This window comes from Mobula birostris, chromosome 14, assembly GCF_030028105.1.
Source record: "Mobula birostris isolate sMobBir1 chromosome 14, sMobBir1.hap1, whole genome shotgun sequence".
Lineage (NCBI taxonomy): Eukaryota > Metazoa > Chordata > Chondrichthyes > Myliobatiformes > Myliobatidae > Mobula > Mobula birostris.
The window spans coordinates 86,234,384-86,378,562 of record NC_092383.1 but is presented as its reverse complement, the minus strand read 5'-3'; the positions used below and the strand labels follow the sequence as shown (position 1 = coordinate 86,378,562).

The following is a 144,179-nucleotide window of genomic DNA, read 5'->3' as shown; positions in this document are numbered from 1 at the left end:
GCGATCCAGCACAGGATGAGGAATCTCCAGCACTGGGCTGGGCGAGGCACCAGAACTGGATAAGGACACAAAGCTCAGACTTAGACAAGGCTGGAACACGGCGCCTGGACTTGGTCTTGGAACACAGCAACAGAGAGCTTTGGATTTGAGCACAGGAACAGGAACCACAGAGTCAGGACTCCTCCTTGGGAAGCACAAGATGTAGGGTTGGGACTTGTACACAGAACATGGAAACTAAACAGAGGGACACAAAGAGACAGTTCCAAACTCAATGACAGATTGTTCCCTCTCTTGGCACGGCAAGGCTCTGGTCTCACTCCGGCGGCTGAACTTGACAAGGTTGCAGGCAAAGGTTTCAGAAGGAAGGGAAGGGAACAGTCCAGCCAAAACAATCCCTAGGTTTGCAGAGGTATTTATGTGCCAGGCCGAATTGAGAATCAGGTGCCTCAATTAAGGCACCCAACAGAACAAGAGAGAAAACAGGAAAACCCAGAACAAGCATTGATGGACTGGACCGTGAACAGAAATGCAGACTTCACTGACTGGACCATGACACTCTAAGACTTCATCTGCCTCAGGGAATCGCACAGCATGAATCTGGATAGATCACACTTTGACTAACATTGAAAGATCTAACCAGGTGAACAGGAATATTGGGAAGCTAGCAACTGAGAATCTGTGCAAAAGTATGCAGAGTTAGGATATGGAGGTGAATTAGGTAAGATAAAAATGTCTTCTCCTTAGACAAGTGTGACCTGTCCATTTACTTTGCCCTATGATTCTATGAGAAATAGAAACTACAGCGGTTGTCTACTTACACAGACCATTTCCTGTCAAAGTGGAGCCGAGTTGGTTTAGGAACAGTTCCGACGTGGCTTTTACCCATTGTGAATGTGTAATTCCATTCAGTAGGTTTCCCCTCACATCTAACTAAAGCAAAGTGAAATCACATCAGAGCTCTTGAAATTGCACCAACGGAGGGAAAAGAATTCAGAAGAGGTGAGCTCTAAAAGTTACTTTAAAGAGTGGGCACAGCCTTTAGAGAGGGAATGAAGTGGAGTACTGTATGCTGAGTTTCCATGAAAGGCCCCTTCTACATCACACCTATTTCCTACCTCTTCATCGCTGTTCAAAAGGGATGTCTCTGGGGGACTAAGATTGCTTCTGCCCTCTCTGCCCCAGCCAATGATTCTGCCGATGTTGGGCAAACATGCTGCCGAAGGCGTTTACAAAAGTGCAGAGGGCAAGCTCTTCCTGGGCTGCGGGAGGGAACTGGCGGTAGCCTTGCTGAGTACAGTGGCTGTGATCTGCTGCAGGGGCCCCCAAGCTTTCTCCGTACTGCACCGTCTGTGGCACAGTTCTTCCCTCATTGCTCGAAACAGCGCTCCAGCACTGATACAAGGGCCCGGTAGTCATGCTGCTTGGCTAGCGTTAGGTCGATGAGGGCTCACAGGGTCTACCCCTCCAGCACCACAGAAAAGTGCACAGCCACCTCGGCGGGCTCTACCTGTTGTGCCATGAGGCAAGTTTGACTTGCTCCGGGCGGCTGGACTGTTGTATCTGGGGAGCTCCAGGGTTGATCTTGTGGCGCTAATCGTTGAGGCCCTTTGGTCTTCCCCTTGCTCCAGCAGCATCTGCCTCATGCCCATCCTCCCATGGCTACGACATCTTGCATTCCCTGGTGCGGGTCGTGACAGAGGCGGGTGTTGCGCTCCGCCGTGTCCGCCAGGTTGGGTTGACTGGTACGCTCTCTCCGTCGGGGCTCCCTGGGAAGGCACGAAGCTTGGTTCCCAGGTCCTCCCTGGGGTCTCATCTCATGAGCTCGGTACGGGGCAGGCATACTGCTCGGTCCTGGACTTATTACGCGTGTCTTAAGGCACTCTATACAACGTCGTAGCCCTTCAATCTCATTGTCAATTTTGCATCCCACTCCTGATACCAATGTGGCGAACATTTGGTCCACAATGACAGACGAGGAAACTCATTGAACTCAACAACCATTGTATTGTTATAAACCCAAAACAGACTAGGAACCATGACCCGGAGAGTGAACCCAACCAGTCTCATACAGATGGGGGAGGTAACCATCACACACCTCCATTGCAGTTAGGGTGACCCACAAATACACAAGCAAATAACTGTATAATCCAAGCTAAAATGTAACAATAAAAGAACTGGAACTTCCCACCATAATCCCATAAAAACATTTGAACACAAGAGCAATAAATAGTGCTGGTCATTAGAAATTCAGGGGCGGTGTCACAATATTATGATTAGTTTTTCTTAGGGTTCTTTTACCTTAAACTGTCAAATCAATCCAGGTTCATTGCACAACACCCAATCCAGAATAACTGATCCCCTAGTGAGCTTAGCCACAAACTGCTCTAAAAAGACATCTCATAGGCACTCCAGAAATTCTCCATCCTGGAAACCGGCACCAACCTGATTTTCCCAATCTACCTGCACACTGAAGTCTCCCATGACCATTGTAACATTCATGAGAAAACCTGAAGGTGCTGGCAGTCTGAGCAACACACCCAAAATGCTGGAGGAACTCAGCAGGCCAGGCAACATCTATGGAAAAAAGTACAGTCGACATTTTGGCCCATAGATGCTATCTGGCCTGTTGAGTTCCTGCAGCATTTTGTGGCTGTTGTAACATTGCCCTTTTGGCATGCATTTTCTATCTCCTGTTGTAACTTGCAGACCACATCCTTACTACTGTTTGGGTGTCCGTATACAACTCCCATCAGTGTCTTTTTACCTTTGCAGTTCCTTAGTTCTACCCACAATGATTCAAAGCTGTCCGACCATATGTCATCTATTTCTAATGATTTGATTTCATGTTTTACCAATAAAGCCAGCCCACCTCATCTTCCTTCCTGCCTGTCTTTTCGATACAATATGTATCCCAGGACATTCAATTTCCAGCTAGAATCTTTTCTCAGCATGATTCAGTGATGCCTACAACATCACACCTACCAATCCTCAACTGTGCTGCAAGATCATCTACCTCATTTTGTATACTGCGCACATTCAGATATAACACCTTCAGTCCTGTATTCACTCTTTTCAATTTTGTCTGCCTTTTATGTTGCAACTCATCCCGTTGATATATTTTCTAATCCTGATATTTTAGCTCTTCTCAGCATTTAATTTAATCCTTGGGAACTGTTTGAAAGTTTCTCTCTTGCTAAATATAGCTAAAAGCTTTGAAGATCGTCACTTGCTACTCTCCAGTTGTGGTTTTTGATCAAACTCCCTGCTGCTTTCTTCCTCATTTTTATTTCCCAGCTATTTCTCTCTGAGGACAGATAGGTCCTGGCTGGGTCTCTGCGAATAAAAAGATGTGGACTTCAGTTCTTCTGATTGGTTTCCTACCCGGTGAGTAACAAACTGCGCTGGACATTTGCATCATCAGTTTTGGTTTGGGGGTCATACACCATTTTCAGAACAGTATTTGAATACCTGTAGACACTAAAGATGTCAGAAACTGGAGTTCAGAGTTCACTCCTGGAGGAACTCAATGGGTCAAGCAGCTTCTTTCAGGGAGAGGGGAAATGTCAACGGTTTGGGTCGAGACCCTGCATCACGTGTGAGTGGAGAGGGATAGAGTGTAAATAGAAGAGGGGGAGGTGTGAGACTGGGTCCACTAGGTGGTAGGGGATTGAGGAGGGGTGAAGCACAGTCGGCAAATAGAATGGAGAGGGGAAGGTGTGGAGTTTCAAGTGGGTGAGAGGTGAAGCAGATAAGGAGAAAAGGGGAATAGTATGGAGTCAGTCAGGAGAGAATATGTCCAGGTGGAGAAATCTCCTGGTGGCTGTTAAGCGAGAACATCAGGTCTGCCATTTCTGGAATCTGATTTCACAATGTAGGGATCACTATGAGATTATTGTCTTGAAATCAGTGTCATTCCTGGACCATTTCAGTGGGGCAATTAGTAAAGAACATTACTAGATCTAGAGTCAAAGGTAAACCAGGGTGTGTAGGGATGAAAGATTTCTGTCCTGAAAGGCCTTTCTGATCCAGATGGGATTTTGACAGTCTGGTAGTTGATCATTATCATTATTGATATGTGTTTTTAATCCAGAAATAATTAATAAATTATCTACATAAACTCTTAATGCATCCTTAAAGAAATTAAAATTGCACCTGGATTTCTAGACACTAAAGTACTAATGACCACTATTGCACCACCTTCTAATTACACAGAGAAATACTTGATAGGTACAAAATATAAAGTTTCCATCAGAACCAGAGGGCCTGGTTTTAGACATCATGAGGGGTTTCTTTCTGCAGTTTATAAACTGGTCTGTAAGTGAGGAGTAAATCAGGACACCAGCCTAATGGAGAGGACTGAAACATGATCTCAAATGATCCTACCAACTTCCAGCTCAATCAGTTTCAATAGATACATTTAATGTACATCCTGAAATTCTTTTTCTGAGCATACATCCACAAAAACAGAGGAATGCCTCAAAGAATGAATGACAATTAAATGTTAGAACCCCAAAGAACCCCCCAACTCCCCCTCTCACGCATAAGCAGCAGCAAAGCAATGATCCCCCCTCCCCCACCAGCAAAAAAGCATCAACACCCCACCCACTGAGCACTCAAGCATGCAGCAAAGCATAAATAAAGACACAGACTTGCAGTACCCCAAAGACTATTCATTCACCCGGTAATTCAACATACCGCAGGCGCTCTCGCTCCCTGATAAGGGAAAAGAGGTGTCCCTGTTTCACAGGTAGAAGGGAGGCATAACAAAGCGACTTGCTGATTTATGGTGTTAAAATTCTGTTGTGTTGTATTTTCCAAGCCCTGTGCCCAAAAGGCTCGGGCCTCTGGGCACACAACCTGCAGCCAGCTCGCCGCTTACGATCTTCCGTGTACTCCCACGACTCACCAGCCTTGAATCCGCCTGCCTCCAGAGCCACGAAAAGCCGGCACCCTGAAGGCGCGCTGACCTTCCAGGCTGCATCCTTGGCATATCGAAAAGCGACCAGTCGTGAGGCCCCGAAAGCAGGTCCCATTTCCACCAAGAACTGAATTGAGCGTGTAACCTTCAGGTCAGGGACTACAGAAGAATCTTGAGAGGGAAAAAAGTGCTATCAAAAGATAGAAATAGAGATGTTTCCAAAATGTCAGCAAAGGAGTTGCCGTTAGGCTCCGCCTCCAGTTCCAATTTCCTGGAATCTGAGACACACACACACAAAAATCTGGGAGTATTCCAAATTAATCCTTTGGGAACTTTGTGTACATTTGAAGGGCTGATAGGAGGTAATTGAAAGTTTAATATTGCCGCTGTCCCCCAGTACTGCACTGGAGGGTCAGCCCTGGGTTTCTGCTCAGGGCTCTGGAGTGGGAAGTGAACCCACAATGTACTGACACAGGGGAGAGAGCACTGACACAGCTGACACAGTAACAGCACTGACTGCACTTCACACCAAAATCATTAGCCGTGGTAACACGTGCCACTTGCTGGACGTGACCTGGACGGGTTTTTTATTGTCATGTTCAAAAATATTAGTTTGCATTAATTGGTCCTTTCCCCTCAAAACTGAAAATGCCTCCCTCAGTTTCAGGTGCATTGTGGGCAGAGAAATATGTAAAAGGAGTTTTGGGAAGAGCGATCACAATCGATTGTCACTATGAAGAAAAGCACCACTCACACAAAAAGTATTGGTGTGATGGATGGACTCCACTGTGTTCAGTTTTAGTGAAAACAAATGGGCAGCACAGACGGAGTGGACGAGTGTCAATCACAGATAACCCGGAACGGAGAATATTTACTGTTACTCTGGAGGATCTTCACTCTGGAGATACAGGATGGTACAGCTGTGGAATTACAACACCAGGTCTCGATACAAGATATTATTTACATCTAGAAGTACATGAAGGTAGGTTTCTCAGTGATTGACTTTGTCCCTTCAGTAGAATAAATGTCTCATCCATGTTTTCTCCGGGAAGGGTCTGTGCATTAGATGTCCTGGGGAGTGACAATGTGCTGATCCCAGGGTGAAGCTTGTTGAATGGAGAAATGCCCATCTCGTGGATGTGTCTGAAGAACAGCATTCTTCTCCTCCTCCTGCTCAGCCTCTGCACAGATTACAAGATCTTTGTCCAGACACTGTCCATCCCTAACTACCATTGCATTAATATCAGTGCCAAATATTTCCCTTTCTACGGCAGGTCATTTTCTCATGAAAGCCACCAAACATGTGACGGATATCTCACAAGTTGCTGCCTTTAAGCACTCAATGGCCACTTCATTAGGTATCTTCATAACTAATAAATAGGCCACTGAGTGTACATTCATGGTCTTCTGCCGCTCTGACCCACTCACTTCAAGGTTCAGATACTCTTCTGCACACCACCGTCATAACACATGGTTATTTAAACTCCTGTCATCTTTCTGTCAGCTTGAACCAGTCCGGCCATTCTCCTCTGACCTCTCTCATAAAGAAGGCATTTTTGATCACAGAATTGCTGCTCACTGGATACTTTCTGGTTTTTTTGCACCGTTCTGTGTAAACTCTGGAGAGAGTTGTGCCTGAACATCCCAGGAGGTCAACAGTTTCTGAGATGCTCAGACCTCTCCATCTGCCACCAACTATTATTCCACTGTCAAAGTCACTAAGATCACATTTCCTCTCTATTCTGATGTTTTGCCTAAACAGCAACCAGACATCTTGACCATGTCTGCATGATTTTATGGACTGTGTTGCTGCCACATAAATGACTAATCTGATATTTGCATTAATGACCAGATGAACAGGTGTAGCTAATAAAGTGGCAGAAGAGTGTTTGATTTTCAGATGTTTATTCAGAGTCTGATTGTTGAATTCCTTCCCACAGAACCTGTGTCTGTTCCTGTGCTTCGATATCTGTCACCAGCAAATGTCTCCCGTCTTGGGGGCTCAGTGTCAGTTTCCTGTGAGTCTCTCCAGGGATCCCTTCCCATTCAGTACACATGGTATGAACAAACCTCATCTGGGCATCCAAAGATCTCAGATACCAATAAACAGGCTCTACGTTGTCAATCCTTCAACCAGCAGCACCATCAATATTACTGCAAAGCCTCGAGTAAGCTTGGAGTAAAATACAGTGCAATGGTTAAAGTGACAGTCTTCAACAACGGAGAGATCTGCAGTTATGTGACAGAAATCAATGGCACCAGTAAGTTCTACTTTCAAGAGAGGATACATTTAAATATTTCTTTTTGTTACTCTGTTACTGCTGCTCTTATACTTCTAGTGAGAGTAAGGTATGTCTTTGCATTTGTAGAAGCTACACATTGCAGCCTCCATGGGGTAGAAATAAAGTGCAGTAAACAGTTAAGTCTGTCACTTCCTCCTGGAAGATGTGGAGCATCTCAAACATAGTTGGACTTGCACCTCCATGAAAAAGAAAGAATTCCATTCATACTTGTGACTTCTGCATTGAAGATGTGAGAATGGGTGTCCAGTTGTGAGACAGTGACACTGTCATATAAACAAAAGGAAGGACTCTGAACAAGCAGTATGAAAGAAATTCGAGAATGTCAGGGGGCAGGAGTGAGTGTAGTTGCTACTACTAAGGAGAAGGTGCTTGGAAAACTGAGAGGTCTGAAGGTCAATAGGTTGCCTGGACCAGATAGACTACACCCCAGTGTTCTGAAGGAGGCAGCTGAAGAGATTGTGGAGGCATAAGAAGTGATCTTTAAAGAATAACTGGATTCTGGAATGGTTTTCTAGGACTGAAAAATTGGGAATGTTCCTCCACTCTTTAAGAATAGAGGGAGGCAAATGAAAGGGAGCTAAAGGCCAGTTAGCCTGACTTCAGTGGTTGTGAAGATGTTGGAGTCCATTATCAAGGATGAGGTTTTGGGTTACTTGAAGGCACATGATTAAATATGGTTTCATACAGGGGAAATCTAGCCTGAAAAATCAGTTAAGACTCTTTGAGGAAATTACAGGCAGGATAGACAAAGTGGATATTGCTTACTTGGATTTTTAGAAGGCCTTTGACAAGGTGCCACACTTGAAGCTGCTGAAGAAGAAACCACAGTAGTACTGGAAAGATTCTAGAATGGAAAGAGGATCGGCTGGCTGGCAGGAGGCAAAGAGCGTGAACAAAATGGTGCCTTTCCGTTTGACTGTCAATGACTCAAGGTTTTCCACAGTGGTCTGTGTTGGAACCACTTCTTCATTTCACATTTCATGTCAACGATTTGGATGACAGTGTTGATGACCTTGTGGCCAAGTTTGGGGACAATAAAGTCAAAGTGAAAGTCAAAGTTTGCACAGTTTCTTATCCATTGATCCTGTTTACAGTTACTGTTCTGTAGGTTTGCTAAGTATGCCCGCAGAAAAAGAATCTCAGGGTTATATGTGGTGAGAAGTATGTACTCTAATAACAAATTTTTACTTTGATTTTGATGAAGGGGTACGTCATTGAATCCTATCGAATATTGAAAGGACTAGAAAGAATGGATTTAGAGATACAAACAAGGCTGCTGCATTTCATGATTCTGAACAGGATAATAAACGCTCAAATCTCTTGTAAAACACTACAGCAATGTTTGTCATAGGTGAGGGATAGGCCAGTGTTCAACTTAAGCTCCACAAGGCTGATATATCTCTGTCCTGAACTGACGCTGTGGCCTTCAATTAATGGGCTCCTAAATTGGCTGCAGTGATGACTGGCTTTGTGTCTGTGACTCATTTTCACGAATTTCAGTTCTGAATGTAATTTGCTTACTTTTATGGTTTGCACGATTTGACAGTTTTTTTTCTAAATGTGTTGTATTTGGTTTCTTTGTTTTGTGGCTGCCTGTAGGAAAATGAATCTCGGGGTTGTATATAGTATACATACTTTGATAATCAATGTACTTTGAACTTTGAACTTTGAAATTGAAGTGTAATCTGATTGGCTGAGTCCATAAGCTGTCACACTTTTTTTTAGATTATGAAGACATGCAGTCCTCTTTTATTGTCATTTAGAAATGATACAATATTTCCTCCGGTGTGATATCACAAAACACAGGACAGACGAAGACTGAAAAAAACTAACAAAACCACAGAATTATAACATATAGTTACAACAGTGCAACAATACCATAACTTGATGAAGAAGTCCATGAGCACAGTAAAAGTTCGAAGTCTCTCAAATGTCCCACATCTCAGGGAGAAGGAAGAAAAACTCTCTCTGCCATACCCGACCACGGTCCGACTCTGAGTCATCTGAAAACTTTGAGTTCTGATCAGCTCTCTGACACCGAGTACTGAGCGCCATCTCTATCCGAACGATTCGTCCTCCATCTCGGTTGCCAACAGCAGGCAAAGCTGGGGATTTTGAGGCCTTCCCTCCGAAATTGAATTCTGAATTTAAACTTTCAGAAGTGTAATCCAGTTTAGAGAGGATGCTGCAGAGTCATGGAGTTACAGGTTATGGGTACAGGTGTTTCGGCCCAAATCGTCCATGCCGACCACAGTGTCTTACTGAGTTTCACCCATTTCCCTGTATTTGGTCCACATCCTTCTAAAGCTTTCCTGTACATGAACTTGTCCAAATGTATTTTAAATAGTGTATTTGTACCCACCTCCAACACTTCACAAGATCACAAGACAAAGGAGCAGAAGTAGGCCATTTGGCCCATTGAGTCTGCTCCGCAGCTCCCCCATGAGCTAAACTATTCACCCATCTAGTTCCAATTTCCGGCTTTTTCCCCATATCCTTTGATACCCTGACTAATTAGATACCTGTCAATCTCCTCCTTAAACACCCTCAATGATCGGGCCTCCACAACCATATGTGGCAACGAATTCCACAAATCCACGACCCCCTGGCTAAAAAAATTTCCCCTCATCTCTGTTTTAACTGGGTACCCTCTAATTCTAAGACTATGGCCTCTTGTCCTGGACTCACCCACCAAGGGAAACAACCTTTCCACATCTACTCTGTCCAACCCTTTCAACATTCGAAACGTTTCTATGAGATCCCCTCTCATCCTTCTATACTCTAATGAATACAATCCAAGAGCCGACAGACGCTCCTCATATGTTAGCCCCTGCATTCCAGGAATCATCCTCGTAAATCTTCTCTGAACTCTCTCCAACATCAGTACATCCTCTCTAAGATAGGGGGCCCAAAACCGCACATAGTATTCCAAATGAGGTCTCACTAATGCCCCATAGAGCCTCATCAACACCTCCTTACTCTTATACATTATTCCTCTTGAAATGAAGGCCAACATAGCATTCGTCTTTCCTTACCGCCAATCCAACTTGGTGGTTAACCTTTAGGGTATCCTGCACGAGGACCCCCAAGTCCCTTTGCACTTCCGATATTTGAATTTTCTCCCCATCTAAATAATAATCTGCCCGATTATTTCTTCTTTCGAAATGTACAACCGTACATTTATCAACGTTGTATCTCATCTGCCATTTCTTTGCCCACTCTCTTAAACTGACTAAGTCTCTCTGCAACCTTTCCGTTTCTTCAACATTTCCTGCTCCTCCACCTATCTTGGTGTCATCCGCAAACTTGGCCACAAAACCATTTAATCCATAATCCAAATCATCGATATACATCGTAAAAAGAAGCAGCCCCAACACCGACCCCTGCGGAACACCACTAGTAACCGGCAACCAATCAGAATAGGATCCCTTTATTCCCACCCTTTGCTTTCTGCCTATCAGCCAATGCTCCACCCATTTCAATATCTTTCCTATAATTCCATGGGCTCTCATCCATTAAGCAGCCTCATATGCGGCACCTTATCGAAGGCCTTTTGAAAATCCAAATACACAACATCCACAGCCTCTCCCTTGTCAATCTTATTCGAGATTACCTCAAAAAATTTCAATAAGTTGGTAAGGCAGGATCTTCCCTTCATGAAACCATGCTGGCTTCGGCCTATCTTGTCATGCATCTCGAGGTATTTCATAACCTCGTCCTTGAGGATTGACTCCAATATCTTTCCAACCACCGATGTCAGACTAATAGGTCTGTAATTTTCTTTCTGCTGCCTCCTTCCTTTCTTAAATAGCGGAACTACATTTGCGACCTTCCAGTTCTCCGGAACCATGCCAGAGTCTATTGATTCCTGAAAGATCATTTCCAATGCTTCCACAATCTCCAAAGCCACCTCCTTCAGAACCCTTGGGTGCACCTCATCCGGGCCGGGAGACTTATCTATTCTTAGTCCACTTAGCTTCCCAAGCACTTTCTCTCTAGTTATCTTGACTGTACCTAATTCTATTCCCTGATACCTCTGGCTATCAGGTATATTGCTCATGTCTTCCACTGTGAAGACTGATACAAAATACTCATTCAGTTCCTCCGCCATCTCTTTGTTATCCATTATAATTACTCCAGCATCGTTTTCAATCGGTCCCATATCTACCCTTGTCACTCTTTTACTCTTCATATATTTAAAAAAAACTCTTAGTATCCTTTTTTATGTTAATCGCCAACTTCCTTTCATAATTCATCTTTTCTTTCCTAATGACTTTCCTAGTTTCTTTCTGTAAGTTTTTAAAGGTCTTCCAGTCCTCATTTTTCCCACTAATTTTTGCTTCCTTGTACGCCGTTTCTTTTGCTTTTATTTTTGCCTTAACCTCTCTCGTTAGCCACATTTGTGCCATTTTTCCATTCATGATTTTCTTTTTTCTTGGAATATATTTTTCCTGCATTTTCCTTATTTCTTATAGGAATTTCATCCAATTCTGCTCTGCCATCCCTCCATTTAGTTTACTTTTCCAATTGACTTGGGCCAGTTCCTCTCTCATACCACTGTAATTTCCCCTGTTCCACTGAAATATCGATACACCTGATACCAGCTTCTCCTTTTCAAATTTGAAACTGAACTCAATCATATTATGATCACTACTTCCAAGAGGTTCCTTTACCTCCAGCTCCCTAATCACCTCAGGTTCATTACACAGCACCCAATCCAAAACAGCCGGTCCCCTGGTGGGCTTCTGGACAAGTTGCTCCAAAAAGCCATCCTGTAGGCATTCTACAAACTCCCTCTCCTGAGATCCATTACCTTCCTGACTTTCCCAATCCACTTTCATATTAAAATCCCCCATAATTATCTTGACATTTTCCTTCTGACACGCTTTTTCTATTTCCAGCTGCAACTTGTAGTCCACATCCCGACTGCTGTTTGAAGGCCTGTATATAACTGCTATTAGTGTCTTTTTACCCTTGCCATTTCTTAATTCTACCCATAAGGATTCTACCTCTTCTGATCCTATATCCCTTCATTCTATTGATTTGATATCGTTACTTACCATCAGGGACACGCCGCCCCTTTTACCTACCTTCCTATCCTTCCTGTACACTGTGTATCCTTGGATATTCAGCTCCCAATCACATCCATCATTTAGCCATGACTCGGTGATGGCCACAATGTCATACCTTTTAACCTGCAGCTGTGCAGCAAGGTCATCCACTAATGCTGAGTGCATTTAAGTACAGTACATTTAGATCGGTACCTGTTGCCACTTGTGCTATGTATCTATTTCGCAGCAAATTATCCTGTATATTCATCGGCCTGTCCTTTTTACCATCTTTGCTGCACGGTATTTTTGACTTATTTCTATTTTCTTCTTCCTCGATCCTAACATCTTGGTTTCCTTCCCCTTGCCAACTTAGCTTAAACCCTCCCTAACAGCTATATTAAACAATCCCGCTAGGATATTAGTACCTTTTGAGTTCAGGTGTAATCCATCTTTTTTGTACAAGTCATACCTTCCCCAAAATAGATCCCAGTGATTCAAGAATTTGAAGCCCTGCCCCCTGCGCCAGTTACTTAGCCACACATTCATCCACTTAATTCTGCTATTCTTACCATCATTAGCGTGCAGCTCAGGCAGCAATCCTGATATTATTACTCTGGAGGTCCGGCTTTTCAATTTTCTTCCTAGCTCCCAGCAATCTTTCTTCAGGACCTCCTCTCTTTTTCTGTCTATGTCATTGGTACCAATATGTACCAAGACTTCCAGCTGCTCGCCCTCTCTCCTCAGAATACTCTGGACTCGATCTGAGACATCCCGTACCTTGGCACCAGGGAGGCAACACACCATCCGGGTATCCTCGTCCGGCTCGCAGAATCTCTTGTCCGTCCCCCTTACAATGGAGTCCCCTATAACTACCGCATTTCTTCTTGCTCTCTTGATTTTGGCACTGGGCAGAATGCTAGAGTCTCGTTCACTGTGGTCCTCCTCTGTCAGGTCTGCCTCTTCAACAGAATCCAAAACGATAGATCGATTTCTGAGGGGGACTGTCACAGGGGTGCTATCCACTACCTCTCTATAGGTAGTATCTATCACCTCCTCACTTTCCCTAATTAGCCGAAGGTCATCTATTTCCATCTCCAGCACCTTAACACGGTCCTTCAGAAGCCTCATCTCAGTGCACCTGGTGCAGATGTAATCCTTGGGGAGGCTGGGACTTTTCCTCTGACCTTTTCCATGCACATACTGTTCCGTGTGGAAAACACTACCCCTCCCAGTCCTCTAAGACTCTCCTCTCACCTTCAGACGAGACTCTTTAGATCTTGAAGTCCCTACTCTGGAATAAAGACGGTGATTATCCACCATATCCTCTTAATTACAGAGTACCTGGAGGCATATGACAAGATAGGCAGAACTCAGCATGGATTCCTTAAAGGAAAATCCTGCCTGACAAACCTATTACAATTTTTTGAGGAAATTACCAGGCCAGACAAGGGAGAGGCAGTGGATGTTGTATATTTGGATTTTCAGAAGGCCTTTGACAAGGTGCCACACATGAGGCTACTTAACAAGATAAGAGCCCATGGATTTATGGGAAAGTTACATACGTGGATAGAGCGTTGGCTGATTGGCAGGAAACAGAGAGTGGGAATAAAGTGATCCTATTCTGGTTGGCTGCCGGTTACCAGTGGTGTTCCGCAGGGATCAGTGTTGGGGCCGCTTCTTTTTACATTGTACATCAATGATTTAGTTTATGGAATAGATGGCTTTGTGGCTAAGTTTGCTGACGATACGAAGATAGTTGGAGGGGCCGATAGTGCTGAGGAAACGGAGAGTCTGCAGAGAGACTTGGATAGATTGAAAGAATGGGCAGAGAAGTAGCAAATGAAGTACAATGTTGGAAAGTGTATGGTTATGCACTTTGGCAGAAAAAATAAACGGGCAGACTATTATTTAAATGGGGAAAGAATTCAAAGTTCTGAGATGCAACAGGACTTGGGAGTCCTCGTACAGGATACCCTTAAAGTTAACCTCCAGGTTGAGTCAGTAGTGAAGAAGGCGAATGCAATGTTGGCATTCCTTTCTAGAGGAATAGAATATAGGAGCAGGGATGTGATGTTGAGGCTCAATAAGGCGCTGGTGAGACCTCACTTGGAGTACTGTGGGCAGTTTTGGTCTCCTTATTTAAGAAAGGATGTGCTGACGTTGGAGAGGGTACAGAGAAGATTCACTAGAATGTTTCCGGAAATGAGAGGGTTAACATATGAGGAACGTTTGTCCGCTCTTGGACTGTATTCCTTGGAGTTTAGAAGAATGAGGGGAGACCTCATAGAAACATTTTGAATGTTAAAAGGCATGGGCAGAGTGGATGTGGCAAAGTTGTTTCCCATAATGGGGAGTCTAGTACAAGAGGGCACGACTTAAGGATTGAAGGGCGCCCTTTCAGAACAGAAATGCGAAGAAATTTTTTTAGTCAGAGGGTGGTGAATCTATGGAATTTGTTGCCACGGGCAGCAGTGGAGGCCGAGTCATTGGGTGTATTTAAGGCAGAGATTGATAGGTACCTGAGTAGCCAGGGCATCAAAGGTTATGGTGAGAAGGCAGGGGAGTGGGACTAAATAGGAGAAAATGGATCAGCTCATGATAAAATGGCGGAGCAGACTTGATGGGCCGAATGGCCTACTTCTGCTCCTTTGGCTTATGGTCTTATGGTCTTAATTTTTAAACTGAGGTCATCCCTCATCAGAGTTCACTTCAGGGAAAACAGTCCCAGCCTATCCATATCCTAGAACTTCCAGTCCCACAGCATCTGTATGGATGTTTTCTGTACCTTCCCTAAATTAATGACACTCTTCCTCTGGACAGGTGAAATCTTGTCAACACCCTTTATAGCTGTAACATGCCATCCCAACTGTACTTAATGCCCCATCCAATGAAGGCAAGCATGGCATTTGCCTTGGTCAACACTTTGTCCATCTGTGTTGCCACTTTCAGGGACCAATGTAGTTGCACACCTCGTTCCCAACAGTGCAAGTTGTGTCCTTGTTTAATTTCCCAAAATGCATCACTTCACAGTGCCTGAGTTCAATTCCATCAGCTGTTCCATTGGCCACTTTCCTAGTTCAAAGTTCAAAGTAAATTCATTATCAATCTAGGTATACCATAAACAATCTAGTTTCATCTTCTTGCAGGCACCCACAAAACAAAGAAACACAACAGAATCCACGACGAACCACATACGACAAAAACTAACAAGCATCCAATGTGCAAAAGATGATGAATTGTGCAAAATAAATAAAATATGTAAACAAATGATACGTAGAACATGAGTCACAGAGTCCCCGAAAGTGAGACCACAGCTGCAGAGTCAGTTCAGTGCTGAGGCGAGTGAAAATGGTCCAGGACTCCTGTACGTCTTACCTAATGGTGGTAGCAAGAAGAGAGGTAGATGTTTCAAATTCAGACAAATGGGATGGGCTCAGGTGGAAGGATTGTGCTGGTACAGAGTGATGTGGCTGAACACTGGTTCATTTTCCAGATCCCATTATAAAATTCGACAATTCTTTCCACTGTCCACCACACTACAGTGTCATCCAAAACTTATTAATCATATTACTTACATTATCATTACAAATTATTAATATTGATGACAAATAACAGTGGTTAACGAATAATAGCACTGATCCCTATGGTACACCACTTGTGATAAAGTCTGATGTCAGACTTCAGAATCACGATCTGATCCCTTCCGCCAAGCCTATTCAATATCCATCCAGTTAGCTTACACTGTGACCTCACATTACAGATCAGTCTACAATGCAAGATCTTGTCAAAGGCCTTGCTAAACTCCATGGGCTAAACACTACTGTCCTGCTCTCTTCAATCCTTTTGATTATCTCTTCCAAAAAGCTCAGCCATATTTGTTTGAAAGGGGATGTCCCATGCACAAGATCACATAGACCATCCCAAATCATAAGACCATAAGACCATAAGACAAAGGAGCAGAAGTAGGCCATTCGGCCCATCAATTCTGCTCCACCATTTTATCATGAGCTGATCCATTTTCTCCTATTTAGTCCCACTCCCCTGCCTTCTCACCATAACCTTTGATGCCCTGGCTACTCAGATACCTATCAATCTCTGCCTTAAATACACCCAATGACTCGGCCTCCACTGCTGCCCGTGGCAACAAATTCCATAGATTCACCACCCTCTGACTAAAAAAATTTCTTCGCATTTCTGTTCTGAATGGGCGCCCTTCAATCCTTAAGTCAGATTATGTTTTGGCAAATTCAGATAGATCCTGTCTCACAGAATCACCTCCAGTAAGTTACCCACTGCTGATCTTGTGCTCACCTGCCTGGAATGGGACTGGATCAGTAATCTATTGACCCTGAAATGTGGAAACACACTGCGACATTAGTGGGCAGTGATAATGATGACTCCAATCAAATAAAAATCATTACTTGTGAAGAGCTGTGATTTTGTGATGAGGGACGATGCTGTTGCCTTTTCAGACAATGTGGAATTCAATTACACCAATTGACGGTGTGGTAGATTCCTTAGACCACAGCGACAGCTTTAAATAAAATATCTTTATTTATTATTATTATGTTCTTTATCTTTTGAGTTTTTGTGCTGCATTAGACTAGAGTAACAATGATTTCATTCTCTTTTACACATGAGCACTGGAAATGACATTAAACAATCTTGAATCTAGGATTTGCCTGTGTAAATTTGATTTTACCTGTCCATTCTCTAAGAAACTTCTCCCTCATGCTTTATGGGCAGAAGATAAAGTGAGAGGAGTTGTGGGAAGAGCGATCACAATCAATTGTCACTATGCACCAATGTATCGCTTAGACCCAAAGATGTTGTGCTGTATGCGGGATCGCCGATGCACATCGTTAGTGAATACAAATGGGCAAAATGAGCAGTATGGAAGAATGACAATCAGAGATAACACATCCCAGGGAATATTTACTGTTACTATGGAGCACCTTGACCCTAATGATGCAGGGCATTATATATGTGTAATTCTATCATCTGGCAATCCTCCAATATTTAACGTGCATCTACAAGTATCTGTTGGTAGGTTTCCGATTTTGACTTTATCTTTCCACTGAAGTGTCTGATTCATGTTTTCTCTGGGGAGTGTCCGGGCAGCACCGATATTCAGAGGCTCTGTTACAGAGCAGGCCCCTGCGGGGAGGGTGCTGGGTTCGGAAATCCCACTCCAGTTGCTCTCACCCAGTGTGGAATCTGACCCTCTGGTTTCCAGTGGGAGGCTCAGCACATTATCCTGCTTCTGAACCATATGAAATGTTGCTCTGACAGTGGTTTGCATTCAGACTAAAACTAAGAATCTGATATTTACAGGTCAATGAGAAACAAGTGTTTCACATGGTCTAAACACTTCAAAAAGCATAAAAAGGGAATCAGATCCAGATCACTACAGATTGTGTTCAGTCCTCCCAGGGCAGTCTATTCCATTTCCCATCCCTGCTTCATGGATCAGTCACTCCCACCCCTACCCGGCACTCTCTCTGTGCTCTCATAAACCACCCGCCAGCACCCACTAACCATCCACTTCCCGGTAGCCAGCCTCCCCATTCAGCCCATTCCTGGTGGGAAATAGAGCAATGGGGTTAGAGAGAACTTGATATAATGTACAGCCCAAGAATTGACTCTTTGGCCCACTATGTCTACACTGACCATGCTATCATTCTAAGCTACTTCCATCTTACTGCATGTGGTCCATATCTCTCCAACCCCTCCCTTTTCATGTCCATGTCCAAAAGCTTCTTAAATATTGTTATGATATCCCTTTCTACCAGCCAGTCTGTCGGTGTGTTTCATGCAGTCAGCACCCTCAGAGTAAATAAAACTTGTCTCGAAAACATTCTTTAAACATTCCCCCTATTGCCTTCAAACGATGCTCACTATCATTTTACATTTAAACCCTGGGAAAAGATTCTATCTTCCCTATCTGTGATTTCTATAACTTCATAAACTTCTATCAGGTCTCTCCTCAGCCTCCTATACTGCAGCGAAAATGATCCAAGTTTGTCAAACTTCTCCCCATAGCTACAATCCAGGTAACATTTATTCATTTATTTGATTTATTCATTGATTGAGATATAGCGTGGAGAGGCCTTTCACGCCCTTTGAGACGTGCCACCCAGTAATCCCCCAGACTTAACCCCAGCCTCAAACTCAGACAATCTATAACAACCAATTGACCTACCAACTTCTAGGTCTTTGGACTGTGGGAGGAAACCAGAGCACCTGGAAGAAACCCACGTGGACATGGGGAGAACACACAAACTCCTTACACAGAGCAGCAGAAATTGCCACGGTAAAGCCTTGTGCTAACCATTAGTCTACAATGCTGCCCTGGTGACACCCTGATGACCTTATTACCCTCTCTAAAACCTCCACATCTTTTCTATACTGTCGCTATCAGAATCACAAATTATTGTATGTTGCAAATGTGCCCTAAACAAAGTCTTATGAAGCTTCAAAATGCCTTGTCAGCTTTAGTTTCCAATATGTAAAATGAAGAATGCAAATGTGCTGAATGCTTTCATTACCATTATTTCCACTTGTGTTGCAGCTTTCAGGGAGCAATGGACTTCAACCCCAAGAACTCTCTGTACATCAACTCTAAAGGGCTCCAGATATTAAATTCCCCAGATGTATGCGGAGTGTTTGAAACCTCTGGGCGTGCACTTGCAGGAGCTTAGAAGAATGAGCACAGAAAAGCTGATGGTTGTGGAGAGGATGCTTCCTGTAGTGTGGACCTCTAAGACCAGAGGGCACAGACTCAGAAAAAAAGAGAGATGAGGAGGAATTTATTTAGCCAGCGGCTGGTGAATCTGTGGAATCCATTGCCACAGTCTGTGGAGACTAAATTATTGGATATATTTAAAGCAGAAGTTGATAGGTTTCCAGGACACCCACAAGTGCTGCCTTTTCAGAGTCAAGCTGTTGGTTGCAACATTAGACTGTCTCCTTGCTGCTGAGAGAGTTTGTAACTCTGATTTTCACACAGATACATACTCAGTGTCATCACTGCTGTCCTGATCTGGAGACCTGCTGTGTTCAGGGATAATGGCAGATATGGCAGTTCAGGCAGATAAGAGGATGCAGAGACACAGAGAGGTAGAGGAGCTGCTGAGATTCCAGACGTGTGGGTCCTGGTTGAGATACAGAACTGCTGAAATCTTTACTGTGTTTGATTTTCAGATGTTTATTGGTTGTTTTCCACAGAACCCGTGTCTGTTCCTTTGCTTCGATTTTCACCACTAACAAGTGGCTCAGGTTGTGGGGACTATGTGTCAGTGTCCTGTGAGTCTGGCCATGGATCCCTTCCCATTCAGTATTCATGGTACGAAAAGACCCCAACTGTGGATTCAAAGATCTCTGTTACCAATAAACTGGATCTACATTGTCAATCCTTAAAATACAAAAAATATCTGTATTATTGCAAAGTCTCAAATGATAATGGGGAAAAGACTAGTGAAATGATCAGCGTGTCCATCTCCAACAATGTCAGGAACTGCAGAAATGTGATTGATGTCAACAGAATGGGTAAGTAGTGCAGAGTTTAATATTTTATGATTGTCAATGGAGTACAACTGAGTGACTGATGTGTACTGGATATTGTATTGTTGGAACACAATATCCAGTACACATGGCTTAGATGGTAGGGGGTTCGTGCTGCTTCGATACGCTCCTGTGCCTGGGACTCGCTGCCTCAATTTGGCACATACCCCACTTTTCCATTCTGGCCTAAAGCTTAAATCAGTCAGACAATCTCTTCATCCTCACTCTCATGTCACCAACAGTTTTGGTCTGATGAAAGATGTTCTTGTTATGGAAGGAAGCTAGCAAAGGATCAGCAGACTGATTTCTGGGATGCCATGAGTGACACAAGAACAGAGAATTGGTTGATCAGGTTTTTATTTCCTGGAGTTCACCAGACTGAAAGGTGATCTCATAGAAAGCTGCAATATTTTACCAGGCTGAAACAGATGCAGTTAGAAGGCTTCCAATACCAGGGAATACTGGACAGTCTATGGAATCTTACCTCCAAGAGGATCACAACCTTGCTGTTGGATTTGGAGTCTTGCATGCCTCAATAACCTGGAGATCTCTGTTGGCTGGAGTGAGGTCTTTATACTTTGGCTCTTTGTAGGCTCACCCATGCCTATATAGGTCAAAGTGTAGAGGTCAGACTTAGAGTGATCCACCAGTCCTCCAGGTTTGGGGGTTCAGCTCAGGACTAACAAAGCTGAGTGGTAAAACAAAATTGTTATGGAAACAGGAATGAAGAATCCTTCTACATCAGAGATTGATGGTATTGCTCAGTCTGCATCTGGGACTTGCATGACTGACAGCAGTGAAAACCGAAAGGAATCTACTGGCATGATGGAGGAAGCCCTGAACAATGCTAGGGATAGAAAACCTTCATTGCTGCCCTAAATGCCAATGTTGTAATGGGCAGTAAGTAAGTAAGCATGGAGGCTTAGAAATAATCTAAAGGGTGAGACATTTAATACTGGGATTAGGAAGGATTTCTTCGCCCAGAATGTGCTGAACCTATATGCAAGAAAGATTGAGTTATTTTTCTCAGAGGTAGAAAGATCAAGAGATATGGGAAGGAAAAGACTTTGACTTTTCATTGAAAAAATCTCCTACATTATCCTTTTGGACAAAAAGTGTACTTGAACCACTATCTCCCTGTATATTCAAGTACAGCTATCACCAACTCTGCAGAGGGTGATGGGGCCCTGGAAAGTGATCTCGCCATGCCGGCTGAGGCCATCTCCCTAGATGGACCTTTCCCTAATTAGATAGAATTACAGTTTCCTCAATCCAAGTCCTTTAACTTTCCCAGCTGCATCTCCACACCATCAGGTACTGAGTATGGGAAAGAATCCAAGCCATCAGTAAATGTAATTGGGTGCACAGTAGAACAGCAATTAGCGATCAGCAATCCGGGTCCAATTCCAACCACTATTGCAAGTTGTTTGTACGTTCTCTTAGTAGCTGTATGAGTTTCCTCCGGGTGTCGCGCTTTCCTCCCACGTTCCAGAGACGCACAGGTTAGTATTGGTATGTCAAAGGGAAGCTATTTTGGCACTGGAAACATGGAACACTTGCAGGCTGCCCCCAGCACATATTCTGTGTTGGTCATTGTAAACAACACATTTCACTGTATGATCTGATGTACATGTGAGGAAAAAATGTCATCTTCAACTTTTAATGTGCATTCAGTATAGATCACCTTTGGTCCACCACACTAAACTACCTGTTGGTCTAACAATTGTGCTCTTTTGTTCTTTTAAATACAAAGCAGATGAAATTGAATTTTATTTTCTTTTAACAGGGCAAAATCATTTCTGTAAAAATAATGTGACAGAATCGATGACAACTGCAGAAAGGAAAAAAACTACATCACCTCAAATGTAAAGTATTAGGTTCTCTCTACAGGGGATTTCACTGTAATTGCTTTCAAATAGAGCCAGCTGGGAGAGAACTATGTTTCTCTTTAACTGGTGTTAAACTTATCTGACATGATTAACTTCAATGAAATGATGTGTTGGAATCTGAATATTCCTGATTTTCTTGTACATGCGTCAAGCCTGAGATCAAAGATAAATTTATTTTTCCAAATATTTAATAATTTGAGCATAGCAATTGAAACTCATGTTCTGAGTCATAAAGTGCTTGTTGTTTACTAGAACAACTGGCCCGTCAGCCTGACTCGTCCAAGTCAACCGAGATTTTCATCTAGGTAGAGCACCTGTAATTTTATTTATCCCATATCCTTCTCTGCCAGAGATTCCCAACCTGCGGTCAAGACCAGTCAAGTCAAGTCAAGTGAATTTTATTGTCATATAACTATATAGATGTATGCCATCAAACGAGACAATGTTTCTCCAAACCAGGGTGTAACACGCATAACACATAATAACTTATGAAAGTGGGGATGAGATCTGCAAATGGATTACACATAAATAAACAAACTGAGGTGCATAAATTCAGTTCTGTAAACTACAGAGCAAATTAACCAGTGACACTGACTCTATGGACCCCTTAGTTAATGGTAGGGGGACATGGCAAAAAAGTTTGTGAACCCTTGTTCTAAGCCTTTCCTACTCATGTATCTGTCAAAATGTCTTCTGAATGTTGTAAATGCTCCCACTCCTATGGATTGCTATGGCAGGTTGTTCCATATACCTAAGACCCTCTGTGTATAAAATTGCTCTTTAGGACCTTTCACCGCTAAATTGTAGCCTGCACCTGCTGGCTTTACTGTCCCCTCCCCTTGTAAAAAGACAGTGACCATTCACCTTATAGGTGCCCCTCATGATTTTATATACCTCTGTTAAATGACCCGTCAGCATTCTAAGCTCCAGGGCAAAAGTCTCATCCTTCCAACCCTCCATTATAACTCTATCCCTTCATTCTCAGGAATGTCCTCATGATTTTTCTGCTGCACCCTTTCCAGTCCAATGATATATTTCCTATTATCAGGAGACAACATCTGCACATGGTATTTGAAGAGTAGTCTCACTAACATCTTGTACAGCCATAACATAATATAATAATCTTGTACGCAGTGCCCTGACTAACAAAGTAAGTGTACCAAATGCCTTCTTCACCATCCTGTCTACCTGTGTCATCATATTCAGGTAACAATGTACCTGGAAGAGCAGATCACTTTTTTGCAACATTCTCCATAGCATCCTCCGACCATTTACTGTACGTCTTGCAGTGGTTTAACTTGCCAAAATGCAAAACCTCCAATTTGAAAACCCCCCATGACAATCCACTAACTCATCCCATCAAGCCAATGTTATATTCAATTTGCTAGACCATCTTGAACTAATGGGTCCTTGTCAAAGGCCTTATTGAGTTTCAGATAGACAACATCCACTGCCCTGCTCTCATTAATCCGCTCTCTGTCTGTAATGAGCTCATGTGATTGTCAAACTGCTTGCCCTAAGACATTCACTGTAGGTCTTCTGCTGGGTCTGTTGAAGATATTCCACAGTTCAGATGAGAAAAAATTTTGACATGACACTAGTAAGAGCTCAGCAATCAATGTCCAAACCAGTGTGGGATTTGGCGGGAATTGATTTTTATAGGGGAGCTGGTTTTAAGCAAATGCAATCTTTCCTTTATTAGATCCTTCAACTGTGAGTGCAGTGGAATCTCTAGATATCTACCTCAGCTTCTCCCCACATCCTGATTGTTACACACAAGTGTGCATACATACAAAATTATACTTTTTGGATATTTGCAGTAATTTATATTTTTTATTGTTTTTAATACTTTTCACTGACTTGGTAAAGCAGCCAATCTAATTGAAGATCCAACTTTCACTGACATATTCTCTTCCTCTCACCTCCTATCGGGCAGAAATTACAAAAGTCTGAAAGCATGTACTACAAACTTCAAGGACAGCTTCTTTCTCACTGTTGTGAAACTATTGGATGGTCTCCTAGTATCATAAAATGAGCTCTTGATCTTGTAATGTACCTGGGCTTGCTCCTTACAAGAACATTCTTTCTTTTTATTTATTTAAAGATTTGGCCCTGAATAGGCCATTCTGGCCCTTCAAGCCATGCTGCCCCATTAACCCTTGACAAAGCTGATAATTTTAACATAATCACAGGACTATTAACAGGGACCAATTAACATGGTTTTGGACTGTGGGAGGAACCTGGAGCACCTGGGGAAAGCCTATGCATTCTACGTGGAAGAAGTACAGACCCCTAACAGACAGCATTAGAACTGAGATGAGGAGGAATTTCTTTAGCCAGATGGTGGTGAATCTGTGGAATTTATTACCACAGATGGCTGTTGAGGCCGAGTCATCGGGTTTATTTAAAGCTGAGTTTGATCGGTCTTTGAGTAGTGAGGGCATCAAAGGTTACAGGGAAAAGGCAAGAGAATAAGATTGAGAGGGATAATAAATCAGCCAAGATGGAATGGCAGAGCAGTCGATATAGGTCGAATGGCCTAATTCTCCTATGTCTTATGATCTCATTGTGTTATGATCATCACCAGCTTTAGGATTTCCTGAGCAGCCCAATTAACATTGTGACTACTGAAACTGAGTTTCAGGTTGCTGGTTAAAGTACCTTCCTCACCTTCAGAAATGAGAAGGGAACCCATTCCTTCTATACTGATATGAACAAGGCTGCTGTATTTCGTGATTGTGACAAAGATAATATACCTTCGAAACCTGTGCGAAAAACTAAAGGAATGCATGTCATAGGCAAGGGGATGGGCTGGTGTTTAATTAGTTTGTCAACAAGGTTTACTCACTTCTGCGCTGAACTCAGTCTGTGGCCTGCAATTAATGTGCTGCAGTGATGACTCACTTTGTGGCTATGGACTAACTTCAGCAAATTTCATGAACTTGTCCAAAAGTATTTTAAAGGTGAATTTATTCCCACCCCCTAGTACTTCTTCTGGCAGCCTTTTCACGTACACACTGCTCTGTGTGGAAAACACTGCCCCTCCAGGCCCTCAAAGACTTTCCACCCTCACCGTCAGTCTTGGCTCTCTAGTTTTCGACTCCCCAAAGTTGGGATAAAGACTGTGATTATCCAGCATATCTTTGCCCCTCTTAATTTTTAAACCTCAGCTGTGTTCACTTCAGGGAAAACTGTCCCAGCCTATCCAAAACCCAGACCGTCCAGTTTCAGAAGCATCTTTGTGAATGCTTTCTGTACCTTCTCTAATTAATCACATTCTTCCTCTGGAACTGCACAGATTAGTCGAGATGAGGTCTTGTCAATGTCCTTTATAGTTGTAACATGCCATCCCAGCTCTACTTAATGCCCCATCCAATGAAGGCAACTGGTCATATTCCTTGTTCAGCAGTTTGTCCACCTGTGTTGCCACATTCAGGGACCTGTGTAGTTGCAAACCTGGTTCTCTGCTGTGTACGTTTTGTCCTTGTTCCACTTCCCAAAATTCATTACTTCACACTGCCTGAGTTCCATACATCAGTCATTCCATTAGCCACTTTCCAAGTTCAATATTCAAAGTAAACTAATTATGAAATTATGTGTACCATAAACAAACTACATATAATTTTTTCTTGACTGCTATTTTATATGAGCCTTCTGCTATGTTTCACCGTTGTTACTGTAGTTTTCGTCCTTGTCCAGGAATATCGCTGTTACATTTGGCAGTATCCATATATGGTTGAATGACAATTAAACTTGAAATTCAACTTGAATAGATGGCTCTGGTGAGAAGAGAGGGAGATGGATCAAATGCAGGCAGACGGGTTGGGCTCATGTGGGGGAATCTGGCTAGCACAGAGTAATGGGGCTGAACACCAGTTCTCTTTCGAGATCCCTTCAGCCTATTCTGTATCCAACCAACTAGCTTACCATGTGATCTCACAATACAAATCTGTCTGCTATGTGAGATGTTTTCAAAGGCCTTGCTAAACTCCATGTGCTACATGCTACTGCTCCTGCCCTCATCAGTCCGTTTCTTCATCCCTTCAAAAAAAAACCTTGTCAATTTCTTGAGAGTAGATTTCCCATGCACAAAATCACGTTGACTATCCACAACCAGATCATGCCTTTGCAAATTCAGGTAGACCCTGTCTCAGAGAACTACCTCTGGTAATTTATCCACTACCGATCTTGTGCTCACCTGCCTGGAATAGGACTGGATCAGTAATCTATTGACTCAGAATTGTTGAAACACACTGAGACATCACTGGGCAGTGATAATGATGACTCCAATCAAATAAAAATCATTACTTGTGAAGAGCCGTGATCTTGTGATGAGGGACGATGCTGTAGCATTTTTCAGACAATGTGGAATTCAATTACACCAATTGAGGGTGTGGTAGATTCCTTAGAACACACTGACAGCTTTAAATAAAACATCTCTTTTTATTATTATTGCTTTCTTTATCATTTGCTTTTTCTGTGCTGCTTCAGATCCGGAGGAACAATGGTTTTGTTCTCCTTTATATTTGTATAGAGGAAATGACATGAAGCAATCTTGAATCTGCTTGTGTAAATTTGAATTTTACCTGTCCATTTTCAGAAGAATTTCTCCCTCAGTTTTGGGTGCTTTATGGGCAGAAAACAAAGTAAGAGGAGTTGTGGGAAGAGCGATCACAATCGATTGTCACAATGACCAAAGTACCGTTCACACACAAAGTATTTGTGCCGCATGTGGGGTCGCCAATGCACATCATTAGTGAATACAAATGGGACAAATGAGCAGTATGGAAGAATAACAATCAGAGATAACACATCCCAGGGAATATTTACTGTTACTATGGAGAATCTTGTCTCTCAAGATACAGGAGTTTACAGATGTGGAATTGCAACATCTGGCAATCATCCAGTGTTTGACGTGTATCTACAAGTATCTGACGGTAGGTTTCTCCTTGATTACCTTTATGTGTCCAGTGAAATGTCTGATCCATATTTGCTCGAGGAAGTGTCAGAGAAGCATGGATATCCTGAGGCTCCTCAGCAGTGCAGAGCCCTGTGGGGAGTGGGCAAGGTTTGGGAACCCCACATGTTGTCCGTCCCACTGACTGGCCAACAATTTCCAGTGGAAAGGCTCAGTACATTTTCCTGCCTCTGAACTGTATGAAATGCCACCCTGATTTCCGGTTCTCTGGCCCCGAGCATCTTATTTTCACTATGCATGTACATTCCCTACATACCTCTATCCTCCACCAGAAAGGCTTCAAAGGTCTCTGCTGCTTTCTGGACACCAGAGCCAACCAGTTCCCCTCCATCACCACTCTCCTCCATCTTGCGGAACTTATCGTCACTCTCAATAATTTCTCCTTTGGCTCCTCCCACTTCCTTCAAACAATAGCTATGGGTACTTGCATGGGTCGCAGCTATGCCTGCCTTTTTGTTGGCTGCATGGATCAATCTACGTTCCAAGTCTATACTGGTGTCTCTCCCTCACGTTTCCAATGCTACGTTGATGACTGCATTGGTGCTGCTTCCTGCACCCATGCCGATCTAATTGACTACATCAACTTTGACTCCAAATTTCCAGGTCCTTTTCCAGCACCTCCCTTCCCTTCCTCAAATTGTCTGTCTCTATCTCAGGAGACAGTTTATCTCTGAAGATTGCTACAAACCCCAATGACTCTTGCAGCTACTTGGACTATACCTCTTCCCACCCTGTTACTTGTAAAAATACCAAACCCCTTCCCTCAACTTCTCTTTCTGTACTGCATCTGCTCTCACGATGAGGCTTTTCACTCCAGGAGGATAGAGATGTCCTCCTTCTTGAAAGAAAGGGGCTTCCCTTTCTCCACTATCAACACTGCCCTCAACTACATCTCTTCAATTTCACACACGTCTGCCCTCACCCTATCTTCCCACCACCCCATCAGTGTTAGGGTTCCTCCTGTTGTCTCCTACCACCCCGTTAAGCTGCAACTCCATCACATATTTCTCTGAAACTTCTGCCATCTCCAATGGGATCCCGTCACCAGGCACATCTTTCCTTTCCCCTCACTTTCTGCTTTCTACAGGGATCACTTCCTGCACAACACCCATGTCCATTCACACCTCCCCACAGACTCCCTCCTGACATTTATCCTTGCAAGCGGACAACTGCTACATCTGCCCCTACATCTCCTCCCTCACTACCATTTAGGGTCCAAAACAGTCCTTCCAGGCGAGGCGACACTTCACCTGTGAGTCTGTTGGGGTCATCTATTGTATCCGGTACTCCCGGTGTGGCCTCTTGTATATCAGTGAGACCCAAAGTAGAATGGAAGACAACTTTGCCGAGCATATACACTCCATCCACCAGAAAAAGTGGGACCTTGCAGTGTCCACCCATTTTAGTTCCACTTCCCAATCCCATCCCAACCTGTCAGTCTCTGGCTTCTTCTATTGCTGTGATGAGGCCACACTCAGGTTGTAGGAGCAACACTTTTTGTTCCGTTTGTGTAGCCTCCAGCCTGATGGCATGAACATTGATTTCTCGAATTTCCAGTAATGTTCCTCCCCCCCCCTTTCTCTATTGCCCATTCCCATTTCCCTCTCTCACATTATCTTCTTGCCTGCCCATCACTTCCCTCTGGTGCTCCTCCCCCTTTTTCTTTCTCAATGGCCTTCTGTCCTTCCCTATTCGATTCTGCTTTCTCCAGCCCTGTATCTCTTTCACCAATCAACTTCCCAACTCTTTCCTTTACCTCTCCCCTCCCTGTCACTTTATGCTTCCCCCTACTGGTTTTACCTATCACCCTGCGTTTCTCCCTCCCCTCCTCCCACCCTCAGACTCTGAGTCCTCATCTTCCTGTTCTGCTGAAAAGCCTTGGCCCAAAATGTCGACTGTACTCTTTTCTGTAGGTGCTCCCTGGTCTGCTGAGTTCCTCCAGTAATTTCTATGTGTTACAGGGAGTCGCCACAATCATTGTAGCTAAAGAGCTTGTCTCACAAGTTTCCATTAAACTATCACCTTCAAACAACGCTTGCATTATTTTTTTTCAAACACCAGTGGTGACTGTCTCCTTGTAGCTGTGAGAGATTGTACCCTGATTTTCACACTGACACATCACATCCTCACTGTCATTGCTGCTGTTCTGATCTGGACTCCTGCTGTGTTTTGGAATAGTGGCAGACGCGGGGTTCAGGCATCTGGGATTGATGTGGAGTTCAGATGCCCACATATTGATTTCAATATGTTGACTGATTCTTTCCCACAGAACCAGTGTCTGTTCCTGTGCTTCGATATCTGTCTTCTGCAAATATCGTGTGTGTTGGGGGCTCCGTGTCAGTGTCCTGTGAGTCTGTCCAGGGATCCCTTCCCATTCAGTACACATGGCATGAAAATATCTCATCTGTGGATTCAAAAGTCTCTGAAAACAGTCAACTGGATCTACGTTGTCAATCCTTCAAACACCAACACTATCAATATTACTGCACTGCCTCCAATACTCATGGAGCAAAGTCTAGTGAAATAGTGAACGTGTCCATCGACAACAGAGGAGACAACTGCAGCTTTGTGATTCAGTTCACTGGCACTGGTAAGTGGTGGAGGGTGCGAATCATTAGGGAGATTGATTGAGTATCATGTACCGTCTTCAAGATTCAAGATTGCTTAATATCATTTCCAATATGCAAATATAAGGAGAACAAACTAATTGTTACTCTAGATCTAATGCACCCATAAAAAATAACAATAAGGTACAGAACACAATCGTTAATAAACATGATACATATAAATACATAAAATTGTTTATATACATTGGTTGTATGTAAGTAAATTGCTGCTAGGCACAATAGTGTATCTACCTGAGGTGCCTGACATGAAATGATAAAGTAGTGGTGGTGGGGGTTGTGGAGGGGTGGGTTAGTGGGTGGGAGTGTTCATCTGTTATGTTCTTTAAGCTGCATTGTGACAAATCTTGCAGGGAACGGCATGCCCTGTTCGGTAGCTGAGAAGTGAGTCCCTCACCAGAGAGTTTCCTGCCTGCAGCCTGCTCTTGCTGTGCATGGTGGCTTTGCGTCTAAATTGCTGACATTTCTAGTTGCTGACTGAGATTTTCTCATCTTTGAGAACCAGCAAATACCCAAACTCACACCTTCTGGATTTATAAACAGTTTCCAGTAGTTTGTTTCGTGGAAAATAGAGAGAATTATACAGGCTAAAGAAGCAATGGAAGTCACATGCAATAGGTGTAAGGACTGAACTCAAGAAACCAAGCAGGCTGTTTGGTGTCTCAAGACTACTCCACTATTCAATATCATCTTGGCTGATCTGTACTAGGCTTTCTTAGCTCTTCTGCATCATTTTCCTACAGTTCGCCATTTCCTGATCTTTATCAAAAAATATCTACGGTACTTTCTGTTTAAAGATCCCCACTGATCCAGCCTCCACCACCATCCAGGTGTAGGATTCTAAGGATTGTGAATTTAAATCCAATTTTAAATTACCTGATCCTTATCTTGTTACAGTGCCTCTTCATTTGAGATATTCTAATAATAGAAATTGGTTTTCCTACAGAAGGCAGAGGGTCGCAATAGATATTCTGCCAGTAGATGGTGACCACTGGTATTACACAATTACCTCACAACTCTTGATCTCAATCCTCTGATTAATGAAGGCCTGTCCTTTTCAGGGACGTCCATATTGTGAGTATTTCTGGGCCTTTTATCTAAAATAAGATGTGTTGGCATTGGAGATAGTTCAAAGGAGGTTCACAAGAACGATTCCGGGAATGAAAAGATTATCATATGAATAGCAATTGAAGGCTCAGGACCTGTACTCACTGGAATTTAGAAGAATGAGGGGAGGTCTGATTGAAGCTGATCGAATGGTGAAAGGCCTTTATACAGTGGATGTGAAGAGGATGTTTCCATTGGTGGGAAAGTCAAAACCCAGAGGGCACAGACTCAAAAGAGAGTGATGTCCACTTGGAACAGAGATGAGGAGGAAATTCTTTAGCCAGAGGGAGGTGAGACAGGAATTTGTTGCCACAGGTGGTGGTGAAGGTCAGATCACCAGATACCTTTATGGCTGTGGTTGATAAGTTCTTGATTAGTCAGGACATGAAAGGTAATGGGGAGAAGGCAGGAAAACGAGGTTGAAAGGGAAATGGATCAGCTGTGCTGAAATGGTGGAGTAGACTCAATGGGACTAGCTCATGCTGGTTAGTGTGGATGAATTGAGCTGAAGGGCTAGTTCCCATACTGTATAACTCTATGATGTTCAATGACATTTGTCATCCCACTATTAAAACAGGAACAGAAGAGATTCTGTAGATGCTGGAGAACAAGAACAACATATACAAAATGCTGGAAGAACTCATCAGGCCAGGCAGCATCTATGCAAAGAAGTATACAGTCAATTTTTCATGCAAAGATCCTTCATCAGAAAGGTCTTGGTCTGAAATGTCGACTGTTTATTCTTTCCATAGATGCAGCCTGAACTGCTGAGTTCCTCCAGCATCTTGCATTATACAAGTTGTTTTTTCATTGAGAACAGAAGCATTATCCTGTTGTATCAACAACTGTACTTGGTCCAATATCTCCACATACACTCAGTGCAGAGATGTGTATGTCTTTCCGGTGGGTGTTGTGGCCCCAACAACAGATCTCCCAGAGCTGGCAGATGTCAATTGCCTGGCTGGAACTTCCACTTCTGTCTGCTTAGGATTATGGTTTGCAAACCCTCCAACTCAAGCCTCGTAATTTCCCCAGCAACAGGTGTTCAAATATGCACAAGAAACAGAAATTACTCACCTCCCTGTAACCAATCAGCCTTTTACTCAAACCATGAGTTTCCACCTGCCAATCATGTACTCTTGCTTGACTGCACTGGGTAAACATGCGAGACTGAATTTTCTTTCCTTGCCTCAACAGGACGTGAATATTCATGTGAAACATTTACAACAGTATCAACTGCAAGGTAAGTCACTTGATCCAGTCCTGCTTAAATGTACAATGTTCTCATTGCTGGTGCTATGATTGCCTCCCCCCCCGCCATATGAGAGATAATTCAGGGGAAATTTATAATTTCATTTACTTGTACTGAATGCCTGTGAGAATATTGTTTTCATTTTCACAACCAGTAGTACAACCAACGCTCGACAACATGTTTTAATCCCAGGAGTTCAAGATAAACTAATCTCTCCAAATATTCTGCAATAACTTTTGACATGAAAGTTGATATATGTTTTTACCTTGTAAGTAGATTATTGGAATGAATAATGGAAAAACACATTAAATTACATCTGCCATGAATTTGCCCACTCACCCAACCTATCCAAGTCACTCTGCATCCTCTTAGCATCCTCCTCACAGCTAACACTGCCACCCAGCTTCGTGTCATCTGCAAACTTGGAGATGCTGCATTTAATTCCCTCATCCAAGTCATTAATATATATTGTAAACAACTGGGGTTCCAGCACTGAGCCTTGCGGTATGCCACTAGTCACCGCCTGCCATTCTGAAAAGGTCCCGTTTATTCCCACTCTTTGCTTCCTGTCTGCTAACCAATTCTCCATCCACATCAATACCTTACCCCCAATACCGTGTGCTTTAAGTTTGCACACTAATCTCCTGTGTGGGACCTTGTCAAAAGCCTTTTGAAAATCCAAATATACCACATCCACTGGTTCTCCCCTATCCACTCTACTAGTTACATCCTCAAAAAATTCTATGAGATTCGTCAGACATGATTTTCCTTTCACAAATCCATGCTGACTTTGTCCGATCATTTCACCACTTTCCAAATGTGCTGTTATCACATCTTTGATAACTGACTCCAGCAGTTTCCCCACCACCGACGTTAGGCTAACCGTTCTATAATTCCCCGGTTTCTCTCTCCCTCCTTTTTTAAAAAGTGGGGTTACATTAGCCACCCTCCAACTCTCAGGAACTAGTCCAGAATCTAACGAGTTTTGAAAAATTATCACTAATGCATCCACTATTTCTTGGGCTACTTCCTTAAGCACTATAGGATGCAGACCATCTGGCCCTGGGGATTTATCTGCCTACAATCCCTTCAATTTACCTAACACCACTTCCCTAGTAACATGTATTTCGCTCAGTTCCTCCATCTCACTGGACCCTCTGTCCCCTACTATTTCTGGAAGATTATTTATGTCCTCCTTAGTGAAGACAGAACCAAAGTAATTATTCAATTGGTCTGCCATGTCCTTGCTCCCCATAATCAATTCACCTGTTTCTGTCTGTAGGGAACCTACATTTGTCTTTACCAGTCTTTTCCTTTTTACATATCTATAAAAGCTTTTACAGTCCGTTTTTATGTTCCCTGCCAGTTTTCTCTCATAATCTTTTTTCCCCTTCCTAATTAAGCCCTTTGTCCTCCTCTGCTGAACTCTGAATTTCTCCCAGTCCTCAGGTGAGCCACTTTCTCTGGCTAATTTGTATGCTTCTTCTTTGGAATTGATACTATCCCTAATTTCTCTTGTCAGCCACGGGTGCACTACCTTCCTTGATTTATTCTTTTGCCAAACTGGGATGAACAATTGTTGTAGTTCATCCATGCAACCTTTAAATGCTTGCCATTGCATATCCACCGTCAATCCTTTAAGTGTCATTTGCCAGTCTAACTTAGCTAATTCACGTCTCATACCTTCAAAGTTACCCCTCTTTAAGTTCAGAACCTTTGTTCTGTTGTGGTCATTCTGTTCATTCTGTTGTGGTTATTAATCTATAGATTTACTGAGTATGCCCACAAAAAATTGAATCTCAGGGTTGTATATGATGACAGATATGTATTTTGGTAATAAATCCACTTTGAACTTTAAGCTTCAGGGTTCAGATAATGCTGTTGTGTAACAGGTTCATCTGGTCCCAGAGTCGTACAACACAGACAAAGACCATGTGGATTTCCATTGCACATCCATCTACAGTATACTGCAAATGCCTTAGGCACCTTCGATTCTTATTTAGTTTCAGGTGGTATCATCTCCAGAGTCCTGATCACAACACCGAGGCTGTCTGTGATTGCTTGGAGAAGCAGAAGCCAAGGTCTGAAAAAGAAATGTGGCAAGTTCTCCAAGACACTTGGAACAACCTAGCAGATGATTTTCTTATAAAACTGCATGACAGGGTACCCGAAAGAATTGAAGTAGTTTTAAAGGAAAAGTGTGGTGACACCCAACTTTGATTTGATTTAGTTTATTGCTGCTTAATGCACATTATAATATTTTTAAATATTTAAATATTTTTCATTTCATTACTTTTGAAAGCATCGTCTCTTTACAGAATTCTTTTAAATGCACCTGTATTTTGCACAGTAATGTATCTAAACCCTATCTTCCAGAACAAGGTCCAAAGCCTACCATGGAGATGTGACTTGAGATCTCATTCAGACACTCCACAAACATTGACTGTGACACTTTTTCCACCACTCTCTGGGTGAAAACAATCGCTTCAAATCTAAATCCATGTCATCTAGTTTCATTCACCTCTGAGAATGGACAAGTTTGCTGTCACCTTTCCAACCTGTACATCTCATGTCCCTGGTGAAAAGGATTTTGAAGAATTACAGAGGATCTTGATGAGCTGAGTTTTTGGGCTGAGGAATAGCAAATGGAGTTTAATTCAGAATTGTGCAAAGTCTTGCATTTTCAAAAGACAAATCAAGTAAGACTTTCGAAGTGATTGGTTGGGCCCTGGGAAGTGTTAAAGAACAATGGGATCTTGGAATTCAGGTACATGGTTCCTTGAAAGTGGAGTCACTATAGTGAAGAAGGTTTCTGGTATTAGTCAGAGTAGAGAATCTGGTACTCTGTTAAAAAAGGGAATTGTTATTCAACTGGATGTAGTGCAGAAAAGATTTCAAAGCTCGAAGTAAATTTATTATCAAGGTAAATTTATTATACAACCCTGAGATTCATTTTCTAGCGGATCTACTGTAATTCCAACAACCATAATAGTATCAGTGAATGACTGCATTGCAAGATGTTGCCATTGCCTCGAGAAAATATGGTTTTATTCCAACTGATGATGTTTTTCTCCCTTTCATTCAGTCAACATTATTTACTCCTCCAGCTCTGCTTATTTACCTCACCCCACTCCACTAATGTTACAGAGGAAACAGGAGGTAAATATTTCAAACACAAAGCCATCTCGTTTCTGTATCTCATCAGTTCTGTTACTCTTCCCCTTTACGCAGTTTCATGATATGGAAGGTTGGTTGTTGGCTGCTCTTCGCTTTCCTGATCTGCACTATTTCGGTCACGTGGTTCACAAGGGAAACCAAGGTAGGCTTATGGAAAACAATAGAATTTGCACTCAAATATACTGATCATTTGAGGATGGTCAATCCAAAGCTATTTGCAGATGATATTGACAAGATGTTGACATACTATGTGTGCAGAATGCTTGATGTGAATATATTGGAGTCCAAGCTCCAGATACAACTCTAAAACAGAGTTCCCAGTGTTGATGAGTCTGATGATTTGACCATTTCCTTTTGCAGAGACGCGATGAATCAGATCCTCCCAGACTGGTCTATAAGGTAAAGTGAAGGCTTCTGGATCACACAGATTCTGCTGGAATTTCACACCAAGATGAAATAGTCATACTTTTTCAGAATATAGACAAATTTAACATCTGTGGAGAATTAACCTCTCTTGTCATTCATTAACAACTTCATGAAGGTGAAAAAATAATGTTACCATACGTAAGGACTTTGACTTTTTTTAGCATTCCATTTCCAACATGTCACCTTCACAGATCTCAACTGTATGGCACCTTTTCACAATGTTTTCTTTTCATTGCGCAAGCAACGATTTTTAACCCTGTCATGGCTGTGAACTGCTTAAGACCAGTTTACTCTATTAAATGCTGTTCTATGGACTCAAATGCCTGAGGTTGTTGTTGTATGTTTCAATAATTAATAAACAATCAGCTAATATTCTTATTAACAAATTGTTGATGCTAATAACTAATTTATCCTCTTGGCTTAGTTGAGAATGAAAATTCAAACATGGTGAACAGATCACATTCAGGTTCCTGGATTTTCTTGATGGAATCAAGACCATAGGGCCATAAACACAGGAGCAGGGTAAGGCCATTTGGCCCGTAAAGTTTGCTTCGGCATTCTATCATAGCTGATATATTATCCCAGTAAACTCTATTCTCCTGCCTTCTCCCTGTAAGCTTTAATGCCCTCACTAATGAATATACCCAATGACTTGGTCTCCACAGCCATCTGTAATAATGAATTCCACAGATTCACCACCTCTGATGAAGGATATTCCTCCTTATTTCTGTTCTGAAGGGATGTCCGTCCATTCTGAGACTGCCCTTTTGTCCTTGGCTCCCCTACTAGTGGAAGCTGTATTTAATATTTCGGTTCTATATGAGTCATCTTGTGTGTTTGTGTGTGTGTGAAAATAATAAATTATGGGTTACATGTATAAATATGAGCTAGAATGAAGATATATTTAATTTACATGATACATACATGCCTCACTTGAAGTGAAGAATGAAGTGAAGAATATTCCCCGACTCCCGTATTTCCTTTTGAATTAGTTTGATGTTTTGAAGTTACAAAACATACATTGGCGATGACGTATCTTTAAAATGAATGTTAGGTAGCTGTCAACCTGTTGAAACGCAGAGAAATATTTGAACTAAAAAAAAACACTGCAAGTTAAAAAAATCGTAGCCCAGCACATAGAAAGATGGTCAAGTTTAATTAAAAAACAGCACAGCACATGTTCTTCTGAAGGGAGAACACGATCAAGTATTAAAAAAGTCAGATATCAGAAGAATTCATCCATTCGTAAAGAGTGAGTACTGGGCGATAATCATCATTTAAAACAGCAGACACAGATGGCTACATCAGAAAGATTGGCTTGTCTGATTCCATAGCAGATAATTGGAATGTGTATCGTCGTTGTTAGGTCGCATCTGGAATTTCCATTTGGCGGAAAATTTCCCTCCACGCCGCTCAGACATATTGGGAAATCATGTACATGGCAGGGGAATATGTATACTGAGCTAATTCAACACTAGCTTGAAGAAAATGTAATAGACATCAAGAAATGAGTGCAAATTTTTCCAAGTACTTTGCCTTTAAAGGCATATAGTTTGCTTCAGAGTTTGACTGCTCCAAACAAACCAGCAGAAATTAGCTTTGCTAATATTCTCAAGAACATTTAGAAACAATGCCACTGTTTGTTGCAGAAAGCTTTAGGTTTCATAAGCAGAATCTAAAAGAAGGGGAGCCCACTTCAGTGTTCATGGCTGAATTGAAGAGATTGCCTGACCATTGTCACCTCAACAATAGGCTTAAAGATGTACTGAGAGATTATTTATTTTGTGGAATCTTTCAAGAAAGCATTCACAAATGACTCCTAACTGTAGCACAACTTACATTCAAGAGAGCAGGTAAAATTGCTGTTTCAATGGAAACCACACACAGAGATACAATTAAATTGCAATCAGGAATGAAAGTGAGTGTAGACAAATTACATTGTCCAAACATAAACTGGCCTGGCTGAACAAATTGTGTTACCATTGTGTCAGGGGCTCACGTTCACCAAACAAATTGTCATAGTCCGGTCCGTAAAGTCCGTGTTCCGGTTCACGGTCCGGTCCATGGTTCCTCGTTCCAGGGTTTCTGATTTTCCCCAGTTTCTGTTTGGGTCACATGTTTCTCGTTTTGGGGCTGAGACATAAATACTTCTACAAACCAGGAATTCCCTGCTGGACTGTCCTGCTCCCCTCCCTGTCTTTTCCCCCTTGCCTGACTCTCTGCCTGGATACCTTGCCTGACTCTCTGCCTGCTCACTTCAAGACCAAGACCCCAAACCTCAAGACCAGCACCCCAAGCCTGTCTCCAAGCCTCAAGACCAAGACTCCAAGCCTGTCTCCAAGCCTCAAGACCAAGACCCCAAGCCTGTCTCCAAGCCTCAAGACCAAGACTCCAAGCCTGTCTCCAAGCCTCAAGACCAAGACCCCAAGCCTGTCTCCAAGCCTCAAGACCCAAAGCCTGTCTCCAAGCCTCAAGACCAAGACCCCTAGCCTGTCTCCAAGCCTCCAGCCTCAAGACCCCTAGCTTGTCTCCAAGCCTCAAGCCTCAAGACCCCAACCTCCAGTCCTGCAGTCATGTCATGTCCATGCCTGGTTCTGGGGCCCGAGCCCGAGACAAGACCCAGGTTTTGGGTCCTTGTCCAGTCTCTGGCTTGGGATCCAAGCCCTAGTCTGCGTTCTTGTCCCTGCTCCTTGTCTGTATCCTGTCACGTCCCTACTCTAGTCAAGTCCTGTTCCTTGTACTTCAGTGTCTGTTTTTTGTATTTGGGTCCATTCCCAGCACCCCATTGTGACACAAATACAGGTTTAAAGCTGAAACTTGCAGAAAGTGCAACAAAGTAGGACACATACAAAGAACTTGCCAGCCAGACAAAAATAAATGCATGGTACTAGGAAGCAAAAAAGCTAAAAAGTCAACTTGCAGCTTCGAAAAAGCACTAAGGGTGGCTAATGTAACCCCACTTTTTAAAAAAAAAAAGGGAGAGAGAAACCAGGGAATTATAGACCAGTTAGGCTAACGTCGGTGGTGGGGAAACTGCTGGAGTCAGTTATCAAAGATGTGATAACAGCACATTTGGAAAGTGGTGAAATCATCGGACAACGTCAGCATGGATTTGTGAAAGGAAAATCATGTCTGACGAATCTCAGAATTTTTTGAGGATGTAACTAGTAGAGTGGATAGGGGAGAACCAGTGGATGTGGTATATTTGGATTTTCAAAAGGCTTTTGACAAGGTCCCACACAGGAGATTAGTGTGCAAACTTAAAGCACATGGTATTGGGGGTAAGGTATTGATGTGGATAGAGAATTGGTTAGCAGACAGGAAGCAAAGAGTGGGAATAAACGGGACCTTTTCAGAATGGCAGGCGGTGACTAGTGGGGTACTGCAAGGCTCAGTGCTGGGACCCCAGTTGTTTACAATATATATTAATGACTTGGATGAGGGAATTAAATGCAGCATCTCCAAGTTTGCGGATGACACGAAGCTGAGCGGCAGTGTTAGCTGTGAGGAGGGGAGGATGCTAAGAGGATGCAGGGTGACTTGGATAGGTTGGGTGAGTGGGCAAATTCATGGCAGATTCAATTTAATGTGGATAAATGTGAAGTTATCCACTTTGGTGGCAAAAATAGGAAAACAGATTATTATCTGAATGGTGGCCGATTAGGAAAAGGGGAGGTGCAACGAGACCTGGGTGTCATTATACACCAGTCATTGAAAGTGGGCATGCAGGTACAGCAGGCGGTGAAAAAGGCGAATGGTATGCTGGCATTTATAGGGAGAGGATTCGAGTACAGGAGCAGGGAGGTACTACTGCAGTTGTGCAAGGCCTTGCTGAGACCACACCTGGAGTATTGTGTGCAGTTTTGGTCCCCTAATCTGAGGAAAGACATCCTTGCCATAGAGGGAGTACAAAGAAGGTTCACCAGATTGATCCCTGGGATGGCAGGACTTTCATATGAAGAAAGACTGGATGAACTAGGCTTGTACTCGTTGAAATTTAGAAGATTGAGGGGGGATCTGATTGAAACGTATAAAATCCTAAAGGGATTGGACAGGCTAAATGCAAGAAGATTGTTCCCGATGCTGGGGAAGTCCAGAACGAGGGGTCACAGTTTGAGGATAAAGGGGAAGCCTTTTAGGACTGAGATTAGGAAAAACTTCTTCACACAGAGAGTGGTGAATCTGTGGAATTCTCTGCCACAGGAAACAGTTGAGGCCAGTTCATTGGCTATATTTAAGAGGGAGTTAGATATGGCCCTTGTGGCTAGGGGGATCAGAGGGTATGGAGGGAAGGCTGGTGCAGGGTTCTGAGTTGGATGATCAGCCATGATCATAATAAATGGCGGTGCAGGCTCGAAGGGCCGAATGGCCTACTCCTGCACCTATTTTCTATGTTTCAAATCTGCATGCTGTAGATGAAAAATCTGATTATGATGAGAGTGACACAGGACTGTGTAGCCTTGAGCTTTACTGTATGAAAATTAACAACAAACAAGCAATGTGGCTTACACCAGGAGTAAACGACAAATTAGTAAAATGGAATTAGGCACTAGTTCAGCTGTTTCAGTCATCCCACAAAATGAGTTTAAACAGCATTTGAAAGATACCAAAGTGAAGCCTGCAAATATTCAACTGAGAACTTACACTGGTAAAAGGATAACTCCTGTGGGAATGACATGCAGAACTGTGAGCCACATTGAGCTTGTATGTGGTAAAAACAGAAGGACCAGCATTGTGGGGACTTCATTTGCTGAGACAACTGCTACTCGATTGGAGATCCATCCACCAATTGCATGCCACATCCCTTGCAATGAAGCCGACTGAAACCAAATTAAGAAAGGTACTAGATAATGCCACGACTGCCTCTTTGACATACATCATAAACCATTGCCTAACTGAGAACAAACATGTGTTGGTTCCAACTTCTATGCCTCTGATTGGAAAGCATATTCCTGTAAGGAAGGGCCACGCTGCTCAGAGGAAGAGTGAAAATGATGAAAGCACTAGTTGGACTACAACAGTTTTTATAGGCAACATGTCTGAGAAAGCTTCTGATAAGTTAATCAGTCAGATACTTGTGAAATGTGGCTTGGTTTTAAGCTGGAGGAGAGTTTAAGGATCTTCAGGAAAGTTGCAAGCATTTGGCTTTTGTGCCTGTAAAGAACTGAAACCTACTCTGTGTGTTTTATGGTTGTTGCAGGAATGTCAAGTAGGAGAAAAAATTGCTTGTAAAAGTAGATGCAAAGACCAAAGACCAAAGACCAGATCGATGAAAGGAAGGCCAAAAAGAAATAGAGTCAAAGGAGAGACAAAAACAGGATTTGCCACAGGTTGTGGATGAGGAAACCTAGAGGGCAGATCAGGTTGTAAACATAGAAACATAGAAACATAGAAAATAGGTGCAGGAGTAGGCCATTCGGCCCTTCGATCCTGCACCGCCATGTATTATGCTCATGGCTGATCATCCAACTCAGAACCCCGCCCCAGACTTCCCTCCATATCCCCTGACCCCCGTAGCCACAAGGGCCATATCTAACTCCCTCTTAAATATAGCCAATGAACTGGCCTCAACTGCTTCCTGTGGCAGAGAATTCCACAGATTCACCACTCTCTGTGTGAAGAAGTTTTTCCTAATCTCGGTCCTAAAAGGCTTCCCCTTTATCCTCAAACTGTGGCCCCTCGTTCTGGACTTCCCCAACATCGGGAACAATCTTCCTGCATCTAGCCTGTCCAATCCCTTTAGGATCTTATACGTTTCAATCGGATCCCCCCTCAATCTCCTAAATTCCAACGAGTACAAGCCCAGTTCATCCAGTCTTTCTTCATATGAAAGTCCTGCCATCCCAGGAATCAATCTGGTGAACCTTCTTTGTACTCCCTCTATGGCAAGGATGTCTTTCCTCAGATTAGGGGACCAAAACTGCACACAATACTCCAGGTGGGGTCTCACCAAGGACTTGTACAACTGCAGTAGTACCTCCAAGTCATTAATATATATTGTAAACAACTGGGGTCCCAGCACTGAGCCTTGCAGTACCCCACTAGTCACCGCCTGCCATTCTGAAAAGGTCCCGTTTATTCCCACTCTTTGCTTCCTGTCTGCTAACCAACTCTCCACCCACACCAATACCTTACCCCCAATACCATGTGCTTTAAGTTTGCACACTAATCTCCTGTGTGGGACCTTGTCAAAAGCCTTCTGAAAATCCAAATATACCACATCCACAGGTTTTCCCCTTTCCACTCTACTAGTTACATCCTCAAAAAATTCTATGAGATTCGTCAGACATGATTTTCCTTTCACAAATCCATGCTGACATTGTCCGATCATTTCACCGCTTTCCAAGTGTGCTGTTATCACATCCTTGATAACTGACTCCAGCAGTTTCCCCACTACCGACGTTAGGCTAACCGGTCTATGATTCCCCGGTTTCTCTCTCCCTCCTTTTTTAAAAAGTGGAGTTACATTAGCCACCCTCCAATCCTCAGGAACTAGTCCAGAATCTAACTAGTTTTGAAAAATTATCACTAATGCATCCACTATTTCTTGGGCTACTTCCTTAAGCACTCTGGGATGCAGACCATCTGGCCCTGGGGATTTATCTGCCTTCAATCCCTTCAATTTACCTAACACCACTTCCCTACTAACATGTATTTCGCTCAGTTCCTCCATCTCGCTGGACCCTCTGTCCCCTACTATTTCTGGAAGATTATTCATGTCCTCCTTAGTGAAGACAGAACCAAAGTAATTATTCAGTTGGTCTGCCATGTCCTTGCTCCCCATAATCAATTCACCTGTTTCTGTCTGCAGGGGACCTACATTTGTCTTTACCAGTCTTTTCCTTTTTACATATCTATAAAAGCTTTTACAGTCCGTTTTTATGTTCCCTGCCAGTTTTCTCTCATAATCTTTTTTCCCCTTCCTAATTAAACCCTTTGTCCTCCTCTGCTGAACTCTGAATTTCTCCCAGTCCTCAGGTGAGCCACTTTCTCTGGCTAATTTGTATGCTTCTTCTTTGGAATTGATACTATCCCTAATTTCTCTTGTCAGCCACGGGTGCACTACCTTCCTTGATTTATTCTTTTGCCAAACTGGGATGAACAATTGTTGTAGTTCATCCATGCAACCTTTAAATGCTTGCCATTGCATATCCACCGTCAATCCTTTAAGTGTCATTTGCCAGTCTATCTTAGCTAATTCACGTCTCATACCTTCAAAGTTACCCCTCTTTAAGTTCAGAACCTTTGTTTCTGAATTAACTATGTCACTCTCCATCTTAATGAAGAATTCCACCATATTATGGTCACTCTTACCCAAGGGGCCTCTCACGACAAGATTGCTAATTAACCCTTCCTCATTGCTCAAAACCCAGTCCAGAATAGCCTGCTCTCTAGTTGGTTCCTCAACATGTTGGTTCAAAAAACCATCCCGCATACATTCCAAGAAATCCCCTTCCTCAGCACCTTTACCAATTTGGTTCACCCAATCTACATGTAGATTGAAGTCACCCATTATAACTGCTGTTCCTCTATTGCACACATTTCTAATTTCCTGTTTAATACCATCTCCGACCTCACTACTACTGTTAGGTGGCCTGTACACAACTCCCACCAGCGTCATCTGCCCCTTAGTGTTACGCAGCTCTACCCATATCGATTCCACATCTTCCCGGCTTATGTCCTTCCTTTCTATTGCGTTAATCTCTTCTTTAACCAGCAACGCCACCCCACCTCCCCTTCCTTCATGTCTATCCCTCCTGAATATTGAATATCCCTGAACGTTGAGCTCCCATCCCTGGTCACCCTGGAGCCATGTCTCTGTGATCCCAACTATATCATAATCATTAATAACAATCTGCACTTTCAATTCATCCACTTTATTACGAATGCTCCTTGCATTGACACACAAAGCCTTCAGGCGCTCTTTTACAACTCTCTTAGCCCTTATACAATTATGCTGAAAAGTGGCCCTTTTTAATGCTTGCCCTGGATTTGTCGGCCTGCCACTTTTACTTTTCTCCATAGTACTTTTTGCTTCTACCCTCACTTTACACCCCTCTGTCTCTCTGCGCTGGTTCCCATCCCCCTGTTGTGAACTAACCTCCTCTCGCCTAGCCTCTTTAATTTGATTCCCACCCCCCAACCATTCTAGTTTAAAGTCACCTCAGTAGCCCCCGCTAATCTCCCTGCCAGGATATTGGTCCCCCTAGGATTCAAGTGCAACCCGTCCTTTTGTAAAGGGAGCAATAGAAGGATTAATAAGAGAATACTCCAGTGAGCTAAATGCATGAACTAGAAGAAGAAATGGGAAAGAGAAGAAAGATGTCCATCGCAGTCAGAACCACTTCCTGCAGTCTCAGGGTCAACAGCTCTTACAACCCACTGTGGAGGAGGCCCCAGAACCTAAGATGGTTTCACAGCTACAAGTCTCATCTGCTAAGCAGAGTGATCCCCTGTTTCAGGAAGGATGATATGCCAAGAGTATGAAATCCTTCATATAGTATACTGTATATATAGTGAGATGCATTTTCTATTCAGATGGAATTTATACTTAAGTTGCAAGGAGTGTTGTGTATTTAATATTTCAGTAATATTGTAAATATTCGAGTAATATTGTAAATATTGTTTGATTAAGTATTCTTGTTTGTTTAAGTAATTAAATATGGTTCATAAGTAAATGATATGAATTGATATGTCATGACACCAACATGGTGAAAGTGTGGAATTCTCTGCCACAGGAAACAGTTGAGGCCAGTTCATTGGCTATATTTCAGAGGGAGTTAGATATGGCCCTTGTGGCTACGGGGGTCAGGGGGTATGGAGGGAAGGCTGGGGCGGGGTTCTGAGTTGGATGATCAGCCATGATCATAATAAATGGCGGTGCAGGCTCGAAGGGCCGAATGGCCTACTCCTGCACCTATTTTCTATGTTTCTATGTGATACATGTGCGCCTCACTTAAAGTAAAAACACAGTCTAAGATTCTCATTTCCCAGCTCTGTTGTTTGCTTTGAATTCGTTCACTGTTTTGAAGCTGCAAATCATAACAGGAACTTTTCATTAAATCCAGTTTCAGGTCAGGAATTTCTCATCAGATCTGAGTTAAAAATGGAAGAGTGTTAGTTTAAAGAATTGATCTGGTAGGAGGAGTAATGTTAAGATAAAAGAGGATACAGTTATACTTTATACTTTATTGTCACCAAACAATTGATACTAGAATGTACAATCATCACAGCGATATTTGATTCTGCAGTTCCCGCTCCCTGGATTACAAATATGAAATATTAAACATATTAAAAATAGTAAAAAGAAGTATTAAAATTAAATTATAAATCATAAATAGAAAATAGAAAAATGGAAAGTAAGGGAGTGCAAAAAAACTGAGAGGCAGGTCCAGATATTTGGAGGGTATGGCCCAGATCTGGGTCAGGATCCGTTCGGCAGTCTTATCACAGTTGGAAAGAAGCTGTTCCCAACTCTGGCCGTATGGGTCTTCAAGCTCCTGAGCCTTCTCCCGGAGGGAAGAGGTACGAAAAGTGTGTTGGCTGGGTGGGTCGTGTCCTTGATCATCCTGGCAGCACTGCTCCGACAGCGTGTGGTGTAAAGTGACTCCAAGGACGGAAGATTGGTTTGTGTGATGTGCTGCGCCGTGTTCACGATCTTCTGCGGCTTCTTTCGGTCTTGGACAGGACAAGCTCATTCCCAAGTTATAATCACTTGACTTAATGTCACTTGTACACACAAATGAACCTCTGTAATGTTACTTAATTCAAATTTCCAATGTACATTACCGTGCAAAATTCTTAGGCATCCCAAGATAGCATAGCCTTCACCGAGTCCTGATCTCAACATTATCCAGGTTACCTGGGATTACCTGGAAAGTCAGAAGCAAACGAGACAGCCCAAGTCTGCAGAACAGTGGCAAGTTCTCCAAGTTGCTTGGAAAAAGCAGCTGATTTTCTTATAAAACTGCACAACTGTGTGCCTCAGGGAATGGATGCCGTTCTTAAGGCAAAGAGTGGTCACACCAAATATCGATTTTATTTAGCTTTTTTCTGTTTACTGCACTTTATAGTAAATATCTGATATTCGGTAACTTGACATTTCATTATTTTTGGAAGCCTCTTCGCTTTATAAAATATTTTTACATACGCCTACAACTTCTGCACAGTACTGTATATACATATGGGGGTAGATTGTCAGTGTTGTGGGTGGTACAGAAGGTTGTCATAAGATACAAACAGACAAAGACAGGATGCAATGTCGGGTGGAGAAGTGGTAGATGGAGTTTAACACTGAAAAATATGTTGTGATACACTTTGGGTAATTGAACTTTAAGCCAGATTACAAGGTTAATGGCAGGATTCTTAACAGTGAGGAGTTACAGAGGGACATTGGGATCAAATGTGTAGATCCTTTAAAGTTGTTGAGCAAGTTGAAACGGTGTTAAAGATGGTGAATGAGGTGCTTGACTTCACCGGTTGAGGGGATCAAGTTCAAGAGCCGTAAAGTAATGTCGCAGCTCTCGAAAACTCTGGTTTGATCACTCTTGGAGCGTTGTGGAGAATAGATTGAGTGGATAGCCAGCACCCCCTCCTCATGGTAACAATGACCAATATCAGAGGAGATCCATTTAAGGTGAGTGGAAGAATGTTTAGCAGAGATGTAAGAAGTAAGTTTTTTGTTATACAGAGAGTGGTGGGTCCCTGGAACGCACTGCAGGCATGGGGGTAGAGGCTGATACAATAGGGACATTTAGAGACTCCTAGATGGGCTTACACATGTATGTACGAAACAGAGTCTCATGGGCTATGCATTTGGGAAGTATTTGATTGATCATGGAGTATAGATCAGCACAATACTGTGGGCCGAACTGTTTTATGTTCTATGTTATAACAAAACTGGTTTACTTTCTCTCCACTTTTCAAAATTACTGTTTTTCCTCAGTTTTATTTGCAGTTGATCCTTTCGTTACAATACCATGAAGGTATGGGTAACACATTGAGTGATATTTCTGTGTTTTCTGATTTATCGGCAATATTTACTTTCTGGCCTCTGTAAACACAGACCCATTCGTTACTCGGGGGTAGTCTGTATGGAGATTGGTTAATACTGATTTGATCAATTGATAGGCAAAGCCCAGCCCAGCACACCAACGAGCATATCTACAGCGATGTATTGCCATGAGAAAGCAGAATCCATCATCAAGGACGTCCATCATACAAACATGTTCTCTTCTCACTGGCAAGGACACAGAGAAGCCTTAGGCCCAAAGCCCACAGATTCAGGAACACTTCAGCTAACAGGCTCCTGAACCAGAGTGGTTTACTTTGGTCACTTAACAGCAAAGATCACTGAACACAGCCTATAGACTCACTTTCAAGGACTCTACAATTTTATGTTCTCAGTATTAATTAATTTCTTATTTATTGTGTTTGCACAGATTGGCTTCCTTTGCATGTTTGTCGTTTATCAGTTTTTGTGTGTAGTTTTTCATTGATTCTATTGTTTTTCTTTGTTCTCCAATGAAAGGTTGCAAGAAAATGAATCTCTGGGTAGTATATAGTGATTTATATGTATTTTGAAAATAAATTTGCTTTGGATTTTTTGAGCTGTGATAAAGTGCGTGATTACTTACCCATCAGAACACATTTTGTAGAAATGGAGTGAGAAAGAGACTCAAGCATAAAGCTCTCCAGTCATTGCACAAATGTACTAAAGGACCAGCAGTAGAAATAAAAGTTGGGTGCTGATTAAAATGAGTCAGTTGCTGATTATTGGAGTTTGCATTGGTCATCAGGGTGTGAATCTGCAAATAGATGGTGTAAGTTTTCTCAGAACTAACACGTGACTGTAACCCATTAATGTACATACATAGAATAGAACATCCTGAAAATCGAACAAAGGGTGAACTTCATTATTGTAATTATAACCAGAGTAGTTTTTTTGCTGAAATATATGCACTTCAATAATAAACTCAATTTGAGTTTTGAACTTTAAAATGCCTCACTGACAAGGAGCAATACAGCACAATATCCGTCACCTCCGATGCAAGGATGTGAAGCAAAAGCACCAAATAACACCAATAACACCAGAGTCTGTTTGGAGCTCATGACCTCCTCAGGATAGGGTTAGCTAATGAGGGTTGATTATCTGCAGATAATTCCACATGCAGTGGTCCCACTTGTAAACCTGGACCTGTTAAACCTGAGCTCGTTAATAGTCTGAATGAAGGAACTTGTTTATTTTTTTTCTGCTGCAAAACAACACAGTTTACATCAGAAGACAGAGAAAACAAAGCTGATTTTGATTCTGAAATGGACACTTCCCTGTCCCAGGCTGTCTCAAGCAGTTCTCAAAGGATATTGTTAGAACTTCTGTGTTGTTTACTTCTCTTACAAAACAGAATTTAGGGAAGAACTAATAAATGCCTTCTGTAAACAAGCTTCTCCTTCCCAATGGGAATCATCAAATATTCCTGTTTAGGACTGCTATAGTTAATTTCATGACATACGGTATGCCGGTGATGTTAAACCTGATTCTGATTCTGATTCTGTGTTTATTCTCCAATATGTGTGACATGTGGGAATTCTAATCCCTTGGACTGAAGCTCTCCTCAGACTTCATCTGCCCCAGGGGATCGCACAGCATGAATCTGGATAGATCACAGTTCGACTAACATAGAAAGAAGTGCAGAAGGTAAGATAGAAATGTCTTCTTCTTGGACAAATGTGACCTGTACATTAACTGTGCCCCATGAATCTATGAGAAAAAGAAACTACAGGAGCTGTCTACATATGCAGACTATTTCCTTTCAAAATGGAGTTGATTTGGTTTAAGAGATCCGACGTGGATTTTACCCGCTGTGAATGGGTAATTCCATTCAGTGGGTTTTCCCCTCATATTGGACTGAAGCAAAGTGAAATCCCATCAGGGCTCTTGAAATTGCACCGACAACTGGAATAGAATTCAGAAGGGTAAGCTTTTAAGGTTCCTTCGAAGATCGGCCATAGCCTTTAGAGAGGAGAGAGAATGAAATGAGGTACTGTCTGCTGAGTTTGCATGAAAAACCCTTCCACGTCACACCTATTTCCTATTTTTATTCTTTCTCAGCAGCAACTTCTATAAAACACGTCTGATTGAATTATCATCAAGGCAGATCCAGAATGATGCACAAATCTTGGAGTCCATAATTCCCCAAACTTTGGAATCGAGGGAGACGGTAAAGTAGGTGGTAAAGAGAGCTTATGGCATTGGGCCAGCATTAATCACTCAAGAATTTATGTTACAAATGTATAAAAATACAGTTAGAACACACTTGGGGATTGCAGAAGAGGTTCACCAGTTTGTTGCCTGTATAAGAAGACCATAAAACCAAAAGACATATATATCCAGAGAGCCGTGCCTGTCATGGCTCAGCACTGCCCTCTACCTGGTCGGAAGGCACACCACATGCCAGTCAACATTTCACCCCTCCCAACTAATCAATGCACACTTAACCATTGGCCACCTTAATTGGATTAACCCATCTACTACCAAGCCGTTGGCCCCCCAGTGAATCACCTGGGCTGGACCCTCCAGCCCCCTGACCTATAAAGGGTGCTACATGTGCTTGGCCAGCTCTCTTTTTTGCCATCCTCGAGGGACCACCCTGCTTCACTCCAGGCTGAAGACTACAGAACAGCGCTGGAGACACGTGGTGCGCTGTGCATTGAATAGGGTTTTGGGAGCGTACTGCCAACCCAACTTTTCCCATGCTTGACTATCCTAAGCGTGTTTGTGCGAATATTTTAGCCACTTGTGTTGTCCTCAAGCTCTTCTCCCCTTGTAAATAAACTCCTTATTGTTAAAACTGTGTGTCCAGAATCCTTGCCTTTGAGACCCAAAGAATCTGTCTCATTTCCATCACAACAACATAGGAGAAGAATTAGGCTATCCTTCCCATTGGGTCTATTCCACCATTTCATCATTCAAAAGTTCAAAGTGCAATGTACATTTATTTTCAACTCTTAAAATCCATCTCTTTATAGGTAGCCACAAAACAAAGAAGCCCAAAGTAGCCCATCAATAAAAGATCAAAAATCTCCTGATGTGCAGAGACAGAGAGAAATGTGCAAACAATAAAAGTAAGCAAATAGTATTTAGAATGAAAGTACGTCCTCAGACTCGAAGCCTGGAGCAGCCTGAGCAGGCTATAGAATCAGCCTGAATTTAGAGCACGGCATGGTAAATGTCGTGGAGCCTGTAAACACGAAGCCCACAACTTCCTACTCACAATCACAAAAACACTCAACATGTGCTCTTTCTCTTTCCACCATGAGCACTTCTCCCAATGACTCAACACACCTGACATTTTTAATCAAGCAAAATATAAAAGTTCTGGAGGAACCCAGGGAGACAGGTGTGTTCTACATAGGCAGAGTGGTCAGCATTTCAGATTAATCCTCTGCTTCAGGACAAATCCAAATCTTTATTTTTGCTTCAAGTTAAAATATCTGCTATTGCTTGTGGCTGAGAAGTTCAGATATAGGAGCATAATTAGGCCATTTGGCTCATTGAGCCTGCTCCACCAATTCATCATGGAAACTCCAGTTTTGCTCTTAGCCTCAATCTCCTGCTTTTCTCCCCATATCTCTTCATGCTCTGACCAATGAAGAAGCTATCAATCTTTGCCTTAATTATACATGAAGACTCACCCTCCACAGCTGCATGTGGCAAATATTCCAGAGGTTCACCGATCTCCAACTTTGAAATTCATCCTCATCTCCATTCTGAATTGACACACCCCTATTCTGAGGCTATGTTGTCTAGTCTTAGGCTCTCCCACCAAAGGAAGCATCCTTTCCACATCCACTCTATCAAGGCCTCTCAGCATGTGATAGGTTTCAATTAGGTCTCCACTCATTCTTCTGAATTCTATTGAATACAGCCTAGAGCCATCAAATGCTCTTCATATGAAATGCCATTCAATCCTGGAATCATTTTCGTGAAATTCCTTTGAACCCTCTCCAGTTTCAGCACATCCTTTTCAAGATGAGGAGCTGCTCGTAATACTCCAAATGAGGCCTCACCAGTATTTTATGAAGTCTCAACATTACATCCTTGCTTTTATATTCTAACATCATATTTGCCTTCCTTACCACAGACTCAACCTGCAAAATAACCTTGAGGGAATCCTGCACAAGAACTCTCAAGTCCCTTTGTGCCTCAGTTTTTGGTATCTTCTCTCCATTTAGAAAGTAGTTCATCCTTTCATTTCTTCTACTAAAGTGTATGACCAAACACTTCCCGACACTGTATTCCATCAGCCATTTCTTTGCCCATTCTCAGATACTTAAAGAAGGTGTATGATGTGCTAAACTTCACTAGTTGATGTGATTGAGTTCAAGAGCCACAAGGAAATATTGCAGCTCTGGTTCGATCACACGTGGAGTATTGTGGAGTATAAAGCATTGGTTGAGTGGATAGGCAGCACACCGATCTCATCATGACAAAGACCAGTACCAGAGGACACCCATTTAAGGTGAGTGGAGGAAAGTTTAGGGGAGATGTAAGAGGTAGGTTTTTTTTTCCACACAGTGAGTGGCAGCTCTCTGGAATTCACTGTAGGCTTGATGATAGAGGCTGATACAACAGGGACATTTAAGAAGCTCTGAGAGAGCTACACACATATATGTATTAAAATAGAGTGTTAAGTGCAATGTAGGAGGGAAGGATTAGCTTGATCATGGAATACAATTTAGCACTACTCTGGGGGCCAAAGGGCCTGTACTGTGCTGTACTGTTCTATGTTCTCTGTTCCTACAAATAACATAATGAGTTTTCGTTCTCATCTCTTTTCAGAATTACTCCTTTTTAGTTTTATATGCAGTTGATGCCCTTCATTAGAATACCATGGAGGTATGGATACCACATTGTATGATATTTGTCTGTTTTCTAATTTATGGGCAATATTGACTTACAGGCTTCTATAAAAAACAGAGCCATTCATGACTCAGAGACGGTCTGTGTGGAAATTGGTCAAGACTGATCAGATCATAGGTAAAGCCCTCCCATACAATGAGCACACCGACAAAGGAGGGTTTCCACAAGAAAGCAGGATCCATCATCCAGGATCCTCATCATCCAGACATGCTCTCTTCTCACTGCTCCCTTTGGAACGTCCCAAACCATCAGCTTCAGGAACAGTTCAGCCATCAGGCTCCTGAACCAGGTATTGATAACTTCACTCAGCTCAACAGTGAAGTGCTCACTGAACACAACCTATGGACTGACTTTCAATGTCTCCACAACTCATGTCTCAGTCTTATATTTACAATCAATAATTTTTTTGTATTTGCATAGTTTGCCTTCCATTGCAGATTATATTTTGTCAGCTCTTGTGTGTAGTTTTTACTGATTCTATTGTACTTCTTTGTTCTACTGTGAATGCCTGTAAGAAAATGGAACTGAGGATAGAATATGGCAATACATACAAACTTTGCTACTAAAGTTACTATGAAGATTTTCAAGTTTGACAAGGTTACTGACTTTTCATAACACATTTTGTCGAAATGGAGTGAGAAAGAGACACAGCATGAACATTTCCAGTCACTGTACAAAGGCCTTAAAGGAGAACGAGCAATGGAAATAAAAGTTGGGTGCTGAATAAAATGAGAGAGCTGCAAATTATTGCAGCTTACATTGGTCATCAGGGTGTGAATCTGCAACTAGAAGGTGTAACTTTTCTCAGTACTGATCTGTGACTGTAACCCATGAATGTACAATAAACGGTCTTGAAAATGAGAGAAGGTGAACTGCATTATCGTCATTATAATCAGGATAGTTTATGCTGACATGTATGTACCTTCATAATAAATTGAATTTGAATTTTGAACTTTGAAAAGCCTCATCGGCAGGTAGGAATATGGCATAATAACCTTTGCCTGCTGTGTGACGATGTGACACAATAACACCGGAATCTGATGAAGCTCTTGCCCTCTTCAGCTCAGGGTTATCTGATGGGTGTTGATTGCCTGGGGATAATTCCAGAAGCAGTGGTCCCACTTGTGGACCTGGACCTGTTAAACTGGAGTTCATTAATGCTCTGAGGCAAGGAACTTACTTAGTTTTTCTACTGCAAAACAACACATTTCACATCAGAAGACAGTGAAAATAAACTGATCCTGATTCTGAAAGGGACCCTTTCCTTTTCCGAGGACATCCCAAAGTAATGCTCAAGGAGTAAGTTTAGAACTTCTGTGCTCAGAAGACAGTATTCAGGGTGGATCCAATGGATGCTTCAAGTCAACTAGTTGTTGCATCCTCTTCCTGCATTGCTTCATCAGTTAAGACCATAGACCAGAAGACAATAAAACAGAACAGAATTAGGCCACTCAGCCCATTGAATCTGACCTATACCTTATAAAGCCTCAGTTCTTGGATAACTTCCCAAGAACTGACTGGTAAACATTTTATGATCCCACCATTGTATTTACGGGGCTGCACAGGATTGGGATTAGGTTTCAACACAATGGTTAAGTGGCCTTTTCACTTCCCTGAATTGTTATTGTTGTTCAATGATCTAGATGCTGAAACAAAATAGTTTTGTTGAAGATGTTTAGTTTCTCTGCACTTGTTCACATCAGCATGTTGCACCATGGTTGTTGAGATGTTTTCCAAGAAGTGATGGGGCAATACAGGAGGAGACCAGAACATCTGTCATCTATAGAGAAGTACCAACAGCTGTTCGTACTTCTCCATATTCTGTTTGCTATGGCAAGTAAAGAAGACAGACGTTCTAACCACATCCTTCACTGAGGGTGAACACTACACAACTGACAGCAATAACTTATACAATAGAGTCAGCTCTCATATTATACAAGGTATCATTTACAAATACCCAATGTGTGGTGAGGCGAGGCTGTTGTAGTTATAAAGAAGGCAAGACAGCGGCTGTACATAATTAGGAGATCGAAGAGATACGGTATGTCAACAAATACACTCAAAAATATCTATAGTTGTACCATGGAGAGCATTCTGACAGGTTGCATCACTGTCTTGTATGGAGGGGCTACTGCACAGGACCAGAAGAAGCTGCAGAAGGTTGTAAATCTAGTCAGCTCTATCTTGGGTACTAGTCTTCAAAGTACCCAGGACATCTTCAGAGAGCGGTGTCATGGAAAGGCAGCATCAATTATTAATGACCTCCAGCATCCAGGGCATGCCCTTTTCTCACTGTCACCATCAGGTAGGAGATACAGAAGCCTGAAGAGACACACTCAGCGATTCAGGAACAGTTTCTTCCCCTCTGCCATCTGATTCCTAAATTGACATTGAATCTTTGGACACTACCTCACTTTTTTTAAATATACAGTATTTCTGATTTTGCACGCTTTTTAAAAAAATTATTAAATATATGTATACTGTAATTGATTTACTTGTTTATTTATTATTATTATTTTCTCTGCTAAATTATATATTGCATTGAACTGCTGCTGCCAAGTTAACAAGTGCCGATGACAATAAACCTGATTCTGATTCTGACAGGGCAAAATACCAGTCAATAGGATGAGTTTCAACATAAAAGGCAGACAAGATCGAACAGGGTGAATACACCGTTAAATTTGAATATGTGCAGTATACGGAATAAGGTAGAGGAACTTGTCACAAAGTTATGGATTGGCATGTATGATGTTGTAGGCATCACTGAATCATGGCTGAAAGAAAATTATAGCTTGGAGAACATTGTATCGAAAGAACAGACAAGAAGGCAACAAGGGTGGCATTGCTCTGTTTATTAAAATGAAATCAAATCATCAGAAAGACGTGACATTGGGTTGGAAGATATTGATGTTGACATTGCTCCTGATGGTAACTGCAGCAAAGTGAAATCCCATCAGAGCTATTGAAATTGCACAAACAGATGGAATAGAATTCAGAAGAGTGGAGCTTTAAAGTCTCTTCAAAGATAAGACACAGCCTTCAGAGAGGAGAGTGAATTAAGCCAAGTACTGTGTGCTAAGTTTGCATGAAAAGCCCTTTCTACATCACACCTATTTCCTAGTTTGTTGCTTTTTGGCAGCAAGTTCACAAAACAGATTTGATTGAATTATCATCATGGCAAATACTGAATGTGGAAATATTGGACGGGTGTAGAAGAGTTCACAGGTTTGGTGAATGTATTAGAAGACCATAAGATCAAAAGGCATAGGAGAAGAACTAAGACAATCTTCCCCTTGGGTCTATTCCACCATTTCATCATGTTTGATTTATTTTTACTCTCAATCTCATTATCCTGACTTCTCCCCGTAGCCTTTGACGTCCTTACTAATCAAGAAACTATCAATCTCCACTCAAAATACACCTGGTGTCTTGGCCTCCGCAGCCATCTGTGGCAGTGAATTCCACAGATTCATCACTCTCAATTTCAACTTTGTTCTAAAGGAACATCCTGTACTCTGAGGCTGTACCCTCTGGTCTTAGACTCCTTTTCTACAGGCAACATCCCTTCCACATCCATTCTATCTAGGCCTTTCAATATTCAATAGTTCAATGTACATTTATCATCATTGTATGCATACATTATACAATCCTGAGGTTAGCTTCCTTACAGGCAGCCACAAATCAAAGAAACCCAAAATAACCCACAAATAAAAGAAGACCTCCAAACACCCAATGTACAGCGAGAGAAAAGAACAAATCAAAAACAAAAGGAAGCAAATAGCATTTAGAAGAAAAGACTGGAGCAGTGGGGAGGGTCACTCCCTCAGCCTCAAATCAGCACATGGAACCCGTAGACACGAAGCCCAGATCGTAACTTCAACTCACAATCACGACAACCTTCAACATGGGCTTTTTCCTTTTCCACCATTTAGTTTTCAACATCAGCAGTTTCCCCAATAACTCAATGCACCTAACATATTTAATCAAGTAAAAAAATAAAATTTCTGGAGAAATGTGGGGAGAGAGGTGGGATCCACAGAGGCAACATTTTTAGATTAATGCTCTGCTTCAGGACATCTGCAGCAGTTGGTTTTTGCTGAAGATTAGACCAACTGCTGTTTCTTGTATCTACCATTTTAACTCTTCTCAACATTTCATTCAGTTTTTGGGAATTGCTTAAATGTTTCTGTCTTGCTAAATATAGCTAAAAGCTTTTCAGATTGTCACATACCATACCCCTGTTGTGGTTCTCTTATTGAACTTCCTGCTGCCATCTTCCTCATTTTTATTTCACTGTTACTTCTTGCTGAGGACAGACAGGTCCTGGCTGGGTCTCTGTGAATAAAGCAATGTGGACTTCAATTCCTCTGATTGGTTTCCTACCTGGTGAGTGACAGCAAGCACTGGCCATTTGCATTGATTTGGAGGTCGTCCACCATTTGCAGAACAGAACTTGATGTGTGCAGACACTACAGATGACTGAATCTGGAGTTCAGAGCAAACTTCCGGAGGAAGTCAGTGAGCCAAACAGCATCTGTTAGGGGGAAGAGAACTGTCGAACAGTTTAGGCTGAGTCTCTGCATCAAGTCTGAGTGGAGAGGAAGATAGTGTAAATAGGAGAGGGGGAGATGTGAATCTGGGTCCACTAGGTGGTCAGGGACTGAGGAGGGGTGAAGCATGACAGGCAAATGGAATGGGGAGGAAAAGGGGTGGATTTTGAAGATGGCTGAGAGGTGGAAGCAGATAAAGGGAAAAAGGGAGTAGTGTGTAGCCAAGTGGGGGGAGAATATATCCAGCTACTGAAATCTCCTGGAGGCTGTTCAGTGGGAATATCAGGTCTACCATTGCTGGAATCTGATTTCACTCTGCAGGGAATACGCTGACATTGTCTTGATATCAGTGTCTTTCCTGGGCCATTTCACTGGGGCAATTAAGTAAAGAATACAACTAGATCTGGAGTCAAAGATAAGCCAGGGTGGGTAGGGATGAGAGATTTCTGTCCCTAAAGGCTTTTCTGATCCAGATGGGATTTTGAAAATCTGGTAGTTGATTATTACCATCATTGATATGTGGTTATAAATTCTAGAAATAATTAATAAATTGGATTTAAACACACAATATATCCTTATGGAAATTGAAATCATGCTTGGAGTTCTTGACACTGAAGTGGTAATGACCACTGTTACACCACCTTCCAACTACACATAGAAATACCTGATAGATGCAAAATATAAGATTTCCATCAGAAATTAGAGCAGCATCCTAAATGAAACGGCTGTTATATTTGTGTACGTTCGGCTGCACTTCATACCGGAATTATTGGTTGCTCATCATGGTTCACATTCTGGACGTGACCTGGACCTGTTTTTACACTCGTGTTCAAAGGTATTTGTTTGCATGAAGTTGTTCCTTTCCCTCAAATCTGAAAATGCCTCCCTCAGTTTCAGGTGCATTGTGTGAGGAGAAAGATGTAAGAGGGGTTGTGGGAAGAGCGATCACAATCAATTATCACTGATGCAACGTACCGCTCACACACAAAGTATTGGTACCATGGATAGAGTCAACAATGTTCAGTTTTAGTGGAAACAAATGGGCAACACGGACGGAGTAGCCGAGTGTCAATCACAGATGACCCGGAATGGGGAGTATTTGCTGTTACTATGGAGGATCTTCACACGGGAGATACAGGATGGTACGGCTGTAGAATTACAGCAACAGGTGTTGATACGAGATTTTATGCTTATAGAATTGCTGCTCCATGGATGTTTTTTTTTTTGTTTTTTGCACTATTCTCTACCAACTCTAGAGACAGTGTGAAAATTCCAGGAGACCTGCATTATCTGAGATACTCAAACAACCGCTTACAATCATTTCATGCGTAAAGTTACTTTGATCACACTTCTTCCACATTCTGATGTTTGACCTGAACAACAACTGAATCTCTGGACCATGTCTGCATGCTTTTATGGACTGTGTTGAATTGAATTGACTATATTTCTTACATCCTTCACATACATGAGGAGTAAATATTATTACACTACATCTCTGTCTGAACCTGCAAAGTGCAATTTATAGTCATTTGTAATAAATAGTATGTACAACAGGACAGTCAATGTAGCATAGACATACAATTGTATCAGCGTGAATTAATCTGTCTGATGGCCTGATGGAAGAAGCTGTCCCAGAACAGTTTGTGGTTAGGGTGACTTGGGTCCCTAATGATCCTACAGGCCTTTTTTATGCACCTATCACTGTAAATATCCTGGATATTGGGAAGTTCACATCCACAGATGTGCTGGGCTGTCCGCACCACTCTCTGCAGAGTCCTGTGATTGAGGGAGGTACAGTTCCCATACCAGGTAGTGATGCAGCCAGTCAGAATGCTCTCAATTGTGTCCCTGTAGAAAGTCCTGAGGATTTGGGGACCCATGCCAAACTTCTTCAACCATCAGAGGTGAAAGAGGTGCTGTTGTGCTTTTTACGCCACACAACCAGTATGTACAGACCACTTGAGATCCTTGGTGATGTGTATGCCAAGGAACTTGATGCTGTTTACCTTCTCAACCTCAGATCCATTGATGTCAATAGTGGTTAGCCTGTGTCCATTCCTCCTGTCATCCACAACCAGCTCCTTTGTTTTTGCGACATCGAGGCAGAGGTTGTTTTCTTGACACCACAGTGTCAGGGTGATGACTTCCCTGTAGGCTGTCTTGTTATTATTTGAGATAAGGCCAATCAATATAGTATCATCTGCAAATACAATTAGCAGATTAGAGCTGTAGGTGACAACACAGTCATGAGTATACAGAGAGTAAAGGAGGACGCTTAGGACACAGCCCTGAGGGGCTCCTGTGTTGAGGGTCAGAGGGGCAGAGATGAGGGAACCCCCCTTTTACCACCTGCCGGCGAACTGACAGAAAGTCCAGGATCCAGCTGCACAAGACAGGGTGAAGGCTGAGGTCTCTGAGTATCTTGTCAAGCCTGGAGGGAATTATGGTGTTGAATGCTGAACTGTGGTCCAAGAACAGTATTCTCACATCAGCATCCCTCTTCTCCAGGTGTGTAAGTACGCTGCCACATGATTGGCTAATTAGATATTTGCATTTACAAACAGGTGAACAGGTGTACCTAATAAAGTGGTAGAGGAGTTTTTGATTTCATATGTTCATTTAGTGTCTGATTGTTGAATTCCTTTCCACAGAACCTGTGTCTTCTCCTGTGCTTCGATATCTGTCAACAGCAAATGTTTCACGTCTCAGGGACTCAGTGTCAGTTTCCTGTGAGTCCTTGCAGGGATCCTTTCCCATTCAGCACACATGGTCTGAAATAACCTCATCTGGGTATCCAACGGTATCAGGCACCAATGAAGTGGCTCGACGTTGTCAATCCTTCAATGCAAGTACCATCAATATTACTGCAGTGCCTGGAATTGGCACTGAACCACTACTCACAAGATTTCCTTTTTTCAATTTTTTGCTCCATCCTCTGTGAACTTTAGAGACTGTAATGTGTGCAAATCCCAGGAGATCATCAGTTTCTGAGATACTCAAACTACTCCATCTGGCACCTACAACCATTCCACAATAAAGTCACTTAGAACACATTTCTTCCCATTCTGATGTTTGTTCTGAAGAACAACTGAACGTCTTGACCATGGTTTTTTCTCTTCCTCTCATTCCTTTTCCTTCCTCAGTTAACTTTTTGTCATCAACCCTTTACTTGATGACTCATCATGGATAACATTTTAACTCAAGCAAGAGAAAAAGCTTCTGGAGGAACTTAGGGAGTCAGATAGCATCTGCAGATTGAATTGAATTGAATTCACTTTACTTCTTACATCCATCACATAAGGAGTAAAAATCTTTACGTTACATCTCCATCTGAATGTACAATGTGCAAATTACAGTAATTTGTAATAAAGAGTATGAACAGTAAGATATACAACAGAACAGTCAATATAGCTTAGAAATACAATTGTGTCAGTGTGAATTAATCAGTCTGATGGTCTGGTGGAAGAAGCTGTCCCGGAGCCTGTTGGTCCTGGCTTTTATGCTGCGATACTGTTTCCCGGATCGTAGCAGCTGGAACAGTTTGTGGTCGGGGTAACTTGGTTTGCCAATAATCCTTCGGGTCCTTTTTACGCACCTGTCACTTTTAATGTCCGGCAGAATGGTCAACATTGCAGATTAAGCTGCTGCATCATGACTCCTCCAGCAATTTATTTTTGCTGCAGATTATAACATCTGCTGTCGCTGGCATCTAACAATTCGACTTTTCTCATTATTTCTATCTGTTATTGGGAATTGTCTTTAATTTTGACAAATATAATTAAGAGCTTTTGATATTCTGGCCTTTTACCTCATCCCACCTTCCTATCACTTCCCCCTGGGTCCCCTTCTCCTTCCCTTTCTCCTATGTTCCACGGTCCTCTCCTACGAGATTCCTTCCTCTCCAGCCCTTTACCTTACCCACCCACTTGGCTTCACCAATCACTTTCCAGCTAGCCTGCATCCCCTCACCCCATCCTTTCATTCTGGTGTCTTCCCCTTTCCTTTTCAGACCTGATAAAGGATTCCGGCCCAAAATATCGACTGTATGTTCATTTACATAGATGCTTCCTGACTTACTGAGTTCCTCCAGAATTTTGTGTGTGTTGCTTTTCATATGTTCACATATCAGCCTAAGTTAGCTCACTGTGGTTTCGCGATTGGACTTCCTGCCCTCTTCTTCCTTAATTTTATTCAACAGCAATTTCACTCTGTGAACAGACAAGTGCTGACAGGGTCTCAGTGAATAAAACAATGTGGATTTTGATTCTTCTGATTAGTTTCCTACCCAGTGAGTGACAACCAGCATGGGGTATTTTTATAATCAGTTTTGGTTTGCATTGTTTCCAGAACAGAGCTTGAATACGTGTAGACACTAAAGATGTCAGAAACTGGAGTTCAGCGAAATCTCCTGGAGGAACTCAGCAGGCCAAGCAGCATCTGTCTGGGGGAAGGGAATTGTTGGTGGTTTGGGTTGAGACTCTGCATTGAACCTGAGTGGAGAGGGAAGGTGGTGTAAATAGGAGAGAGGACATTGTGAAATAGGATCAGTTACTTGGACTGCACCCCATGGTTCTGAAGGAGCTAACTGAAGAGATTGTAGAGGCATGAGTAATAATCTTTCAAGTATGGTTCCAGAGGAATGGAAAACTACAAATGTCACTCATTTCTTTAAGAAGGGAGGGAGACAAAAGGCAGGATGTTATAGGACAATTAGTCCGACTTCAGTGTTTGCTAAGATGTTAGAATCTGTTATTAAGGATGAGGTTTCAGAGTACTTGGAGGTATATGGTAAGATAGGCTGAAGTCAGCATAATCTGCATAAGGAGAAATCTACCCTGCCAAATTTGTTAGAACTCCTTAAAGAATTAACAGGCTGCATAGAGGAACGAGACTTTGTCCATCAGTGGATGTTGTTTACTTGGATTTTCAAAAGCCTTTTGACAAAGTGCTGCACTAGTCAAAGTCAAAGTAAATTTATTATCAAAGTACATGCATGTCAGCAGATACTACAGTGAGATTCATTTTCTTTCAGGCGTTTAGAGAAAAATAAAGCGATGTGATAGAATTTGTGTAAACCTACATAAATGAAGTCAGACAAACAACCAAGGTGCAAAAGAAGACAAATAGTGCAGATAAAAATACACATATTTTAATACATTATTTTTATACTGAGAGTATGAGCTGCAGAATCCTTGAAAGTGAGACTGATTCCATGTGTTGTGGAATCAGTTCATAGTTCAAGTGAGTGAAGTTATCCACATCGGTTCAGGAGTATGATGATGAAAGGGTAATTACTGTTCCTGAAAATTGGGGAGTAGACGCTGAAGGGTCTGAGCCCGAAACGTGGACAGTACCTGTTTCTATAGGTGCTGCCTGGCCTGCTAAGTTTCTCTGGCATTTGTGTGTTACTATAAGATCAATATAATCCATCCCTTCTAAAGCTCTCCTATAATCCATAAGCCTATCTAAGAGTCTTTTAAGTGTATCTGCCTCTACCATCACTCCTGGCAAGGTTTTTCATGCTCCCACCACTCTGTGTAAAGAACATGCCTCGGACACCCTCTCAATCCTTTCCTCCAATCACCTTGAAATTATTCCCCCACACATTGGCCATTTCTGCCCTGAGATATTCTCTGGATCTCCGCTTGATCTCTGCCTCTGATCATCTTATACATCTCTATCATGTTGTCTCTCACCCTCATTCGCTTCAATTCTGAATTCTCTTCAGATCCTCAAGAATTTTGCTTTCAATTTCAGTTTGCTTTTGGTTAGAGAGAGATGGATTGTGGAGATGGAGAGATGGGGTAAGAGGAGTTGTAGGAAAGGTGATCATAAATGATTGTCCCTATGCAACAGTAAATCAGTCCCACACAATGTATTGGTGCCATGGAATATTGGTCACCAATATTCAGTTTCAGTAGAAACCAATGGGCTACAGGGTCGGGAAGGAAATATTGCATGTATATTCTGTTTTATTTTTAAAAATTAGCTTTATATTCATCAAATTTACATCAAAACTTCGAAGCATACAGTGAAATCCATCTTCTTGTGTCAAATGAATTAGTGAAGACTGTGCTGGGATTAGGCTGGGTTAAATCGGTGGGTTACTGGGCAGTGTGGCTCATTGGGCCTAAAGAGCCTGTTCTGTGCTGAATCTCCAAATAAATAAATACTGAGAACACGAGTTATGGAGTCCTTGAAAGTGAACCCTTAGGTTTCTGTGTCATGATCAGTTCAGTGTTGAGTGAGTGAAGTTATCCATGCTGATTCAGGTGCCTGATCTTGAAACTATAGTCTGTCAGTTACTGAAACTTGATACCTTAATATGTGAATCCTCTGTCATATTAATCAAAGAAACTGACATCATCTCAATCAAAGGTGAAAGATATACAACTATAATAAGCTCAAAATTGGATTGTAGGTTGCAGTTTTATTCCAGGTTGAAACTCGCTGCATAAGAGTGACCTGCTGCAGTTTTCAATGTAATGCTGGCCTTTTGCCTTACTTATTCTCTTTCTCATCCACTGTGTGAAAAAAACTTGTGCTATACCACATCGTTATCTGATTACAAAGAATCTTCTAATATTTTGCGTTTTGTTATCATGAGTGATGATCTTTACATCTGCAAACAGCTCCCTTCATGTAGCAGCTCCGAGGCGAATTGTACATCGACGGGTTACAGTTACATGTCAACTCTGAGAAAAGTAGCAACTTCTATTTGCAGATTCACACCCCGTTGACCATTGCAAGCTGCAACAAGGCAATCACTCATTTTGTTCAACACCCAACTTTTAATTCCATTGTTCATTCGTCTTTAATACCCCTGAATATTGACTGGAAATATACCCAATTTCAATTAACTTTTATTTTATTCTGATCAAATGATTGCATAATTGTCAGAAAAGAAACTTCAATTTATTATTGAAGGACATACTGTATATGTCACCATATACTATTTCATTTACTTTCAGGCATTCACCGTAAATACAAAGAAACACAATAGAATCAGTGGAAACTACACACAAAGACAAATAACCAATGAGTAAAAAAAAATGGAAATACTAAAAGAAAAACAAAATAATAATCATAGTAATAGGTAAATAAGTTCTAAATAATATTTGAGAACATGAATTGTAGAATCCTTGAAAGTGAGTCCATAGGTTGAGAAATCAGTTCAGTGATAGGTGAAATTATCCACTCTGGTTCAGAAGCCCCATGATTAAGGGGTAATATCTGTTCCTGAACCTGCTGGTGTGGGACATGAGGCTCCTGTACCTGCTTCCTGACGGCAACAGGAAGAAGAGAGCATGGCCTAGTTGATGATAGATGCTGTTTTTAGTGTGACAATGTGCTCCACAGTGAGGAGGGGTTTATCTGTGATCAACTGGACTTTATCCACTACCTTTTATAGGTTTATCCATTCAAGGACATTGGTGTTTTCATACCATGCCATGATGCAACCAGTAAGAATATGCTCCACTGTGGATCTATAGAACTTTGTCAAAGTTTTAGATGACAGTTTGATCTTTGCAAATTTTTAAGTAAATAATGCGCTGTCAGCTTTCTTTGTGCTGGACCCAGGACAGATCCTCTAAAATGATAATGCCAAGGAATTTAAAGTTACTGACTCTTTCCACCTTTGACTTCCTGCTGAATACTGGCTCGTGGACTTCTGGATACCTCATACTGTGGTCAATAATCAGCACTTTGGTTTTGATGATGTTAAATGAGAGATAGTTGTTGTGACACTATACAACCAGATTTTCAAACGTCCTCCTGTATACTGATTGAACACACACAAGTGTTGAAGGAACTCAACAGATCAGGCAGCATCTCTGTAAAGGAATTAGCACTGAACGTTTTGGGCCATTGAACCCAGTTTCAGGTCAGGGACCCCTCCTCAGATCTGGATAAATAATGGAACACTGTCAGTTTAGAAAGCAGATCTGCTCAGAGGAATGAGGTGTAAGACAAAGACAATACAGTTCAGTCCCAGGTGATGAAGCCCTGATTTATGGACACTTCTGCATATGAAAACAGATCTCTACATAGTGATGTAAATTATTTGAAATATAAAATGCAAAATAATTAATTGCATAAGTATTCACCCCCTTCAAGTCAGTACTTCGTAGATGCACTTTTGGCAACAATTACTGCCCTGAGTCTGTGTTCGGACTTCCGTATTCTTTACTTGTCTTATTCTGTAAAAATAGAATATAGTTAAGTATCAATGGATGCCTCACGTAAACTAACTGTTGCAACCTTTCCCTGCATTGCCCTATCACTTCAGATCATAAGACGATGACACATAGTGGCAGAAGGCCATTCAGCCCATTGAGACTGTATCACCATTCTATAATGGCTCATTTATTGTTCACCTCAACCCTATTCTCCCAGTACCTTTTGACACCCTTACTAAACAAAAACCTATCAACCTCTGCTTTAAATATGTCCAAGGGCTTAGCCTCCTCAGCCATCTGTGATAATAAATTCCACAGAATCAGTACCTTTTGGTCAGGGACCCTTCTACCAGAGGAAACTTCCTCTCCACATAGACACCAACCCAGGTCCAGGCCCTTCACTATTCAAGAGGTTTCATTGAGAACCCTTCCCCAATTCTTCTAAACTCCAGCGAGTACAGACCCCAAGACATCAAGCACTCCTCACATATTTACCCTTTCATGCCTGGTATTGTTCTCGGGAACCTCCTCTGGATCCGCTCCAAATACAGCACATCCTTTCAAAGATAAGGGGCCAAAAACTGTTCACCATCTTCCACGTGCAGTCTGACCAATACCTCATGAAGCTGCTCTTTTTGTATGACTTCTCAACAACCGAATGGAAAATGTTTTACAATCCCACCATTGTATTTAGAGGTATGCACAGGATTGGGATCCAGTTTAAACACGATGGTTAAATGACCTTTTCACTTTTCTTCACCAAATTGTTATTGTTGTTCAGTGATCTAGCTGCTGAAACAAAAATACTTTGCTGAAGATGTTTTGTATCTCTGCACTTGTTCTCATCAGGATATTGACCCACAGTTAAAAACATAGAAAACCTACAGCACAATACAGGCCCTTTGGCCCACAAAGATGTGCCTAACATGTTCATACCTTAGAAATTACCAAGGGTTACCCATGGCCCTCTGATTTTCTAAGCTCCATGTACTTATCCAGGAGTCTCTTAAAAGACCCTATCTATCCACCTCCACCACCATTGCTGACAGCCCATTCCATGCACTCACCACTCTCTGCATTAAAAACGTACACCTGACATCTCCTCTGTACCTACTTCCAAGTACCTTAAAACTATGCCCTCTCATGCTAGCCACTTCAGCCCTAGGAAAAGACCTCTGACTATCCACACAATTAATGTCTCTCACCATCTTATACACCTCTATCTATACATCTCATCCTCCGTTGCTCCAAGGAGAAAAGGCCGAGTTCACTCAACCTATTCTCATAAGGCATGCTCCCCAATCCAGGCAACATCCTTGTAAATCTCCTCTACACCCTTTCTATGGTTTCCACATCCTTCCTGTAGTGAGGCGACCAGAACTGAGCAGAGTACTCCAAGTGGGGTCTGACCAGGGTCCTATATAGCTGCAACATTACCTCTTGGCTCCTAACTCAATCCCACGATTGATGAAGGCCAATGCACCGCATGCTTTCTTAACCACAGAGTCAACCTGCGCAGCAGCTTTGAGTGTCATATGGACTTGGACCCCAAGATCCCTCTGATCCTCCACACTGCCAAGAGTCTAACCATTAATACTGTATACTGCCATCATATTTGACCTACCAAAATGAACCACCTCACACTTATCTGGGTTGAACTCCATCTGCACTTCTCAGCCCAGTTTTGCATCCTATCAATGTCCCGCTGTAACCTCTGACAGCCCTCCACACTATCCACAACACGCCCAAACTTTGTGTCCTCAAATTTACTAACCCATCCCTCCACTTCCTCATCCAGGTTATTTATGAAAATGACCTTTGAGAAGTTTTCCAAGAAGTGATGGTGCAATGCAGGAAGAGGCCAGAACAATCTGTCAATGTGTAGCATCTGCTGTTACTTCTCTATATTCTGTTTGGTAAGACAAGTAAAGAAGACAGAAGTTCTAACCACATCATTCGCTGAGGGTGAACATTAGACTGATGACAGCAGTGACTGATGCAATAGAGCCAGCACTCATACTATACAATGTACAGAATTTAAGCAGATATACATTCATGGCTAATATACTGCACTGTTTTCCCCTAAAGCAAATGTAACAAACCCAAAATTACAACAGCTCTCCATCTATACTGAATTATTTTATGATTTATCTCTTGATATACAATGTGAAATTAAGTGTTTATAAACAATTGCAAAGTCAGCAACAAAAATTCAGGAAAATATAAATGAGCTACATTCTTGAATCACCTCAACCCTCATACTACAATGAGGTCAAAAGCAACACACACAAAATACTGGAGGGACTCAGCAGGTCAGTCAGAATCTATGGAGGTGAATAGACAGTCAAGGTTTCAGTCGGAGGCCCTTCTTTTACCAGTTCTCACCAGCCTGGTTCTTCTCCCTAGGCCCCTCCTCCTTTTTCTCCTATGGTCCACTTTCCTCTCACGTCAGATTCCTTCTTTTACTGCCTTTACACCTGTTCCTATCCAGCTGGCATCACTGATCACCTTCCAGATAGCCTTCCGCCCCTCACCCATCTTTTGATTCAGGCAACTTCTCACTTTCTTCTCAGACCTGACTAAGAGCCTGAGCCTGAAATGTCGACTATCTATTCATTTCCACAGATGCTGCCTGACTTGCTGAGTTCCCTCCAGCATTTTCTGTGTGTTGGTTTGGATTTCCAGCATCTGCAGATTTTCCAGTGTTTACAATGAAATCAAGGTTGAACAATTAACATTGTTCAGATAAAATTCAAGATGGCACCGAGAAGTCGTGACTCTGTGTAGAGCTCCAATGGTAATCATCGAACATTCCCATTTAGGACTGCTACATTTAATTTCACAACATACATTATGTCAGTGATATTAAAACTGATTTTGATTATGATTCTGTATTACTTCTACAATATGTGTGACATGTGAGAATTGTTATTCCTTGCACTGAAGCTCTCCTCAGACTTCATCTGTCCCAGATAATTGCACAGCATGAATGTGGATAGATCACACTTCGACTAACATAGGAAGATCTAACCTGGTGAACAGAGATACTGTGATGCTAGAGACTGAGAATCTCAGCAAAGATATGCAGGGTTAGGGGAAAGGGAGACCATGGAGTTGAGCTAGGTAAGACAGAAATGTCTTCTCCTTGGACAAGTGTGTCCAGCCCATTAACTGTGCCCTGTGATTCTATGAGAAATAGAAACTACAGGGGTTGTCTACTTAACACAGATCATTTCCTGTCAAAATTGAGTTGATTTGGTTTAAGAACAGATCTGATATGGATTTTACTCCATTGTGACTGTGTAATTCCATTCACTTGGTTTCCTCTCACATCTAACCAGAGTAAAGTGAAAATCCATCAGAGTTCTTGAAATTGCACTGACAGATGGAATAGAATTCAGAAAAGGTGTGCTTTAAAGTTTCCTTCAAAGAGCAGACACGGTTTTCAGAGAGGAGAGGGAATGAAGTGAAGTACTGTATGCTGAGTTTGCGTGAAAAGCCTCTTCTACATCACACCTATTTCCTACTTTGCTCCCTCCTCAGCAGCAAGCTCCCCAAAACATTGAATTATCAGAATCAAAATCAGAACCCGAATCAGAATCACTTTTATTATCACTGGCATGTGTCATGAAATTTGTTAACTTAGCAGCAGCAGTTCAATGTAATATATAATATAGAAGAAGAGAAAAAAATAAATTACAGTATACATATACTGAATGGATTAAAATCATGCACAAACAGAAATAATATACATTAAAAAAGTGAGGTAGTCTTTATGCATAAAATACCTATTTAGGAATTGGATGACAGAGGGGAAAAGGCTGTTCCTGAATTGCTGAGTGTGTGCCTTCAGGCTTCTGTATCTCCCTACTGATGGTAACAATGAGAAAAGGGTTTGCCCTGAGTGCTGGGGGTACCAAGGCAAGATCCGGAATGACGGACAAAGCTTGGAGTGTAAGTCCATAACTCCCTGAAATTTGGAACAGAGGGAGATGTGTTTCCGCTAATGGCAATGAGCCAGCAATGTGCATATGAAAATTCAGGTTGCAAATGTATAAAAATATGATTAGGACACACTTCAGGTCAGTGTGTAGTTGTGTTTGCAGCATAGCAAGAAAGATGTGGAAACATTGGAGGGATTGCAGAAGAGGTTCAGCAGATTGCTGCCTGTATCAGAAGACCATAGGACCAAAAGGCAGAGAGAAGAATTAGGCCATTCTTCCCTTTGAGTCTATTCCACCATTCCATTGTGCCTGATTTATTTTCTCTCTCAACCCTATTCTGCTGCCTTCTCCCCATAATCTTTCATGCCCTTACTATTCAAGAATTTATCAATCTCCACTTTAAATATACCCAGTGAATTGGCCTCCACGGTCATCTGTGACAGTGAATATAACAGATTCACCACCATCCAGCTAAAACAATTTTCCCTCATCTCTGTTCTAAAGGAATGTGCTTGTACTCAGAGGCACTGCCCTCTGATCCTAGAACTCACAGGGAACATCCTCTCCACATCCACTCTGTCTTGTCCTTTCAATATTCAATAGGTTTGAATATGATTCCCCCTCTCCCCCTCATTCTTCTAATCTCCAGTGAGTACACGCCTAGAGCCATCAAACTTTCTCCTCACACTCACAACACTCTACATGGGCTCTTTCTCTTTCCATCGTTAACTTTTCACCATGAACACTTTTCCCAATGACGCACCACAGCTAACACTATAAATCATGCAAAAAATAAATTGAACTTCAGGAGTCAGGTGGTCAACATTTCAGCTTAATTCCCTGCTTCAGGACACCTACAGTCGTTTATTTTGACTTCAGATTAAAACGTTTCCTGTTGCTTGTCTCTAATATTTTAACACTTCTCATCACTTCATTCACTCTTTGAGAATAGTTTAAGTGTTCCTGTCCTGCTAAATACAACTAAAAGCTTTTCAGATTGTCATGTACCACACACCAATTGTGTTACTGTAGTTTTTTTGATCAAACTTCCGACTGACTTCTTCCTTATTTTATTTCAGTCATTTCTCTCTGAGGACAGACAGGTCCTGCTTGTGTCTCCGTGAATAAAATGCTGTGGACGTTGATCCTTCTGACTGGTTTCCTACCTGGTGAGTTACAGACAGCACTGGACAACTGCATAATCAGTGTTGGATTGGGGGTCGTACAACGTTTTCACAAGAATGCTTGATACCCGTAGACACTAAAGCTGTCGGAAACTGGAGCTCAGAGTTCACTCATGGAGAAACTCAATGGGTCAAGCAGCTTCTGTCAGGGGCAGAGGAAATGTCAATGGTTCGGGTCGAGACCCTGCCTCATGTGTGAGTAGAGCGGGAGAGGGTTAAATAGGAGAGGGGGAAGTGTGAAACTGGGTCCTCAAGTTAGTCGGGGCTGAGGAATAGTGAAGCACAACAGGCAAATGGAATGGGGTGGAAAAGGGATGGTGTTTGGAGGTGGGTGAGAGGTGGAAGCAGATAAGGAGAAAAGAAGAATTGTGTAGAGCCAGGTTTGGGGAGAATATGTCCAGCTGGAGAAATCTACTGCAACCTGTTAAGCGAGAACATCAGATCTACCATTGCTGGGATCTGTTCTCTCTCTGCAGGGATCACTGCGACATTTGACGTTATTGTCTTGAAATCAGAGTCCTTCCTGGGCCACTTCAGTGGTGCAGTTAGCATAGAACGTTACTAGATCTGGAGTCAAAGGTAAACCAGGGCGGTAGGGATAAGAAATTTCTCTCCCTAAAAGTCTTTCCAATCTAGATGGGATCTTTACAATCTGACAGTTCATCATTATTATTATTGATACTTGTTTTTTAAATACCAGAAATAATAAATTGGATTTTCATACTCAAAGTATCTCAACAGTTATTGAAATCTCACCTGAGTTTCTAGACACAGAAGCACTAATGACCACTGTTGCGCCACCTTCTAACTACACATAGAAATACTTGATAGGTACAATATTTACAAATTGCTTCAGAACCTTGTCTGAACACACACAGGCGCACACACACACACACACACACACACACACAAAATTGGGAGCATCTTATGAAATAGCTGGAAGCTCTGTGGACATTTCAAAGGCTGACATATTCTGAAGCAACTGAAAGTTGAACACTTTCATGGCCTCAAAAGCTGTGTATGGTATTGAATTCCATAGAGTCAACACCCTCTAGCTACACTACGGCTCTCCCCCAGCAGTGCACTGGAAGATCAGCCCTGGGTTTCTGCTCAGGATTCTGGAGTGGGAAGTGAACCCACAATGTACCGACACAGGGAAGAGAGATCACTGACACGGCTGACACAGTAACAGCACTGACTGCACTTCACACAAAAATCATTGGCTGTGTTGTCATGGAACACATGCTGTACATGACCTGCACCTGCTTTTACCGTCATGTTGAAAAATAATTGTTGTATTAAATTGTTCCTTTCCCTCACATCTGACAATGCCTCCCTCAGTTTCAGGTGCATTGTGGGCAGAGAAATCTGTAAGAGGAGTTGTGGGAAGAGCGATCACAATCGATTGTCACTATGAAGAAAAGTACCGCTCACACACAAAGTATTGGTGCCATGGATGGAATCTCCATTGTTCAGTTTTAGTGGAAACAAATGAGCAGCACAGACGGAGTGGACGAGTGTCAATCACAGATAACCCGGAACGGAGAATATTTACTGTTACTATGGAAGATCTTCACTCTGGAGATTCAGGATGGTACAGCTGTGGAATTACAACACCAGGTCTCGATACAAGATTTAATTTAGAACTAACAGTAAATGATGGTAGGTTTCTCAGTGATTGATTTGTGCATTCCATAAAATAAAAGTCTCATGATCTTTGCCAGACACTGTCCATCCCTCACTATCTCTGCATTAATATCAGTACCAAATGTCTCCCTCTATACGGCAGGTCACTGAACCCAGTTACAATTTCATTCTCTCCTGAAAGCCTCCAAACATGTGACAGATATCTCACAAGTTGCTGCCTTTAAACCTCCTGAACATAACAGAGTGGCCACTGAGTGGATGTTCATGGTCTCTTGCTTCTGTGGCTCATCCACTTCGAGCTTTGACGTGTTGTACCTTCAGATGCTCTTCAGCACACCGCTGTCATAACCCACGGTTATTTGAATTCCCGTCACCTTTCTGTCAGCATGAACATGTCTGGCCATTCTCCTCTGACCTCTTTCATTAATAAAGCACTTTTGTTCACAGAATTGCTGCTCTCTGGATGTTTTATCATGTTGTTCGTACCATTCTCACTAAACTCTAGAGACAGTTGTGTGTGAAAATCCCAGGAGGATAGTAGTGCCTTAGATATTTACTACCCCGTCTGGCACCAGCAATAATTGCATGCTCAAAGGTACTTAGATCACAATACTTCCGCATTCTGACTTTGGCCTAACATTGACTGAAACTCTTGAATATTTCTGCATGCTTTGATGAGTTGAGTTGCTGATCGTCTGATTGACTGATTAGATATTTGTATTAATGATCAGGTTAATATTTGTACGTAATAAAGTGACAGAAGAGTGTCTGATTTTCAGATGTTCATTCAGTGTCTGAATGTTTAATTCTTTCCCACAGAACTCGTGTCTGTTCCTGTGATTCGATATCTGTCACCAGCAAATGTCTCACGTCTCGGGGGCTCAGTGTCACTTTCCTGTGAGTCCTTCCAGGGATCCCTTCCCATTCAATACAGATGGTATGAACAAACCTCATCTGGGTATCCGAAGATCTCAGATACCCATGAACTGACTCTGCATTGTCAATCCTTCAAGCACACACACCAGCAATATTACTGCAGTGCCTCAAATCGGCTTGGAGCAAGATCCAGTGCAATGGTTACTGCGACAGTCTTCAACAACAGAGATATCTGCAGTTACGTGACAGAAATCAATGGCAGCGGTAAGTTCTAATTTCAAGGGAGGATACATTTAAATATTTCTTTTTATTACTCTGTTACTGCTGCTCTTATACCTCTAGTGAGGGTAAGGAATTTGTTTGCATTTGTAGAAGCTGCACATTGCAGCATCCATGGGGTAGAACTAAAGTGCAGTGAACAGTTAAGTCTGTCACTTGCTCCTGGAAGATATGGAGCATCTCAAACATAGTTGGACTTGCGCATCTCGACAAATTGAGAGCATTCCATTAATACTTCTGGCTTCACATTGAAAAGTCCAGACTGGTATCGACTTCTGATTCTCATAAAAGCAAAAGGAAGGACTTATAATATTGCAAATATTAGTGGGAATGACAGAAATTTGGCAATGGCAGGGGCAGAGATGAGTGTTGTTGCTATTACTAAGCAAAACGTGCTTGAGAAGCTGAGGGATCTGAAAGTAGATGAGTCATTTGGACCAGATGTACTACATCCCAAGTTTCTGAAAGAGTTATTTAAAGAAATCATGAAGGCATTAGTGGTGATCTTTCAAGAATAATTAGACTGGAATGTTCAAAGGATTGGAAAATTGGAAGTATCACCACACTCTTTAAGAAAGGAGGGAGGCGAAAGGAAGGAAATTGTCAACCAGTTAGCCTGACTTTAGTGGTTGTGAAGATGTGGGAGTCTATTATTAAGAACAGGATTTTGGGGTATTTGGAGGTATATGATCAAAAGTGGTTTCCTTATGGGGAAATCATCCTGAAAAATCAGCCTCAGAATGCAAGGGCATCCCTTTATTTTATTTATTTACCGATAGAGTACAGAATAGGCCCTTCCAGCCCTTTGGGTCACAACACCGATCGAACTCTCGACAAACCCAATTAACTGTAACATAATCACAGGGCAATCTGCAAAGAGCAGTTATCCTAATGAGTATGTCTTTGGACTGTGGGAGGAAACAGGACCACTCGGGGAGACCCCATACATTCCACATGGAGGATGTGCAGACTCCGTACATTAGAACAGAGATGAGGAGGAATTTCTGTAGCCAGAGGGTGTTGAATCTGTGGAATTCAATACCATACATGGCTTTTGAGGCCAAGACATTTGAGTATATTTAAAGCGTACTTAATAGTTTCTTGTTTAGGAAAGGCATCAAAAGATTATGGGGAGAAATGCCAAGGATGGAATTGAGTGGGATAATAAGTCAGCCTTGATGGAATAGTGGAGCAGACTGTATAGGCCAAATGGCCTAATTCTCCTCCTATGTCTAATGGTCTCATTGTCTTTGGTCGTCTCTAGCTTTTGAATATCTGAGCAGCCCAGGTAAATTACTAACCGCTGAAATTGGGTTTTTGTTTGTTAAATAAAAAACCTCACTCGCTTTGAGACATGAGAAGGAAATCCATTCCTTCTATGAACAAGGCTGCTGCATTTCATGATTACAACAAGGATAATAAACCTTCAATTCCCTTTTAATCACTAAAGGAATGTCAGTCCAAGGTGAGGGATGGCTGGTGTTCAGCTTGCTGCACAGAAGGTTTACGTGTCTTTACGCTGAACTGAGGCTGTGGTTGGCAATTAATGGCCTCATGAATTGACTACAGTGATGACTGGCTTCTTGGCTGTGGCCTCAGTTTTGTGAATTTCAGTTCCAAATGTTATTTGCTTACTTTGATTTGCTCTTTTTTCTGTATATTGGGATGTTCTATTTTTTTGTGATTGCCTGGAAGGAGGTGAATCTCAAGGTTGTATATAGTATAGATTCTTTGATAATAAGTATACTTTGAACTTTGATTGTTGAGATTGAAGTGCAATCTGATAGGCTGTGATCCCATGAGCTGTCACATCTATGCAATGAAATAGAATTCTGAATTTATCCTTTTAAAAGCATGTTCCAGTTTAGAGAGGATGCTGCAGAGTCAGGGAGTTATAGGTTATGGACGCAGGAGTTTCACCCCAAATCATCCGTGCTGACCACAGTGTCTTCCTGAGCTTCTCCCATTTCACTGCATTTGTCTCGTATCCTTCTAAAACTTGCCTATATATGAACTTGTCCAAATGTATTTTAAATAGTGTATTTGTAACCATCTCTAGTACTTCCTCTGACAGCCTTTTCCATGCACACACGGCTGTGTGTGTAAAACACGGCTGCTCCGGGATCTCTAAGAATTTTCCCTCACTCCTTAAGCCGAGGGTCTCTAGTTTTCAACTCCCCCACCCTGGGATAAAGACTGTGATTATCCACCATACCTTTGCCCACAAAACAAAGTAACACAATAGAATCCATGTAAAACCACACACAACAAAGACTGACAAAAAACCAATGTGCAAGCGATGATGAATCGTGCAAATAATAAAACTATGTAAACAAATAATACATAGAACATGAGAGGCAGAGTCTCTGAAAGTGAGTCCACAGCTGCAGAGTCAGTTCAGTGCTGAGGCGAGTGAAACCAATCCAGGAGCCTGATAGCTGCAGGACAACAACTGTTGACGAACCCTGCGGTGTGGGCCCCAAGGCTCCTGCACCTTCCACCTGATAGTAGGACCAAGAAGAGAGGGAGACAGGTCAAATGCAAACAGACAATACAGGCTCAGGTGGGGAGGGGGCAGCTTGCTGGCACAGAATAATGGGGCTGAACACCGGCTCATTTTCAAGATCCTCGTGTAAACTTACACAACTCTTGCCACTGTCCACCACACTGCTGTCTCACCCATAACTTATTAATCATGCCACCTACAGTTTCATTCCAGATTATTAATATTGATGACAATAAGAGTGGTTAACAAATAACAGCAACGATCCTGATGGCACATTGCTGGTGATAAAGTCTGATGTTGTCAGAAAACCAACACTCCACTACCACAGTCTGTATCCTTCCACCAAGCCTATTCAATATCCATCCAGGTAGCTTACCATGTGATCTCACATTACAGATCAGTCTGCTATGCAAGGTATGGTCATAAACCTTGCTAAACAAAAATTGCTAATCTCTAAGGTCCTGTCCTTTCATCGTCTCTCAAAAAAAACTCAGTCAAATAGTTTTGGGGGAGGATTTCCAATGCACAAGATCATGTTGACTATCCCAAATCAGATCTTGCCTTTGCAAATTCAGGTCGATCCTGCCTCCAGTAAGTTACCCCCCACTGATCTTGGGCTCACCTGCCAGGAGTGGGACTGGATCAGTAATCTATTGACTCAGAAATATGGAAACACACTGAGACATTAGTGGGCAGTGACAATGATGACTCCAATCAAATAAAAATTGCTACTTGTGAAGAGCTGGGAGCACGTGAGGAGGGACGATGTTATTGTCTTCTCTGTCTGTGAGGAATTTATTTATATCAATTGACACTGTGGCAGATTCCTTGTAACACAGTGTCAGTTGTAAATAAAACATCTTTAGCTATTTTAATTGTATTCATTATCTTTTGTGTTTTTTTCTGCTGCATTTAGATCCAGCATAACAACGATTTAATTCCAGTTTACACGTTTGTACAGGAAATGACATTAAATAATCTTGAAACTTGAGCCTGCTTGTGTAAATTTGATTTTACCTGTCCATTTTCTGAAGATTTTCTCCCTCAGTTTCAGGTGCTTTATGGACAGAAGATGAAGGAAGAGGAGTTGTGGGAAGAGCGGTCACAATCGATTGTCACTATGCACCAATGTACCGTTCACACACAAAGTATTTGTGCCGCCTGTGGGGTCGCCAATGCACATCGTTAGTGAATACAAATGGGACAAATGAGCAGTATGGAAGAATGACAATCAGAGATAACACATCCCTAGGAATATTTACTGTTACTATGGAGAATCTTGTCTCTAATGATACAGGACCTTACAGATGTGGAATTACAACCTTTGGCAATGATCCAGTGTTTGATGTGCATCTCCAAGTATCTGATGGTAGGTTTCTCATTGATTGATTTGTTGTCTCCACCGAAATGTCTGATTCAGTTTTTCTCTGGGAAGAGTCAGGGCAGCAGGAATATCCGGAGGCTCCACAGCAGTGCAGAACCCTGTGGCGAGTGTGCAAAGATGGGGAGACCTCGCTCATAATACTCTCATCCACTGTGAGTTCTGATCCACTGTTGGGATACTGGTTTCCAGTGGAAGGCTCAGTATATTTTCCTGCTTCTGAACTCTATGAGACGTCACCCTGTTAAAGGAGGAGGTGTTTGCTTTCCTGAGGCAAATCAGTGTGAATATATCCCCAAGGCCTGCTAACGTGTTATCTTGGACCTCACGGGAGGCAAGTACAGAAATTACTGGGGCGCTGGCAAACATAATTAAAATATAGTTAGCAACAATGATGCTTAGCGCAGGGATTGGTGCTGGGTCTGTTGTTGTTTGCATCTGTATCAGTGATCCGGATGATAATATGGTAAAATGAATCAGCAAATTTGCAGATGACACCAAGATTGTGTGTGTATTGCACAGTCAGGGGGGCAATCATGGCTTGCAGAGAGATCTACAATAGATTGAAAAATAGGCTGATAAATGACAACATCCTTCCTATAGTGTTGCAACCAGAAATACATATTATGTTCCTAATGTGACCTAATCAGTGTTTTATGAAGCTACAAGATGCCCAGTCAGCTTCAGCCTCCAACATGTAGAGTGAAGAAGGCAAAGGTGCTGAATGCTTTCATTACCATTATGTCCACTTGTGTTGCCACTTTCAGGGAGCAATGGACTTGTTTCCCAAGAACTCTCGGTATATCAATTCTAAAGGGATCCATCTGTTAAATTCCAGGTGATGTTAAACTCCCTGAATGTATGAACATCATTTGAAGGCTCTGGGCCTGTGCGTGCTGGAGTTTAGAAGAATGAGGGTGGATTTTATTGAAAGCTATCGAGCATTGCAAACCCCAGTGGATGTGAAGAGAGGTTCCCTACAGTGTGGGCATCTAGGACCAGAAAGCACAGACTCAGAATGGAAAGATGTCCCTTTAAAAGAGACATGAGGAGGAACTTCTTCAGCCAGAGGGAGATGAAGCCTTTACTAATGAGAAGGATAAGATGGCGGCGCGACAGCAGCACGCACAACCACTTCGATGGTGATGTCTGTTATCTGTTAAGTAGGGGACCATGCACAATTCTGATTTGATTGAGACGGACATGAGAGTACAGAGGAACATCTGGAAAACTTCTGAATTGCCCGCTTCTAACCTATCCAAGTCACCCTGCATCCTCTTAGCATGCTCCTCACAGCTAACACTGCCGCCCAGCCTCGTGTCATCCGCAAACTTGGAGATGCTGCATTTAATTCCCTTGTCTAAGTCATTTATATATATTGTAAACAACTGGGGTCCCAGCACTGAGTCTTGCGGTACCCCACTAGTCACTGCTTGCCATTCTGAAAAGGTCCCATTTATTCCCACTCTTTGCTTCCTGTCTGCCAACCAATTTTCTATCCACATCAATAGCATACCACCAATACCGTATGCTTTAAGTTTGCACACTAATCTCCTGTGAGGGACCTTGTCAAAAGCCTTTTGAAAATCCAAATATACCACATCCACTGGTTATCCTCTACCCACTCTACTAGTTACATCCTCAAAAAATTCTGAGATTCGTCAGACATGATTTTCCTTTCACAAATCCATGCTGACTCTGTCCGATGATTTCACCGCTTTCCAAGAGTGCTGTTATCACACCTTTGATAACTGACTCTAGCATTTTCCCCACCACCGATGTCAGGCTTACCATTCTATAATTCCCCAATTTCTCTCTCACTCCTTTCTTAAAAAGTGGGGTTACATGCCACCCTCCAATCCTCAGGAACTAATCCAGCATCTAAAGAGTCATGGAGCATACAGATCCATTCTTTGTAGAAGCCGGCATTTTGGACTTCCAGAAAGTGGTCCACATCAGAGGTGATTGATACGTTCGTGGCCTAAAGTAGAAGGAGATGAGTTATTAACTTTAAACTTTCTGCATAATGCATTATCACTCAAAGAGTTGAACTGCACGTGCATGTAACGAGAGCTGTATAACTCATCTCTTTCTGACTTCACAAAATGAAGTCACCATTCATTTTGTATGTATCTGACAATTTCCTGCTTTCAACCTATGGAGAGTTTTCCAGAACATCCACAAATGCTGCTATTCCAGAGTCAAACTGTTTGGTCTCACTTTAGACTGTTTCCCCACTGCTGAGAGAGACTGAAGCCCTGAATTTCATACTGACACATACTCTGTGTCACCACTGTTGATCTGATCAGGAGTCCTGCTGTTTTTGGAGGTACTGACAGACATGTACGTTCTGGCAGCTGTGAGGATGACGAGACACAGTGGAGTAGATGAGCTGCTGAGATTCCAAACTGGTGGCTCCTGGTTGAGATACAGAACTGCTGAAATCTTTGTGTTTGATTTTCAGATGTTCACTAATTCTGTTCCACAGAACCTGTGTCTCTTCCTTTGCTTCGATTTTCACCACAAACAAATGGCTCAAATTGTGGGGACTCCGTGTCAGTGTCCTGTGAGTCTGTCCATGGATCCCTTCCCATTCAGTACTCATGGTATGAAAAGACGCCATCTGAGGATTCAAAGATCTCTGACACAAATAAACTTGATCTACATTGCCAATCCATAAAATACAAAAATTATCTGTATTATTGCAAAGCCTCAAATATTAATGGAGAGAAGTCCAGTGAAGTGGTCAGTGTGTCCATGTCCAACAGTGTCAGCAGCTGCAGAAATGTGATTGAAGTCAACAGCATGGGTAAGTGCTGGAGGGTTTGATTCTTTATGATGGTCAATGGAGTACAACTGAATGACTGATGTGTGCTGGATATTGTGTTGTTGGAACTTCACACAGGAGCATGAAGTGTATGTTGTCACCACGTTTCAGAGAATGAGAAGCTTTTCGGCACAGCCGTTTAAATGTGAGTCTCTCAGCACAGGGTCTCCTGTCTCTGATCTGACTCTCGCTGGCTGGGTGTGAATGTATCTCATCTGGTAATATTTCTGGCCATTCATTAAGATAGTCCTTCCAAGATAAATCACTTCAAAGTTGAAAGAAAATTAAGTTTTTGTCACCATATACTACCCCGAGATCCATTTTCTTGCAGGCATTCACAGTAGATACAAATGAATACAACAGACTCAATGTAAAACTACACACAATCAAAAATGTCAAACAATCAATGTGCAAAATAAGACAAATTGTGCAAATACAAAAGTAACAAATAATAGATAAATAATTAACAAGAGAATACCTGCAGATGCTGGAAAGCAAAGCACTACACACAAATTGCTGGAGGTACTCAGAAGGCCAGGGAACACCTATTGAAAAGAGTCATCAGTCATCGTTTCGGGCTGAGACCCTTCATCAGGACTGGAAAGGAAAGGAGATTAGAAGTCAACGTAAGAAAGTCGGTGGGAGGAGATGGAGAAGTACAAGGTGAAATTGAGAGAGTGGGAGGGTTGAAGTAAAGAGCTGGAAAGTCAATTGGTGAAAGCGATAAAGGGCTGGAGGAGGGGAAATCTGATAGGGGACAGAAGGCCATGGAAAGCAGGGAAAGTGGAGGCTCGCCAGGGGGAGGTCATGGGCAGGTTAGGAGAATGGTGAGAGAGGGAAAGGGGAAAGGTGAAGGAGATAAACAAATAAATACTGAGAAGATGAACTGTAGAATCCTTGAAAGTGAGTCCATCGGTTGCAGAATCAGTTCAGTGTTGGTGAGTGAATTTATCCATGATGTTTCAGGAGCCTACAGGTTGCAGATAATAATTGGTCCTGAACCTGGTAATATGGGATCTAAGCCCCCTGCAACTCCTTCGTACTGACAGCAGCAAGAAGACAGCATAGCTTGGATGGTAGGGGTTCTTGCTGCTTTGACACGCTCTTGTACGCAGGACTCACCGCCTCGATTTGGCCCATACCCGATCTTTCCTTTCTGGCCTGAAGCTTAAATCGATCAGACATTGACTCGAGCCTCAGTCTTGGGCCACCAGCATTGTCAGCAGATTTGGTTCAATGAAAGATGTTCTTGTTAAGGAAGAAGGCAAGCAAAGGATCAGCAGACTGATTTCTGGAATGCCACAAGTGACACAAGATCAGAGAGCAAATGTAATTGGTTTTTATTTGATGGAGTTCAGTAGGCTGAGAGGTGATCACATAGAAATGAGCAATATTTTAGCAGGGTGATACAGATGCAGGTAGGATGCTTCAAATGCCAGGGAATACAGGATAGTCTAATGAGACTTACCTCCAAGAGAACCACAAATTTGTCGTTAGATTTGGAGGTTTGCATGCCTCAATGACGCAGAGAGCTACGTTGGCTGGAGTGAGGGCTTTATGCTTTGGCAGTTCATCGGGTCACCCATGCCGAACAGGTCAGAGGGTAGGGGCCAGACTTAGAGTGGTCCCCCAATCCTCCAGGTTCGGGGGGTTCACTCAGGACTGACAAGCCTGATTGGTTCAACAAAATTGTCATGGAAACAGAAATGAAAAATTCCTCTCCATCAGAGTTTGACGGTATTGCTCAGTCTCTACCTGGGACTTGCATGACTGACAGCAGTGAAAACCGAGAGGGACCTACTGACACAATGAAGGAAGCCCCGAACACTGCCAGAGATAGGACACCTTCATTGCTGCCCTAAACACCAGTGGTGTAACGGACAGTAAGTAAGTAAGCTTGGAATCTTAGAAATTATCTGAAGGGTGAGACATTTAAGACTGGGATTAGGAAAGATTTCTTCTCCCAGAATGTGGTGAACCAGTATTCAAGAAAGATTGAGTTATTTTTCTCAGAGGTAGAGACATCAAGAGATGTGAGAAACAAAAGACCTTGCTTTTTCATTGAGAAAACCTCCTGCATTATCCTGTTGGATTATCTCCCTGTATCCAAACTGCCAGTAAATGTAATTGGCTGCACAGGAGCACAGCAATTAACTGTAACACTATTACAGCACCAGCGATCGGCGATCAGGGTCCAATTGCCACCACTGTTTGCAAGTTGTTTGTATGTTCTCCCAGTGACTGCGAGGGTTTCCTCTGGGGCCGCAGTTTCCTCCCACGTTCCAGAAATGCACAGGTTAGGATGAGTAAGTCCTATGGAAGCCATTTTGGTGCGAGAAGCATGGAACCCTTGCAGGCTGCCCCCAGCACAAACTCTGTTGGTAACTGTTGTAAACGATACATTTCACTGTATGATCAGATGTACATGCGACAAATAAAGCTCATCTTTAATCTTTAAATGTGCATCAGGTAATAGATCACCTTTGGTCCACCATGTTCAAGTACCTATTGGTCTAATAACTGTGCTCTCTTGTTCTTGCAAGTACAAAGCAGCTGAAATTTTATTTTATTTTCTTTTAACAGGGAGAATTGATTTCTGTGAAAATACTGTGACAGAATTGATGACAACCGCACAAAGGTAAGAAACTACTCCAGCCCAGATGTAAAGTATAAGGTTTTCGCTGCGGGTGGTTTCACTGCTACTGCTTCCAAGTAGAGCCAGTTGGGAGAGAAATCTGTTTCTCTTCAACTAGTGTTTATCATATTTGACATGATTAACTTCAACAAACTCATATCTTGGAAACTGAGCATTCCTGATTTTCTTGAACATGCGTCAAGCCTGAGATCAAAGAAAAATTTCTCTTCCCCAATTATTTAAAAATTTAAGCATAGCAGTTGAAGCTCATGTATAGAATCATAATGTCTTTGATATATATTAGAACAACAGGCCCTTCAGCCTGACTCGTCCAAGCCAACCAGGATGTTCATCTAAGTTCAGCACATTTAATTTTATTTATTCCATATCCTTCTCTGCCAGGGGCTCCCAACCTGGGATCAAGTCCAGTCCAGTCCAGTCAAGTTTATTGTCATTTAACTATATACATGTATACCGTCCAGTGAGGCAATGTTTCTCCAAACCAAGATACAAAGCACTGCAGTATACATAATGCATAATAGTTTATGAAAGTGAGAATGAAATCTACAGATTAATTACACATAAATAAACAAACTGAAGTTGATGAATTAAGGTCCATGGCATAAAAAAGTTTGTGAAGCCCTGTTCTAAGCCTTTCCTATCCACACATCTGTCAAAATGTCTCTTAACCTTTGTTAATGTATCCATTTCTATGGATTGCTATGGCAGCTCGATGGCAGGAGGGAGAAGAGTTTGTATGAAGGGTGCATGGAGTCCTTCATAATGCTGTTTGCTTTACGGATGCAGCGTGAGGTGTAAATGTCGGTAATGGTGGGAAGAGAGATCCCGATGATCTACCCAGCTGACCTCACTATCCGCTGAAGGGTCTTGCGATCCAAGATGGTGCAATTTCCGAACCAGGCAGTGATGCAGCTGTTCAGGATGTTCTCAATACAACCTCTGTAGACTGTGGTGAGGACGGGAGGTGAGAGATGGACTTTTCTCATCCTTCGCAGAAAGTAGAGACGCTGCTGGGCTTTCTTTGCTCTGGAGCTGGTGTTGAGGGACCAGGTGAGATTCACCGCCATGTGAACACTAAGAAATTTGGTGCTGTTACCGATCTCTACGGAGGAGTCATTCATGTTCAGCAGAGAGTGGTCGCTCCGTGTCCTCCTGAAGCCTGAAGTCAACAACAACTCTTTTGTTTCGTTCACATTCAGGGACAGGTTGTTGGCTCTGCACCAGTCTGTTAGCCGCTGCACCTCCTCTCTGTAAGCTGACTCATAATTCTCGCTGATGAGACCCACCACGGCCGTGTCATTGGCAAATTTGGTGATTTGGTTCGAGTTGTGTGTTGCAGCACAGTTGTGGGTCAGCAGAGTGAACAGCAGTGGACTGAGCACACAGCCCTGGGGGGCCCCCGTGCTCAGTGTGATGGTGTTGGAGGTGCTGCTTCCAATCCGGACTGAGATCTCCCAGTCAGGAAGTCTAGGATCCAGTTGCAGAGGGAGGTGTTCAGGCCCAGTAGGCTCAGCTTTCCAATCAGTTTCTGAGGAATGATTGTGTTGAATGCTGAACTGAAGTCTATGAACAGCATTCGAACGTAAGTGTCTTTTTTGTCCAGGTGGAGGGTGATGGCAATGGGATCGTCTGTTGAACGGTTGGGACGGTACGTGAACTGCAGGGGGTCCAGTGAGGGGGGCAGCAGGGTCTTGATGTGCTCCATGACGAGCCTCTCGAAACACTTCATGATGATGGTTGTGAGTGTGACGGGATGGTAGTTGTTGAGGCAGGACACTGAAGACTTCTTCGGCACGGGGACGATGGTGGCGGCCTTGAAGCACGTAGGAACGACGGTGCTGCTCGGAGATGTTGAAGATGTCAGTGAGAATCTCAGCTAGCTGGTCTTCACATACTCTAAGCACTTTGCCAGGAATATTGTCTGGTCCAGCAGCCTTCCATGGGTTGACCCTGCACAGGGTTCTCCTCACATCAGCCAAGGTAAGACACAGCACCTGGTTGTTCGGAGGAGGAGTGGTCTTCCTCACTGCCATGTCATTTTTCACCTCAAAACGAGCATAGAAGTTATTCAACGCATCTGGGAGGGAGGCATCACCAGCACAGGCAGGTGGTGTTGTCTTGTAGTTGGTGATGTTCTGAATGCCTTTCCACAGGTGCCATGTGCCGCCCCTATCCTGGAAGTGGCTGTGGATTCGCTGGGCGTGTGCACGCTTTGCCTTTTTGATGGCCCGGGACAGTTTGGCCCTTGCTGTTGTTAGGGCTGCCCTGTCGCCTGCTCTGAAGGTGGAGTCACGGGTCCTCAGCAGCGCACGCACCTCTGTGGTCATCCATGGCTTCTGGTTAGCGCGTGTAGTGATGGTCTTGGCCACAGTGACGTCATTGACGCACTTGCTGAGTCACTGATGCCGTGTACTCCTCTAAGCTGGTAGAGTCGCCGTCAGTTGCAGCCTCCCTGAACATGTGCCAGTCAGTGTGCTCAAAGCATTCTTGAAGAGCAGAGATGGCTCCTGCTGGCCAGGTTTTCACCTGCTTCTGAACAGGTCTGGCGCGCCTGATGTGCTGTCTGTACGCTGGGATTAGCATAACAGAGACGTGGTCTGAGTAGCTGAGGTGGGGTCGGGAATGTTTGTGTAAACAAGGTCCAACACATTCTCCCCTCTCGTTGCAAAGTCCATGTTCTGATGGAATCTGGGGAGCACTGACTTAAGGTTCACGTGGTTAAAATATCTGGTGACAATAAACAGTCCATCATGGTGTGCGTTCCATCATTTTGATAGGCTCAGGAATTCCATATTACTTGTATTACTTAAGCGGATGCCTGATTAGCGCTAATCGCGGGGTCCAATTTGAGAGCGTTCAGTCTTGCAGTTGCCGCTCAGCCATTGACATTCTGTTGGAATTCCTATGAATAAACTTTGGTCTCCGTCTCCACATTGGAGTCTGGATTTCCTGTGCAATTGGGTTCCAACATTGCCAGCGTACATCGTGACACTGTCACCTCTTCAAATGCTCATTCATATTGGTGAGATCTGATTTCCCATGCAGACTATTCCTCATCAGTCCTTGCTTATCCAATTGCTAGTCGACTCTATTTCTCAGAATCCTCTCTTGTAAGGTTCCGACCAGTGATGTTGGTCTCACTGACATGCAGCTTCCTGGCGTGCCTTTGTACCCCTTCTTTACATAAAGCCACAATATTTGCCATTAATCCTCCACACTTCTGTTCCCTCACTTATGGCTGGGTGATGCAGATATCTCTGCCAAGGCCTTAGTAATTTCTCCCTAGCTCCTCATAATATCCTGGGCTACACTTGCTCAGGCCCTATGAGATTATCTGAAAATTATATTCTTCAAGACTGCCAGCAACTCTTCTTTTGTAATGATATGTTCCAATAGAACACTATTCATTTCCCTTAATTCCTATCTTCCATGACCTGCTCCACAGTAAATACAGACAAGAAATATTAATTTAAGACCTCACCAGTCTCCTGTAGCTCCACATATGGATGATCACATTAATCGTTATGGGAACTTAATCTCTTCCTTGTTGCTCTTCTCCTTTTAATAGACGTGTAAGACTCTCAGAATTCTTTTACCTTATCTGCTTATGTTATCTCACATACTCTATTTGCTTTCCTGATCTCTTTTAATTGTATACCTATATCTCTTACATTCCTCAAGGGATTCACTGCCGATGCCTTGTTTTTCCTGACCAGAATCTCAATATCCCTTGTCAGCCAGGATTTCCTAATCCTGCCAGACTTGCACTTCATTCTTACAGGAAAGTGGCATCCCTGAACCTTCCTGATCTGCAGCTCATCAGAATGGAAATAGCGTCATGTTTACATCACACTGCTGTGCTATGTCTGTGATGAGGAAATTAGAACATGTTCCTCCATTTGTCATGACTCAGAGGGTGCTCCCTGTAGCATTTACTCTGACAGTTCCACGGCTAACTCTATCCCATGACATAAGTTGAGCTGTACTGGCCAAGAACTTGCAAAGCTTCTTTACCACTGGTTCCACAGCAGCGAAAGTCACAGCAAGGCAAAGTTCCTGCTCAATTACTGGCTGAGGACATCACATTTCAAGTTATTTCTCTATGTGCTGGTTATGTAACAGCAGGAGACATCTCCATCTACAATGTGTGCTTGGAGGAGCTCATGTGATGTCAAACTGTTTGCCCTGATACATTCACTGCAGGCTTTCTACTGGGTCTGTTGAAGATGTTCCACAGTCCAGAGGGGAAAAGATTTTGACGTGACACCAGTGAGAACTCAACAATCAATGTCCAAACCAGTATGGAATTAGGAGGGAGTTGACTTTTGTAGGAGAGCTGGTTTTAAGCAGAGGCAGTGTTTCCTTTATTAGATCCTTCAATTGTGAGTGCAGAGGGATCTGTAGATATTACCTCAGCTTCTCCCCACATCCTGATTGTTATACACATTCATACATACATAATTATACTTTATGGATATTTGTAATAATTTATATTTTTAATTGATTTTAATACACTTCACTGACATGGTAAAGCAGCCAATCTAATTGAAGACCCAATTACCGATAAGACCATAGGATAAAGGAGCACAAGTAGGCCATTTGGCCCACCGAGTCTGCTCCGCCATTCAATCATGGGCTGATCCAATTCGTCCAGTCATCCCCGCTCGCCTGCCTTCTCCCCATACCCTTCATTACCCATAGCTCTTGATTACCCTAGCTAAACAAGAACCTATCTATCTCTGCCTTAAATACACAAAATGACTTGGTCTCCACAGCTGCTCATGGCAAAAAATTCCACAGATTTACGACTCTCTGACTAAAGTAACTTCTCTGCATTTCTGTTCTAAATGGACATCCTTCAATCCTGAAGTCATGCCCTCTTGTCCTAGACTCCCCTCCCATGGGAAATAACTTTGCCATTTCGAATCCATTCAGGCCTTTTAACATACAGAATGTTTCTATGAGATCCCCCCTTATTTTCCTGAACTCCAGGGAATTCAGCCCAAGAGCTGCCAAACGTTTCCCATATAGTAACTTTTTCATTCCTGGAATCATTCTCTTATAATCCCTCAACATCACATCCCTGCTCTTGTATTCTATACCTCTAGAAATGAATGCCAATATTGCATTCGCCTTTATCACCACTGACTCAACCTGGAGGTTAACCTTTAGAGTATCCTGCAGAAGGACTCCCAAGTCCCTTTGCATCTCTGCAATTTGAATTATCTCCCCATCTAAATAATAGTCTGCCCATTTATTTCTTCCACAAAAGTGCATGACCATACACTTTCCAACATTGTATTTCATTTGCCACTTCTTTGCCCATTCCCCTAAACTATCTAAGGCTCTTTGCAGGCTCTCTGTTTCCTCAACACTACCCGCTCCTCCACCTATTTTTGTATCATCAGCAAATTTAGCTACAAATCCATTAATCCCATAGACCAAATCATTGTTGTACATTGTAAAAAGCAGCAGTCCCAACACCAAACCCTGTGCAACTCCACTGGTAACTGGCAGCCAGCCAGAATAGGATCCCTTTATTACCACTCTCTGTTTCTACCGATCAGCCAATACTCCACCCATGCTAGTAACTTCCCTGTAATTCCTTGGGCTCTTAACTTGCTAAATAGCCACATGTGTGGAACCTTGTCAAAGGCCTTCGGAAGATCCAAGTGCACCACATCCACTGCATCTCTTTTGCCTACCCTGCTAGTAATTTCTTCAAAAAATTGCAGTAGGTTAGTCAGGCAGGATTTTCCTTTCAGGAAACTCTGCTAGCTTTGGCCTATCTTGCAATATGCCTCCAGGTACTCTGTAATTTCATCCCTAACAATCAATTCCAAAAACTTCTCAACCACTGATGTCAGGATAACAGGCCTACAGTTTCCTTTCTGCTGCCTCCCACCCTTCCTAAATAGCGGAATAACATTTGCAATTTTCCAGTCATCTGGTACAATGCCAGAAATATTTATTCTTGAAAGATTACTGCTAATGCCTCCACAATCTCTCCAGCTACTTCCTTCAGAACCCAAGGGTACATTCCATTAGGTCCAGGAGATTTATCCACATTCAAACCATTAAGCTTCTTGAGCACCTTCTCAGTCATAATTTTCACTGCACATACTTCACTTCCCTGACACTCTTGAATATCAGGTATACTGCAGAGGTCTTCCACTGTGAAAACTGTTGCAAAATATGCCATCTCTGTGTCTATCATTACAATATCTCCAACGGCATTTTCTATTGGCCCTATATCTACCCTCGACTCCCTTTTACCCTTTATATACTTAAAAAAGCCTTTAGTATCTTTTTTGATATTAGTTACCAGCTTATTCTCATAATTCATCTTTTCCTTCCTAATGACCTTCTTAGTTTCCTTCTGTAAGTCTTTCAAATCTTCCCAATTCTCTATCTTCCCACTAGCTCTGGCTTCCTTGTATGCCCTCTCTTTTGCTTTTACTTTGGCTCTGACTTCACTTGTCAGCCATGGTAGTATCATCCTTCCATTTGAAAATTTCTTCTTATTTGGAATATATCTGCCTTGCACTTCCCTCATTTTTCGCAGAAACTCCAATCATTGCTGCTCTGCTGTCCTTCCTGCTAGTGTCCCTTTCCAGTCAACTTTGGCCAGTTCCCCTCTCATGCCATTGTAATTTCCTTTATTCCACTGAAATACCAACACATTTGAATTTAGTTTCTTCTTCTCAAATTTCAAAGTGAATGATCATATTGTGATCACTGTTCCCTAAGGGTTCCTTAACCTTTAGCTCTCTTTATCACCTCCGGATCATTGCACAACACCCAATCCAGCACAACCTATCCCCAAGTGGGCTCAATAACAAGCTGTTTTAAAAAACTATGCCTTAGACATTCTACAAATCCTCTCTCTTGAGGTCAAGTACTGACCTGGCTTTCCCCAGACGTTTTCATGTAAAAATCCCTGAAGGTTATCATGATATTGCCCTTATGACATGCCTTTTTTATCTCCTGCTGAAGTTTGTAATCCGCATCCCAGCTGCAGTTTGAAGGTCTGTACACAACTGCCATTAGGGTCCTTTTACCATTGACATTTCTTAACTCAACTCATAGAGACCCTACACCTTCCAATCCTCTGTCATCCCTTTCTAATGATTTAATATTATTTCTTATACACAGGGCCACACCACCCCTTCTGCCTATCAACCTATCTTTCCAATACACAGTAGATCCTTGGACATTCAGCTCTCAATAGCAGCCATCTTTTAGCCACTGACGTACTCTCTTCCTCTCCCCTGATATTGGGCAGAAATTACAAGAGTCTGAAAGCATGTACCACAAGCTTCAAGGACAGTTTCTTTCTCACTGTTACAAAACTATTGGATGCTCTCGTAGTATGATAAAATGGGTGTTTGATCTTATAATCTAACTGGGCTTGCAGCTTATTGTCTACTGCATGGCACTTTCTCTGTAACTGTAACACTTTATTCTGCATTCTCTTACTGTTTCCCCTTGTACTACCTTAATGCAATGTTATAATCTGTCACTTACTCCATTCAAATGTGGAGCATTTCAAACATAGTTGAACTTGCACATCCAAGTTTCAAACTGTCCGAGCCTGTCCATAACCCAAACCCTCCAGTCCTAGCAGCATCTTTGTGAATGCTTTCTGTACCTTCTCTAATTTAATCACACTCTTCCTATGGAACTACACAGAGTATTCAAGATGAGATGGTGACAATGTCCTTTATAGCTCTAACATGCCATCGCAACTGTATTAATGCCCCATCATATGAAGGCAAGCTGGTCATATTCCTTGTTCAGCACTTTGTCTGCCTGTGTTGCCACTTTCAGGTATCTGTCTTACCATTTTCAGGTATCTGTGTAGTTGCACACCTAGTTCTCTACTGCGTAAGGTTTGCCCTTGTTCAATTTCCCAAAATTCATCATTTCACACTGCCTGAGTTCAATTCCATCAGTCATCCCATTAGCCACTTTCCAAGTTCAAAATTCAATGTAAACTTATTATCAAAGTATATACACCATAAACGACCTAGAGATTCATCTTCTTTCACACATGCACAAATCAAAGAAACACAATAGAATCCATGACAAACCACACACAACAAAGTCCGACAAATGTCCAATGTGCAAAAGAGGCTTTAAGTAAAACATCTTTTATTATTATTATTGCTTTCTTTATTTTTTTTTTGTTTTTGTGCTGCTTCAGATCGAGAGGAACAATGATTTTGTTCTCCTTTACATTTGTATACAAGAAATGACATTAAACAATCTTGAATCTACTTGTGTAAATTTAATTTTACCTGTAAATTTTCTGAAGAATTTCTCCCTCAGTTTTGTGTGGTTTATGGGCAGAAGATAAATAAGAGGAGTTGTGGGGAAGAGTGGTCACAATCGATTGTCACTATGCACCAATATACCGTTCACACACAAAGTATTTGTGCCTCATGTAGGACTGCCAGAGCACATTGTTAGTGAATACAAATGGGCAAAGTGAACAATATGGAAGAATAATAATCAGTGATGACACATGAGAGGAGAAGTTGGTATTCTGCTAAAAAAAAATGTTATTGAACTAGATGTAATGCAGAAAAGATTTCAAAGCTCAAAATAAATTTATTATACAACCCTGAGATTCATTTTCTAGCGGGCATACTCAGGAATTCCAACAATCATAATAGTATCAATGAATGACTGCAATCCAAGATGTTGCCACTGCCTCGAGAAAATGTGGTTTTGTTCCAGATGATGATCAGGTTTTTCTCCTTTCTCCTACTCATCGTTCTGTCAACACTAGTTTACTCTTCTAATTAAACTCGTCTGCCTGTGCTTATCTACCGAGCTCCACTCCACTAAGGTTACAGAGGAAACAGGAGGTAAATGTTTCAAACACAGAGCCATCTCGTTTTGTCTCATCAGTTCTGTATCTCTTCCCCTTTGCTCAGTTTCATGATATGGAAGGTTGGTCGTTGGCTGCTCTTCACACTGCTGCTGATCTGCACTATTTCAGTCTCATGGTTCACAAGGGAAACTAAGGTAGGTTTCTGGACATCAATGGAATTTGCTTTCAAATATACTGATCATTTGAGGGAAGATATTTAAACACATTGACTATTTCTTATCCAATGGTCAATCCAAAGCTATCTGCAGATGATATTGACAAGATGTTGACAACTGTATGTGTGCAGAATGTTTGATGTGAATATATTGGAGTCCAAGCTCCAGATACAACTCTAAAGCAGAGTTCCCAGTGTCAATGAGTCTGATGATTTGACCGTTGCCTTTTACAGAAACCTGATGAATCAGATCCTCCCAGAGTGGTCTATAAGGTAAAGTGAAGGCTTTGGGATCACACAGATTGTGTTGAAATCTCGCAACAGGATCAAGTATTCATACTTCTTCAGAATTTCTGCAAATTTAACATTTATGGAGAATTAACCTCTCATCATTCATTATCAACTTCATGAAGGTGAAGAAATAATGTTACCATACTTCAGGACATTAACTTTTTTGAGCATTCCATTTCCAACATGCCACCTCCGCAGATCTCAATTATATGGCACCTTTTCACATTGTTTTCTTTTTGTGGCACAGGCAACAATTTTTAACCCTATCATGGCTGTGAACTGCTGAAGAACATTTTACTCTATTAAATGCTGTTAGAACCATAGAACACTACAGCACAGAAAACAGGCCATTCGGCCCTTCTAGTATGTGCCAAAACTTTATTCCGCCAGTCCCATTGACCTGCACCCAGTCCATATCCCTCCAGACCTCTCCCATCCATGTATCTATCCAATTTATTCTTAAAACTTAAGAGTGAGCCTGCATTTACCATGTCAGATGGCAGCTCATTCCACACTCCCACCACTCTCTGAGAGAAGAAGTTCCCCCTAAACCTTTCCCCTTTCACTCTAAAGCCATGTCCTCTCATATTTATCTCTCCTAATCTAAGTGGAAAGAGCCTACTCACATCTACTCTGTCTACACCCCTCATAATTTTGTAAACCTGTATCAAATTTCCCCTCATTCTTCTATGCTCCAAAGAATAAAGTCCTAACCTGTTCAATCTTTCCCTGTAACTCGACTCCTGAAGACCCAGCAACATTCTCGTAAATCTTTTCTGCACTCTTTCAATCTTACTGATATCCTTCCTATAGTTAGGTGACCAGAACTGTACACAATATCCAAATTTGGCCTCACCTATGTCTTATGCAACCTCACCATAACATTCCAACTCCTATACTCAATACTTTAATTTATGAATGCCAGGATGCCAAAAGCCTTCTTTACAACCCTGTCTACCTGTGATACCACTTTCAGGGAATTATGCATCTGAACTCCTAGACCCCTTTGTTCCTCTACACTCCTCAGTGCCCTACCATTTACTGTGTATGTCCTACTTTGATTTGTCCTTCCAAAATGGAACACTTCACACTTGGCTGCATTAAATTCTATCTAACATTTTCTGGCCCATTTTTCTCATTGGTCTTTGATCTTCTAGGGGACCAATTTTGTCCCTTACTATCCTTTTACTCTTAATATACTTGTAGAAACCCTTCGGGTTTACCTTCACATTATCTGCCAAAGCAACCTCATGTCTTCTTTTTGCCTTCCTGATTTCCTTCTTTCGTATTTTCTTACATTTTCTATACTCTTCAAGTAACTCATTTGTTCCTTGTTGCCTATACCTGCTATACACTTCTTTATTTTTCTTGATCAGATCGTCAATATCCCTTGAAAACCAAGGTTCCCTATGCTTGTTAGCTTTGGCTTTAATCATGGCAGGAACATGCCAACTCTGCACTCTCAAAATTTCGCCTTTGAAGGCCTTCCACTTACTGAACACACCCTTGCCAGAAAACAACTTATCCCAACCCACTCTTCCTAGATCCTTTCTCATTTCCACAAAATCGTCCTTTCTCCAATTTAGAACCTCAGCTCGAGGACCAGACCTATCCTCATCCATAATTAACTTGAAACTAATGACATTATAATTTATAATAACATTCTGATTTATAATGATATTATAAATCAGGGCATTGAGTATCGGAGTTAAGATGTAATGTTAAAATTGTACAAGGCATTGGTAAAGCCAAATTTGGAGTATTATGTACAGTTTTGTTCACCGAATTATAGGAAAGATGTCAACAAAATAGAGAGAGTACAGAGAAGATTTACTAGAATGTTACCTGGGTTTCATCTCCAGAGTTACAAAGAAAGGTTGAACAAGTTGGGTCTTCATTCTTTGGAGTGTAGAAGGTTGAGGGGGGACTTGATAGAGGTACTTAAAATTATGAGGGGGATAGATAGGGTTGACGTGGATATACTTTTTCCATTGAGAGTGGGGGAGATTCAAACAAGAAGACATGAGTTGAGAGATAGGGGGCAAAAGTTTAGGGGTAACACAAGGGGGAACTTCTTTACTCAGAAAGTGGTAGATGTGTGGAAGGAGCTTCCAGTAGAAGTGGTAGAGGCAGGCTCGATATTGTCATTTAAAGTAAAATTGGATAGCTATATGGATAGGAAAGGAATGGAGGGTTATGGGCAGGTCGGTGGGACTAGGTGAGTGTAAGCGCTTGGCATGGACTAGAAGGGCCGAGATGGCCTGTTTCCGTGCTGTAATTGTTATATGGTTATATGGTTATTATGGTCACTGGACACAAAATGTTTGCTTACACATACTTCTGTCACCTGACCTGTCTGGTTCCCTAGTAGGACATCGAGTATTGTATCCTTCATCGTTGGTACCTCTATATATTGATTTAGAAAACTTTCCTGAACACATTTGACAAACTCCAAGCCAGCCAGCCCTTTCACAGTGTGAGAGTTCCAGTCAATACGTGGAAAGTTAAAATCCCCTACTATTACAACTTCCTGTTTCTTACATCGGTCTGCTATCTCTACAGATTTGCTCCTCCAATTCTCTCTGACTATTGGGTGGTCTATAATACAACCCTATTAGTGTGGTCACATCTTTCCTGTTCCTCAGCTCCACCCATATGGCCTCTGTAGACGAGCCCTCCGGGCTGTCCTGTCTATGCACATCTGTGATATTTTCCCTGACTAGTAATGCCACTCCCCCTTTCATCCCTCCCCCTCTGTCACATCTGGAACAATGGAACCCCGGAACACTGAGCTGCCTGTCCTGCCCCTCCTGCAACCAAGTCACATTAACAGCAATAATGTTGTAATCCCACGTGCCAGTCCACGCCCTAAACTCATCTGCCTTACCTACAATACTCCTTGCACTGAAATAGATGCACCTGAGCAGATTTCTGTCACCGCCAAACCTTTGATTTCTGTTTATACATGCAGTTCTCCCATGTCCTTTATCCTCCTCCACCTCACTATCTGCTCTAACACTCTGGTTCCCCTCTCCCTGCAAATCTAGTTTAAACCCCCTGCAGCAGAACTAGCAAACCTACCCACAAGGATGTTAGTCCCCCTCCTGTTCAGGCGCAAACCGTCCCATTGGAACAGATCCCACCCTCCCTGGAACAAAGCCCAATTGTCCAGAAACATGAAGCCCTGCCTCCTGCACCATCTCCTCAGCCACGTATTTAGCTGCATTATCTTTCTATTTCTAGCCTCACTAGCACGTGGCATGGGTAGCAATCTCTAGATTGCAACCCTGGAGGCCCTGTCCTTCAACTTTGCACCTAACTTTCTAAACCCTCTTTGCAGGACCTAATCCTCCTTCCTATCCACGTCATTAGTCCCTACATGGACCACGACATCTGGCTGCTCACCCTCCCTCCTGAGAAGGCCGAGAACTCGATCTGAGATATCGCAGACCCTGGTACCAGGGAGGCAACAGACCATCCGTGATCTCGATCTCTTCCACAGAACCTCTTATCTGTCCCCCTAACTATTGAATCCCCTATCACTACTACTCTCCTCTACTCCCTCCTTCCCTTCTGAGCTGAGGGTCCAGATTCGGTGCCGGAGACGTGACCATTACAACTTGTCCCCAGTAGGTCGTCTCCACCAACAGTATCCAAATTGGTATACTTATTGTTGATGGGAACGGCCACTGCGGTGCTCTGCTCTTTCTGTCTATTCCCCTTCCTCTACTGACAGTCACCCAACTACCTGCCTCCTGACTTTTAGGGGTGACTGTCTCCCTGAAATTCCTGTCTATTTCTGCCTCAGCCTCAGGAATGATCCGAAGTTCATCCAGCTCCAGCTCCAGTTCCCTAACTCGGTTTGTCAGGAGATGCAGCTGGATGAACCTTTTACAGGTGTAGTCATCAGGGATAATTGTGCTGTCCCTGACTTCCCACATACTGCAAACGGAGCACTCGACTGCCCTAACTGCTGCCTCCATTACCTACTCCTAAGTTAATTAAATTAATTAAAGGAACTTACCCGGCCTTACCTCACTGGGAGCAAGCTTGTCCTCAGCCTCTGCTCGCCAAAGCCTCAAAGCTCCACTCCTACCCGGAGCCACTCACACACTGGCCGCTCCTCTTTAGTTGCCCCTCCTTATATTTGTCCCTGCCAATTATCTCAAGTACTCACTCCTCCAATCAACTAATCAACACTCTGATTAATCCTTCAGTTGCCCTCCACGCTCCTTTTCAAGCACACTCACCTCAGCTCCTCAGCTGCTTCCCAGCTCTCAGCGCTCTCCCGAGCCCCTCGTTCCTCCTCGTGCTGCGATGGTCCCGCGATCACACTGTGGATTCATATGCCTGAGGTTGTTGTTGTATGTTTCAATAACTAATAAATAATCTGTTAATATTCTTATTAATAAATTGTTGATATTAATAAGTAATTTATCCTTTTGGTTTAGTTGAGAATGAAATTCAAACGTAGTGAACAGATCACATTTAGGCTCCTGGATTTTCTTAATGGAATCAAGACCATAAGATCATAAAATATGAGCTAGCATGATGATGTATGCAATTCACATGATACATGCACGCCTCGTTTGAAATGAAGAACGAAGTTAGACCCACATTCCCTGACTCCCATATCTTCTTTTGAATTAGATTGATGTTTTGAAGTTACAAAACATAGCATTGGTGACGACGTATCTTTAAAATGAATGTTAGATGGCTGTCAACCTGCTGAAGTGCAGCAAAAGATTTGAAGTAAAGAAACATTGCAAGTAAAAGAAATTGTAGCCCAGCACGTGCAGAGGTGGTCCAAATTAATAGAAAAGCAGCACAGCACATGTTCTTCTGAATGGAGAACACAATCAAGTTTTAAAAACATCAGAAATCAGAAGAATTCATCCATTCATAAAGAGTGAGAACCAGACGCTAATTATCATTTAAAACAGCACAAACAGCTAGCTACATCAGAAAGACGGGCTCGTCTGATTCCACACCAGACAATCGGACTGTGTATACTGAGTTAATTCAACAATAGTTTGAAGCAAATATAATAGATACCGAGAAACAAGTGCCAATTTTGCTGAGTACTTTGCCTTTAAAGGCATACAGTTTGCTTTGAAATTTAGACTGCTCCAAAAAAACCAGCAGAAATTTAGAACATTTAGAAACAATGTTATTATCAATTACAGAAAGCTTTAGGTTTCATTTGCAGAATCAGAAAGAAGGGGAGTCCACTTCAGCGTTTGTGGCTGAATTGAAGAGATTATCTGAGTATTATCAGCTCAATGTTGGGCTTGATGATGCACTGAAAGATTATTTAGTTTGTGGAATCTTACAAGAAAGCAGTCAAAAATAGCTCTTAACTGAAGCACAACTCACATTCAACAGAACATCTAAAATTGTTGTTTCAAAGGAAACCACAGACAGGGATGCAATTGAATTGTAGTCAAGAATGAAAGTTAGTGTAAACAATTTGCAATATCCGAACACAAACTGGCCAGGCTGAACAAATTGTGTTAGCATTGTGTCAGGGGCTCACATTCACCAAATAAATGCAGGTTTAAAGGTGAAACTTGCAGAAGTTGCAATAAAGTAGGACTCATACAAAGAGCATGTCGGGGAGACAAAAATAAGAGGACAGTACACCTTGGACAATTGAACTTGAAGGCAGATTGCAAGGTCAATGGCAGAACTCTGAGCAATGTGGAGGTACAGAGGGATATTGGGGTCCAAGTATGTTGATTCCTCGAAGTTGCTGCACGAGTTAAAAGAATGTTAAAGAAGGTGTGTGATGCACTGGGGACTGATTTCCAGAGCTGCAAGGTAATGGTGCAGCTCTGTAAAACTCTGATTTGATCACCCTTGGAGTATTGTAGAGTGTAAGCCATAGATTGAGTGGACAGCCAGCACCCCTTTCCCGTGGTGACAATGACCAATACCAGAGGACGTCCATTTAAGGTGATTGGAAGAAAGTTTAGGGGTAATATAACAGGCAAGTTTTTTTTTACACAGATTGGTGTGTCCCTGAAATGCATGGCAGGCATGGGAGTAGAGGCTGATATAATAGGAACATTTAAGAGACTTGCAGATAGGCACGCACATGTATGTATGAAAAATAATGTGTTATGGGCTATGTAGGAGGGATGAATTAGACTGATCATGGAACATAGATTGTCTGAGTATTGTATGCCGAAAGACTCATCCTGTACTCTACTAATCTATATGAAATATTGACTGTACTCTTTTCCATTGATGCTGCCTGGCCTGTGAAATTCCCCCAGCATTTTGTGTGTGTTGCTACAAATAACAGAACTGTTTTCTTTTTCTCCACTTTTCAGAATTACACTTTCTTCATATATAGTGATATTTTCAAATTTTGATAATAAATTTACTTTAAACTTTTTGAGCTTTAATAAGGTGCATGATTACTTATCTACAGTAACGCATTTTTGAGCATAGATCACAGAAATTTACAGCACATTACAGGCCCTTCGGCCCACAAAGTTGTGCCAACCATGTAACCTACTCTAGAAACTGCCTAGAATTTCCAAATAGCTCTCTATTTTTCTGAGCTCCATTTACTTATCTACGAGTCTCTTAAAAGACCCTATTGAATCCCACCTCCACCACCATTGCCGGCAGTGCATACTGCACAATGACAACTCTGTGTGGAAAAATTTACCTCTCACTTAGACCTTGTACCTACTTCCAAACTCCTTGAAACTATGATCCTTTATGTTAGCCATTTCAGCCTGGGGTAAAAGCCTCCGGCTATCCACACGATCAATGCCTCTCATCATCTTACACACCTCTTTCAGGTCATCTCTCATCTTCTGTAACTCCAAGAAGAAAAGGACAAGTTCACTCAACCTGTTCTCATTGGGCATGATCTCCAATCCAGGCAACATCCTTTTAAATCTACTTTGCACTGTCTCTAGAGTATCCACATCCTTCCTGTAGTGAGGTGACCAGAACTGAAGACAGTACTCCAAATGAAGTCTAACTAAGGTCTTATATAGCTGTAAAATTACGTCACAGCTCTGAAACTCAATCCCATGGTTGATGAAGGCCAAAATACCATACACCTTCTTAACAACACAGTCAACCTGCACGGCAGCTTAGAGTCCCCTATGGACACAGATCCCAAAATCACATTGATCCTCCACACTGCCAAGAGTCTTACTATTAACATTATATTCTGTCTTCAAATTTGACCTCCTGAAATAAATCACTTCACATTTATCTGGGTTGAAGTCCATCTGCTATTTCTCAGTCCAGTTCTGCATCCTATCGACATCGCACTCTAACCTCAGACAACCCTCCAGACTATCCACAACACCCCCAACTTTTGTGTCATCAGCAAACTGACTAACCCACCCTTCCACTTCTTCATCCAGGTCATTTATAAAAATCACAAAGAGGAGGGGTCCCAGAGCAAATCACTGTGGAACACCACTGGTCACCCTCCTCCATGCAGAATACAAACCATATACAAACACTCTTTTCCTTCTGTGGACAAGCCAATTCTGGATTCACAAAGCAAGGTCTCCTTGGATCCCATGCCTCAATATTTTCATAAGGCTTGATGTGCCCTTGACAAAGCCATGCTGACTCTCCCTAATCAGATTACGTCTGTTAGAACCACGGATTCGGCAGCGCAGGAGATTCGGCAATTGCACTCATGAATGTGCATGTGTCAGCTAATTGTTACTTCATTGTGATAGTATTTAACTCCAGTCATAGTATTTGTCGAGACTTGGTCATGGACATAGCTACACTTCATTACCTGCATTCTGCCTTGGCTGAGAAATTGGACTGTCAACTGACTGTGAAGACAAGCGGTATTCATTTTATTCTTAGTTGTTCTTTTCAGCCGCACTGTAGGCTCCACTTTCCATCTGAGTGTTTTAGTCAATGGCCCTGTTTGGCCTAACGTTTATTGTTTTCTTTTTCCTTTCTAACATCGTTCACATTAAAGTCTGTGAAATATCGAACCACTTCAGTTTCTCTCACTCTGCACTTGGGCCATATCCAAATCTGGTGACAATATATTTCCAAATGTTCATAAATCCTGCCTCTCAGGATCTTCTCCAACAACTTGCCCTCCACTGAAGTAAGACACACTGGTCTATAATTTCCTGGAGTATCTCTAATCCCTTTTCTGAAGAAGTGAACAAAGTTTGCAACCATGCAGTCCTCTGGTACTTCGCCTGTCCCTATTGATGATACAAAAATCATCACCAGAATCTCAGCAATCTTCTTCCTCGCTTCCCCCTGTAGCCTGGGGTATATCACGATCGGTCCCGGTGACTCATCTAACTTAGTACCTTTCAGAAGCTCCAGCAGATCCTCTTTCTTAATGTTTATTCACTCAACTGTTTCAATCTGCTGTATGTCACCCTCACAATTGCTAAGGTCCTTTTCATTGGTGAATACTGAAGCAAAGTATTCATTAGGTTCCTCCGCTATCTCCATTGACTCCATACACGTTTTTCACTATCGCTCCTGATTAGTCCTATTCTCACATGGCTCATCCTCCTGTTCTTCACATATTTGTAGAACGCCCTTGGGTTTTCCTTCATCCTGTTTACAAGTGCCTTCTCATGGCCCCTTCTGGCTCTCCTAATTTCATTCCTGAGCTCCTTTCTGGCACCCTTGTAATTTTCTTGAGCTCTAACAGTACCTAGTTTCTTGAACCTTTTGTAAATTTTTCTTTACTTTTTATCTAGATTTTCTACATCCTTTGTACACCGTGACTTTTTTATCCCACAATCCTTTCCCTGCCTCAATGGAACATACCCATGCAGAACGCCATGCAAATGTTCCCTGAACACTTGCCACTTTTTTGCCATGCATTTCCCTGAGAACATCAGCTTCCAATTTATGTTCCTAAGTTCCTACCAAACAGTATCATATTTCACCTACCCCAATTAAATGTTTTTGCAAATAGTCTGCTCCTGTCTCTTTCTAGCGCTAAGGTAAAGCAGAAAGAGTTGTGATCACTATCTCCAAAATGCTCTTCTACTGAGAGATCTGACACCTGACAGTTCATTTCCCAATACCAGATCAAGTACAGCCTCTTCTCTAGTTGACTTATCTACGTATTGCATCAGGAAACCTTCCTGAACACAACTAACAAATTCCACCCCACCTAAACCCCTTGCTCGAAAGAAATGCTAGTCAATATTTGGAAAGTTACAATCACTCATCACAACAACCCTTTTATTTTTGCACCATTCCAGAATCTGCCTCCTTATCTGCTCCTCGATGTCTCTGTTACTATTGGGTGATGGTCTATAAAAAACACCCAGCAGAATTTTTGCCCCCTTCCTGTTTCTGACTTCCACCCACAATGACGCAGTAGACAATCCTTCCAAGACTTCCTCCTTTTCTGCAGCCGTAATACTATCCCTGATTAGCAATGCTTCTCCCCCATCTCTTTTGCCTCCCTCCCAGTCCTTTTTAAAACCTCTAAACTCGGCACACTCAGCAGCCATTCCTGCACCTGAGACATCCAAGTCTCTGTAGTCACATCAACATGATAGTTCCACATATTGCTCCCCACTCTAAGTTCATCTGCCTTGCCTATGATTCTCCTTGCATTAAAATAGACACATCTCAAACCATCTGGCTGAATGCATCTTTGCTGTATCATCTGTTTCTCCTCCCTCACAAACTTCCTACAAGCTGTCCCGACTTTTGCACCACTACCACATCCTCTGCCTCTTCACTTCGGTTCCCACCCCACTGCAAATCTAGTTTAAACCCTCCCCAATAGTATGAGCAAACCTCCCTCCCAGGATATTAGTTACCCTCCAGTTCAGGTGCAACCCGTCCCCCTTGTACAGGTCACCCCTTCCCCAGAAAAGGTTCCAATGATTCAAGAACTTGAAACCCTGCCCCCTGCTCCATCTCCTCAGCCACTCATTCATCTGTGTTATCTTCCTGTTCTGACCTTCACTAGCTCATGGCACCAGGAGTAATCTGGAGATTACCACCTTGGAGGTTCTGCTCTTCAGCCTCCTTCCTGACTCCCTAAATGTACGACGCAGAACCTCTACCCCTCTCCTGCCTATATCATTGGTACCAACATGTACTGTGACCTCCAGCTGCTCACGCTCCCCTTCAAGAATATTCTTCAACCATTCTGAGACATCCTGAACCCTAGCACACAGGAGGCAACACACTATCCTGCTGTTTCTTTTGCTGCTGCAGAATCCCCTATCTGCATAAATGGAGTGAGAAAGAGACACAGCATGAAAATTTCTGGTCACTGTACAAAGGTTTTAAAGAAGAATGAGCAATGGAAATAAAAGTTGGGTGCTGACTAAAATGAGTGAGCTGCAAACTTTTGCAGCTTGCATTGTTCATCAGGGTGTGAATCTGCAAATAGAAGGTGTAACTTTTCTCAGTACTGATCTGTGACTGTAACCCATGAATGTACAATAAAGGGTCTTGAAAATAAGAGGTGAACTACACTATTGTCATTATAATCATGAAGTTAGAAAATGCAAAGGACCTTTTCAAGTTCAATCTGAAGTTCAAGTTTATTTGTCATTCAACCATGCACATGTAACAGCTAAACAAAACAATGTTCCTCCGGAGCCAAGGTGAAAAACACAGAAGACAGTTACACACAGCACACATCACACAACACATATAGTTAAAAAAGCACATAGATACACAAAAATAAATAATAATGATAATAATAATATCAGTGCAAATCTCTGAGTGACATATCCGTCCTGAAGACTGATGGTGCAGGGGATATTGTTTCAGAGTGACGTTTCTCTAACAAGAGCGCAGCAGCTCTTTTTGAACTTTGATAAGGTGCACGACTACTGTCCTATTGTAATGCATGTTGAAGAAATGGAGTGAGAAAGAGACTCAAGCATGAAAATAAAGTTGGTGCTGATTAAAATGAGTGAGCTGCAAATTATTGCAGCTTGCATTGGTCATCAGGGTGTAAACCTGCAAACAGATAGTGTAACTTTTCTCAGTACTAACATGCACCTGTAACCCATAAATGTACATACATAGAATAAAATGTCTTGGAAATAAAACAGAAGGTGAACTTCATTATTGTAACTACAATCAGGGTAGTATATGGTGACATATATGTACTCTGATAATAAATTTAATTTGAATTTTAAACTTTGAAATGCCTCACTGACAAGGAGGAATATGACACAATAGTCTTCACCTGCTGTGTGAGGATGTGAAGCAAAAACACTAGAGTCTGTTAGGAGCTCTTGACCTCTACAAGTCAGGGTTATCTGATGGGATTTGATTAGCCCGAGATGATTCCATTTACAGTGGTCCCACTTGTGAATCTGGACCTGTTAAACCCAAACTCATTAATAGTCTGAGGGAATGAACTTGCTCGTTTTTTTTTCTGCTGCAAAACAGGGAATTTTACATCAGAAGACAGTTAAAACAAACCTGATTCTGATTCTGAAAGGGGCCCTTTCCCTTTCTGAGGACATCCCAAAGCAATTCTCAGTGGATATGCTGAGAACTTCTGTGCTCTTTACATGACTTACAAAACAGAATTTAAGGAAGTACCAATGGATGCCTCATGTAACTGAGAGGGTCATGGTTTTTGACTTCTCCAGTACATTCAACACCATCCGCCCTGCTCTGCTGGGGGAGAAGCTGACAGTGATGCAGGTGGATGCTTTCCTGGTGTCATGGATTCTTGATTACCTGACTGGCAGACCACAGTACGTGTGCTTGCAACACTGTGTGTCCGACAGAGTGATCAGCAGCACTGGGGCTCCACAGGGGACTGTCTTGTCTCCCCTTCCCTTCACCATTTACACCTCGGACTTCAACTACTTCACAGAGTCTTGTCATCTTCAGAAGTTTTCTGATGACTCGGCCACAGTTGAATGCATCAGCAAGGGAGATGAGGCTGAGTATAGGGCTACGGTAGGAAACTTTGTCACATGGTGTGAGCAGAATTATCTGCAGCTTAATGTGAAAAAGACTAAGGAGCTGGTGGTAGACCTGAGGAGAGCTAAGGTACGGGTGACCCCTGTTTCCATCCGGGGGGTCAGTGTGGACATGGTGGAGGATTACAAATACCTGGGGATAAGAATTGACAATAAACTGGACTGGTCAAAGAACACTGAGGCTGTCTACAAGAAGAGTCAGAGCCGTCTCTATTTCCTGAGGAGACTGAGGTCCTTTAGCATCTGCTGGACGATGCTGAGGATGTTCTACGAGGCTGTGGTGGCCAGCGCTATCATGTTTGCTGTTTTGTGCTGGGGCAGCAGGCTGAGGGTAGCAGACACCAACAGAATCAACCAACTCATTCGTAAGGCCAGTGATGTTGTGGGGATGGAACTGGACTCTCTGATGGTGGTGTCTGAAAAGAGGATGCTGTCCAAGTTGCAAGCCATCTTGGACAATGTCTCCCATCCACTACATAACATACTGGTTGGGCACAGGAGTACATTCAGCCAGAGACTCATTCCACCGAGATGCAACACTGAGCGTCATAGGAAGTCATTCCTGCCTGTGGCCATCAAACTTTACAACTCCTCCCTTGGAGGGTCAGACACCCTGAGCCAAGAGGCTGGTCCCGGACTTATTTCCTAGCATAATTTACATATTACTATTTAACTATTTATGGTTTTATTACTATTTATTATCTATGGTGCAACTGTAACGAAAACCAATTTCCCCCAGGATCAATAAAGTATGACTACGACTATGACTATGACTATGACTAAACAAATTGTTCCATCATCTGCCTTCATTGTTCCATCACTTAAGAGCATAAGACCAGAAGACAATATTCCAGGAACATAATTAGGCCATTCAGCCTATCAGTCTGTGCCACCATTCTATAATGGCTGACTTATTATCCACCTCAGCCCCATTCTCCACATAACCTTCAACACCCTTACTAATCAAGAACCACCAACATCCACTTTAAATATTCACAATGACGTAGTCTCCACAGCCTTCTTTTTCAATGAATTCCACAGGTTCACCACTCTCTGACTAAAGAAATTCTTTCTCATCTCTGTTCAAAAGGGATGTCATTGTATCGGAGACTCCCCCATGATAGGAAACATCGTCTCCACATACACTCCATCCAGGCCTTTCACTATTCAAGAGATTCCAATGAAATTTCCCCCTCATTTTTCTAAACTCCAGCAAGTACAGGCCCAGAGCCATCAAACGCTCCTCATGTGTTAACCTTGCTCATTCCTGGGATCATTCCCATGAATCTCCTCTGGACCCTCTCCAAATACAGCACATCCTTTCATAGATAGGGTTTCCTAAACTGTTCAACATATTCCAAGTGCAGTCTGACCAATACCTTATAAAGCCTCAGTTCTTTGATAACTTCCCAAAAACCAACTGGAAAACATTTTATGATCCCATAGTTGTGTTTACAGCTGTGCACAGGATTGGGATTAATTTTAAACACAAAGGTCAAAAGGCCTTTACTTCATGGAATTATTATTGTTGTTCAGTGATCTTGCTGAAACAAAAATGCTGATCTGAAGATATTTTGCATCTCTGCACTTGCTCTCATCAGCATATAGCACAATGGTTATTGAGAAGTTTTCCAAAAAGTGATGGGAAAATACAGGAAGAGGGTAGAACAATTTGTTTATATATAGCATCTACTGGTACTTCCCTATATTCTGTTTGGGAAGATAAATAAAGAAGACAGAAGTTCTAACCACATCTTTTGCTGAGAGTGAAAATTACACAGATGACAGTAGTGACTGATACAACAGAGTCAGCACTCATACTATATCCCAATGTACAGAATTTAAGCAGACATACATTCATGGCTAATATACTGCACTGTTTTCTCCTAAAACACATGTAACAAACCCAAAGTAACAAAAGCTCTCTATCTATACTGAATTATTTTTATCATTTATCCATTTCTGTACAATGTGAAATTCAGTGTTTATAAACAATTGCAAAATCAGCAACGAAAATTCAGGACAATATAAATCAGCCACATTCTTGGATCATCTCAACCCTCGCACTGCAATGAAATTAAGATTGAACAATGAAACAACACACACAAAATGCCGGGGGAGCTCAGCAGTCCAGGCAGTTGAACAATTAACATTGTTTAGTTAAACTCCAAGATGGTGCCGATACAGATAATTTCAGGACATACAGTATGCCAGTGATATGAAACTTGATTTTGATTCTGATCCTGTATTGTTTCTCCAACAAGTGTGACATGTGAGAATTGTTATCCCTTGTACTGAAGCTCTCTCTGTTACAAGGGGGGCGCTGGTAGCGGACCCAAATGCAAGACACAGACACTGAAGTTCTAGGAACAGGACTAGGTTTGTCAGGAAAGCAAGGGAAGAAACAATGCTGGACATTGACACAGGCCCTGGGCGAGGATTCAGGGCCTGGGCTAGGACTTGGGCTAGAAGCACGGAACCCGGATGTGGAATGAGGAACAAAGAGCCTGGACTAGGAACTTGCAACCAGAGCCTGGACAAGGACCCGGAACCTGGGTCTTAGTTGGGACTTGGAACCTGAGTCTTGACTCGGAACCGGAACCCGGGTCTAGGCTGGGACTCAGGACTAGGATCTTGGCAAGGACAGGATGTGGAACTCCTGCACAGCACGAGGTTCTTGAATGTGGCTTGGATAGGCCGAGGGACTCCTGGACTGGACGAGGGAACTCCAGCACAGGACGTGGCTTTTGAACTAGATTTGGCTCGGCTCTTGGACTCGGCTTGGTTAGGCTCTTGGGTACGGAGCTGGGACTCCTCCTTGGAGCACAGGGCAGGGATGTCTGCTGAGGATTTGGATTGGGCGATCCAGCACAGGATGAGGAATCTCCAGCACTGGGCTGGGCGAGGCACCAGAACTGGATAAGGACACAAAGCTCAGACTTAGACAAGGCTGGAACATGGCGCCTGGACTTGGTCTTGGAACACAGCAACAGAGAGCTTTGGATTTGAGCACAGGAACAGGAACCACAGAGTCAGGACTCCTCCTTGGGAAGCACAAGATGTAGGGTTGGGACTTGTACACAGAACATGGAAACTAAACAGAGGGACACAAAGAGACAGTTCCAAACTCAATGACAGATAGTTCCCTCTCTTGGCACGGCAAGGCTCTGGTCTCACTCCGGCGGCTGAACTTGACAAGGTTGCAGGCAAAGGTTTCAGAAGGAAGGGAAGGGAACAGTCCAGCCAAAACAATCCCTAGGTTTGCAGAGGTATTTATGTGCCAGGCCGAATTGAGAATCAGGTGCCTCAATTAAGGCACCCAACAGAACAAGAGAGAAAACAGGAAAACCCAGAACAAGCATTGATGGACTGGACCGTGAACAGAAATGCAGACTTCACTGACTGGACCATGACACTCTAAGACTTCATCTGCCTCAGGGAATCGCACAGCATGAATCTGGATAGATCACACTTTGACTAACATTGAAAGATCTAACCAGGTGAACAGGAATATTGGGAAGCTAGCAACTGAGAATCTGTGCAAAAGTATGCAGAGTTAGGATATGGAGGTGAATTAGGTAAGATAAAAATGTCTTCTCCTTAGACAAGTGTGACCTGTCCATTTACTTTGCCCTATGATTCTATGAGAAATAGAAACTACAGCGGTTGTCTACTTACACAGACCATTTCCTGTCAAAGTGGAGCCGAGTTGGTTTAGGAACAGTTCCGACGTGGCTTTTACCCATTGTGAATGTGTAATTCCATTCAGTAGGTTTCCCCTCACATCTAACTAAAGCAAAGTGAAATCACATCAGAGCTCTTGAAATTGCACCAACGGAGGGAAAAGAATTCAGAAGAGGTGAGCTCTAAAAGTTACTTTAAAGAGTGGGCACAGCCTTTAGAGAGGGAATGAAGTGGAGTACTGTATGCTGAGTTTCCATGAAAGGCCCCTTCTACATCACACCTATTTCCTACCTCTTCATCGCTGTTCAAAAGGGATGTCTCTGGGGGACTAAGATTGCTTCTGCCCTCTCTGCCCCAGCCAATGATTCTGCCGATGTTGGGCAAACATGCTGCCGAAGGCGTTTACAAAAGTGCAGAGGGCAAGCTCTTCCTGGGCTGCAGGAGGGAACTGGCGGTAGCCTTGCTGAGTACAGTGGCTGTGATCTGCTGCAGGGGCCCCCAAGCTTTCTCCGTACTGCACCGTCTGTGGCACAGTTCTTCCCTCATTGCTCGAAACAGCGCTCCAGCACTGATACAAGGGCCCGGTAGTCATGCTGCTTGTCTAGCGTTAGGTCGATGAGGGCTCACAGGGTCTACCCCTCCAGCACCACGGAAAAGTGCACAGCCACCTCGGCGGGCTCTACCTGTTGTGCCATGAGGCAAGTTTGACTTGCTCCGGGCGGCTGGACTGTTGTATCTGGGGAGCTCCAGGGTTGATCTTGTGGCGCTAATCGTTGAGGCCCTTTGGTCTTCCTCTTGCTCCAGCAGCATCTGCCTCATGCCCATCCTCCCATGGCTACGACATCTTGCATTCCCTGGTGCGGGTCGTGACAGAGGCGGGTGTTGCGCTCCGCCGTGTCCGCCAGGTTGGGTTGACTGGTACGCTCTCTCCGTCGGGGCTCCCTGGGAAGGCACGAAGCTCGGTTCCCAGGTCCTCCCTGGGGTCTCATCTCATGAGCTCGGTACGGGGCAGGCATACTGCTCGGTCCTGGACTTATTACGCGTGTCTTAAGGCACTCTATACAACGTCGTAGCCCTTCAATCTCATTGTCAATTTTGCATCCCACTCCTGATACCAATGTGGCGAACATTTGGTCCACAATGACAGACGAGGAAACTCATTGAACTCAACAACCATTGTATTGTTATAAACCCAAAACAGACTAGGAACCATGACCCGGAGAGTGAACCCAACCAGTCTCATACAGATGGGGGAGGTAACCATCACACACCTCCATTGCAGTTAGGGTGACCCACAAATACACAAGCAAATAACTGTATAATCCAAGCTAAAATGTAACAATAAAAGAACTGGAACTTCCCACCATAATCCCATAAAAACATTTGAACACAAGAGCAATAAATAGTGCTGGTCATTAGAAATTCAGGGGCGGTGTCACAATATTATGATTAGTTTTTCTTAGGGTTCTTTTACCTTAATCTGTCAAATCAATCCAGGTTCATTGCACAACACCCAATCCAGAATAACTGATCCCCTAGTGAGCTTAGCCACAAACTGCTCTAAAAAGACATCTCATAGGCACTCCAGAAATTCTCCATCCTGGAAACCGGCACCAACCTGATTTTCCCAATCTACCTGCACACTGAAGTCTCCCATGACCGTTGTAACATTCACGAGAAAACCTGAAGGTGCTGGCAGTCTGAGCAACACACCCAAAATGCTGGAGGAACTCAGCAGGCCAGGCAGCATCTATGGAAAAAAGTACAGTCGACATTTTGGCCCATAGATGCTATCTGGCCTGTTGAGTTCCTGCAGCATTTTGTGGCTGTTGTAACATTGCCCTTTTGGCATGCATTTTCTATCTCCTGTTGTAACTTGCAGACCACATCCTTACTACTGTTTGGGTGTCTGTATACAACTCCCATCAGTGTCTTTTTACCTTTGCAGTTCCTTAGTTCTACCCACAATGATTCAAAGCTGCCTGACCATATGTCATCTATTTCTAATGATTTGATTTCATGTTTTACCAATAAAGCCAGCCCACCTCATCTTCCTTCCTGCCTGTCTTTTCGATACAATATGTATCCCAGGACATTCAATTTCCAGCTAGAATCTTTTCTCAGCATGATTCAGTGATGCCTACAACATCACACCTACCAATCCTCAACTGTGCTGCAAGATCATCTACCTCATTTTGTATACTGCGCACATTCAGATATAACACCTTCAGTCCTGTATTCACTCTTTTCAATTTTGTCTGCCTTTTATGTTGCAACTCATCCCGTTGATATATTTTCTAATCCTGATATTTTAGCTCTTCTCAGCATTTAATTTAATCCTTGGGAACTGTTTGAAAGTTTCTCTCTTGCTAAATATAGCTAAAAGCTTTGAAGATCGTCACTTCCTACTCTCCAGTTGTGGTTTTTGATCAAACTCCCTGCTGCTTTCTTCCTCATTTTTATTTCCCAGCTATTTCTCTCTGAGGACAGATAGGTCCTGGCTGGGTCTCTGCGAATAAAAAGATGTGGACTTCAGTTCTTCTGATTGGTTTCCTACCCGGTGAGTAACAAACTGCGCTGGACATTTGCATCATCAGTTTTGGTTTGGGGGTCATACACCATTTTCAGAACAGTATTTGAATACCTGTAGACACTAAAGATGTCAGAAACTGGAGTTCAGAGTTCACTCCTGGAGGAACTCACTGGGTCAAGCAGCTTCTTTCAGGGAGAGGGGAAATGTCAACGGTTTGGGTCGAGACCCTGCGTCACGTGTGAGTGGAGAGGGATAGAGTATAAATAGAAGAGGGGGAGGTGTGAGACTGGGTCCACTAGGTGGTAGGGGATTGAGGAGGGGTGAAGCACAGTCGGCAAATAGAATGGAGAGGGGAAGGTGTGGAGTTTCAAGTGGGAGAGAGGTGAAGCAGATAAGGAGAAAAGGGGAATAGTATGGAGTCAGTCAGGAGAGAATATGTCCAGGTGGAGAAATCTCCTGGTGGCTGTTAAGCGAGAACATCAGGTCTGCCATTTCTGGAATCTGATTTCACAATGTAGGGATCACTATGAGATTATTGTCTTGAAATCAGTGTCATTCCTGGACCATTTCAGTGGGGCAATTAGTAAAGAACATTACTAGATCTAGAGTCAAAGGTAAACCAGGGTGTGTAGGGATGAAAGATTTCTGTCCTGAAAGGCCTTTCTGATCCAGATGGGATTTTGACAGTCTGGTAGTTGATCATTATCATTATTGATATGTGTTTTTAATCCAGAAATAATTAATAAATTATCTACATAAACTCTTAATGTATCCTTAAAGAAATTAAAATTGCACCTGGATTTCTAGACACTAAAGTACTAATGACCACTATTGCACCACCTTCTAATTACACAGAGAAATACTTGATAGGTACAAAATATAAAGTTTCCATCAGAACCAGAGGGCCTGGTTTTAGACATCATGAGGGGTTTCTTTCTGCAGTTTATAAACTGGTCTGTAAGTGAGGAGTAAATCAGGACACCAGCCTAATGGAGAGGACTGAAACATGATCTCAAATGATCCTACCAACTTCCAGCTCAATCAGTTTCAATAGATACATTTAATGTACATCCTGAAATTCTTTTTCTGAGCATACATCCACAAAAACAGAGGAATGCCTCAAAGAATGAATGACAATTAAATGTTAGAACCCCAAAGAACCCCCCAACTCCCCCTCTCACGCATAAGCAGCAGCAAAGCAATGATCCCCCCTCCCCCACCAGCAAAAAAGCATCAACACCCCACCCACTGAGCACTCAAGCATGCAGCAAAGCATAAATAAAGACACAGACTTGCAGTACCCCAAAGACTATTCATTCACCCGGTAATTCAACATACCGCAGGCGCTCTCGCTCCCTAATAAGGGAAAAGAGGTGTCCCTGTTTCACAGGTAGAAGGGAGGCATAACAAAGCGACTTGCTGATTTATGGTGTTAAAATTCTGTTGTGTTGTATTTTCCAAGCCCTGTGCCCAAAAGGCTCGGGCCTCTGGGCACACAACCTGCAGCCAGCTCGCCGCTTACGATCTTCCGTGTACTCCCACGACTCACCAGCCTTGAATCCGCCTGCCTCCAGAGCCACGAAAAGCCGGCACCCTGAAGGCGCGCTGACCTTCCAGGCTGCATCCTTGGCATATCGAAAAGCGACCAGTCGTGAGGCCCCGAAAGCAGGTCCCATTTCCACCAAGAACTGAATTGAGTGTGTAACCTTCAGGTCAGGGACTACAGAAGAATCTTGAGAGGGAAAAAAGAGCTATCAAAAGATAGAAATAGAGATGTTTCCAAAATGTCAGCAAAGGAGTTGCCGTTAGGCTCCGCCTCCAGTTCCAATTTCCTGGAATCTGAGACACACACACACAAAAATCTGGGAGTATTCCAAATTAATCCTTTGGGAACTTTGTGTACATTTGAAGGGCTGATAGGAGGTAATTGAAAGTTTAATATTGCCGCTGTCCCCCAGTACTGCACTGGAGGGTCAGCCCTGGGTTTCTGCTCAGGGCTCTGGAGTGGGAAGTGAACCCACAATGTACTGACACAGGGGAGAGAGCACTGACACAGCTGACACAGTAACAGCACTGACTGCACTTCACACCAAAATCATTAGCCGTGGTAACACGTGCCACTTGCTGGACGTGACCTGGACGGGTTTTTTATCGTCATGTTCAAAAATATTAGTTTGCATTAATTGGTCCTTTCCCCTCAAAACTGAAAATGCCTCCCTCAGTTTCAGGTGCATTGTGGGCAGAGAAATATGTAAAAGGAGTTTTGGGAAGAGCGATCACAATCGATTGTCACTATGAAGAAAAGCACCGCTCACACAAAAAGTATTGGTGTGATGGATGGACTCCACTGTGTTCAGTTTTAGTGGAAACAAATGGGCAGCACAGACGGAGTGGACGAGTGTCAATCACAGATAACCCAGAACAGAAAATATTTACTGTTACTGTGGATGATCACCACTCTGGAGATACAGGATGGTACAGCTGTGGAATTAGAACACCAGGTCTTGATACGAGATATTATTTACATCTAGAAGTACATGAAGGTAGGTTTCTCAGTGATTGACTTTGTCCCTTCAGTAGAATAAATGTCTCATCCATGTTTTCTCCGGGAAGGGTCTGTGCATTAGATGTCCTGGGGAGTGACAATGTGCTGATCCCAGGGTGAAGCTTGTTGAATGGAGAAATGCCCATCTCGTGGATGTGTCTGAAGAACAGCATTCTTCTCCTCCTCCTGCTCAGCCTCTGCACAGATTACAAGATCTTTGTCCAGACACTGTCCATCCCTAACTACCATTGCATTAATATCAGTGCCAAATATTTCCCTTTCTACGGCAGGTCATTTTCTCATGAAAGCCACCAAACATGTGACGGATATCTCACAAGTTGCTGCCTTTAAGCACTCAATGGCCACTTCATTAGGTATCTTCATAACTAATAAATAGGCCACTGAGTGTACATTCATGGTCTTCTGCCGCTCTGACCCACTCACTTCAAGGTTCAGATACTCTTCTGCACACCACCGTCATAACACATGGTTATTTAAACTCCTGTCATCTTTCTGTCAGCTTGAACCAGTCCGGCCATTCTCCTCTGACCTCTCTCATAAAGAAGGCATTTTTGATCACAGAATTGCTGCTCACTGGATACTTTCTGGTTTTTTTGCACCGTTCTGTGTAAACTCTGGAGAGAGTTGTGCCTGAACATCCCAGGAGGTCAACAGTTTCTGAGATGCTCAGACCTCTCCATCTGCCACCAACTATTATTCCGCAGTCAAAGTCACTAAGAGCACATTTCCTCTCTATTCTGATGTTTTGCCTAAACAGCAACCAGACATCTTGACCATGTCTGCATGATTTTATGGACTGTGTTGCTGCCACATAAATGACTAATCTGATATTTGCATTAATGACCAGATGAACAGGTGTAGCTAATAAAGTGGCAGAAGAGTGTTTGATTTTCAGATGTTCATTCAGAGTCTGATTGTTGAATTCCTTCCCACAGAACCTGTGTCTGTTCCTGTGCTTCGATATCTGTCACCAGCAAATGTCTCCCGTCTTGGGGGCTCAGTGTCAGTTTCCTGTGAGTCTCTCCAGGGATCCCTTCCCATTCAGTACACATGGTATGAACAAACCTCATCTGGGCATCCAAAGATCTCAGATACCAATAAACAGGCTCTATGTTGTCAATCCTTCAACCAGCAGCACCATCAATATTACTGCAAAGCCTCGAGTAAGCTTGGAGTAAAATACAGTGCAATGGTTAAAGTGACAGTCTTCAACAACGGAGAGATCTGCAGTTACGTGACAGAAATCAATGGCACCAGTAAGTTCTACTTTCAAGAGAGGATACATTTAAATATTTCTTTTTGTTACTCTGTTACTGCTGCTCTTATACTTCTAGTGAGAGTAAGGTATGTCTTTGCATTTGTAGAAGCTACACATTGCAGCCTCCATGGGGTAGAAATAAAGTGCAGTAAACAGTTAAGTCTGTCACTTCCTCCTGGAAGATGTGGAGCATCTCAAACATAGTTGGACTTGCACCTCCATGAAAAAGAAAGAATTCCATTCATACTTGTGACTTCTGCATTGAAGATGTGAGAATGGGTGTCCAGTTGTGAGACAGTGACACTGTCATATAAACAAAAGGAAGGACTCTGAACAAGCAGTATGAAAGAAATTCGAGAATGTCAGGGGGCAGGAGTGAGTGTAGTTGCTACTACTAAGGAGAAGGTGCTTGGAAAACTGAGAGGTCTGAAGGTCAATAGGTTGCCTGGACCAGATAGACTACACCCCAGTGTTCTGAAGGAGGCAGCTGAAGAGATTGTGGAGGCATAAGAAGTGATCTTTAAAGAATAACTGGATTCTGGAATGGTTTTCTAGGACTGAAAAATTGGGAATGTTCCTCCACTCTTTAAGAATAGAGGGAGGCAAATGAAAGGGAGCTAAAGACCAGTTAGCCTGACTTCAGTGGTTGTGAAGATGTTGGAGTCCATTATCAAGGATGAGGTTTTGGGTTACTTGAAGGCACATGATTAAATATGGTTTCATACAGGGGAAATCTAGCCTGAAAAATCAGTTAAGACTCTTTGAGGAAATTACAGGCAGGATAGACAAAGTGGATATTGCTTACTTGGATTTTTAGAAGGCCTTTGACAAGGTGCCACACTTGAAGCTGCTGAAGAAGAAACCACAGTAGTACTGGAAAGATTCTAGAATGGAAAGAGGATCGGCTGGCTGGCAGGAGGCAAAGAGCGTGAACAAAATGGTGCCTTTCTGTTTGACTGTCAATGACTCAAGGTTTTCCACAGTGGTCTGTGTTGGAACCACTTCATTTCACATTTCATGTCAACGATTTGGATGACAGTGTTGATGACCTTGTGGCCAAGTTTGGGGACAATAAAGTCAAAGTGAAAGTCAAAGTTTGCACAGTTTCTTATCCATTGATCCTGTTTACAGTTACTGTTCTGTAGGTTTGCTAAGTATGCCCGCAGAAAAAGAATCTCAGGGTTATATGTGGTGAGAAGTATGTACTCTAATAACAAATTTTTACTTTGATTTTGATGAAGGGGTACGTCATTGAATCCTATCGAATATTGAAAGGACTAGAAAGAATGGATTTAGAGATACAAACAAGGCTGCTGCATTTCATGATTCTGAACAGGATAATAAACGCTCAAATCTCTTGTAAAACACTACAGCAATGTTTGTCATAGGTGAGGGATAGGCCAGTGTTCAACTTAAGCTCCACAAGGCTGATATATCTCTGTCCTGAACTGACGCTGTGGCCTTCAATTAATGGGCTCCTAAATTGGCTGCAGTGATGACTGGCTTTGTGTCTGTGACTCATTTTCACGAATTTCAGTTCTGAATGTAATTTGCTTACTTTTATGGTTTGCACGATTTGACAGTTTTTTTTCTAAATGTGTTCTATTTGGTTTCTTTGTTTTGTGGCTGCCTGTAGGAAAATGAATCTCGGGGTTGTATATAGTATACATACTTTGATAATCAATGTACTTTGAACTTTGAACTTTGAAATTGAAGTGTAATCTGATTGGCTGAGTCCATAAGCTGTCACACTTTTTTTTAGATTATGAAGACATGCAGTCCTCTTTTATTGTCATTTAGAAATGATACAATATTTCCTCCGGTGTGATATCACAAAACACAGGACAGACGAAGACTGAAAAAAACTAACAAAACCACAGAATTATAACATATAGTTACAACAGTGCAACAATACCATAACTTGATGAAGAAGTCCATGAGCACAGTAAAAGTTCGAAGTCTCTCAAATGTCCCACATCTCAGGGAGAAGGAAGAAAAACTCTCTCTGCCATACCCGACCACGGTCCGACTCTGAGTCATCTGAAAACTTTGAGTTCTGATCAGCTCTCTGACACCGAGTACTGAGCGCCATCTCTATCCGAACGATTCGTCCTCCATCTCGGTTGCCAACAGCAGGCAAAGCTGGGGATTTTGAGGCCTTCCCTCCGAAATTGAATTCTGAATTTAAACTTTCAGAAGTGTAATCCAGTTTAGAGAGGATGCTGCAGAGTCATGGAGTTACAGGTTATGGGTACAGGTGTTTCGGCCCAAATCGTCCATGCCGACCACAGTGTCTTACTGAGTTTCACCCATTTCCCTGTATTTGGTCCACATCCTTCTAAAGCTTTCCTGTACATGAACTTGTCCAAATGTATTTTAAATAGTGTATTTGTACCCACCTCCAACACTTCACAAGATCACAAGACAAAGGAGCAGAAGTAGGCCATTTGGCCCATTGAGTCTGCTCCACAGCTCCCCCATGAGCTAAACTATTCACCCATCTAATTCCAATTTCCGGCTTTTTCCCCATATCCTTTGATACCCTGACTAATTAGATACCTGTCAATCTCCTCCTTAAACACCCTCAATGATCGGGCCTCCACAACCATATGTGGCAACGAATTCCACAAATCCACGACCCCCTGGCTAAAAAAATTTCCCCTCATCTCTGTTTTAACTGGGTACCCTCTAATTCTAAGACTATGGCCGCTTGTCCTGGACTCACCCACCAAGGGAAACAACCTTTCCACATCTACTCTGTCCAACCCTTTCAACATTCGAAACGTTTCTATGAGATCCCCTCTCATCCTTCTATACTCTAATGAATACAATCCAAGAGCCGACAGACGCTCCTCATATGTTAGCCCCTGCATTCCAGGAATCATCCTCGTAAATCTTCTCTGAACTCTCTCCAACATCAGTACATCCTCTCTAAGATAGGGGGCCCAAAACTGCACATAGTATTCCAAATGAGGTCTCACTAATGCCCCATAGAGCCTCATCAACACCTCCTTACTCTTATACATTATTCCTCTTGAAATGAAGGCCAACATAGCATTCGTCTTTCCTTACCGCCAATCCAACTTGGTGGTTAACCTTTAGGGTATCCTGCACGAGGACCCCCAAGTCCCTTTGCACTTCCGATATTTGAATTTTCTCCCCATCTAAATAATAATCTGCCCGATTATTTCTTCTTTCGAAATGTACAACCGTACATTTATCAACGTTGTATCTCATCTGCCATTTCTTTGCCCACTCTCTTAAACTGACTAAGTCTCTCTGCAACCTTTCCGTTTCTTCAACATTTCCTGCTCCTCCACCTATCTTGGTGTCATCCGCAAACTTGGCCACAAAACCATTTAATCCATAATCCAAATCATCGATATACATCGTAAAAAGAAGCAGCCCCAACACCGACCCCTGCGGAACACCACTAGTAACCGGCAACCAATCAGAATAGGATCCCTTTATTCCCACCCTTTGCTTTCTGCCTATCAGCCAATGCTCCACCCATTTCAATATCTTTCCTATAATTCCATGGGCTCTCATCCATTAAGCAGCCTCATATGCGGCACCTTATGGAAGGCCTTTTGAAAATCCAAATACACAACATCCACAGCCTCTCCCTTGTCAATCTTATTCGAGATTACCTCAAAAAATTTCAATAAGTTGGTAAGGCAGGATCTTCCCTTCATGAAACCATGCTGGCTTCGGCCTATCTTGTCATGCATCTCGAGGTATTTCATAACCTCGTCCTTGAGGATTGACTCCAATATCTTTCCAACCACCGATGTCAGACTAATAGGTCTGTAATTTTCTTTCTGCTGCCTCCTTCCTTTCTTAAATAGCGGAACTACATTTGCGACCTTCCAGTTCTCCGGAACCATGCCAGAGTCTATTGATTCCTGAAAGATCATTTCCAATGCTTCCACAATCTCCAAAGCCACCTCCTTCAGAACCCTTGGGTGCACCTCATCCGGGCTGGGAGACTTATCTATTCTTAGTCCACTTAGCTTCCCAAGCACTTTCTCTCTAGTTATCTTGACTGTACCTAATTCTATTCCCTGATACCTCTGGCTATCAGGTATATTGCTCATGTCTTCCACTGTGAAGACTGATACAAAATACTCATTCAGTTCCTCCGCCATCTCTTTGTTATCCATTATAATTACTCCAGCATCGTTTTCAATCGGTCCCATATCTACCCTTGTCACTCTTTTACTCTTCATATATTTAAAAAAAACTCTTAGTATCCTTTTTTATGTTAATCGCCAACTTCCTTTCATAATTCATCTTTTCTTTCCTAATGACTTTCCTAGTTTCTTTCTGTAAGTTTTTAAAGGTCTTGCAGTCCTCATTTTTCCCACTAATTTTTGCTTCCTTGTACGCCGTTTCTTTTGCTTTTATTTTTGCCTTAACCTCTCTCGTTAGCCACATTTGTGCCATTTTTCCATTCATGATTTTCTTTTTTCTTGGAATATATTTTTCCTGCATTTTCCTTATTTCTTATAGGAATTTCATCCAATTCTGCTCTGCCATCCCTCCATTTAGTTTACTTTTCCAATTGACTTGGGCCAGTTCCTCTCTCATACCACTGTAATTTCCCCTGTTCCACTGAAATATCGATACACCTGATACCAGCTTCTCCTTTTCAAATTTGAAACTGAACTCAATCATATTATGATCACTACTTCCAAGAGGTTCCTTTACCTCCAGCTCCCTAATCACCTCAGGTTCATTACACAGCACCCAATCCAAAACAGCCGGTCCCCTGGTGGGCTTCTGGACAAGTTGCTCTAAAAAGCCATCCTGTAGGCATTCTACAAACTCCCTCTCCTGAGATCCATTACCTTCCTGACTTTCCCAATCCACTTTCATATTAAAATCCCCCATAATTATCTTGACATTTTCCTTCTGACACGCTTTTTCTATTTCCAGCTGCAACTTGTAGTCCACATCCCGACTGCTGTTTGGAGGCCTGTATATAACTGCTATTAGTGTCTTTTTACCCTTGCCATTTCTTAATTCTACCCATAAGGATTCTACCTCTTCTGATCCTATATCCCTTCATTCTATTGATTTGATATCGTTACTTACCATCAGGGACACGCCGCCCCCTTTACCTACCTTCCTATCCTTCCTGTACACTGTGTATCCTTGGATATTCAGCTCCCAATCACATCCATCATTTAGCCATGACTCGGTGATGGCCACAATGTCATACCTTTTAACCTGCAGCTGTGCAGCAAGGTCATCCACTAATGCTGAGTGCATTTAAATACAGTACATTTAGATCGGTACCTGTTGCCACTTGTGCTATGTATCTATTTTGCAGCAAATTATCCTGTATATTCATCGGCCTGTCCTTTTTACCATCTTTGCTGCACGGTATTTTTGACTTATTTCTATTTTCTTCTTCCTCGATCCTAACATCTTGGTTTCCTTCCCCTTGCCAACTTAGCTTAAACCCTCCCTAACAGCTATATTAAACAATCCCGCTAGGATATTAGTACCTTTTGAGTTCAGGTGTAATCCATCTTTTTTGTACAAGTCATACCTTCCCCAAAATAGATCCCAGTGATTCAAGAATTTGAAGCCCTGCCCCCTGCGCCAGTTACTTAGCCACACATTCATCCACTTAATTCTGCTATTCTTACCATCATTAGCGTGCAGCTCAGGCAGCAATCCTGATATTATTACTCTGGAGGTCCGGCTTTTCAATTTTCTTCCTAGCTCCCAGCAATCTTTCTTCAGGACCTCCTCTCTTTTTCTGTCTATGTCATTGGTACCAATATGTACCAAGACTTCCAGCTGCTCGCCCTCTCTCCTCAGAATACTCTGGACTCGATCTGAGACATCCCGTACCTTGGCACCAGGGAGGCAACACACCATCCGGGTATCCTCGTCCGGCTCGCAGAATCTCTTGTCCGTCCCCCTTACAATGGAGTCCCCTATAACTACCGCATTTCTTCTTGCTCTCTTGATTTTGGCACTGGGCAGAATGCTAGAGTCTCGTTCACTGTGGTCCTCCTCTGTCAGGTCTGCCTCTTCAACAGAATCCAAAACGATAGATCGATTTCTGAGGGGGACTGTCACAGGGGTGCTATCCACTACCTCTCTATAGGTAGTATCTATCACCTCCTCACTTTCCCTAATTAGCCGAAGGTCATCTATTTCCATCTCCAGCACCTTAACACGGTCCTTCAGAAGCCTCATCTCAGTGCACCTGGTGCAGATGTAATCCTTGGGGAGGCTGGGACTTTTCCTCTGACCTTTTCCATGCACATACTGTTCCGTGTGGAAAACACTACCCCTCCCAGTCCTCTAAGACTCTCCTCTCACCTTCAGACGAGACTCTTTAGATTTTGAAGTCCCTACTCTGGAATAAAGACGGTGATTATCCACCATATCCTCTTAATTACAGAGTACCTGGAGGCATCTGTCAAGATAGGCAGAACTCAGCATGGATTCCTTAAAGGAAAATCCTGCCTGACAAACCTATTACAATTTTTTGAGGAAATTACCAGGCCAGACAAGGGAGAGGCAGTGGATGTTGTATATTTGGATTTTCAGAAGGCCTTTGACAAGGTGCCACACATGAGGCTACTTAACAAGATAAGAGCCCATGGATTTATGGGAAAGTTACATACGTGGATAGAGCGTTGGCTGATTGGCAGGAAACAGAGAGTGGGAATAAAGTGATCCTATTCTGGTTGGCTGCCGGTTACCAGTGGTGTTCCGCAGGGATCAGTGTTGGGGCCGCTTCTTTTTACATTGTACATCAATGATTTAGTTTATGGAATAGATGGCTTTGTGGCTAAGTTTGCTGACGATACGAAGATAGTTGGAGGGGCCGATAGTGCTGAGGAAACGGAGAGTCTGCAGAGAGACTTGGATAGATTGAAAGAATGGGCAGAGAAGTAGCAAATGAAGTACAATGTTGGAAAGTGTATGGTTATGCACTTTGGCAGAAAAAATAAACAGGCAGACTATTATTTAAATGGGGAAAGAATTCAAAGTTCTGAGATGCAACAGGACTTGGGAGTCCTCGTACAGGATACCCTTAAAGTTAACCTCCAGGTTGAGTCAGTAGTGAAGAAGGCGAATGCAATGTTGGCATTCCTTTCTAGAGGAATAGAATATAGGAGCAGGGATGTGATGTTGAGGCTCAATAAGGCGCTGGTGAGACCTCACTTGGAGTACTGTGGGCAGTTTTGGTCTCCTTATTTAAGAAAGGATGTGCTGACGTTGGAGAGGGTACAGAGAAGATTCACTAGAATGTTTCCGGAAATGAGAGGGTTAACATATGAGGAACGTTTGTCCGCTCTTGGACTGTATTCCTTGGAGTTTAGAAGAATGAGGGGAGACCTCATAGAAACATTTTGAATGTTAAAAGGCATGGGCAGAGTGGATGTGGCAAAGTTGTTTCCCATAATGGGGAGTCTAGTACAAGAGGGCACGACTTAAGGATTGAAGGGCGCCCTTTCAGAACAGAAATGCGAAGAAATTTTTTTAGTCAGAGGGTGGTGAATCTATGGAATTTGTTGCCATGGGCAGCAGTGGAGGCCGAGTCATTGGGTGTATTTAAGGCAGAGATTGATAGGTACCTGAGTAGCCAGGGCATCAAAGGTTATGGTGAGAAGGCAGGGGAGTGGGACTAAATAGGAGAAAATGGATCAGCTCATGATAAAATGGCGGAGCAGACTTGATGGGCCGAATGGCCTACTTCTGCTCCTTTGGCTTATGGTCTTATGGTCTTAATTTTTAAACTGAGGTCATCCCTCATCAGAGTTCACTTCAGGGAAAACAGTCCCAGCCTATCCATATCCTAGAACTTCCAGTCCCAGCAGCATCTGTATGGATGTTTTCTGTACCTTCCCTAAATTAATGACACTCTTCCTCTGGACAGGTGAAATCTTGTCAACACCCTTTATAGCTGTAACATGCCATCCCAACTGTACTTAATGCCCCATCCAATGAAGGCAAGCATGGCATTTGCCTTGGTCAACACTTTGTCCATCTGTGTTGCCACTTTCAGGGACCAATGTAGTTGCACACCTCGTTCCCAACAGTGCAAGTTGTGTCCTTGTTTAATTTCCCAAAATGCATCACTTCACAGTGCCTGAGTTCAATTCCATCAGCTGTTCCATTGGCCACTTTCCTAGTTCAAAGTTCAAAGTAAATTCATTATCAATCTAGGTATACCATAAACAATCTAGTTTCATCTTCTTGCAGGCACCCACAAAACAAAGAAACACAACAGAATCCACGACGAACCACATACGACAAAAACTAACAAGCATCCAATGTGCAAAAGATGATGAATTGTGCAAAATAAATAAAATATGTAAACAAATGATACGTAGAACATGAGTCACAGAGTCCCCGAAAGTGAGACCACAGCTGCAGAGTCAGTTCAGTGCTGAGGCGAGTGAAAATGGTCCAGGACTCCTGTACGTCTTACCTAATGGTGGTAGCAAGAAGAGAGGTAGATGTTTCAAATTCAGACAAATGGGATGGGCTCAGGTGGAAGGATTGTGCTGGTACAGAGTGATGTGGCTGAACACTGGTTCATTTTCCAGATCCCATTATAAAATTCGACAATTCTTTCCACTGTCCACCACACTACAGTGTCATCCAAAACTTATTAATCATATTACTTACATTATCATTACAAATTATTAATATTGATGACAAATAACAGTGGTTAACGAATAATAGCACTGATCCCTATGGTACACCACTTGTGATAAAGTCTGATGTCAGACTTCAGAATCACGATCTGATCCCTTCCGCCAAGCCTATTCAATATCCATCCAGTTAGCTTACACTGTGACCTCACATTACAGATCAGTCTACAATGCAAGATCTTGTCAAAGGCCTTGCTAAACTCCATGGGCTAAACACTACTGTCCTGCTCTCTTCAATCCTTTTGATTATCTCTTCCAAAAAGCTCAGCCATATTTGTTTGAAAGGGGATGTCCCATGCACAAGATCACATAGACCATCCCAAATCATAAGACCATAAGACCATAAGACAAAGGAGCAGAAGTAGGCCATTCGGCCCATCAATTCTGCTCCACCATTTTATCATGAGCTGATCCATTTTCTCCTATTTAGTCCCACTCCCCTGCCTTCTCACCATAACCTTTGATGCCCTGGCTACTCAGATACCTATCAATCTCTGCCTTAAATACACCCAATGACTCGGCCTCCACTGCTGCCCGTGGCAACAAATTCCATAGATTCACCACCCTCTGACTAAAAAAATTTCTTCGCATTTCTGTTCTGAATGGGCGCCCTTCAATCCTTAAGTCAGATTATGTTTTGGCAAATTCAGATAGATCCTGTCTCACAGAATCACCTCCAGTAAGTTACCCACTGCTGATCTTGTGCTCACCTGCCTGGAATGGGACTGGATCAGTAATCTATTGACCCTGAAATGTGGAAACACACTGCAACATTAGTGGGCAGTGATAATGATGACTCCAATCAAATAAAAATCATTACTTGTGAAGAGCTGTGATTTTGTGATGAGGGACGATGCTGTTGCCTTTTCAGACAATGTGGAATTCAATTACACCAATTGACGGTGTGGTAGATTCCTTAGACCACAGCGACAGCTTTAAATAAAATATCTTTATTTATTATTATTATGTTCTTTATCTTTTGAGTTTTTGTGCTGCATTAGACTAGAGTAACAATGATTTCATTCTCTTTTACACATGAGCACTGGAAATGACATTAAACAATCTTGAATCTAGGATCTGCCTGTGTAAATTTGATTTTACCTGTCCATTCTCTAAGAAACTTCTCCCTCATGCTTTATGGGCAGAAGATAAAGTGAGAGGAGTTGTGGGAAGAGCGATCACAATCAATTGTCACTATGCACCAATGTATCGCTTAGACCCAAAGATGTTGTGCTGTATGCGGGATCGCCGATGCACATCGTTAGTGAATACAAATGGGCAAAATGAGCAGTATGGAAGAATGACAATCAGAGATAACACATCCCAGGGAATATTTACTGTTACTATGGAGCACCTTGACCCTAATGATGCAGGGCATTATATATGTGTAATTCTATCATCTGGCAATCCTCCAATATTTAACGTGCATCTACAAGTATCTGTTGGTAGGTTTCCGATTTTGACTTTATCTTTCCACTGAAGTGTCTGATTCATGTTTTCTCTGGGGAGTGTCAGGGCAGCACCGATATTCAGAGGCTCTGTTACAGAGCAGGCCCCTGCGGGAGGGTGCTGGGTTCGGAAATCCCACTCCAGTTGCTCTCACCCAGTGTGGGATCTGACCCTCTGGTTTCCAGTGGGAGGCTCAGCACATTATCCTGCTTCTGAACCATATGAAATGTTGCTCTGACAGTGGTTTGCATTCAGACTAAAACTAAGAATCTGATATTTACAGGTCAATGAGAAACAAGTGTTTCACATGGTCTAAACACTTCAAAAAGCATAAAAAGGGAATCAGATCCAGATCACTACAGATTGTGTTCAGTCCTCCCAGGGCAGTCTATTCCATTTCCCATCCCTGCTTCATGGATCAGTCACTCCCACCCCTACCCGGCACTCTCTCTGTGCTCTCATAAACCACCCGCCAGCACCCACTAACCATCCACTTCCCGGTAGCCAGCCTCCCCATTCAGCCCATTCCTGGTGGGAAATAGAGCAATGGGGTTAGGGAGAAATTGATATAATGTACAGCCCAAGAATTGACTCTTTGGCCCACCATGTCTACACTGACCATGCTATCATTCTAAGCTACTTCCATCTTACTGCATGTGGTCCATATCTCTCCAACCCCTCCCTTTTCATGTCCATGTCCAAAAGCTTCTTAAATATTGTTATGATATCCCTTTCTACCAGCCAGTCTGTCGGTGTGTTTCATGCAGTCAGCACCCTCAGAGTAAATAAAACTTGTCTCGAAAACATTCTTTAAACATTCCCCCTATTGCCTTCAAACGATGCTCACTATCATTTTACATTTAAACCCTGGGAAAAGATTCTATCTTCCCTATCTATGATTTCTATAACTTCATAAACTTCTATCAGGTCTCTCCTCAGCCTCCTATACTGCAGCGAAAATGATCCAAGTTTGTCAAACTTCTCCCCATAGCTACAATCCAGGTAACATTTATTCATTTATTTGATTTATTCATTGATTGAGATATAGCGTGGAGAGGCCTTTCACGCCCTTTGAGACGTGCCACCCAGTAATCCCCCAGACTTAACCCCAGCCTCAAACTCAGACAATCTATAACAACCAATTGACCTACCAACTTCTAGGTCTTTGGACTGTGGGAGGAAACCAGAGCACCTGGAAGAAACCCACGTGGACATGGGGAGAACACACAAACTCCTTACACAGAGCAGCAGAAATTGCCACGGTAAAGCCTTGTGCTAACCATTAGTCTACAATGCTGCCCTGGTGACACCCTGATGACCTTTTTACCCTCTCTAAAACCTCCACATCTTTTCTATACTGTCGCTATCAGAATCACAAATTATTGTATGTTGCAAATGTGCCCTAAACAAAGTCTTATGAAGCTTCAAAATGCCTTGTCAGCTTTAGTTTCCAATATGTAAAATGAAGAATGCAAATGTGCTGAATGCTTTCATTACCATTATTTCCACTTGTGTTGCAGCTTTCAGGGAGCAATGGACTTGAACCCCAAAAACTCTCTGTACATCAACTCTAAAGGGCTCCAGATATTAAATTCCCCAGATGTATGCGGAGTGTTTGAAACCTCTGGGCGTGCACTTGCAGGAGCTTAGAAGAATGAGCACAGAAAAGCTGATGGTTGTGGAGAGGATGCTTCCTGTAGTGTGGACCTCTAAGACCAGAGGGCACAGACTCAGAAAAAAAGAGAGATGAGGAGGAATTTATTTAGCCAGCGGCTGGTGAATCTGTGGAATCCATTGCCACAGTCTGTGGAGACTAAATTATTGGATATATTTAAAGCAGAAGTTGATAGGTTTCCAGGACACCCACAAGTGCTGCCTTTTCAGAGTCAAGCTGTTGGTTGCAACATTAGACTGTCTCCTTGCTGCTGAGAGAGTTTGTAACTCTGATTTTCACACAGATACATACTCAGTGTCATCACTGCTGTCCTGATCTGGAGACCTGCTGTGTTCAGGGATAATGGCAGATATGGCAGTTCGGGCAGATAAGAGGATGCAGAGACACAGAGAGGTAGAGGAGCTGCTGAGATTCCAGACGTGTGGGTCCTGGTTGAGATACAGAACTGCTGAAATCTTTACTGTGTTTGATTTTCAGATGTTTATTGGTTGTTTTCCACAGAACCCGTGTCTGTTCCTTTGCTTCGATTTTCACCACTAACAAGTGGCTCAGGTTGTGGGGACTATGTGTCAGTGTCCTGTGAGTCTGGCCATGGATCCCTTCCCATTCAGTATTCATGGTACGAAAAGACCCCAACTGTGGATTCAAAGATCTCTGTTACCAATAAACTGGATCTACATTGTCAATCCTTAAAATACAAAAAATATCTGTATTATTGCAAAGTCTCAAATGATAATGGGGAAAAGACTAGTGAAATGATCAGCGTGTCCATCTCCAACAATGTCAGGAACTGCAGAAATGTGATTGATGTCAACAGAATGGGTAAGTAGTGCAGAGTTTAATATTTTATGATTGTCAATGGAGTACAACTGAGTGACTGATGTGTACTGGATATTGTATTGTTGGAACACAATATCCAGTACACATGGCTTAGATGGTAGGGGGTTCGTGCTGCTTCGATACGCTCCTGTGCCTGGGACTCGCTGCCTCAATTTGGCGCATACCCCACTTTTCCATTCTGGCCTAAAGCTTAAATCAGTCAGACAATCTCTTCATCCTCACTCTCATGTCACCAACAGTTTTGGTCTGATGAAAGATGTTCTTGTTATGGAAGGAAGCTAGCAAAGGATCAGCAGACTGATTTCTGGGATGCCATGAGTGACACAAGAACAGAGAATTGGTTGATCAGGTTTTTATTTCCTGGAGTTCACCAGACTGAAAGGTGATCTCATAGAAAGCTGCAATATTTTACCAGGCTGAAACAGATGCAGTTAGAAGGCTTCCAATACCAGGGAATACTGGACAGTCTATGGAATCTTACCTCCAAGAGGATCACAACCTTGCTGTTGGATTTGGAGTCTTGCATGCCTCAATAACCTGGAGATCTCTGTTGGCTGGAGTGAGGTCTTTATACTTTGGCTCTTTGTAGGCTCACCCATGCCTATATAGGTCAAAGTGTAGAGGTCAGACTTAGAGTGATCCACCAGTCCTCCAGGTTTGGGGGTTCAGCTCAGGACTAACAAAGCTGAGTGGTAAAACAAAATTGTTATGGAAACAGGAATGAAGAATCCTTCTACATCAGAGATTGATGGTATTGCTCAGTCTGCATCTGGGACTTGCATGACTGACAGCAGTGAAAACCGAAAGGAATCTACTGACATGATGGAGGAAGCCCTGAACAATGCTAGGGATAGAAAACCTTCATTGCTGCCCTAAATGCCAATGTTGTAATGGGCAGTAAGTAAGTAAGCATGGAGGCTTAGAAATAATCTAAAGGGTGAGACATTTAATACTGGGATTAGGAAGGATTTCTTCGCCCAGAATGTGCTGAACCTATATGCAAGAAAGATTGAGTTATTTTTCTCAGAGGTAGAAAGATCAAGAGATATGGGAAGGAAAAGACTTTGACTTTTCATTGAAAAAATCTCCTACATTATCCTTTTGGACAAAAAGTGTACTTGAACCACTATCTCCCTGTATATTCAAGTACAGCTATCACCAACTCTGCAGAGGGTGATGGGGCCCTGGAAAGTGATCTCGCCATGCCGGCTGAGGCCATCTCCCTAGATGGACCTTTCCCTAATTAGATAGAATTACAGTTTCCTCAATCCAAGTCCTTTAACTTTCCCAGCTGCATCTCCACACCATCAGGTACTGAGTATGGGAAAGAATCCAAGCCATCAGTAAATGTAATTGGGTGCACAGTAGAACAGCAATTAGCAATCAGCAATCCGGGTCCAATTCCAACCACTATTGCAAGTTGTTTGTACGTTCTCTTAGTAGCTGTATGAGTTTCCTCCGGGTGTCGCGCTTTCCTCCCACATTCCAGAGACGCACAGGTTAGTATTGGTATGTCAAAGGGAAGCTATTTTGGCACTGGAAACATGGAACACTTGCAGGCTGCCCCCAGCACATATTCTGTGTTGGTCATTGTAAACAACACATTTCACTGTATGATCTGATGTACATGTGAGGAAAAAATGTCATCTTCAACTTTTAATGTGCATTCAGTATAGATCACCTTTGGTCCACCACACTAAACTACCTGTTGGTCTAACAATTGTGCTCTTTTGTTCTTTTAAATACAAAGCAGATGAAATTGAATTTTATTTTCTTTTAACAGGGCGAAATCATTTCTGTAAAAATAATGTGACAGAATCGATGACAACTGCAGAAAGGAAAAAAACTACATCACCTCAAATGTAAAGTATTAGGTTCTCTCTACAGGGGATTTCACTGTAATTGCTTTCAAATAGAGCCAGCTGGGAGAGAACTATGTTTCTCTTTAACTGGTGTTAAACTTATCTGACATGATTAACTTCAATGAAATGATGTGTTGGAATCTGAATATTCCTGATTTTCTTGTACATGCGTCAAGCCTGAGATCAAAGATAAATTTATTTTTCCAAATATTTAATAATTTGAGCATAGCAATTGAAACTCATGTTCTGAGTCATAAAGTGCTTGTTGTTTACTAGAACAACTGGCCCGTCAGCCTGACTCGTCCAAGTCAACCGAGATTTTCATCTAGGTAGAGCACCTGTAATTTTATTTATCCCATATCCTTCTCTGCCAGAGATTCCCAACCTGCGGTCAAGACCAGTCAAGTCAAGTCAAGTGAATTTTATTGTCATATAACTATATAGATGTATGCCATCAAACGAGACAATGTTTCTCCAAACCAGGGTGTAACACGCATAACACATAATAACTTATGAAAGTGGGGATGAGATCTGCAAATGGATTACACATAAATAAACAAACTGAGGTGCATAAATTCAGTTCTGTAAACTACAGAGCAAATTAACCAGTGACACTGACTCTATGGACCCCTTAGTTAATGGTAGGGGGACATGGCAAAAAAGTTTGTGAACCCTTGTTCTAAGCCTTTCCTACTCATGTATCTGTCAAAATGTCTTCTGAATGTTGTAAATGCTCCCACTCCTATGGATTGCTATGGCAGGTTGTTCCATATACCTAAGACCCTCTGTGTATAAAATTGCTCTTTAGGACCTTTCACCGCTAAATTGTAGCCTGCACCTGCTGGCTTTACTGTCCCCTCCCCTTGTAAAAAGACAGTGACCATTCACCTTATAGGTGCCCCTCATGATTTTATATACCTCTGTTAAATGACCCGTCAGCATTCTAAGCTCCAGGGCAAAAGTCTCATCCTTCCAACCCTCCATTATAACTCTATCCCTTCATTCTCAGGAATGTCCTCATGATTTTTCTGCTGCACCCTTTCCAGTCCAATGATATATTTCCTATTATCAGGAGACAACATCTGCACATGGTATTTGAAGAGTAGTCTCACTAACATCTTGTACAGCCATAACATAATATAATAATCTTGTACGCAGTGCCCTGACTAACAAAGTAAGTGTACCAAATGCCTTCTTCACCATCCTGTCTACCTGTGTCATCATATTCAGGTAACAATGTACCTGGAAGAGCAGATCACTTTTTTGCAACATTCTCCATAGCATCCTCCGACCATTTACTGTACGTCTTGCAGTGGTTTAACTTGCCAAAATGCAAAACCTCCAATTTGAAAACCCCCCATGACAATCCACTAACTCATCCCATCAAGCCAATGTTATATTCAATTTGCTAGACCATCTTGAACTAATGGGTCCTTGTCAAAGGCCTTATTGAGTTTCAGATAGACAACATCCACTGCCCTGCTCTCATTAATCCGCTCTCTGTCTGTAATGAGCTCATGTGATTGTCAAACTGCTTGCCCTAAGACATTCACTGTAGGTCTTCTGCTGGGTCTGTTGAAGATATTCCACAGTTCAGATGAGAAAAAATTTTGACATGACACAAGTAAGAGCTCAGCAATCAATGTCCAAACCAGTGTGGGATTTGGCGGGAATTGATTTTTATAGGAGAGCTGGTTTTAAGCAAATGCAATCTTTCCTTTATTAGATCCTTCAACTGTGAGTGCAGTGGAATCTCTAGATATTTACCTCAGCTTCTCCCCACATCCTGATTGTTACACACAAGTGTGCATACATACAAAATTATACTTTTTGGATATTTGCAGTAATTTATATTTTTTATTGTTTTTAATACTTTTCACTGACTTGGTAAAGCAGCCAATCTAATTGAAGATCCAACTTTCACTGACATATTCTCTTCCTCTCACCTCCTATCGGGCAGAAATTACAAAAGTCTGAAAGCATGTACTACAAACTTCAAGGACAGCTTCTTTCTCACTGTTGTGAAACTATTGGATGGTCTCCTAGTATCATAAAATGAGCTCTTGATCTTGTAATGTACCTGGGCTTGCTCCTTACAAGAACATTCTTTCTTTTTATTTATTTAAAGATTTGGCCCGGAATAGGCCATTCTGGCCCTTCAAGCCATGCTGCCCCATTAACCCTCGACAAAGCTGATAATTTTAACATAATCACAGGACTATTAACAGGGACCAATTAACATGGTTTTGGACTGTGGGAGGAAACTGGAGCAGCCGGGGAAAGCCTATGCATTCTACGTGGAAGAAGTACAGACCCCTAACAGACAGCATTAGAACTGAGATGAGGAGGAATTTCTTTAGCCAGATGGTGGTGAATCTGTGGAATTTATTACCACAGATGGCTGTTGAGGCCGAGTCATCGGGTTTATTTAAAGCTGAGTTTGATCGGTCTTTGAGTAGTGAGGGCATTAAAGGTTACAGGGAAAAGGCAAGAGAATAAGATTGAGAGGGATAATAAATCAGCCAAGATGGAATGGCAGAGCAGTCGATATAGGTCGAATGGCCTAATTCTCCTATGTCTTATGATCTCATTGTGTTATGATCATCACCAGCTTTAGGATTTCCTGAGCAGCCCAATTAACATTGTGACTACTGAAACTGAGTTTCAGGTTGCTGGTTAAAGTACCTTCCTCACCTTCAGAAATGAGAAGGGAACCCATTCCTTCTATACTGATATGAACAAGGCTGCTGTATTTCGTGATTGTGACAAAGATAATATACCTTCGAAACCTGTGCGAAAAACTAAAGGAATGCATGTCATAGGCAAGGGGATGGGCTGGTGTTTAATTAGTTTGTCAACAAGGTTTACTCACTTCTGCGCTGAACTCAGTCTGTGGCCTGCAATTAATGTGCTGCAGTGATGACTCACTTTGTGGCTATGGACTAACTTCAGCAAATTTCATGAACTTGTCCAAAAGTATTTTAAAGGTGAATTTATTCCCACCCCCTAGTACTTCTTCTGGCAGCCTTTTCACATACACACTGCTCTGTGTGGAAAACACTGCCCCTCCAGGCCCTCAAAGACTTTCCACCCTCACCGTCAGTCTTGGCTCTCTAGTTTTCGACTCCCCAAAGTTGGGATAAAGACTGTGATTATCCAGCATATCTTTGCCCCTCTTAATTTTTAAACCTCAGCTGTGTTCACTTCAGGGAAAACTGTCCCAGCCTATCCAAAACCCAGACCGTCCAGTTTCAGAAGCATCTTTGTGAATGCTTTCTGTACCTTCTCTAATTAATCACATTCTTCCTCTGGAACTGCACAGAGTAGTCGAGATGAGGTCTTGTCAATGTCCTTTATAGTTGTAACATGCCATCCCAGCTCTACTTAATGCCCCATCCAATGAAGGCAACTGGTCATATTCCTTGTTCAGCAGTTTGTCCACCTGTGTTGCCACATTCAGGGACCTGTGTAGTTGCAAACCTGGTTCTCTGCTGTGTACGTTTTGTCCTTGTTCCACTTCCCAAAATTCATTACTTCACACTGCCTGAGTTCCATACATCAGTCATTCCATTAGCCACTTTCCAAGTTCAATATTCAAAGTAAACTAATTATGAAATTATGTGTACGATAAACAAACTACATATAATTTTTTCTTGACTGCTATTTTATATGAGCCTTCTGCTATGTTTCACCGTTGTTACTGTATTTTTCGTCCTTGTCCGGGAATATCGCTGTTACATTTGGCAGTATCCATATATGGTTGAATGACAATTAAACTTGAAATTCAACTTGAATAGATGGCTCTGGTGAGAAGAGAGGGAGATGGATCAAATGCAGGCAGACGGGTTGGGCTCATGTGGGGGAATCTGGCTAGCACAGAGTAATGGGGCTGAACACCAGTTCTCTTTCGAGATCCCTTCAGCCTATTCTGTATCCAACCAACTAGCTTACCATGTGATCTCACAATACAAATCTGTCTGCTATGTGAGATGTTTTCAAAGGCCTTGCTAAACTCCATGTGCTACATGCTACTGCTCCTGCCCTCATCAGTCCGTTTCTTCATCCCTTCAAAAAAAAAACCTTGTCAATTTCTTGACAGTAGATTTCCCATGCACAAAATCACGTTGACTATCCGCAATCAGATCATGCCTTTGCAAATTCAGGTAGACTCTGTCTCAGAGAACTACCTCTGGTAATTTATCCACTACCGATCTTGTGCTCACCTGCCTGGAATAGGACTGGATCAGTAATCTATTGACTCAGAATTGTTGAAACACACTGAGACATCACTGGGCAGTGATAATGATGACTCCAATCAAATAAAAATCATTACTTGTGAAGAGCCGTGATCTTGTGATGAGGGACGATGCTGTAGCATTTTTCAGACAATGTGGAATTCAATTACACCAATTGAGGGTGTGGTAGATTCCTTAGAACACACTGACAGCTTTAAATAAAACATCTCTTTTTATTATTATTGCTTTCTTTATCATTTGCTTTTTCTGTGCTGCTTCAGATCCGGAGGAACAATGGTTTTGTTCTCCTTTATATTTGTATAGAGGAAATGACATGAAGCAATCTTGAATCTGCTTGTGTAAATTTGAATTTTACCTGTCCATTTTCAGAAGAATTTCTCCCTCAGTTTTGGGTGCTTTATGGGCAGAAAACAAAGTAAGAGGAGTTGTGGGAAGAGCGATCACAATCGATTGTCACTATGACCAAAGTACCGTTCACACACAAAGTATTTGTGCCGCATGTGGGATCGCCAATGCACATCGTTAGTGAATACAAATGGGACAAATGAGCAGTATGGAAGAATGACAATCAGAGATAACACATCCCAGGGAATATTTACTGTTACTACGGAGAATCTTGTCTCTCAAGATACAGGAGTTTACAGATGTGGAATTGCAACATCTGGCAATCATCCAGTGTTTGACGTGTATCTACAAGTATCTGACGGTAGGTTTCTCCTTGATTACCTTTATGTGTCCAGTGAAATGTCTGATCCATATTTGCTCGAGGAAGTGTCAGAGAAGCATGGATATCCTGAGGCTCCTCAGCAGTGCAGAGCCCTGTGGGGGATGGGCAAGGTTTGGGAACCCCACATGTTGTCCGTCCCACTGACTGGCCAACAATTTCCAGTGGAAAGGCTCAGTACATTTTCCTGCCTCTGAACTGTATGAAATGCCACCCTGATTTCCGGTTCTCTGGCCCCGAGCATCTTATTTTCACTATGCATGTACATTCCCTACATACCTCTATCCTCCACCAGAAAGGCTTCAAAGGTCTCTGCTGCTTTCTGGACACCAGAGCCAATCAGTTCCCCTCCATCACCACTCTCCTCCATCTTGCGGAACTTATCGTCACTCTCAATAATTTCTCCTTTGGCTCCTCCCACTTCCTTCAAACAATAGCTATGGGTACTTGCATGGGTCGCAGCTATGCCTGCCTTTTTGTTGGCTGCATGGATCAATCTACGTTCCAAGTCTATACTGGTGTCTCTCCCTCACGTTTCCAATGCTACGTCGATGACTGCATTGGTGCTGCTTCCTGCACCCATGCCGATCTAATTGACTACATCAACTTTGACTCTAAATTTCCAGGTCCTTTTCCAGCACCTCCCTTCCCTTCCTCAAATTGTCTGTCTCTATCTCTGGAGACAGTTTATCTCTGAAGATTGCTACAAACCCCAATGACTCTTGCAGCTACTTGGACTATACCTCTTCCCACCCTGTTACTTGTAAAAATACCAAACCCCTTCCCTCAATTTCTCTTTCTGTACTGCATCTGCTCTCACGTTGAGGCTTTTCGCTCCAGGAGGATAGAGATGTCCTCCTTCTTGAAAGAAAGGGGCTTCCCTTTCTCCACTATCAACACTGCCCTCAACTACATCTCTTCAATTTCACACACGTCTGCCCTCACCCTATCTTCCCACCACCCCATCAGTGTTAGGGTTCCTCCTGTTGTCTCCTACCACCCCGTTAAGCTGCAACTCCATCACATATTTCTCTGAAACTTCTGCCATCTCCAATGGGATCCCGTCACCAGGCACATCTTTCCTTTCCCCTCACTTTCTGCTTTCTACAGGGATCACTTCCTGCACAACACCCATGTCCATTCACACCTCCCCACAGACTCCCTCCTGACATTTATCCTTGCAAGCGGACAACTGCTACATCTGCCCCTACATCTCCTCCCTCACTACCATTTAGGGTCCAAAACAGTCCTTCCAGGCGAGGCGACACTTCACCTGTGAGTCTGTTGGGGTCATCTATTGTATCCGGTACTCCCGGTGTGGCCTCTTGTATATCAGTGAGACCCAAAGTAGAATGGAAGACCACTTTGCCGAGCATATACACTCCATCCACCAGAAAAAGCGGGACCTTGCAGTGTCCACCCATTTTAGTTCCACTTCCCAATCCCATCCCAACCTGTCAGTCTCTGGCTTCTTCTATTGCTGTGATGAGGCCACACTCAGGTTGTAGGAGCAACACTTTTTGTTCCGTTTGTGTAGCCTCCAGCCTGATGGCATGAACATTGATTTCTCGAATTTCCAGTAATGTTCCTCCCCCCCCCTTTCTCTATTGCCCATTCCCATTTCCCTCTCTCACATTATCTTCTTGCCTGCCCATCACTTCCCTCTGGTGCTCCTCCCCCTTTTTCTTTCTCAATGGCCTTCTGTCCTTCCCTATTCGATTCTGCTTTCTCCAGCCCTGTATCTCTTTCACCAATCAACTTCCCAACTCTTTCCTTTACCTCTCCCCTCCCTGTCACTTTATGCTTCCCCCTACTGGTTTTACCTATCACCCTGCGTTTCTCCCTCCCCTCCTCCCACCCTCAGACTCTGAGTCCTCATCTTCCTGTTCTGCTGAAAAGCCTTGGCCCAAAATGTCGACTGTACTCTTTTCTGTAGGTGCTCCCTGGCCTGCTGAGTTCCTCCAGTAATTTCTGTGTGTTACAGGGAGTCGCCACAATCATTGTAGCTAAAGAGCTTGTCTCACAAGTTTCCATTAAACTATCACCTTCAAACAACGCTTGCATTATTTTTTTTCAAACACCAGTGGTGACTGTCTCCTTGTAGCTGTGAGAGATTGTACCCTGATTTTCACGCTGACACATCACATCCTCACTGTCATTGCTGCTGTTCTGATCTGGACTCCTGCTGTGTTTTGGAATAGTGGCAGACGCGGGGTTCAGGCATCTGGGATTGATGTGGAGTTCAGATGCCCACATATTGATTTCAATATGTTGACTGATTCTTTCCCACAGAACCAGTGTCTGTTCCTGTGCTTCGATATCTGTCTTCTGCAAATATCGTGTGTGTTGGGGGCTCCGTGTCAGTGTCCTGTGAGTCTGTCCAGGGATCCCTTCCCATTCAGTACACATGGCATGAAAATATCTCATCTGTGGATTCAAAAGTCTCTGAAAACAGTCAACTGGATCTACGTTGTCAATCCTTCAAACACCAACACTATCAATATTACTGCACTGCCTCCAATACTCATGGAGCAAAGTCTAGTGAAATAGTGAACGTGTCCATCGACAACAGAGGAGACAACTGCAGCTTTGTGATTCAGTTCACTGGCACTGGTAAGTGGTGGAGGGTGCGAATCATTAGGGAGATTGATTGAGTATCATGTACCGTCTTCAAGATTCAAGATTGCTTAATATCATTTCCAATATGCAAATATAAGGAGAACAAACTAATTGTTACTCTAGATCTAATGCACCCATAAAAAATAACAATAAGGTACAGAACACAATCGTTAATAAACATGATACATATAAATACATAAAATTGTTTATATACATTGGTTGTATGTAAGTAAATTGCTGCTAGGCACAATAGTGTATCTACCTGAGGTGCCTGACATGAAATGATAAAGTAGTGGTGGTGGGGGTTGTGGAGGGGTGGGTTAGTGGGTGGGAGTGTTCATCTGTTATGTTCTTTAAGCTGCATTGTGACAAATCTTGCAGGGAACGGCATGCCCTGTTCGGTAGCTGAGAAGTGAGTCCCTCACCAGAGAGTTTCCTGCCTGCAGCCTGCTCTTGCTGTGCATGGTGGCTTTGCGTCTAAATTGCTGACATTTCTAGTTGCTGACTGAGATTTTCTCATCTTTGAGAACCAGCAAATACCCAAACTCACACCTTCTGGATTTATAAACAGTTTCCAGTAGTTTGTTTTGTGGAAGATAGAGAGAATTATGCAGGCTAAAGAAGCAATGGAAGTCACATGCAATTGGTGTAAGGACTGAACTCAAGAAACCAAGCAGGCTGTTTGGTGTCTCAAGACTACTCCACTATTCAATATCATCTTGGCTGATCTGTACTAGGCTTTCTTAGCTCTTCTGCATCATTTTCCTACAGTTCGCCATTTCCTGATCTATATCAAAAAATATCTACGGTACTTTCTGTTTAAAGATCCCCACTGATCCAGCCTCCACCACCATCCAGGTGTAGGATTCCAAGGATTGTGAATTTAAATCCAATTTTAAATTACCCGATCCTTATCTTGTTACAGTGCCTCTTCATTTGAGATATTCTAATAATAGAAATTGGTTTTCCTACAGAAGGCAGAGGGTCGCAATAGATATTCTGCCAGTAGATGGTGACCACTGGTATTACACAATTACCTCACAACTCTTGATCTCAATCCTCTGATTAATGAAGGCCTGTCCTTTTCAGGGACGTCCATATTGTGAGTATTTCTGGGCCTTTTATCTAAAATAAGATGTGTTGGCATTGGAGATAGTTCAAAGGAGGTTCACAAGAACGATTCCGGGAATGAAAAGATTATCATATGAATAGCAATTGAAGGCTCAGGACCTGTACTCACTGGAATTTAGAAGAATGAGGGGAGATCTGATTGAAGCTGATCGAATGGTGAAAGGCCTTTATACAGTGGATGTGAAGAGGATGTTTCCATTGGTGGGAAAGTCAAAACCCAGAGGGCACAGAGTCAAAAGAGAGTGATGTCCATTTGGAACAGAGATGAGGAGGAAATTCTTTAGCCAGAGGGAGGTGAGACAGGAATTTGTTGCCACAGGTGGTGGTGAAGGTCAGATCACCAGATACCTTTATGGCTGTGGTTGATAAGTTCTTGATTAGTCAGGACATGAAAGGTAATGGGGAGAAGGCAGGAAAACGAGGTTGAAAGGGAAATGGATCAGCTGTGCTGAAATGGTGGAGTAGACTCAATGGGACTAGCTCATGCTGGTTAGTGTGGATGAATTGAGCTGAAGGGCTAGTTCCCATACTGTATAACTCTATGATGTTCAATGACATTTGTCATCCCACTATTAAAACAGGAACAGAAGAGATTCTGTAGATGCTGGAGAACAAGAACAACATATACAAAATGCTGGAAGAACTCATCAGGCCAGGCAGCATCTATGCAAAGAAGTATACAGTCAATTTTTCATGCAAAGATCCTTCATCAGAAAGGTCTTGGTCTGAAATGTCGACTGTTTATTCTTTCCATAGATGCAGCCTGAACTGCTGAGTTCCTCCAGCATCTTGCATTATACAAGTTGTTTTTTCATTGAGAACAGAAGCATTATCCTGTTGTATCAACAACTGTACTTGGTCCAATATCTCCACATACACTCAGTGCAGAGATGTGTATGTCTTTCCGGTGGGTGTTGTGGCCCCAACAACAGATCTCCCAGAGCTGGCAGATGTCAATTGCCTGGCTGGAACTTCCACTTCTGTCTGCTTAGGATTATGGTTTGCAAACCCTCCAACTCAAGCCTTGTAATTTCCCCAGCAACAGGTGTTCAAATATGCACAAGAAACAGAAATTACTCACCTCCCTGTAACCAATCAGCCTTTTACTCAAACCATGAGTTTCCACCTGCCAATCATGTACTCTTGCTTGACTGCACTGGGTAAACATGCGAGACTGAATTTTCTTTCCTTGCCTCAACAGGACGTGAATATTCATGTGAAACATTTACAACAGTATCAACTGCAAGGTAAGTCACTTGATCCAGTCCTGCTTAAATGTACAATGTTCTCATTGCTGGTGCTATGATTGCCCCCCCCCCCATATGAGAGATAATTCAGGGGAAATTTATAATTTCATTTACTTGTACTGAATGCCTGTGAGAATATTGTTTTCATTTTCACAACCAGTAGTACAACCAACGCTCGACAACATGTTTTAATCCCAGGAGTTCAAGATAAACTAATCTCTCCAAATATTCTGCAATAACTTTTGACATGAAAGTTGATATATGTTTTTACCTTGTAAGTAGATTATTGGAATGAATAATGGAAAAACACATTAAATTACATCTGCCATGAATTTGCCCACTCACCCAACCTATCCAAGTCACTCTGCATCCTCTTAGCATCCTCCTCACAGCTAACACTGCCACCCAGCTTCGTGTCATCTGCAAACTTGGAGATGCTGCATTTAATTCCCTCATCCAAGTCATTAATATATATTGTAAACAACTGGGGTTCCAGCACCGAGCCTTGCGGTATGCCACTAGTCACCGCCTGCCATTCTGAAAAGGTCCCGTTTATTCCCACTCTTTGCTTCCTGTCTGCTAACCAATTCTCCATCCACATCAATACCTTACCCCCAATACCGTGTGCTTTAAGTTTGCACACTAATCTCCTGTGTGGGACCTTGTCAAAAGCCTTTTGAAAATCCAAATATACCACATCCACTGGTTCTCCCCTATCCACTCTACTAGTTACATCCTCAAAAAATTCTATGAGATTCGTCAGACATGATTTTCCTTTCACAAATCCATGCTGACCTTGTCCGATCATTTCACCACTTTCCAAATGTGCTGTTATCACATCTTTGATAACTGACTCCAGCAGTTTCCCCACCACCGACGTTAGGCTAACCGTTCTATAATTCCCCGGTTTCTCTCTCCCTCCTTTTTTAAAAAGTGGGGTTACATTAGCCACCCTCCAACTCTCAGGAACTAGTCCAGAATCTAACGAGTTTTGAAAAATTATCACTAATGCATCCACTATTTCTTGGGCTACTTCCTTAAGCACTATAGGATGCAGACCATCTGGCCCTGGGGATTTATCTGCCTACAATCCCTTCAATTTACCTAACACCACTTCCCTAGTAACATGTATTTCGCTCAGTTCCTCCATCTCACTGGACCCTCTGTCCCCTACTATTTCTGGAAGATTATTCATGTCCTCCTGAGTGAAGACAGAACCAAAGTAATTATTCAATTGGTCTGCCATGTCCTTGCTCCCCATAATCAATTCACCTGTTTCTGTCTGTAGGGAACCTACATTTGTCTTTACCAGTCTTTTCCTTTTTACATATCTATAAAAGCTTTTACAGTCCGTTTTTATGTTCCCTGCCAGTTTTCTCTCATAATCTTTTTTCCCCTTCCTAATTAAGCCCTTTGTCCTCCTCTGCTGAACTCTGAATTTCTCCCAGTCCTCAGGTGAGCCACTTTCTCTGGCTAATTTGTATGCTTCTTCTTTGGAATTGATACTATCCCTAATTTCTCTTGTCAGCCATGGGTGCACTACCTTCCTTGATTTATTCTTTTGCCAAACTGGGATGAACAATTGTTGTAGTTCATCCATGCAACCTTTAAATGCTTGCCATTGCATATCCACCGTCAATCCTTTAAGTGTCATTTGCCAGTCTAACTTAGCTAATTCACGTCTCATACCTTCAAAGTTACCCCTCTTTAAGTTCAGAACCTTTGTTGTGTTGTGGTCATTCTGTTCATTCTGTTGTGGTTATTAATCTATAGATTTACTGAGTATGCCCACAAGAAATTGAATCTCAGAGTTGTATATGATGACAGATATGTATTTTGGTAATAAATCCACTTTGAACTTTAAGCTTCAGGGTTCAGATAATGCTGTTGTGTAACAGGTTCATCTGGTCCCAGAGTCGTACAACACAGACAAAGACCATGTGGATTTCCATTGCACATCCATCTACAGTATACTGCAAATGCCTTAGGCACCTTCGATTCTTATTTAGTTTCAGGTGGTATCATCTCCAGAGTCCTGATCACAACACCGAGGCTGTCTGTGATTGCTTGGAGAAGCAGAAGCCAAGGTCTGAAAAAGAAATGTGGCAAGTTCTCCAAGACACTTGGAACAACCTAGCAGATGATTTTCTTATAAAACTGCATGACAGGGTACCCGAAAGAATTGAAGTAGTTTTAAAGGCAAAGTGTGGTGACACCCAACTTTGATTTGATTTAGTTTATTGCTGCTTAATGCACATTATAATATTTTTAAATATTTAAATATTTTTCATTTCATTACTTTTGAAAGCATCGTCACTTTACAGAATTCTTTTAAATGCACCTGTATTTTGCACAGTAATGTATCTAAACCCTATCTTCCAGAACAAGGTCCAAAGCCTACCATGGAGATGTGACTTGAGATCTCATTCAGACACTCCACAAACATTGACTGTGACACTTTTTCCACCACTCTCTGGGTGAAAACAATCGCTTCAAATCTAAATCCATGTCATCTAGTTTCATTCACCTCTGAGAATGGAGAAGTTTGCTGTCACCTTTCCAACCTGTACATCTCATGTCCCTGGTGAAAAGGATTTTGAAGAATTACAGAGGATCTTGATGAGCTGAGTTTTTGGGCTGAGGAATAGCAAATGGAGTTTAATTCAGAATTGTGCAAAGTCTTGCATTTTCAAAAGACAAATCAAGTAAGTCTTTCGAAGTGATTGGTTGGGCCCTGGGAAGTGTTAAAGAACAATGGGATCTTGGAATTCAGGTACATGGTTCCTTGAAAGTGGAGTCACTATAGTGAAGAAGGTTTCTGGTATTAGTCAGAGTAGAGAATCTGGTACTCTGTTACAAAAGGGAATTGTTATTCAACTGGATGTAGTGCAGAAAAGATTTCAAAGCTCGAAGTAAATTTATTATCAAGGTAAATTTATTATACAACCCTGAGATTCATTTTCTAGCGGATCTACTGTAATTCCAACAACCATAATAGTATCAGTGAATGACTGCATTGCAAGATGTTGCCATTGCCTCGAGAAAATATGGTTTTATTCCAACTGATGATGTTTTTCTCCCTTTCATTCAGTCAACATTATTTACTCCTCCAGCTCTGCTTATTTACCTCACCCCACTCCACTAATGTTACAGAGGAAACAGGAGGTAAATATTTCAAACACAAAGCCATCTCGTTTCTGTATCTCATCAGTTCTGTTACTCTTCCCCTTTACGCAGTTTCATGATATGGAAGGTTGGTTGTTGGCTGCTCTTCGCTTTCCTGATCTGCACTATTTCGGTCACGTGGTTCACAAGGGAAACCAAGGTAGGCTTATGGAAAACAATAGAATTTGCACTCAAATATATTGATCATTTGAGGATGGTCAATCCAAAGCTATTTGCAGATGATATTGACAAGATGTTGACATACTATGTGTGCAGAATGCTTGATGTGAATATATTGGAGTCCAAGCTCCAGATACAACTCTAAATCAGAGTTCCCAGTGTTGATGAGTCTGATGATTTGACCATTTCCTTTTGCAGAGACGCGATGAATCAGATCCTCCCAGACTGGTCTATAAGGTAAAGTGAAGGCTTCTGGATCACACAGATTCTGCTGGAATTTCACACCAAGATGAAATAGTCATACTTTTTCAGAATATAGACAAATTTAACATCTGTGAATTAACCTCTCTTGTCATTCATTAACAACTTCATGAAGGTGAAAAAATAATGTTACCATACGTAAGGACTTTGACTTTTTTTAGCATTCCATTTCCAACATGTCACCTTCACAGATCTCAACTGTATGGCACCTTTTCACAATGTTTTCTTTTCATTGCGCAAGCAACGATTTTTAACCCTGTCATGGCTGTGAACTGCTTAAGACCAGTTTACTCTATTAAATGCTGTTCTATGGACTCAAATGCCTGAGGTTGTTGTTGTATGTTTCAATAATTAATAAACAATCAGCTAATATTCTTATTAACAAATTGTTGATGCTAATAACTAATTTATCCTCTTGGCTTAGTTGAGAATGAAAATTCAAACATGGTGAACAGATCACATTCAGGTTCCTGGATTTTCTTGATGGAATCAAGACCATAGGGCCATAAACACAGGAGCAGGGTAAGGCCATTTGGCCCGTAAAGTTTGCTTCGGCATTCTATCATAGCTGATATATTATCCCAGTAAACTCTATTCTCCTGCCTTCTCCCTGTAAGCTTTAATGCCCTCACTAATGAATATACCCAATGACTTGGTCTCCACAGCCATCTGTAATAATGAATTCCACAGATTCACCACCTCTGATGAAGGATATTCCTCCTTATTTCTGTTCTGAAGGGATGTCCGTCCATTCTGAGACTGCCCTTTTGTCCTTGGCTCCCCTACTAGTGGAAGCTGTATTTAGTATTTCAGTTCTATATGAGTCATCTTGTGTGTTTGTGTGTGTGTGAAAATAATAAATTATGGGTTACATGTGAGCTAGAATGAAGATATATTTAATTTACATGATACATACATGCCTCACTTGAAGTGAAGAATGAAGTGAAGAATATTCCCCGACTCCCGTATTTCCTTTTGAATTAGTTTGATGTTTTGAAGTTACAAAACATACATTGGCGATGACGTATCTTTAAAATGAATGTTAGGTAGCTGTCAACCTGTTGAAACGCAGAGAAATATTTGAACTAAAAAAAAACACTGCAAGTTAAAAAAATCGTAGCCCAGCACATAGAAAGATGGTCAAGTTTAATTAAAAAACAGCACAGCACATGTTCTTCTGAAGGGAGAACACGATCAAGTATTAAAAAAGTCAGATATCAGAAGAATTCATCCATTCATAAAGAGTGAGTACTGGGCGATAATCATCATTTAAAACAGCAGACACAGATGGCTACATCAGAAAGATTGGCTTGTCTGATTCCATAGCAGATAATTGGAATGTGTATCGTCGTTGTTAGGTCGCATCTGGAATTTCCATTTGGCGGAAAATTTCCCTCCACGCCGCTCAGACATATTGGGAAATCATGTACGTGGCAGGGGAATATGTATACTGAACTAATTCAACACTAGCTTGAAGAAAATGTAATAGACATCAAGAAATGAGTGCAAATTTTTCCAAGTACTTTGCCTTTAAAGGCATATAGTTTGCTTCAAAGTTTGACTGCTCCAAACAAACCAGCAGAAATTAGCTTTGCTAATATTCTCAAGAACATTTAGAAACAATGCCACTGTTTGTTGCAGAAAGCTTTAGGTTTCATAAGCAAAATCTAAAAGAAGGGGAGCCCACTTCAGTGTTCATGGCTGAATTGAAGAGATTGCCTGACCATTGTCACCTCAACAATAGGCTTAAAGATGTACTGAGAGATTATTTATTTTGTGGAATCTTTCAAGAAAGCATTCACAAATGATTCCTAACTGTAGCACAACTTACATTCGAGAGAGCAGGTAAAATTGCTGTTTCAATGGAAACCACACACAGAGATACAATTAAATTGCAATCAGGAATGAAAGTGAGTGTAGACAAATTACATTGTCCAAACATAAACTGGCCTGGCTGAACAAATTGTGTTACCATTGTGTCAGGGGCTCATGTTCACCAAACAAATTGTCATAGTCCGGTCCGTAAAGTCCGTGTTCCGCTTCACGGTCCGGTCCATGGTTCCTCGTTCCAGGGTTTCTGATATTCCCCAGTTTCTGTTTGGGTCACATGTTTCTCGTTTTGGGGCTGAGACATAAATACTTCTACAAACCAGGAATTCCCTGCTGGACTGTCCTGCTCCCCTCCCTGTTGTTTCCCCCTTGCCTGACTCTCTGCCTGGATACCTTGCCTGACTCTCTGCCTGCTCACTTCAAGACCAAGACCCCAAACCTCAACACCAGCACCCCAAGCCTGTCTCCAAGCCTCAAGACCAAGACTCCAAGCCTGTCTCCAAGCCTCAAGACCAAGACCCCAAGCCTGTCTCCAAGCCTCAAGACCCAAAGCCTGTCTCCAAGCCTCAAGACCAAGACCCCTAGCCTGTCTCCAAGCCTCCAGCCTCAAGACCCCTAGCCTGTCTCCAAGCCTCAAGCCTCAAGACCCCAAACTCCAGTCCTGCAGTCATGTCATGTCCATGCCTGGTTCTGGGGCCTGAGCCCGAGACAAAACCCAGGTTTTGGGTCCTTGTCCAGTCTCTGGCTTGGGATCCAAGCCCTAGTCTGCGTTCTTGTCCCTGCTCCTTGTCTGTATCCTGTCACGTCCCTACTCTAGTCAAGTCCTGTTCCTTGTACTTCAGTGTCTGTTTCTTGTATTTGGGTCCATTCCCAGCACCCCATTGTGACACAAATACAGGTTTAAAGCTGAAACTTGCAGAAAGTGCAACAAAGTAGGACACATACAAAGAACTTGCCAGCCAGACAAAAATAAATGCATGGTACTAGGAAGCAAAAAAGCTAAAAAGTCAACTTGCAGTTTCGAAAAAGCACTAAGGGTGGCTAATGTAACCCCACTTTTTAAAAAAAAAGGGAGAGAAAAACCAGGGAATTATAGACCAGTTAGGCTAACGTCGGTGGTGGGGAAACTGCTGGAGTCAGTTATCAAAGATGTGATAACAGCACATTTGGAAAGTGGTGAAATCATCGGACAAAGTCAGCATGGATTTGTGAAAGGAAAATCATGTCTGACGAATCTCAGAATTTTTTGAGGATGTAACTAGTAGAGTGGATAGGGGAGAACCAGTGGATGTGGTATATTTGGATTTTCAAAAGGCTTTTGACAAGGTCCCACACAGATTAGTGTGCAAACTTAAAGCACATGGTATTGGGGGTAAGGTATTGATGTGGATAGAGAATTGGTTAGCAGACAGGAAGCAAAGAGTGGGAATAAACGGGACCTTTTCAGAATGGCAGGCGGTGACTAGTGGGGTACTGCAAGGCTCAGTGCTGGGACCCCAGTTGTTTACAATATATATTAATGACTTGGATGAGGGAATTAAATGCAGCATCTCCAAGTTTGCGGATGACACGAAGCTGAGCGGCAGTGTTAGCTGTGAGGAGGGGAGGATGCTAAGAGGATGCAGGGTGACTTGGATAGGTTGGGTGAGTGGGCAAATTCATGGCAGATTCAAT

The 144,179-nt window shown here is 42.5% G+C and overlaps 1 protein-coding gene, 2 long non-coding RNA genes and 1 pseudogene across 3 annotated transcripts; all 4 read left to right on the top strand.

The window, feature by feature from the left end:
• Window positions 1–5,561: 5,561 nt before the first annotated feature.
• On the top strand, window positions 5,562–30,315 carry LOC140209403 (polymeric immunoglobulin receptor-like; annotated as a pseudogene).
• Window positions 30,316–31,626: 1,311 nt separating this feature from the next.
• On the top strand, window positions 31,627–35,610 carry LOC140210054 (uncharacterized). Its single transcript, XR_011889139.1, has 3 exons — window positions 31,627–31,676; window positions 34,917–35,004; window positions 35,223–35,610. It is a non-coding gene; the product is annotated as an uncharacterized lncRNA (long non-coding RNA).
• Window positions 35,611–66,599: 30,989 nt separating this feature from the next.
• On the top strand, window positions 66,600–135,708 carry LOC140210053 (Fc receptor-like protein 5). The gene is given in 14 exon segments (XM_072278831.1): window positions 66,600–66,737; window positions 68,964–69,053; window positions 70,410–70,730; window positions 71,535–71,855; window positions 75,425–75,745; window positions 78,246–78,566; window positions 110,975–111,295; window positions 112,254–112,574; window positions 122,391–122,711; window positions 124,892–125,212; window positions 131,735–131,806; window positions 131,809–132,054; window positions 134,365–134,685; window positions 135,666–135,708. Coding segments are annotated over 13 exon segments (3,267 nt in total). The 5' UTR covers window positions 66,600–66,737; window positions 68,964–69,013; the 3' UTR covers window positions 135,686–135,708.
• A 1,311-nt stretch (window positions 135,709–137,019) lies between these two features.
• LOC140210057 (uncharacterized) lies at window positions 137,020–140,997 on the top strand. The gene is made up of 3 exons (XR_011889141.1): window positions 137,020–137,069; window positions 140,307–140,394; window positions 140,613–140,997. It is a non-coding gene; the product is annotated as an uncharacterized lncRNA (long non-coding RNA).
• Window positions 140,998–144,179: the final 3,182 nt, after the last annotated feature.